The 144,179-nt window shown below is 42.5% G+C and overlaps 1 protein-coding gene across 1 annotated transcript; it reads left to right on the plus strand.

Moving 5' to 3' along the window:
• Window positions 1-48,854: 48,854 nt before the first annotated feature.
• ST3GAL1 (ST3 beta-galactoside alpha-2,3-sialyltransferase 1) lies at window positions 48,855-117,345 on the plus strand. Its single transcript, XM_072328840.1, has 7 exons — window positions 48,855-48,987; window positions 93,232-93,963; window positions 103,155-103,351; window positions 106,989-107,168; window positions 113,191-113,236; window positions 114,678-114,797; window positions 116,523-117,345. The coding sequence occupies exons 2-7, from the start codon at window positions 93,652-93,654 to the stop codon at window positions 116,694-116,696; spliced, it is 1,029 nt and encodes a 342-aa protein (XP_072184941.1). The 5' UTR covers window positions 48,855-48,987; window positions 93,232-93,651; the 3' UTR covers window positions 116,697-117,345.
• Window positions 117,346-144,179: the final 26,834 nt, after the last annotated feature.

Raw genomic sequence — 144,179 nt, forward strand, 5'->3', positions numbered from 1 at the left:
GTTTAGATCTGTAAACAACTGTGTAGAATGTCATTCAGATGCCATTACATTTTAATACAATATGGGATGTTATTGCCATGCAAAAAATCTTAATATTTACAGAATTTCTCTTCTGGCTGTATTTTCTGATTCAGGGGATCCATGCATATCATGCCCAGAGAGGCTCTGGATACCACATCCCTGCAGATGTTCAAGGCCAGTCTGGATGGGGGCCCTGGGCATCCTGGTCTAGTATTAGATGTGGAGGTTGGTGGCCCTGCCTGTGACAGGGGGGCTGGAGATTCATGATCCTTGAGGTCCTTTCCAACCCAGGCCACTCAGTGATTCTATGACTACCTTTCCGCATGTTATTGAAACAGAATAGGTAGATGCACAGAAAAAGTGTTTAACCTCACAAAGATTCGATCAACTTTCCTCTCAGAAGAGGTAATGGGAAAGGAAATGACATTGATGGGGAGAGGAGAGGCATGGGGGCAACATGGGGGGACCATTTACATGGAGGAGAGATAGGAACTGTACTTGAAGAAGAAGCAGGCACTCAGAAAGAGAAGACATTGCAGAATAATTTTGATAAATTAGAGAAATAATGGTCCTATTTACTAATTTATACTTAAGATTCTTCTCTTAAACCAGCAATATATGAAGGAGGGTGGATGCTACAAATCTGTTTGCTACTGGTTTGTGGAGATGTATGTGTGGCTTCACGTTCTTTGGGAAAAATGATGAGGGTTGCAGTCAGTAATCTCTTCTGCAGATCCAGCACAACCGAAAGGGCATAGTCAGAAAACATCTCTATTTCCCCTATAGCTCCTATTCAGGAAACATCAGGGACAGTATGGGTGCAAGATGACCTCTCATCCGCAACGCATCTGTCATTTTAATAAATAACCTAAGGTGATGGAGAGAAAAATACTGGATAATATGCTTTACCGAAAACAAAAGAAAACTCAACCTACTCCTCTGACCCCACCCCCAAGACATAAACTTTTAATATGCAGGTTTTGTTTCTGATTGCCTAAAATAATAATACTAAAAAGAATAATAATAATAAAAATAAAAGCAAACAGAGATAATGGAAACTGCATGTCTCTGTGCAGAGTATTTTGTGCGTAATTAATTTTATGTATGGACAAGAGCTGCTTTATCTACTAGATTAAGTATCAGTTCCAAGGTAGTGTTTCTTGCTTGTAGTTTGGGACACAGGGCCCTATTTAATTAGCCATTTTATACTGCTTGTTGGATTTTTATACTTCAGTCAAATTTCTGGCACAGCTGTCATTTCCCCTTCTTAGAGATGAACGTACAGTTTCAAAGCAATTCTCTGGGTGTTTCATTGAGCTCCCGAAGACAAGCACAGTCAGACCTGTCAGCAGCTGTTCCATTTCTCCACCTGCTAGAATCCTTGCTGCACGGCAAAGTCACGTGTAGTATCTTCAGCAGCAAGGTGTTCCAGAGAAACATTGCTAAGCCACTGATGTGGCTTTGGCTCCTACCCATAGACTGACTTCTCCTGCAAGGAAACTTGGAACAAAAAATGGATGGTTAGTACTTTGCCCCTGAATGATGGATGATTGTCTCAACAAGATCAGACACTATCAGCCAAAAACTTTTTCTTCCTTCTGTGCCTGTACCCTGGTGAGGATAGACCAAACCCTGCCACTCACTGCAAGGACAGGAGAGCTCAATTAGAGTTTTCTTCTCAAACTGCAGTCCATGAGGAAATATGCATAAGGGAAATGTAATGGCCAACAACAAACAGAGCAGGAGGAGAAAAAATCTAAAAAGCTGAGGTGGGAGGCCAGAACAGTCTGCTCTTGTTCAAACTCAGTAACAACTGCTTCAGAGTCACACTGGAACTGCTCCATAAACTGACTGAGAAAGAGATTTGACATCAGTAGAACTCAAGGGCTTGAGCTGAAACAGTATTTCAATTACTCATGTGGGGTTGATAGAATAGCACAAGGAGCCATGTGAGCTTGAATATGCATTACCTTACAACACAGACATAACCCAAGAAAACCAGGAGATCAACAGAAGTCCCACTGTGTACAAATTATCAGCTCTGTAAGCTGAAGTATGACCTCCAGCTAGGATATAATAACCAGCTTTCATGAACAGCACTCATTATATTGTGTCCATTATAAAAGAGGAGCTACATGACAACGCCATAGGCTATAATGTTCTTACTCAGAAGAGTTTCAATTTTATTGGCAACTCATTTCATGCATCCTGTGGTCACTTTTACTTGATAAGATGGGTGGAGCTTTTTGTCGTTCTTTTTGTCTGTTTTGTTTGATTAGTTTAGCTTGTTTGTTTGTTTTCTAAATAAGAAAATGACTATAAAAAGAGCTCTGCAATGATCTGGGAGACAGGTAGGTTTTCATTTGGTGTAAATCAGGATGATACACAACAGATGAGGGCTTTCACAAGATCTCTATGAGCTTGCTGTATCAGAATGTTGATGACCAAATATCTGACAGCAATGGTTAAGGTGTCTCTCAGTTGATGCAACTGAAGGTATTGATGATTCAGCAGAAAAGTCGGTTTTCTGTGATGATTTAGCATTCAAACAGAAGAGCTGAGTGACAAAACTTTAACTGTGAGATAATACAGGGAGCAGAAGCAGCTGAAACACCAACAGTTTTATGGAGAAATACCTGAATGGCATAGGCAGATCCAGTCAGAGCTCACTGTCTCTGAGTAACAGCCTTCTGGTCCATCCTGTCAAGTTACCAACACGTGTTTCCAGGCCTGTCTTATGAAAACTCTGCCATATAGAAAGCTATTTCTGAGCAAGTCCTCATCAGCACCATTTGCCCCCAGGGTAGAAACACAGCCCAACCATTTGCCATGGGTTAGTCCAAATGATATTGGAACAGGGCGGTGCTCCTGAACACCTGCAGTACATTGATGACATTGTTGTGTGGGGCGATACAGCAGAGGAAGTTTTCACAAAAGGAGAGCAAATAATCCAAATTCTTCTACAAGCCGGTTTTGCTATTAAGTGAAGCAAAGTAAAAGGGCCTGCCCAGGAAATTCAGTTCCTAGATATAAAGTGTCAGGATGGACGTCGTCACATCCCAACAGATGTGATTGACAAAATCACTGCCATGTCTCCATCAACTAGCAAGAAAGAGACACAGTCTTTCTTGGGTGTAGTGGGCTTTTGGAGGATGCACGTTCCAAACTACAGCCTCATTGTAAGCCCCCTTTACTAGGTGATGCAGAAAAAGAATGATTTCACATGGGACCCTGAGCAACAGCAGGCTATTGAACAGATTAAACAGGAGATAGCCTGTGCCATGGCCCTGGGGCTATTACGGACGGGACAGGATGTAAAGAACATCCTCTACACTGCTGCTGGAGAGAAAGGTCCCACTTGGAGTTTGTGGCAAAGAGCCTCAGGAGAGACCCGAGGCCGACCCGTGGTGTTTTGGAGTCGAGCGTATAAGGGGTCTGAAGAGTGCTACACTCCAACTGAGAAGGAGATCTTAGCCGCATATGAGGGGGTTCGGGCTGCTTCCGAAGTAGTTGGAACTGAAACACAACTCCTCCTGACACCTCGACTGCCAGTGCTGAACTGGATGTTCAAAGGGGAAGTTCCCTCCACCCATCATGCTACCGATGTCACCTGGAGCAAGTGGATTACGCTGATTACACAATGAATAGGGAACCTCAATCGTCCAGGAATTTTAGATGTGATCATGGACTGGCCTGAAGGTAAAAAGTTTGGAACATCACCAACAGAGGAGGTGTCACGTGCTAAAGAGGCCCCACCATACAACGAGCTACCAGAAAATGAAAAGAAATTTGCCGTGTTCACTGATGGATCATGTCTTATTGTAGGGAAGCATCACAAATGGAAAGCTGCTGTGTGGAGCCCCACACGACAGGTTGCGGAGGCCACTGAAGGTAAGGGAGAATCAAGTTAGTTTGCAGAGGTAAAAGCTGTCCAGCTGGCCTTAGATGTTGCTGAACAGGAGAGGTGGCCAATGCTTCATCTTTATACTGACTCATGGATGGTGGCCAATGCCTTATGGGGGTGGTTACAGCAGTGGGAACAAAATAATTGGCAATGGAAGGGTAAACCTGTTTGGGCTGCTGAACTTTGGAAAGACATTGCTGCCCGAACAAAAGGTATGATTGTAAAGGTGCATCACGTGGATGCACACGTGCCCAAGTGTCGGGCTACTGAAGAACGACAAAACAACCATCAGGTAGATCAAGCTGCCAGAATTGAGGTGGCTCAAATTGACTTGGACTGGCAGAATAAGGGCGAACTATTTCTAGCTCGATGGGCCCACGAGACCTCAGGCCATCAAGGAAGAGACACAACATATAAGTGGGCCAGAGACCGAGGGGTGGACTTAACTATGGGCGCTATTGCGCAGTTCATTCATGACTGTGAAACATGTGCCATAATTAAACAAGCCAAGAGGATGAAACCTCTCTGGGAGGAAGGGCGATGGCAAAAGTACAAATATGGGGAGGCGTGGCAGGTTGGTTATATCACCTTGCCACGATCTCGCAGTGGTAAGTGTTATGTGATTACCATGATAGAGGCAACCACTGGGTGGCTTGAAACATACGCAGTACCCCATGCTACCACTCAAAACACCATATTGAGTCTTGAGAAACAAGTCCTGTGGCGATATGGCACCCCAGAAAGAATTGAATCAGATAATGGGACTCATTTCAAAAATTTCCTTATAAATACTTGGGCCAAAGATCATGGCATTGAATGGATTTATCATATTCCGTACCATGCACCAGCTTCTGGTAAAATTGAACGATATGATGGGTTGTTGAAAACTATGTTGAAAGCAGTGGGTGGTGGAACATTTAAGCACTGGGAAAAGCATCTAGCAGAAGCCACTTGGTTGGTCAATACTAGAGAATCTGTCAATCATGATGGTCCTAGCCAATCTAGTCCCCTACACACAATAGAAGGAGATAAAGTCCCTGTTGTGCATGTGAAGAGCATGTTGGGAAAAGCTGTTTGGGTCCTTCCAGCCTCTGGAAAGGGCAAACCTGTCCATGGAACTGTTTTTGCCCAGGGACCTGGGTGCACTTGCTGGGTGATGCAGGATGGGGATGTTCAATGTGTACCACAAGGGAATTTGATGCTGGGGGAGTGCAGTCAGTAATTCTGTGTATCTATGTATATATTCACATGTGTAGTGTATTTTAGTTATTATAGTTATACGTTTAGTTATATTACATTTAATTGTACTATTTATCTATCATAGTTTATATAAGTGTATATATATCAACCATGATGTAATAATGTAGAATAAGGGGTGGAATGTCATGGTTTTGTGGTGTTGCTGTCAATATTCCACATCATAACATCATGTGCAGTATGGATCATTGGAAGGTTCATGCTCTAGTTCTGTGGAATAGCAGCATCCTGAGTACTCAGCTCTCAGAGAAGAACTACATATCCCGGAGGACGTCGCGGCCAGAGATAAATCACGGGAGGAGGACATATATAATCTTGCTCCCAGGCTGGAGCTCTCTCTCTCGGACTCTCAGGGAGTGAGAAGCATTCCAGCCGTGTCACCTAGAGTTCACAGTAGGCCTCTCGGTTTTCGGGGACTCTCTCTCTCTGTTTTGTTCAATTTATTAGCCTCAATCATATTGTATTACATTGTGTTATCTCATATTCCGATATCGTATTTAGTAAAATAAGTTTTTTCCTCCTTAGATTGCTGCCACTGTTCTTTTTTCCCATTCCCCTTTTCCCTTTCTTTCCGGGCTGGGGGCCCTATGGGGTGGCTGCCCCTGTCACAGGCACAGGTAAATCTAGGTAACCCATGACACACCCTTTGTAAGACTTATGTTTTCACTGACATATAGGGAAACATACAATGAAGTCACACAGGAGTCAGCTTCTAAGAAAGACAAGACAAACAGGTTTCCACTCCAGGTGCAATAGCTGTTATCTCTCTGATCATGGAGATATTCTGTGTATTCTGTGATGTGCCAAATCACTATATAAATACTTAACCCAAAGAGCACTCGTGAGAACTCTCTCTAGGATACTGCTTTCCATTCAGCCAGGAAAGTTTGTCTGAAGCAGTCTTGAACACAAACTCTTGCAAAATCCAAGGCACTGTTCTGATGGAGCTGTCTTTAATTTGATATCAGGGATCTGGTTATTCTCACTGCCTTGATAGAAATGGTATCTGGTTTCAGTCTGAGAAAACAATTTTTTAGTAGCAGTTAGATGTGATCTCACCTGCAGCCTCCACTCAACCTCACTTCTCAGTATGGCCAGCAAAGGAAATTGTCCCAGTCACTGGTGCCAACGTTGCACGTGAACAAGAGCTGTTAAACCCAAGGTGAGATGGCCAGAGGTAAATGAAATATATTCCAGCAAGGGACCAACACAGAAAGAAGAAGGGAAGACCTAGAGAAAGTGGGATGTTCTCTAACTCATCACAAGTAAGAGCCATTAAAGGAGACTTTGGGATATTGATGGTTGGACTAGATGATCTAAGAGGTCTTTTCCGAACTTCATGTTTCTATGATCTTCTGGATCATTCCTGGTTGTGTTGCTGCAGGTGTACTTGTAGAGATGTCACATCATTGTCTTATCTTTACTGGGATGGGAGGTGGGTGGTCTCACTGCCCTCTTAATGCTTGCCCTACAGGAGTTTGCCCCACATTGGATTTCTCCCTTCACCTCACTCTTGTGGTCTTTGTCAAAGGACCCCAGCAACAACTGTACAGACTGTGGAGATGATGAAAAGACAACAGAAATTATCTCAGGTTCACTGAGTAAGATTCCTCTCCCTTTCTGTCATAGTTTCCAAATAAATCCTAGTCTTACCCATCTCTTTATTTAAAGTCTAATTTCACCAATGAAATTGGGTTTGTTTGACTAAGCTTTGCATGCACCTGTGTGATCCATACTAACACCCTCTGAACCTGCTGGCCAAAGGTATTGACAGATGTCAGAACTTTGAAGTTTTACCACTGTGTGAAAACAAATAAATGCTGCAAATTTTTCCACTTAGAGAGAAAAAAAAAAAAAAAAAAAAAAAAAAAAAAAGCCTGGCAAGAGGATAAATTCTAGCAAGTAAATGCTTCACTATGGGACTTCAGGGTTTTTATTCCATGGAAGCCCTATCTTTGTCCATAGGGTGGGTCAGATTTTTGTTTGCTTTGGGTTTTTTGTTTTGTTTTGTTTTGTTTATTTATTTTGATATTATTTTCCTTTCAGTTAGCTAATTCTTTGCTTACCCAAACAACCCTCAGCACACATTTAAATAAGTTTCCTTGGCTGTGCTTTCCTGAAGTGAGGAAATTCCATAGATAGCCCACAACATATAGAAGTGATCTTCTAAAGGCTGTAGAAGATGAAAGAGTCAGAAGCTTATATTATCATTTTTAGTCAGCATACCCACCTTGCTTCATGTAGGTATAACTGTATTCACAGACTGGTTAGGCTCACAGCCCTTTAGCATATGCCATCAGGATTCATGGTTGGAATATACTGGATTACGTTAAAAAATATTGACAGAAATCCTGAGTTCCACTTACCCTGTATTTGCCATTTTGGTTTCTGCAGCACTACCTACCTCTAGTAAAAGAGCTTCAGTGGGGGATTTGCTAATAAGTTCTAGTGCCCAGGAGAAGTGTGGGAGGATGTGCCTGCTAGAGTTATCTCCTGCCTCCCGGGGAAAACATACCAAGTGTATTTTAGAAAAGGTCTTTCCATGCATTAATTAGAGCAAAACTGAGTCACCCATCTCATTACTTTGCTGATAGAGCTCAGCAAATACTTTCTCCAGGAGCTTTTGACATCTTCCAGGGGCTGCAAATAACAGCATAAAGAGATATACCACATTATTTAGTGGAGAACTTGAGTGAACTATTTTCTGATGGATCTAAATATTTACTAGCAGTTTGAAAAGAGATTAACAGTCTGGATCCTCTTCCCAGTGCACCAAACAAAGCTCCTGGAGGTGGAAGCTAGATACATTCCCATCTGGCTTGATGGCAGAAGTATCTCGGTGATGGGAAGCTGGTTATGGTGATGCTCAATATCTGTTTCAAGCCCATGTGGTATAGTCAAGGACTCTTACTCTTCTCTCTGGCCATCTTCTCCTTGTATTTTCTTCCATGTCCCATACATCAGCAGGCAGTAGGAGAAGGCTGAAAGTGTCATTTCTGACAGGTAGAAAATGTTTTGGGCAGGGAAAGTGCGCAGTCTCCTTAGCTGAAATGCTTGTGTCAGACTAGCTGTTCTCCTGTGCCAGCTGTGGGACTGAAAAACAGCTATTCCCAGTGGAATATCTAAATGACTTGAAAAAACTGTTGTTTTTCAAAGGATTTTTTTTTTTTTTTAATTTGATCACTTCCATCAGAAGTTTATTAAACAGTTCTACCAAACAAGAAGCCAGAGGCAGTGACTTCAATTAAAACACTACTAATATTTTTGAAGCAAGTTTTGATTCCTCTTAACTTAAAAAATGCATGAGGCCACACTACGCAAAAACTGAGGATAGTGTTAAAAATTCACTTAGGATATGAACTGCAATGTTAGGGATCCTGAAACAGGCAATAGAAGAGCATTTGCATTGTAGGAGATACTCTGGAAGGGAGTTCTGGAGGCTACAGTTGTCCCCCTTACATACATATTTTTTTCTTTTTATAAATCAAAGTGCAAGCCTAGAACATATTTCAGAACATCACAGAACTCCCTTTGGTAGACAACGAAATCATCCTGAAAAAGTAACACTTTGCTGGGCTCAAAAATTAATTACAAATGCCTGGTGATATTCTAGAAATCACCCACTGAATCTCTGTGATACATTTTTAATGGAAAAATACTCCTGAAATTCATTAAATTTTATAGATTTATATCTTCCAAATAGTTCAAAACAGCATCTCCAGAATTAGGGGTGATAATTGATAATTATGTGGAATTGCATAAATAAGAAATTTGACATGCAGTAAATACTCCCAGATATTCAATTTCACACACACACACAACTATTAAAACAAAGAAAAAATAAAGAAAAGGAAAAGAAAACCAAGTAATTAGGAAGTCTGAAAGGAAGTATGTCATTTGATATAAATCAAAACGAAAGTTCACAAATAATTCAGTGCTTTTACTATTAAATTTATAGGTATTGTAAGGCTTACACTGTTGCTTACTACCAAACAGTTCTACTCAAAAGGCAATTTGGGATTGTAACAGGTATGAAACTTCTATACCTATTTGGTGCAAGATGACAGCAGCCATATAAAAGCAGTAAAAGATCTGCAGAATGACTTGGGATCCAAATTGAGAAAATTTCTGATGAGTGTCTTGAGAGACCTTTGAGGGACCTGCTTTTTGAGGATTCAGTGTGCTCAAGTGCTCTCTCATACAAGAAGTTGTGTACCTAGAATTACTAATGATGCTTCGAAGATCCAGGATAGAAATTTGCATATTAATGCTAAAGAGGTCTCCTTTTTGAAGTTTGCCTTTGTTGGCTCCTTCTAGAGAAACATTCATTTCATAGCCTAAATCACAGCAGCTAGAAAACAGATCACTCATGTTCTTTGCAAAGGTACATTTAAACCCCAGTGTCACTGAGATGATAAAGCTGTTTTCTAAGATATTAATTCTTTAAAAGATTGGATCTTGGATTAGTCTGTACAGCCATGGAAGTAATGAACATCTACAGGAATGAATAGCTCCAGTGAGCTCTATGGGGATTCCTCCTATGAGACTCTGCTCCCCAGCCCAAGGAAGAGCTACAGAACCAAGACCTTAACACAGGAGAAGACTAATATTTTTAAAACCTGGACAAGATGCCAAGTCTAAAGAGTTATGTGCTGGCTGTGAGTGACTTACTGGCACCACACTCAATATAGAAATGGTCTAGCTTGTCAAACAGGGTTTTGCAGCATCCGCCAGGTTTGCACCTACACATTCCTGAGCAAAGAAGGAGAACAAAAAGGGACTTGAACATTTTATTTCCTCTGGCTGGCTTACCATAACCAGCTGTCTCATTTTTGCTGCCCACACATTTTTAGCCAAGAGTCTTACACTTTATCTAAAAAAAAATTGGCAATTCAAGCGGAGAATGCAGAATTCTTGGGAATAGTTTTATGATGTTTCTATTTCACACATCTTCTTCTCCTTAACATGCTAATATCTAATTGACTCCGTACCTTATGGATACCTTGGAGCTTTTTGTTGCTATTAAGAAGAAAATAAAATTTTCAGGTTCTGTATCAATTTTAAATACTTCTGTGTAGAAGGTGAACCACTGGACTAACTGTCTAAATCAAGATTGTTATGAATTTTGGGGCTGAGAGAAAGGCAGACAGTTACACATACACATTTCTTGTAGCACATGACTATGTCTGATGTTAGTCTGGAGAAGAGGATGCTCAGGGGAGACCTTATCATTCTACACAACTTCCTAAAAGGAGGTTGTGGAGAGGTGCAGTTCAGCCTCTTGTCACAGGTAACAGTGAGAGGACAAGAGGGAATGGTCTCAAGTTGCACCAGGAGAGGTTCAGATTGGTTATTAGGAAAAAATTCTTCTCAGAAATAGTGGTGAAGCATTGGAACAGGCTGCCCAGAGAGGTGATGGAATCACTTTCCCTGGAGGTGTTCAAGAAAAGTGTAGGTGTGGCACTGAGGGATGTGATTCAGTGGGTATGGTGGTGATGGGTTGGCGGTTAGACTAGATGGTGGTCTTTTTCAACTTTAATGATTCTATGATTCTATGATTCCATGACATCTTGACCTTGCTGGTGTCAGCGTTATCACAGAATTTGACCCATGGATTGATTAGGAATAATGTAAGAATAAAGGCAAAAAAGAAGCAGGGGGAAAAAAGGGAAAAGAAAAAGGAAAGAAAAAGAAAAAGTACTTATCTCTGTGGTGAATTGACTTTGGCTGGTTCTGCTTGCCAGCTGCTCTCTCACTGCCCCTCCTCAACAGAACAAGCTCAGAAAACAAGGTGAAAGAGCTTTTGGGTTGAGATAAGGACTGGGAGATCATATCCAACTTACCACTGGGGAAAATTAAATTGATTTATTACCAATTAAAAACAAAGTAGGATAGTGAAAGTCAAAAGTGCAACTTTAAACACCTTCCCATCATCCGTATGTCTTCCAAAGCTCAGCTTCACTCCTTTTTTCCACACTGAGCACCTATAGAGCACTCCTTTAGCCTTAATGAAATTAGAATCTTGACATCTGCCCCGTTAATGCCTACAACACATAAACCCTATAAGTTTACTTAGAAGAGAGGGACAGGAAGATTTTAGGTGAAATTCCACCTTCACCTGTAACAAATACAGCAGATGTTGAAGAGTGTGTGATGATGCACAGTGTGAACTAAGAGCTAACTGTTCCATTAAGTTGGTGCAGTGAAAATCAAGGCATAAAGAAAGGTGACAGAGGAGATGAGAGCCAAGAACATAAAAATAATATTCCTTTTTCAAGTGATAAAGTCTAAGCTTTCTTTAGAATTAAGAAACAAATCACCCTAATCTTTCCAAAATGGAGCAGAAGGACAACACTTAGTTTGATCTGCAGGGAGGCTGGACAATGATCTCCAAGAGGTGACAGAAGTTTCTGGCTTCCCCAGGGATCTGAAGCAGCTGCAACCATCCATCCAGCCTCACAATAAATCCAGCCAGAGTCCAACCTTCCCCCACAGCCAGCAACTGGTACATTCATTTTAGAGATCCAGAAACACTGAAGTGTGTAACTGATCGAGATCCCCTCCCTAGCTGAAATACAGAGAATTTTTTAAATGTTTCCTTTATTTGTATGCCTGCGGGTTTTCAAAACACATCATAGGTTTGAAATATTTCCTTTAAAGGTTATTAATTTTTACTAAAACAAAAGTCAATTTTCACAAAACCACAAACTGTGGTCACTCAGGTTTGCTAATACTTTCCACAAGCTTCTTAGATAGTGGTTAAAGGAAAGGAATTTGCTCTAAGTGCCAGCACCCGAGGACAGCTGCTGGGATTTTTTTCACCTTTTTTTTTTTTTTTTTTTGTTTTTTCATGAAACCTTGAAAATAATAAATGAATTTAAAGAAAGATATTCTTTTTAATATATTTCTTAAAATCTCTCTCTATCTACAGACTAATAATGGATTATCAGTGGCGTAAAACTCAGAGCAAACTGTCACTTAGATAAAAAAAATAATTAGCTCACAAGGTCACAATCTGTAATACGTTAATATTGTTTATTGCAACCTGACACAGACAGTGAAGGAAGGCTTGTTGCTGTGTTGATAAACAAATGTTATTTCTAGGAAGCAATCATTCCATTATAGAATAAATAAATCTCAAGTGGAGATGGAGTGAGGCTGTGCAATGAGGAATCTGGACAAAGCTTGGGCCACAGAGCAGAAGCAAGTGGCCAAGGTGAGTCCCGTGGAGGGTTCACTCATGGTGTTTCCAATATACTGAAGGGGTCAGGACAGTCAAGGTGGTGGGGCTGGATTTGACCTTGTAGCAACACCTCTGATTGTGTTGAGAGAGTATTTATGGGCATTAATAAGATGTCCCTCAAGCCCCCTCTTCTCCAGACAGTCCTGTCTCACCATAGGAGGAAGAAGGAGACAAAGTGAACTGCCAAAAAGTAGGAATAAGTGGTATCCATCTCCCTACTAGGGAACTGCTAAACGTGAGAGTGTGGAGTGTAGAGGAAAATATGCTATTTCTCTGTCTTTCTGGCTCCTTGTTCACTTTATTGGGATGGCTGCAGTCTCCCATTAAGAGAGGTTTGCCCTGTGACAAAAGGCTCCTTTTGGAGCTGATCTTAAGGAAATTATGACGATACAGCTTTCCTGACACGAAAATACATTGATTTTTCCAATTAAAATATTTCACAGTCAGTGGTTAAAAAGGAAAAAAGAAAGAAAAATAGCAATTTTGAAGCTATTTTAAGAAGATTAAAAAAAAAAAAAAAAGAGTTGCATTGTTCTAGTTTTTATTCATTTTATGTTGACAAATTAGATGAGTTCACATTGTATTTTCTTGTGCTTTGTACACATTACAACAATAATAATCTGGGCTACCAATCCTTTTCTCTATCTTACTTAACATCTTATGACTTCTGGGACTAGAGCTGTCGTTTCAGCCCAGTCCAGAACATTTCCAATATACCTCAGTATATCCTGTGGGAATGTTAAATGGGGTCAGGTGAGAGGGAGAGGAAAGAACATAGAGCCAGGTATGAATGTAGAACATTCCATTTTCTTTAACTGAACTTTAACACAATGAATGATATCCTCTGAGCCTCATTTGTTTTATATCGGGCATGTATATTTCCATAGAGAATTTCTTTGCTTTTATTAAGACTAAAAGAAATTCATTTACAACTATGTTTCATTGGCTTCTGTCTTGACACAACCTTTTGAGGAAAGCAGGGGTTGCTCTCACTATCCAACAGCAGCATATCCCCAGAGACCCTGCTACCACATGTCCGCTTTCCTCAGCCTTACTAAAAAAGTAAGGCTTTTTTTTACTTTTTAAAAAAGTAAAGCACTAAAAAGTGCTTTATGCTTTACAGTTTTAACCTGTGCTATGAACAAGATGAAAGCAGAAAACAGATGAAGCTTTGAGGGAACATCATGTGTCTTTATCCTTAGGTCTGAAGGGCTAAAAAGATGAAGTGTTTTACTGAGTAGGCAGATGTGGTTCAGCTGGGAAAGCCCAGGGATGTTCTGAGAAAGCTGAAACCACTGCAGTTTCATCAGTCACCTCTCAGTGTATCTCTTCTTTGACCTTCCGTGTGTGCTGCACCTCCTGGTCTCCTTCAGAACATGTTCCAAAATGCTCCTTGCCTTCTGGGCAGCCCCTTCTCTGGGAAAAGCCTCACTCAGGAAATTTGTTTCCTAGGATGTTCACTACCTGCATGCCCATGGTTCAAACCCTCTGCAATATACTCCTTCCAGATGAACGTCTCCCCTGAGAATGAAGCAGATAACCCCCTTCAGATAACCCCCCTTGCTCCTGGTAATGCTAGGGTGAAAGGAAATGAGCTGCTTCCATCCATAGCTCACAGGGGAATGGTCTGAGAGGCACCTGGCTAAGAAACTCTGAAACCATAAATCAGAAAAGGAGAAATGCTGTAGTTAAATTGACACCTCTGGTGGCAGCTGAAATGACCCAGGAAGTCTCTAGAGGCAACTGAAGTTTCTGCTGTCACAAGTGAAAATATCTGAGTATTAAGATATCTTTTACATCAAACTCTGATCTCTGGTTCCTGCAAAGAGAGGTCAGTCGTGTTTCAAGCCACTGGAGAAGCTGCAGCTGCAGAAAGTGCTCTGCACCAGGGGAGGCTGGGAATAGTGAAGCATAAGAAAAGAAGAGATAGAGATTGTTTCATAAGGCAAAGCTGATAAAGAACAATGGACTCACGGTGGGGAGAGAGGAGGACAGCAAAGAGTGAGACAAAAAGTAGACTAAGAGACAATGAAAGGAGGGTGAGAACAGAGAAATTGGGGCAGGAGAGAGGGGCAGGGAGATGAAATAGGAACAGTTTGAAGGAAGCAGTATGAAAAAGGTGATCTTTGAAAGCTTTTCTCCATTCTGAGGCTTTTCCTTCACCACAAGACTGCAGCAGTAGCACTTGAGCTGAGCGCACACAACATCATTTCCCTTCTTCAAGCAAAAAGTACCACCTGCTTGACAGTTCATCCACTTATATCATCCAACCAAGTATAATTTAGGGGGAAAAAAATGGCAGACTGTTAGTCTAATTGAGGAAGAAATTAGATGTTGGATGATGGTTATAAATAGCAAGTACCACTTCCCAAAACATCCCCAGCAAACAAGGCTGAGCAGGACCTATGCCCTGGGAGGCCCAGGGTTTCTTTAAGGCCTTGGATAGGAAATGTAGGATCTATAAATATATTTCACTATATACTTTGGTAACAAATATTGCTATACAGAATGATGACCACATAGTGCAGGTACAAAAAAAAAAAGGAGGTAATTTGAGGAAGAAGAGTGGCCAACAGGGAACTGCTGTTTTCTGAGTCACTGTATCTGATCGCTTAAAATAGCAAAGCAGAGCTACCTTCTCCATAAACACTCTGGACATCAAGTTTCAGCTCTTTACTCTTTTTTTTTTTCTAAGTTTAGTAGCAGACACAGTTAGTTTTTTCAGCCTGTTTTTATTTCACATCGTCTCCTATGATTATTCACATTATCAGGTACATTTAGACTACATACGCCTTGTCTTGTACTTAACTAAAATAATTAAACTTATTTTCTTCATTCTTATTCCTATCTTTTTTTCTTCTGTGCAGGAATTGACATACAGAACTTTTTCAGAGATTTAAACCTGCAAGTAGTTTATTATTACATACACACAGATTATAAATTATTCAGGGGCTTCAAGATGAGAAGTCTTACAGAACTGGAAAAAAACATCTGTCTTTCATTGCAGTATCTGTCCTGGCATCTCTTTGGAAGGAGAGTTATAAGAAGTATTTATGTATGGAGTGGAATCTGTAGCATCCAAGCCATTAAATGGCAGTGGAAATTAAATTAAATTGTATCTCAATATATGTAACGCAAGAACTAGGCATTATTATTATGTTTGGTAAAAATAAGTAAACAGACAAATAAATAAACAGTCATTTCTATTAAAATGGATGCAGATTCTAAATAAAATTCTTTGTCTGGATGCCAGGTCAGATGTTTTGAGTCCAGTGTGCTGAGCCATTTTCTATATGAGAAACATATCAGATTTACAGTGCTTTGGGAACACGTGCAGTAGGCTTTTCATTACCCAGGCCTCAAAGGAGATATAATTGGTTTCAGAAATTATGTGCAATAAATCCTTCTGCTTGGTTATTAGTTAAATAACACTTCTGTTTATAGCACTTTTCAGTGCCTCCTGCCTGTGTTTTTGCAGTAAAAATCCATGTTTTGTGTGTTGGACCAGGGGAAGGAAGGCAAGGGAAGGCAAGGGAAAGGAAGGCAAGGCAAGGCAAGGCAAGGGAAAGGAAAGGAAGAGGAGACAAGGCAAGGCAAGGCAAGGCAAGACACGGCAAGGCAAGGCAAGGGAAAGGAAGAGGAGGCAAGGCAAGGCAAGGCAAGGCAAGGAGGAGCTCTGCTAGCTTATAAATACCTTAGTGCCTAACATGTCCAAGTCCCATGTCTGGGTCCTCTTGGCAAGGCCCAAGTGTACTCTAAGACCTAAAGGCATACCTGGATCCCACCCCAGGACAAGCTGATCCACAGCTGAACAAACAGCAATGTTTACTTGCCCCTAGGCTTCCCACAAGGCCTGAGTGGGAAGAACAGCTAACAGAATTTACTTTCTGATCAGTAATGATTAGATGTAGCCACCATAACAGAACAAAACCACAGCAGTTGCAGGTTGTCTTCAGGTAAAGAAAGCATGGTTTTGCTTTGGGCATAGCTCTTTCCCCCATCACAAACAGTGTTCACAATCATCATTAGATCAGTAAGGAGTCCCATCGGTGATTAGACATGAGCAGTTCTTCACAATTAGTTGACAAGGAAATCCCTTACCCAAACAGGTTTGGATTTAAAAAATTCAATGAAATGTAAGGTCAGACTAAACAGTGTTTCCCCAAGAACCGATTCCTCATAGGATTTGAGTACCCCGTGTTAATAAATCACTTTTTATTTGCAACTTTCTGTTGTACCTACTGCACACAATTCCTGAATTTAGACCAAAGGATGGTATATATTTTATTAGAAGTTATGACAGGGCAGGCAACAATTGAATTTTGCAACTTGCAGTGAATTACAGCCTTGGATGGCTTAAAAAACACCGTAAGATAAATGGATGATACATGCCTACCGTTGCACATTGATCATGATGACCCAGCTTTGGGAAAGGATCTTTCTGCCCTTACGTCATTCTCTGCAGCTGTTTTTTTTTTTTGTTGTTTGGGTTTTTTTTGTTTTTTTTTGTTTTTTTGTTTTTTTTTTTCAAATCCTGCTTCTGTGTGCAATAAGAACCATCCTTGACGATAAGACGAGAAGGATTTGACTTAAATCTAATTTATGGCTGCCAGCGCCGCTCTTTCACTAGTGACTCTTTTGTTTAACTTACACTGGAAAAGAAATAAATTGGTAGATTCGTATGGTACTAAACACGTTGCTGAAAGACAAAAAAGGGGAGTGGAGGGGGAGGGAGGGGAAGGGAAGGGAAGGCATATTAAAGGAAACTTTGACTTCAGAAATGCTGTGATCCTGCAAAAGAAGGAGCGGGAAGAAGTTCAAATGGGTCAGCTTTTGGTAAAGGAGTTGAATGTTAAAAAACAGAGGGGTCTTCTCTGGATAGTTGTCAAGTCCTGGTCATTTCTTTTCATCCACAGCGGCAAAGAAACTGCCAAGTGGTGTTAGATGCACCAGCAGGCATTGCTCACCTCATGTGCCTGAAGCACCTGTGGCAAGCAGAGCTGTGGGAAGGTGACGTATAAGCTTCTGTCTAACAAGCCATAATCCAATTTCCACATTGAGAATAATCCACTCTGGCTTCAGATGGGTACTTTATGCATCAAGCTGAAGAGAGAGAAGCAGATTATTGCCTTAATGAGTGAAGCAACCTATTGCTCCCTATAAAGGCCCTTTTACATGTACTGCTTTAGCTCCTGACTGCATGCAGGGTATGGCTTTTTGTCACCGCCTCTCTCCTTTAATATTTATGTATATTCATCCTCTACCACAATGATGTTGCTACCTATTTCCTAGCTACCCTTTTCATCATCTGGCTGGGAAAGAGGCTCGACCACAAAATGGAATTTGTCTTCTTAATCAGGGGAAGTCAGGAAGTAATTTCATCAACTTTTGCCCAAGACAAATAGCAGAACTTAATATATTAGCTTAATATTAGCTAATAATAATTAGCTTATTATAATTATTAATTTATTAGCTAAGAGTCTCTGAAACACCCCAGATTTTTGAGGTTAAAATGAAGTGAATTTACGATTTGAGATTATTTTGTTGTCTTGGGATGTGTCGTGTATCTGCTGTTCTTTGGTGCAGCCTGTGACAACAATCAGATTGCTGTGTATCATGGAGTATATCTCTGGCTGTTGTATTGGATCTGCAGCGGCCACCAATCAATTATTTATAGTATAAAACACACACTGTTATTTATATACCCTCCCTCTGCATAGCAAGATGAATCACTAGGATGCGGAGAGTGACCCAGGATATTCTTCACAGAGTTTCACAACAGTTTACAACTGCCAGGAATCATCTCCAAGAGGCTTCGCCTTAATTGCTATAGCAATTAAGACAAGGGACTGTACTGCAGACAGTTCCCATTTTGGCAGCAAACATGAACACAATTCTGGTGTATATTTTAAGGTGTCCAAGGATAACTACACCTGGGCTACATTAAGCTTTATTCCTAGTGATCTGGTCATACACAGTGGCTTTGAGACCTATCATATTCTTTCCCTTTTGTACATAAAAGAAATGAATGAAAGGCTTATGAGCCAAAGAGAGAATAGTCCAGATTAAATTTGCTCTTGGATGACTCAATATGAAAGTGCATCATACATTGTTGTTCAGGTTCAGGTTATTACTCCAAGCCTCATCTATCTCCCTGGAAAGAGAGGTCAGTTGTTTTAGTTTCCAGTTGTTAAGATCTGTCTTTCGAAAGAGGAGACACACATAAATAAACATATTTTTGGTCCTCTGGGTGTTTGGCAAGCATCAATTTTGCTATTGTGCAGGCTGAGAAAAAATAGCCTGGGGAGGGAAGTGAGGAAAAAGAGGACAGATTTAAGTGACCAGTCGGAGGACACTGGCAACTTTCCACTTCTTGCACCATCATAATGGGATGATCAACTTCCTCACAGAGATAATACAGTTTGCAGTTTATATTAGTGGAAGTACACTTCGTTTGGTGTATCTTAATCCCACCCTCTCCTGGTTCAGTGCTGATAAGAGTAGTGAAACCCAACAAACTAAATTAAAAGGAAGAATGTTCTTCCTCAATCCAAGTGGTCCATGTGGGATCAGATGGGCCCAGAACAGCCATGGAAGCAGCCCTGGCAAGAGTTGTAAGTAAGTGGAAGATTAGATTAAATTTAACAACATTTTGCCTTGTTAAGATCACACAGATGGAGAGACCTGTTTTTAAGGAAACCTAAAGGTAAAGCATTGCTTAGGCAGAACTGAATTTTTTGTCCATTCTGCTAACTCAAAACAACAGCAACAACAACAAACTGCTAAGAATGTAATAAAACTGGACTTAGAAATGGAAGCGTTTTAATTATTTTGAAATATTTATGCCTGATACATGTACGGAAACATAGAAACAGGATATTTACATAGTAATTAAGAACATGAGCAAGAAGACTGCAAGCTCTTGCAAGACTAACCGCACTGCTGTACCAGAATTGTCTAGGACAATGATTCAGTTTCCCCAGAGTTAGGACTGGCACCTCCAAGCACTCTAATAACAGCAATGTTTGTGCACAGTGTGTGCATGTGACAAAATTACTGAAATTAGAAATTAGGATTATAGCACCTCATCAGTTGACTTCAGGACTTTGGAAAAATACTTGTTAGCTTATATGTGATACCGTACCTTTTCTCTTTCTTTCTTTCTTTCTTTCTTTCTTTCTTTCTTTCTTTCTTTCTTTCTCTCTTTCTCTCTTTCTCTCTTTCTCTCTTTCTTTCTCTCTTTCTCTCTTTCTCTCTTTCTCTCTTTCTCTCTTTCTCTTTCTCTCTTTCTCTCTTTCTCTCTTTCTCTCTTTCTTCTTTCTTTCTTCTTTCTTTCTTTCTTTCTTTCTTTCTTTCTTTCTTTCTTTCTTTCTTTCTTTCTTTCTTTCTTTCTTTTTCTTTCTCTCTTTTTCTCTGTCTCTTCTCTTTCTTTCTTTCTTTCTTTCTTTCTTTCTTTCTTTCTTTCTTTCTTTTCTTTTCTTTCTTTCTTTTTTTCTTTCTTTCTTTCTCTCTTTCTCTCTTTCTCTCTTTCTCTCTTTCTTTCTTTCTTTCTTTCTTTCTTTCTTTCTTTCTTTCTTTCTTCTTTCTTTCTTTCTTTCTTTCTTTCTTTCTTTCTTTCTTTCTTTCTTTTCTTCTTTTCTTTCTTTTCTTTTCTTTCTTTCTTTCTTTCTTTCTTTCTTTCTTTCTTTCTTCTTTCTTTCTTCTTCCTCCCTCCCTCCCTCCCTCCCTCCCTCCCTTCTTCCTTCCTCCCTTTTCCTGTTTAAGCTCTCTGGTAGGGTAAGATTTTGAATAAAGACAGAACTTGCCCTTCTGCTCCCAAAGGAAAATATACAACCCCATATCTGCATCAGTTTCAATTAGTCTTTAAAGGAAAGGTGAGACCTTTTGAAAAACTGACCTGTAATGGATAACTGCCATGAAAGAACTCAGAACTCACAAAATAAAAAGCAGCTTTTTTTTTTTTACAGAGAAGCATTTACAAAGAGTTTGCATCTTGCAAGAATACTTTTAGTAACTCATGCAAGGACTGATTTGATGGATGTCTCTGTTAAATGTGCCCACTCATCACGTATGCCTCCTTCTAAGCCCTAGGACAGTTACCATAGGTGCAGATGACACAGAATTTGTAGAGAGAGCTACTTCAACTGCTGATACAGGTGTCATATCAGTGCCACATGCCTATCTGCACAATCTATAGGGGATGGAAGTAATAGGAAATATTGAAACAACTATCACTGTCATAAAATACGAAGCAATCACCAAGTGATGCATGATGCTTCCTTGAAGGTTATCAATTTAATACAATATTTTGACAAGACCACCTGCTACAGAAAGGCATGCAAGATGTATTATCAGAACAAACTTCTACCTTAAGGGAGGCATACTGTTCTGAGTTGCTTGAGGAAAGTAGCCTGATTCCAAAATAAGAACTTTAAGGCTTATGTGAAATGGTGACTGGGATTTGGGCAATAGCAAAGAGGCCATCCCAAAGCACTTGTAAGTGCTAACAAAAATTCCAGAGGAGGATCCATGGGTCAGACTTTTCCCACAAGATGTGGCATGAGAAATGACTGAGAAAATGGATGGTGAGAACACTTTAGGATTTTCTATCCTTTACCTTTGCTATATAGCAGCAGAACTTAGTTATTGGAAGCCTTCCAGTGCAGAACTTCAATCCACACTGACTTAAGTTCTGCATAGGAACAAAGATCTCAGATCCCAGAGAGCTTTGCTGAAAATGTCTTGTGTCTGAGGAGAAATTTGCAGTAGGCAAAGAACATTTGCTCTGCATCCCTGCCACTCCACACCACAAAGCTCCCTTTCTCTGCAGCTGTTCTTTGCTGTGCACCTGACAACAACAGTATGATAGGCAACAAAGGTTTGCAGAGCTTCCAGATTCAGAAATAATGGTTTGAAACCAATGTGCAGCCAAACACACTGAAAGAAAAGCAAAGATGGCTTTGCAGCCATCAAGAATTCTGCTTAATATTTGGCTCCTCCAGTTTGTTACCTACATCTTTGCTCAGTAGATGATAATGCCATTAATCATCTACCAAAGAAACCTGCACAAGCAGGATATAGGTGTTTTTTACTGCTTTATGGGTGTTATGCTTACTGATAAGGATTTGGTCCTTCTGGGAGACCTCAGAATTCTAAACTGGTACACCGATTTTGACTGGAATAGAGTAAATTTTCCACACAATAGGTTGTGTTGTGCTGTATTTTTAGTGATGAAAACAGTACTGATAACACAGTGATATTTAATTGCTGCTGAGCAATGTTTACAGAGCACCAAGAGGGAACACTTCTCATGCTGCCCTGCCAGTGAGGGGCTGGGGGTGCACAAGGAGCTGGGAGGGGACAGAAGCAGGACAGCTGGCCCAGGCAGACTAAAAGGATGTCCCATATCATGTGACAGTGTGCAACAGCTGGATTAGAAATTTACCAGCGTTGCCTTTGCTCCAGGAGCGGCTGGGGATCTGTCAGCCGGTGGTGTGCAATTGCTTCTTATATCATTCATTTTTCTTTGTGTGCATTGTCTATTTCTTCATCTGTTTACTTTTTAAATTGTTTTTACCTCAGCTCGTGAGTTTTATGACTTTCACCTTTCCATTTCTCTCCCCCTCATCCTGCTGGAGGGGAGTAAACAAGCAGTTGTGTGGCGCTTATCTCCCAACCAAGGTAAACCATGACTATCAAATTCAGAACTAAATTTGAGTTTATTCAAGGCTGAAGGTTACTTATATAGTGTAATTGTATTAGGACCTGCATCTGTCTAGTTTAATACAATTCACTTTGTTTTACAGCCCTCAGTGATGCTTTTTGCTCCACAAAGGCAACAGCCTTTGAGGAAATCAGAATCAGAAAGTGAATTCTTCAGTCTGTTTGATAGATAACAGTGCCTTTGCAGATACACAGAAGAAGCCCAGAACAAAGATACATTCCCATCTTCATGACTCATTAGTGCTGCTTTGGTTTGGAAATATATCCTTGCTTGCTGTGCTGTACTTAAGTGTGAGATGAAGCAATTCACTGTGAGAAGAAAGGAGTTCTTGAAACATCGGGCCATGTCCCATGGGCTCCCCACATCTCTCTTCTTCTGCACTCATTGCTCAGGAGCAATGAGAGCGTTCTGCATACAGACATACTGACTAGCAACATGTTTACACCCAGCTGGCCACTTTATCCCCAACTAGGTCTTCCCCAAACCAGTTACATCCATCCCCTAAATACCACACAACCTTTCAAACCACTTTGCATCAGTTAAAGGGAAATCTCAGGAGCAAAGCATTGGAGGTGTCCCACTCCTTTCAGTGCCCTGAAAGTTATGTATTAAAGTCTCACTGCAGTTCTGAGAGAGTGTGTGCCATGGGAGAGCATGGGTGGAGAGTGATGACTGCCCAACCTAGCATAATTAATAATAATAAAGTGCATTTTGTTAATGTTATTGCCAAAGACTTGTTTGAGAAAAGATGGGAATGTTGAATTAAATGAAAGGCTAGAGGCAGGACTGTCCTGACAGGGTACTTTCTGAGGATTTGAGACATTTAGATTCAGATCACTAAGAAAGGATCCATGGTCCTTGCGTCATGGAATAAGCCTTCAGGAGTATGAAACAGCATAAGTCCAGATTCCTGGAATCACTCTACCATGTATTATTATGCACACTTTATCCCACACTTCACAACTTTCCATACCAGCCTGAGGGGACCATAGTCTGTCTTCCTCAGTTTGGGCATTAAACCCAGGTATTGATCCTTCTTTCATCTTCTCCCTTGAGTCCAGGTGAAAGTACTATTGTACCTTCTGAATTCATCACAGTGTGCAAACAATATTTATATGACAGCAAATCCATACAACTTTCAGCTAGCAAAAAAAGAGGAAGCCCATCAGCTCCTTGCTAGAGGGCACAGTAGTTCTCTCCTTTCCATATTTCAGTGCAGATTCTTTGCATTACATGAAACCAGACACCACAGAATTTTCCTTGTTTGATTTTGGGGAGTGTAGGGTAGGTTTAGTCGTTTCTTTCTTTCTTTTTAAGATGAAAAAAAACAACACCCTGATTCTAATGAGTGATTTTTATTTTTTTTTAATTTCTTTTTATTTCTTAACAGTATTTCAGTTTTAACTAGTTTGTTCTACAGTTAACCTGGTCCTATAATATACTGCATACTTCCCATTACCCATAGGAATATACATAAACTGGTCCAATCAAAAGAATGGAAAAGAAATATAAATCCTAAATACAGCTACTGAGACAAGGGAAAGAGGGAGGATCTTGGTCTATCTGTGCCATTCAATTATATAATGATGGAATACACTACTGTGAAGTCTTTGAGCAATTCATTGGAATGTTTGTAGGGAACTGGAAATAACTGTCCCAAAACAGCAATATAAGACAGTCTGACAGCTCCAGATTCAAAATAGGACTAGTAGATCTCAGGTTAGGTACTGAAGGTGCTTTTATTATTGAGAGAATCATAAATTCCTAGAAGTCTTCTCAGTTTTCCTTGATGTTAGTCACCTTGGTCTCCACATACCATAGTTCTCCACATACCATAGTGTAGACTTCAGAGGGATGTGTCTTACTGCTGTAACTTGAGAGCAGAACAAGAAAGTTTTTGCCAGATAATGTCAATTTGAAATAGTCATGGAAATGTGTTGAATGTAGTAATCTTTCAATAAACAGTAAACTTGGTCAGTACCTTCGAGGACTGCGATGGAACCCTCAGTCATCTTGGTGGGATGAGGCTTTGGAAACCATGGATGGTCTCTGGTCTCTTCTCCATACAGGTAATTGGCTTCAGACTGAGCCCTCTCAGGAACATAGAAGTCTAATGTTCCCCACAGCCCGGTGGGATTAACTATCCAAAGGTCACAGATGAACACAACAAACTCATATTAAGGCCAGATCTGAATGGAGCCTGTTTTTCCAAAATATCACCTGGTAGAGCTTTAGAAAATAAAAATTGAAAACATCAAAGCAATCTCAAATTCAATTTCAGCCAGAAGTATTTTTGATCTCCCTTGCATCCATTTTACTTACATTAAGAGAGTCATTCCTGACGTGGGGACTGGAGAGTGATCAACAAGGAAATTCAATTAGACTGCGCATTACTCTGAAAATCACATTTCTTAGGTATCATGAATTTGCTGAACCCTTAAACTGGATTGCCAAATCTGTCCTGTAAACATATCGGAGGAATCTGAAATAGACTTCTTAGCCAGCCAGAAAGGGGAATGGGATGAAGTCACTGGTCCTGTGTATGTTGTTCATATGTGTACTCTGGGGGGTCTGCATGTGTTTTGTGTGGCCAGACATGCCTGTCTGTATGTATGTGCTGAATAGGTGTGCTGAATGTGTGTGTCTGCCGGGAATCTGGGCTCATTCTGGCTGCTATTGGGATCTGGGCATGGGCCTACTCCAGCGTCACCTCTCCCAGACTGCTGGACTCATGGAATTCTAGAATGCCTGAAGTGATAAGAGATTTCTAGAGGTCATTTGGTCCAACCCCTGCTCAAGCAGGGACACCTGGAGCAGAGTGCTCAGGACCAAGTCCAGGTGGCTTTTGAAGATCTCCAGCAAGGAAACTCTACAGCCTCCTTGGGCAATCGGTTCCAGGGCTCAGTCTCCTGCATGGTATCAAAGCATAACTCCTGATGTTAAGACAGAACTTCTTGTGATTCAGTTTGTGCCCACTGCCTCTTGATCTGACACTGAGCACCAGTGAAAATAGCCTGTCTCTTCTATTTACATCCTCCCATTCCCCCTTCAGGTATTTATAGATGTTGATAAGAACACCCCACCCCCTCCCCTGAGCTGTCTTTACTCCAGACTGAACAGTTCCAGCTCTCTCCGCCTTTTCTGAGGAGGTTTTCCTGTTCCTTGATCATTTAACTGGCCCTGCACTGGAGTCTTCCCAGTATGTCTGTTTTGCCTTCTCCTAATAGTAATTATCACCACTGAAAGGCCATCACCACCAGGTACAGATGGAAGCTGTGTGCATGTCCCAGAAAAAAAAAAAAAAAGTCCAAGGAAAGAAAGGGTAAACACAGCTACAAAATCCAGGCCATGGTGGCAACAGCAGCCATCACTGTAAGCCCATGGACCTGTGGGTTTCAAAGCCCCAGCTCCCTTTCTTTTTCCTCCATCACCAACATAGAAAGTTCCTATCTTCATGCAGGAAACCTAGCCAACACTTCTTCCCTCCCACCTTCCCAGTTTCTCAAACCTAATCTGTGATCAAATCCACCCACCAAAATCAGATGTCTTTCCAGGGATGAACTTTCACACAGTCTTGAAGGCATTTCCTTGTTCTGTGGTTGGAGCAAATGAAAAACTAAAGCAGCTTGTTCTGTGTAGAAGCATTAGTCCCACTTTGCATCTATGCGAGGTTCACAGGGTTACAGAAATTAGAGATCAGAAAGTCCAGGGGAGACAGCTGCTCCAGCTAAGGGACTGTGCAAAAATATTGCCTGTATCACATGAAAGGAAGGAAGAGCTTTCATGAGCTGCCATGTTGTCCTTGTTTTCTTGTCAGCTTCTTCCATGGGTGTGGGTACTGTCCTTTCCAGAGAAAGTTATTTTTTAATTTTTATGAGCAATCAAAATATGTAGAGTTGAAGAACAAGCTCAAATTAAAATGTTATTATTATACAGTGAAACACAGGCCTTTCACAGTGACATTTAAAGAGCATTGTCTTTATTTTTGGTTACAATTGCACTGAGCTGATGAGAGATCCATCAACCTACCTGTCTAAGGAGCTGACCCAGATTAGATATATTTGTTTCAGCTCTTGAGCTATTATTTAATTGTGGATCTCATTTTAATGCCAGATGAATGCTGTTGAGAAATCTCCAAATGGGTTTGGCTGAGTAGAACTAGGCTCCTTTCAGAGCATGTGCTTTGGGTAACTTGCTACTCTCAGGTATAAACCCAGCAGAGGGCCACTGAAAGCAGTATTGCTGATACATGTAAATAACTCTAGCAACGGCAATTGACTCATTGCAAGAGTCTATCCATGGCCTCCATTTAGCATAGAGCTCCTGGATCCATTGTGTGGTTCTCACTTTACTCTTGTTTGAGTTCTTTTTAGTTGAACTTTCTGATGACACCGTAATGAGGGGATGAAAAGTGCTATGTTTGTTGTAAAATTGTTGTCCTATGCTTTTGTAGCCCTATGCAAGTGTCCAGCTTGCATAGTTGAAAGTGACCTCTTTCACTTTGCCTTCCTGACTGAGTCAGTCTGCATTTTGTCATGAAAGTTAAGACCTTTGGTCAGGGGTATGGCTCGCTGCCCAGCACCCTTATTTGGTCTCTGCAGAGCCACAGGAGGTGTCTTCAGGTGCTTCCTCTCTTGCACAATGCCTCCTCCACACTACTCAGCATGGGATGTGACTTTGCTGTTCACTTTGTTCGTGTCCCAGATTCACTCCGCTTCACAGAATTAATAGTTCAGCAAAGGGGCAGTACCACATGAGGATTTAGAGGTCTCCTAAGCTGCTGCAGCAACAATCTTTTGCTCTCACTTAAAAGCACCAGAGTGCTGGACATGAGAAGAAATCCACAAGGAGCAGGGAAAACATATTCATTTGCAGTGACTTGCTGACGATGTGGTTTTGCTGTCAAAACCTATGACCTGAATTACTGCCTGTGATGCCAGAGGGATTATTGGAAAGAGGATAGCTTCGCTGGGAAAAGAAATCAGATTTCTGGGAAGAGCTTTTCTTAAAATAAAAGGAAAAAACTTATCTCTGATAAGCAAAGAGGATGTGATCTGAACATCCCTATTGCTAGACTAGGCTGTAGATTGCAGCTGGTCCATGTGAATAACAAGACTGGGACACTGCAAACTTTCATACCTTCTTCAGCTAAATCACCCAAAACTTTATTCCCCAATCTACAGTTCTTTGGATGCTGCTCCAGTTTCCACTAAGCTGAAAAAATCACAGCCAAAGAAGTGGCATGGCCTAGTGTTGTACTCAGATCATCTCCCATTCTATATGAACATTCTCTAAAAGGAATTCTGCAGACCTTTAAGGCTGCTGGAAGCATAGAGTTCTCTCTCAGTTGATGTTTCTGAGAGTTTAGGATACAAACCATGAACAACTGAAACCTCAGCAAATAAGTTCAGGTAAGTCATTAACACTGATGTTTACGCATCTTTACTTAGAAAACAACATACCCCATCCCAAAAATATTTTTTACTAGATAGAGATTAAAAGGTATTTTCAGACCACTTTCTCTTATAGTGAATCATTAAATATCAAAGGTTTCAGTGTTTACCTATAGTAACATTTCTGTATTGTGCTTCTGAAAATTGGATGCCAATAGGACTCACGACTTCAGCAAGCTGCAGATCTTCCCTCATAATGTTACCCTTTGTAGAGATATCAGTGTCTTTTTTGTACTTGCTCATAGACACCCTTGTTGACTCTTTAAATATTGTGTCTGACTTTGGGGAGAAGTAATTTTTGAGGGGTAAACAAAACACAATTTTCTTTAGGTGTGTTTTGGCATATTTTGACACACTGCCCTGAAAACAGGCTGATGGACACTGACACTTTTTTCCCTCTGGAGTTTCAGTTCTGATGATAGTGTATTCAAACTGAAACTTTGTCTATAAAGGGGGATTAGCTTGGATCTCAAAAAGCCATCTTTCCCTGTCCTTTAAGACAAATCCCTTTTCCTGAGTGAGTGTTGGTATGATTGGAATCAATACATTTGATCCTTCAAATATTATTGCTTTCCTAGTAAATAATATGTACACTTCCCCCACACATTTTGCAGACCCCTGCTCAAAATCCTGCTGTAAGCTGCATCCTGCATCACCAGGTTATGCTTACTCAGGGCATGTGGTAGTTTTCAATATGTAAGTTGGTAATGGCATCAACAAAACTCCTTTGCCTTATTAAAACCTGGGCTAATGTCAAGTATAAACCCCCTGTGACATCTTCAGAGGCATTTAGGGAACACTTTAAAGGCTTTAAATCCTTGTAGACACTGATTTAAGTGGTCTACACATAGAAATTGATACCTCTGTGGCTATACACATAGAAGCCTCTAAAAGTCTGTTACTCAATAGCTTTGAAACTCATGTGTTATCTCTAAAAATGAAAGGAACTGACATGACCAGGCATAAGTGAAAGCCAGCATGCTTTAAGTTTGTAAATTAAATAGCTGATGTGATAACTTGACCTAGGAATCAGGAAAGAGATTCACACGAATTTCCACTGCCGCCCTGTGCACTTCTTCTCTTCTTCTTTCACAACCTTCTTTCAAAAAATGTCACAGCTTAGCCTTTCTATCAAATACTCCATCATGACTCATCCTCCCCCCTGTCTTTTCTCATTAAAATCTATTTATTACATCCATGAAAACATTTTTGTCAAGATCCATCCACAAATGCAGAGAACAAAGTGCCAACATACTTCAATGGAAGCTAAAGCAGAAGGATTTTTCTCTTTCAGCCATGTGCTTATTTTCCAAAATGTTATGTTTTCAGGTCAAACAGGGCAAAGTGTTCCAACTGAACAATATGTATATCTGTATGTGTGTCTGTATTGTATGTCTGTATAGCATAATTAATTACCAACTTTCTTTTCTTGTCATCATAGTTTATGGCAGACTCACATTCTGTAGGACAACCAGGTTCAATTTATATCCTCCAGAATAACACCCCGAATGTAAAACTACCAAAATCCATATTTGCTCTTTTGCTGAAGTTGTTCTATTTTGCATAAAATACTGGAATTTTAACTAGCACAGCAATAGAAACCCAGATGGCTTACCACCCAGGTGAATCTCTGTGTATTTGACACTGTTGAACCCTCTCCTCCTATCCTCTCCCCATTTTCTAGCTCAGGGCATAATTATTTAATCTGTGCATAAGAAAATATTATGAAGAAAAACAAGAAGAAAACAAATTGCAGATGCATCCACAGTACCCTGGGAGATGTAATTTAAGGAGCAGGTGAAAGCTAAACCTGTTTTATCATATAAGTCTCTTCAGATTATATTATTATAAGCAATATTATTATATTAGCAATGTTTTTATACCACCTTCTGTGGATTGGTACACTTATACTAGGGTATAAATTCACAGAATCGCAGAATCACAGAATTATCAAGGTTGGAAAAGACCTAGAAGATCATCCACTCCAACCATTACCAATACTTCCCAGCTAAATCATATCCCTCAACGCAACATCCAAACATTTCTTGAACACGTAAATTCAGGCTATTCCACAGTATCATGACCACTATGTCAAGGATGTCATGGGCACCTTTTCTACCCATGACTGGACACCAGCTATGCAGGTGGAATAAAATATAAGGGTCTGGGATTCCCTCTCAGAAGGACATACTGAGGGGCTGAACAGGTGCAGATACTTACCTTAGTTTATCTGACAGCTCCTTGTAATACTTGTTGATGCTTTCACCCAGTCTGAATATGCAAGGCAAACTGAGACTCAGGAATAGGATAGTCACGTTAATAGTTTCCCTGAGATAAGAGCATCCAGGAAATAAAGGGATTTTTGTCCACTGTTGGGAAGAGGAAGTTGGTGTCAGTTGCTTGACATGTCAACTGATGCCTTAATGGGTGAAAAGTATTAATATTTTGTTCCACTCATCTGGGAGATGAGCAATGAGATAGTCAGCCTGTAAAGCAGTTAACAGCTGCAGTGCTGCTGCTGGTAATTCCCTCCTTACCCAAGAGTATCTCAGAGGCTAAGCCAATATTTGGACAGCCTGAGCCCGTTCATTAATACCTTCAGTAAACCCCCAAATACGATGTGAATACATCACCTTTTTCACTGGAGGTGTGAGAAAATAGAGAACAGAAACACGAAGAGGTTCCTCTCACATGATTTGTTGCATTTTAAACTTCATGATGGAATTCTGCCCTTGCGAACCACTACAGCTCACCTATTTTCAATCTGTTCTCATTGTCCTTTACCAAACTGGCTGCTTAAGTTCATATTAAAAAAGAAAGAAAAATTAAGTGAAAGACAGGAAAGTGAAAGAGTTTCTGAGAGGCTCGGGGCATCCTAGAGATACACAACAATGACTTCAACGTGTGGATTACCTGAAAGCAAGAACTGAAAGCAGGTTCACCATGCTGATGATGTCTTCCACCTAGGTAATTAATCCTCCTTGAAAAGTGGGATAACCTAGGCTGCAAAGCCTGACTGTCTTATTCACGAATGCTGCAGTACCTTTACGTGCTATTGAACTGTTCTGTGTAGATATCCTTTGACTTACAAGTCACTCACTTCTTTCACTAAAATTAATGGAACAACATGCAGTTACTATGGTGATTTACACTACCTAACTATTTTAGGCTACTCCCATACTCACGTGTGAGCCAGTTCTCGCTGTCCCTGAAGTTTGTTGGCACCCAACCATAATCAGATTGCAAGCCAAAATGCAAGTAATGGATGAATAACCAGGGAATGTGAATACAAATGAAATAGGGAATTTTGCTCTTCAGTAGCTTCGGACTTATTTGGGTATCCCCATGTACCTATATGCTCCATATGCGTACAGAGGACGATGACAAAAGAGCTTTCGTCTTAATGAAGAAAACAGCAACATAATCAGTGTCTTCTGAACTTGGAGCTTGTGGACCTGTGTATGCTGCTTTCATTTTGCCAGGCTCCTGTCTTGGCACAGGAGGTAAAAGTGACTCTTTGTTCTGTTCTCCACTATAAAAGGCAAGGCTTCAGAGCAGATGGAATTCACCCCAGGAGAAGAGCCCTGAAGTCTTTGAAATACCTGGGATACTGAGGCACTTCATATCTCCAGGACTTCATGACATCGAATAGATATTTGCATTGGCCCTCTGCATTAGAAGGCTCAAACTGTAAGTACCACAAGCAAGAGGACTTCCAAAGGAACTGTTTGTGACTACAGAGAGGGTGAACTCAATGAAGACTATGGTTTGCTACTTATCACCTCCTCAGCTACTGATGGTGTACGGCTTTACTCTGCTGCTTGTTCACAATCCCTGGAGTCTCCCTACCTGAACATTGCCATGGTGATTTTCTTTCACGGAACTTTTTCTTTAGAAATAAATCTCTGTGTCCACTGATGGCTTAGTCAGCAGATTTGCTTCCCTGGTGCGGCTCACTCTGGCAGATGGTGCTGTTGCATATTCTGGAAAAGGACAGAGTTGCTCTGATTTACTATAACGAGGACAGCCTTCCTGCTATAATGGCACAGAGATGTTTATTTCTTCCAAGATTAGGGGACATCTGTAGAGCTTCTACTGACAGGATTGTGCTGCTGTAGTAGGCTGCTTGCAGAAGCACACTTTCATTGCTCAAATGGCTTTGTCTGCAGCTGCATGTTGCCAGAAAGAGGAAAACATGTTTTCTGTTAAAAAAGAAAAGCAAGAAAAATGGTGATAGGGAGGTGCTGAGTCTTCCCATTGGGTCTGCTTCTTATCTTACCTTTGGCATAGGGCACCAACCAATGTCTGACCAATACAGATTGCCAGTCTGGAAAATTATGTAGGAGCAGATTTTGAAAAGAGCCTGTAGGTGCAAAGCTCTCACCAGTATGAGAAGAAAAATAAATTAATAATAAATTAATCTGTTGGACTCAGAGGATGCTGGATGCCTAAGCAGTCAGGGATTTTTAAATCCCACTGTCTGCAATTTCAGATAATGACTAGCTTTGAAAATCACTGCACAGCTTATGAATGTCTTTGAGGGCTTTATCTACAGAGGTGCTTTGGCTATCTTTGGATATTCTTCTAATTCCCAGTGGGTCTGAAGCACCTTAGTTGCTCTCCAGCAGAGAAGAAGGCTGCAAGTTGCAGTTCTCTGTGAAGATATGTGACAGTGACAAATTCTGCTAGAGTTCTGGACAAGAAGCACTGAGTTGCTTGAAAAGCTTCAACAGTGTTTCCCAGTGATGGGACTGATGTGAGAAAAAGTAAAGCCTGCAAAGAGGGCAGGCTTTAAAACAGTGAGTTCCCTCCACAAGAATAAAGCCAATGATTTTAGGATACATTTGTAGATTGGTTTAACCTAAGTATCACAGTGACCATAAAACAACCAGCCTGCTGGGGGATGCACCTTGTGCTCATGTATCTGAGCCTTCATCTCTGTCATACCTCTTCATTTCCAAATGAACTGTCCCCTGTGAAACTTCCTATTTCACATAATGAAGCAGCCCCGCTGGCTGCATTCCCTCACACAGACCTTTTTATACTTCTTTCTTGCTTTTCTGTAAAAAAAAAATAAAAATCATTAAGTGTAATAATTTATTTTAATGCCAATTAAGCTGGAGGAATCCACTGGCTGCTCCCATGTGCTGTAAATCTGCTGCCCATCCAGCACTAAAGAGCCCTCCACACCAAAATAACAAAAGAAACTGGGCACAGAAGCTGAAAAGCGAATGGGAATAAGATCTAAACTACACTAAGAGATGATTATTTTAAGAAGCTTATCGTCCATTCTATCTTCTAGTGCAGGCTACCTGGCACTAAATCTAGAAAGGAATTTGTTCTCTTCTCTAACACACAGCAGTGATTTTTGTCTCACTGAAACATAATACAGGTAACTGCGCTGTTCAAGACATACTTACGTGCTCCCGGTACTGCAGATCAGGAGTCACTGCTGTATTTAACTGCTTAGGCAAAGAAAAAGGAAAAAGTATTTCCCACAAAAAGTAGAAGCAGAAAAAGCAAACTAATTAAACAAAACAAAGACACTGTGGAATTGCACAGTTCCTCTTGCTTTTTCACTGTAGGTCGACACTGTCTCAGTCTGAATCGCACAATTACCTGTTCACCTCACCGGTATAACAGATTAAGTAGCTGTGCCTCTTCACATTCATCGACATGTTGTCCAACCTACCCACATTGGAAAAGAACAAAAGTAGAGATTTTGTCATTCAAAACACTTCACAGCTGTGAAAGCTTGTTCTGAAATGGAAATTCTCATTTATGCAGTGCTGGATGAGCACCGAGTGAAATCTCAGTCAGTGACAAGCATTAAATAGGACAAGAATAAGAGTAAACATGGTAGTAAGGTGAGAAGGGGATATGGTGGTTATCTCTGCGGACATTCTGCATGATGAACACCAGTGTTTCACCCACATCAATCTCATGGCTCATGGCTGACCATAAGCTAGTAGTACCCTGTCATGCCTTCTAGATGCCAAGTGTGTGAGCCACTGTGCATATTCAAGGTGGAACAAAAGCCTCCTGGTGAGTGCTCTAACCTTCTGGTAAGACTTTGAACCATAGAATCATAGAATGACCTAAGCTGGAAGGGTCCTCAAAGCCCAACCCCCTTCTGTGGTCTGGTTGCCCCCCACCAGGCCACCCACAGCCCCATCCAACCTGGATTTGAACACCTCCTGTGGTCCCCTCCTTTTTCTGAAAAGCATTCAGGTCCAACCACAGCACTGTGGAATGCTATAACCAACATCCCAAGACATTCAAGCACTCAGTAACACAGGAGCCAGGAACCATATGCTGTCCAAAGGGTAGGTCTAGCTAGCAGCATAGCTCACTGATCTGTCATTCTTACTAACTGGCCTCACTGTGAAAAACTTTCACTTTATTTATACTGGATATATGCTTAGATTCACCTCTCAGGTACCACTCCACATGGCACACAGTAGATTCAAGGTTGTACATGAGAAATATAATCTGAGCTGTGCCTTCATGACCTATGCTCATATCTGCATTTGGAATGGTGCAACAAGGGTGGTGTCAGGTGAGCTTAAAGGTCTCTAACGTGATTGGCAGGATGCATGATCTGCACAGAGCCTGATCTCCATCTGACATGGCTTCTGCTTCTTGGCTGCAAGCAGAGCAGCTGAAGCCTCTCCTGGTCCCTTGATGTGCTGTGAGCCATGGGTACTGCCTCTGCCTGTGAGTCTCTGCAGCACTTTGCAGAGCTACCAGACAGCTCAAAGGGCTGCAATAATCCCCACTGGGGACGCATGATGTGGGTGAGGTGGAAGCATTGCCATGCATTCATCGCACTCTGGAGATTCTCTCTGATTTTCACAAGAATGCCAAATGCAAAACCCATGAATTAGACTGTCCCCAAATCCCCAAACCAACATTAAAATATTTCTTTATTCAATGCTGTAATAAATGTTGCATAGTTTTTATATGCCTTCTGCTTTCTGAACCTTCTGGGCACATTCAGCACACTCATCAAAGCTAGAAATATGCTTTTTCTTCCAACTTACTTGATCTTCCCCAGACCACCTATTTCAAGAAATGAGGAATTTCAGTGAAGCACCAGTGAGAAGAGTGTATCAGACAGCAGTTCTGATGCACAATATTTGCTCAGGTAGTGGCAGTGATTTTTTCCCCTTCAGGTCTTGTTGCAGAGGAAGACATTGCACGTACCTGTTCTAAAGCTATCACATAAATACTGCACATTATATAAGTAATTTGAGTGGTTGGCATTCAGAAATGATAATTTAGCTTTCTAGAGCTGTGCATTAAGATAAAAGCTATTTCCAAAGTCCAGTCATAACGTGCATCCAATGACATTCACAAAAACAACATCAGAGTTTAAATTTGAACTCTTTACTCCTCAGTTTGCAGAAACACACTCGGCTTCTGCATATGCTACCTTGGGAGCTGAGGATACAACTGAAAAGGTCTATAAATTTGAAAAATAACTCTCATAAAAACTAATGTGATTTATGTAAGCACATTAAGGGGAAAATACCCTGAACAGTTGGTTTAAGTGCTTAGGCTTCCTAAACTTAATATTTCCATATGGTTACATAGTAATTTTAGATTTTTAGTGTCTTCATACCCTTCTCTGTTAAATTTGAGAAACAAATCAGGGTACCAGCACAAAGAAATTAAGATTAAGGAACAAAGATGCCTGCAATGAGTATTTGATTGTTCCCACACGAAGCTATGATTCTTCCTACAAATTTCCTTAATCCTCTAGGAAGCATTGTTCCAATTGTCACAGGATTGTTTGTGAGATGTTGCCAAGAAATGATTACAAAACTCTTTTCGTATAAACAGCATACAGAAAAATAAGGGGAGAAATGAACACCCTACATTTTATTTTATACTTTTTTAATGCAGGATCATATTAGCTAAGTAAATAATAGTTTCAGAATTCCAGACAAGGCTTGAATTCTTGCTGAATATTTCACACCTTTAACACTCTCATATCTTTCCCACATGCTTTTCACTTCTGCCTATCCCTCAGTGGCTTTGCAGTGAAGCACCACTAAAAACTTGTTTTATCTGTAGCACGAGAATTGGCTCAGGTTCCAGTTTGTAACTGAAGACAACAAACATCTTAAAAATGATTATTTAAGCCAGCACAACCTATAGTGTGAACCTTCCCGAATCAATCGGAGCCCACGTTGTATCGACTTAACCTGTACTGATCCCCACTGACTGCAACTAAATGGATATAAATCACCTTTAGAACAATTGTAGAAGGATGTACAGGCAGGTTTTGTGGTCTCACCTGCATCACCTCGGCTCACTGACCACAACAGTGTGCAATAGAAGGTAAGGAAAAACAATTCTTCATGAGGGATCTTGCTACAATCCATTCTTCCTTTCCAAAAAAGAAAGCCATGGTACAAGCACATTGAAAACAGGTAGTGCAATCTGCCTTCACGGTATGTATTGGACTATTTTACGGGTAAAGATGAAATTGATGTGAAACAACACAGTGAATGTAGGACCTGGGCATTTTCAAGGGACACAGACATAGGTAAGAAAAAATGGCAGTACTGCTTCGGAAGTGCTGTCCGTTTTCCTAAAAGTGTCTGCAATCAGAGGTAGTAAATGTACGATAGAGGAGAAGGCAGGGATGGGGAGATTTTAGACAAGAGAGAGGGACAGGCAGAAGTAGGGCACACCTGAGCTGTTCCTATGATTTGTGGTAGAAGACCTCCAACAGGAATAGCAGGATGGGAAAATAAAGCAATTCTCATTTCTCCTTGCCAGCAACATTATGTAAGCTCCTCCTGAGCAATGGCTGCTGCCCAGGTGAGTAAGCAATACATAATCACATAATAGTGATAATATTTATCGCGTAAGAGCTTAAATAGAGATGTTGATCAAGAGAAAGTATTTACATTACTTCTTTCCTGTAGACCTAGTAATCTATGAGAGTGATGGGTAACACACTGACACTTAAACACATCTGATTTAAAATAAAGGGAACTTGTCCAGCCACACAAATCCTTTGTCTTTTGTTGCAGAGATTGTGCATTTCTCTGGTTGTCTTCTTCAAGTGGAAGAGAGAGAGAAAAAAAAAAACAACACAAACAAACACAAAAATACCAGAGTTGGATTCTTTGCTCTCTGCTTTACAACTTGACAGATGTTTGTATTTGTTTAAAAAGGAAAAATCTGGCAGCTGGCTGGCTGGGCTGGTGGCTGAGCCGGGTGTGATTAGATACAGCTGAGCAGCTGATGCTAAAAAACCAAGTTGGATGAAAGGAGCTGTGGTGCTGCAGGGGAAAAAAAATGGAAAACATATAGAACAAAAATACTGAGATTAATAGTTACACGAACAGTCTTTTTTTTCCAGGAGTACCATAAATATTAAGGTGCTTTCTCATTCTTACCACATATTCCTCATCAAGAAAGTACAATTAACGCAAAATACAGACTGTGGGCAACATGCATGTTGAAATCCAGCTATATCTCCCTCACCAAATTTTCAGTGAACCTCCCCAGTGTGCAGTCCCAGCACATAAGAGTGAGGCATCCTCATACATGGATACTAAAGTCATGCTTCTGCTCAAGATGTTTCTAAGTCTCATTTGTGTGAGGTGCAGAGGAAATGATTCAAAGCTGGAAACATGACAGCTGGAAAGAGAGATTCATCTTGCCTAAATACGCTGGTCTACAATGCAGGCTTTGACACAAGAGATAGTCACCACAGGCTTCCTTGATTATTGCTAGAGAGAAACAGAAATGCTGTGAGAAATATTAATCTAGTCTGTTTCAAACATCCACTTTAGGATGAGATGAATTTCACTCTGGGAGGACTCACTTCTCTGTGCTGCCTTCAAAGGGAGATGATGTAGTGCTGTACAGCCATCTGTTGGGTAGAAGATCACATCTGGTCAGAGGTATCCACCTGAGAGACAGAAAAAACTCAGTCCACTTAATTCATTAGAAGCAGATCATGGTGATAACTTGGTTATAACACAGAGGACCTTAAGATGAAGACATCTGTTTCCAATGGATATTGTTATCCAAAAGAAATAAACAAGAATTAACAGCTGGAGGCTGAAGCAATCAGACATGTGCAAAACTCCAGAAGGTTTTATTTGTAAAATGATTGAGAAAGCCCACTGTCAGGTGAATATCTCTTTCCAAAATACCTCTTCAGGCCAACACTCCTTTTTTGACTTGCTAAGGGCTCCCTGGATAAAACCCTGTGGGCTGTGTTGCTCCAGAAGATAGAGAAGATGACTTGTCCATACCATTTGGCTAATCTGTCTTAAATGTATTTCGAAGTTTGCATACTGAAAAGTCCACATACTTTTCCACTCTGCTGGAAAACCAATAAACACAAAGATAACACACAAACAAAACAAATAAAAAAAACCAACACCCCAAATCCAATAACCAACCCACTACCCATCAACCAACCAGCCAACCAACCAAATAGAAACACGTTAAAATGCAGCAAATTCTTTTGTCTCCTAAAAAAAAGACCTAATCTTTTTTGACCATCACTATACCTTATGTAGTTGTGAGAACGATCTCAAGGATTTGATCTGCCTCCTCAGTGAGGAAGAACTTCACAAGCCAAAAGGAACAAGTTGTCTGAGGTGAAATCCTGGGAAGGAATGGCATATTGCTCTTTTACCTCTTTTAAGAGCCAGATGGAGATTTGAGGGACTGAGTGTGTTCAGCCAAAAAGGGATATTTGCACTGGACTATGCATGTCAGACTCAGTTCAGATCTTAGTTGAGATCCGCATCTCTTCTCAGAGACATGAGAGCTTCCCAACAGGTCGGTGTCTTAGCTCCTAATGTGTCAGGGAGGAGAGGCTGAGGTATAATCCAGGTTCATACTGGATATGTCCTTGATCCATAATGGGAACTGATAGGAATAATCACAGTGTAACTAATACAGATATTGCTCAGTCATGGCAGCACGTAGGATTTAATACAGAACAGAGAATAGAACAGAGAAACAGCATCTTACATGTGGCAGAATGGGTGGATTTCTGAAGCCAAAAGGGGAAGGCTATGTCAGTGAGAAAATCTATGGAGACATTGTGGGGGGAAAAAAACAACCCACTGTGATAGCCCAGCATTTTATTTCTTAGACAACTGTTTCCTTTCAGCTCCTTGTCTAAGATCTGCGTTCCTATGTTGTGTAATTTACACCTTTTAAGGCTTACATAGAAATGTTTATGATGTGAATGGCGGAAGAAAGGAAAGATATAATGAGTGTCCTACCAAATAAAAGATGAAGGTAGATCGCTGCTTGATGCAGATCATCATAAATCCATGAGAGTTGCTAAAAAGCTGATTTATGCTGAGGGTGCAGCTTTGCCCTAATGTCTGCAGTTACTGACAGATCAAGTTTCAGTGTTCAGGGAAGAATGTCCTCCTGCAGTAACGGGGAAAGAAACTTGCAAAGGCACTGCAGCCCTGTATGAATTCATGAAGCTCACTTTGAAACACATCCTTTTTTAATTAACAGTGGTGAGACTGGAATGTCGGCAGTACTGCAGCAGGGTCTTTTTCCCCTCGTATCTTGATCAAAACTTCTTTTGACTTCTCAGACTGCTCAAAGTACAACTGAAGGAAGGAAAAAGACGGTAAAGACAAAAAGCGTGTTCAGTGACACAGACTAGCAGTAAAACTAGGAAAATGAACAGCAGCACCTATTTTGCTGCGAAACATTACTGTACCGCTCAGTGGGAAACTTTAATGTTGCATAGCATGTGACTGATAATGTGAAAATACGAATAATATCTGATCTCAGAGGCATTTCCCACAACAAGGAGCTTCCTTGTGCAGCTTCATTCCACCCTGTTGTAACCTCACAGTGCTCTCACAGGAGCAAAACAGGACACCCTTTGCCTCTTAGAGAGGTTGGAAGGGTGCTGGATGGTGGCCCTGTTGGGAGCAGCAGAATTCCTGCCAGGCTGTGTAACACCTTTTGTTTATTACTCATTCCAGTGCAATATAATGGATGCCACCTGTTATGCCGTATCTCCTTGAGAATACACAACATCAAGGCACATTTGCTTATATAGGGATATTAAAGTCAGATCCATTAAGATCAGTTGTTTACTTATACAGGAAACCGTATCACAAAATGTTCCCCACAAATACACCAAGCCCTGTATGTAAACACCATGAGTTCTCTGAGTTCGCTCTCCCTTCTCCAGTGGAGGCTTTTTTTTTTTTTTTTTTGCATCATTTTTTCTTCGTTAGTAGCATTATTTTAATTCACAACCTGAATGTCTTCACCTGCAGCTAACGCTCATTGCTCCTTTAGCTGCTGTACACTTCCCCCCTTCCCTGCCATTTACTTCCCAATTAATCAACAGCAATCAGATTCCCCCACAGCTTTCATTTCACTAGGCCGAGCAAATCTCATTTGCCCATTTCACGGCTCCATCCTGCTGGTGGCTTTGAGTCATCTCATATACTAGAATTTTTCCCCTCTTTAATTGCAAGCAAATGAAAAGCTGCTATCTCAAGGCAGATGGTTCTATTCATTCCTAAGGGTAGGTTTCACCTCATTTCACTTGGCCTAATGTGCACATTGTCAGTTCCCTCAAATTTGCTGACTGCTTTCCAGCCACGAAGCAACCCCCACCTCAAACTTCTCTACAGATCCAGGGAGAGAGTAGAAGATTGGGAACCGTGCAAAGGCATGATAGGCTTGCGTGAGGCTTGTTTTGAGCCACAAGTGTGTTTAATTAACAGTAGTGAACGTGGACTGTCAGCATATAATGGAGGATGGGCCTTCTTCCCTATAACTTCATATGAAGCTATTTTGAATCCATGTTTACATAAAGAACAAGTAGTTTGGCTCTGTCTGTAACTTCTGATAGCTCATGCTCAGCACACACACACTTTGACCCACCAGTCTCATTCACCCCCTAGCTTCCAACAGAACCACCAGTAATCCCAGTAGTACCAGTCCACCTGCTTTATCAAAGACCAGGTGAATACAATCTACTACATTAACCTTTCTTTGAGAATCACTCTCTATCTCAAATATCCTTTCAAATTGTTCTTGTTTAATCTCCTTCTGGTAAATATAGGTTGCCTTTTGTCCAATTAGCTACGTATCTCGTATTTATTTCCAGATCTTAATGTTTATTTCTGAATTTGTTCTATGATACGACACAGTATGAATCTTAGATTAACTGTTCTCTGCTTTTTAAAACCAATTTCTTTCCAACTTCTTCAATGCAGGTTATGATCTACGTGCTGCATCCACCTTCTTTACAGAAAGAGTATTTTCAAGTCTTTGAATTCTGTTGTCTGGCTCTCATTTCTGATCATTAAAGCAACACCTTATTTCATCCAAATTTGGCCTTCTGAAATCAGGTACTTGTAGTTGTAATCTTGGCTTTCTTTATCTAGATATACAACTTAAGTAGAAAAAGGTCACGGTTACTTCACAGTCATCTGTTATGACAAGTCCTTCTATAACAGCTGATTTGTTAACATCATTTAGAAAACAGCCCTGTAGATAACTTAATGCTGCCTTAGTAAGCAGGTCTGCAGAGAAATAATACAACATAAATATTTTCCAGTCTACATCTGGGAGATTTAATTTTTCCAGATCATTTCGATTTCTAGGCTCTTCCTCCCTCCTCCCCCAAGTAGTATCTCAGATACACTGTTCTACTTGGAGCTCCAAGTCTGTGGGTTAACATCAGCACTACCCCCAGCCCCACAGCTCAGCTGCATTCCCCGGAGCAATCCTGTCTACACCATTTATCCCTGCTCAGCTTGTCCCATCAGCTGAAGGGATTGTGCAATGTTATCTCAACATTTACACCTGGTAAGACAAAAATCTTTTCTATTCTATGTAGCTTATTACATTGCTTTTCTACCAACGAGCATAAATGTCGTTGCACGATAAATTAAGCTGTGACTAACATCTGTCAGGTGTGGTTCATTGTTCTTCTCATTGTTTTCCTAGGGGATGACTTCCACACACAATTAGTGCTTTGTTTTCTTAGTGTGTTTAACTTAATACAGCATGTAGAGCCCTTGTAACGTGTGCAGTGTCCTTTGAGGGAGAATATTTATCTCAAAAACTGCACAGTGGCAGAGTTTGTGTGCTTCCGTGACATTCAAGAGAGATGAAACAGTTAGCTGGTACTGATGAGACAAGCACACTAGCCTGACTTTGAAAAGGTTCTTTCATGTTACTATATTTGTTTTGTTTGAGTCACAAAATAAATAAATAAATAAATAAATAGGAGTATTCTTGTCAAAATGTTTCTTTAACAGGCTTTGCTTGCCATTCTTCTGGTGGGCTATAGATTCAAACACAGACCTAATAGACACTTCAGCCTCACCAACGTTTGTTATTCTGAGTCTAAATCTAATCTCACCTTCTAGTTTACTCCTGATTATCCTGGGGGTGGCTGAAATGAAATGAAATGATGCTAATAACTGCGCAGTCAGTTTTTCAAGTCTTTGGCTGGGAACTGATGAGGATTTTGAGCTGAAGTGGCTGAGGTACTGTAGGCTCCAGATGCACAAAGGTAAATCAGGTGAATTTTACTCTTGACCTTTTCTGTAGGTGACTTCTGAACCATCTAAAATGGTTCTTTATGTTGGGAAGATAGTACATGTTACACGTGTATAACACTCCAAGTGTATACATGTGGTCCTTCTTTGCTGTAGTTACTTATTTACCACTTACCCACTTTTTATGTGCTTTTGTCATTCATTGTTCTCCAATAACTTACTGACAGCTGATGAATGTTTCCACATGAATTTAACCTCCTTTACTCTGACAGATGTATTACAGTTTTATCTAATTTATAATATCCTGAAAGTGTTTTATTCCTTTCTTCTGTTCATCATTTCTTTTGAGCTTTATATTGCTCTTGCAGAAAAACAACAACAAAAACCCACAATACTTATCGGAGAGTATAAAAATAAGGCAGTATTTCATAGTTAGGATTGCTTATATGTGAGTTTGCTGAGGGCTTGGCTTGAGATCCAGACTTGCTGAATATTTCTGCTAATCAAGCTTCTGGAATTTATTGTGTGTTTTTATGTGCTACAGCATTGAAATGTTTTTCTGAGTTTCATAGATATTCATTGAGAGCAAGTTCTACCCTATCACAACCTCTATCCACAGCAAATGCTTCCATATCCAGTGCTAAGGAGTCCAAAAAGCTAAAAATATTCTTTGTATTATAATTTGACCTCAGAGGAAAACGTGCTCTGATATGAAAGCCATCTCAGATGCAGTACTGCACTCAGGTGCTGAGACCACCAGCCATGCATCAGTCCCAGTCAACCCCTGCAGATTTCTTGCTATTTGAACTCAAACATCAACCAGAGAAAGGTGTTGCATGCTTTTTTAGGTTCTTTCCTCTTTGCTTTTAAAGCCCTCCAATTCCAGAGTCTAATTTGGGGGCATTTTGAAGGCTGAGGACTTGATCTAAAACCCTGTTTCAAACCTCTGAGCAATTCTCAGAGAACCAGCTGCCATTTGTATGTTTTGGATTAGAGGACACGACTACAATTATGCAAAATCCAAAGTGAGATAGGATATAAGTCCAGTGCCTTGTCTGCAAAAAAATAAACCAACACCTGAAATCAAAGAGTCCATCAATTATGGCAAAACGAACTGACACCAGAGACTTATATAAAGTTTACAATCTTGTTTTTACTATGCACAAGGGCTTCTCCAAAAGTGATGCCTCCTAGTTTATTATGCTGTCCAACAATGTTGGAGGCAGATGTTGGTGATGTGGCAGTAGAGGTTGAACCTCCCTACCAATATCTCATTATGTTTTGTTGCAGTGTGACAGACGGCAGCAGAAGAGCAGAGGGTATGAATCCCAGAAATGTAAAATCACCAAGATTGGAAAAGACCTCCAAGATCATCCAGTCCAACCATTCACCTATCACCAATACTTCCCACTAAATCACATCCCTCAGTACAACATCCATATGTTTCTTGAGCAACTCCAGGGTCAGTGACTTCACCACCTTTCTGACCTTTTCTGAAGGAAAAGCATGTTATTTAATTCCTCCATGAGGAAAAAATGGCACCCATTGGCATTCATGGACACTTGCAAAATATCTACAGAAACCAAACAGTGAATGAGAGCATGGTGAGGTGGTGGGTAGTGTGTTTCAGCAGTGGCAACAATGACAAGTGACAATGGGTCACCTCCAGTGGAGCAGGTTCTTACGAGTGCTGCATGCATGCCCTTGTTTATCACTGGGTACATTGCAGAGCTAATGGTGGTGACTATGTTGAAAAATAGTGTTTTGTAACTGAGAATCTGTTCTATCAAATGGTCTTATTGTGCTCTTTGTATCTGTTGTAGTTTCCATGGAAATAAGTAGTAGACATCACTTTCGGAGTGACCCATATACTTACTGCTCTTATGAAGCAATGTATGCCACGTAATGGCAGTGCCTCTTCTGCATTCAAATAAAGAATATCATTCATTTTCACAGTGGAAATAACATTTACGCAGACCAACTGTCTCTTTTATCAGTCAGAACAAACAAATGGTGTAGAAATCTGTCATGGTCAATAGTCTAATGGTTACAAAGTTTTCAAGTATTTAATCTCCTTCACAGCTAAACATAACAGACAATGGGTGTCTTTTTGTACAATACATAATAAACGTGTATGATTAGCTGCAATAAAAATATATAGACTTAACAATAAAACCATCTGTGTGGAGTTGGCATCGGACTGTAGACACTATATTTCTCTGTGGCATATCAGTAATATCACTTGTGACAGAAACCAGGCAGCATTTCAGTGTGTACAATGGTTTGCATCAGCAGAAATAGTGGGGAAGCTGAGGATGGGGCATTTGATGGCCACGATCCCATGTCTCCTCTTTCTCCCATTGGTAGCGTAGTTCACTGGATCATAGAATCATTAAGGTTGGAAGTGATTTCTAAGATTTTTTAGTCCAACCATCAACTCATCACCACCATGACCACTAAAACATTGCCCTCGGTGCCACATCTACACACTTATTGAACGCCTCCAGGGATGGTAACTTCACCACCTCCATGGGCAGTCTGTTCCAATACCTCATTACTCTTCCACAGAATAAATTCTTTCTAATATCCAACCTAAACTTCCCCTGGCAGAACTTAAGGCCACTATCTCTTGTCCTATCAGTTGCCTGCAAAAAGAGGCTGACCACCACCTCACTACAACTTCCTTTCAGGGAGCTGTAGAGAGTGATGTTTCCCCTGAACCTCTTCCAGACCGAACAATCCCAGTTCCGTCAACTGCTCCCCATAAGACTTGTGCTCCAAACCCTTTACAGCTTCATTGCCCTTCTCTGGACACTCTCCAAGGCCTCAATGTCTTTCTTGTAGTGAGGGGCCCAAAAGTGAACACAGTACTCAAGGTGTGGCCTCACCAGCACCAAGCACAGGAGGACGATCACCTCCTGCTGACTGCAGTGTTTCTGATACAAGCCAGGATGCCATTGGCCTTCTTGGCCACCTTGACTTACTGCTGCCTCATGTTCAGGCTGCTGTTGATTGGTACCTCCAGGTACATCCTTTTCTTCTGCACATCTTTCCAGCCACTCTGCCCCAAGCATGGTGTTGTTGTGACCAAAGTGCAGGACCTGGCATGTGGTCTTGCTGAAGTTCATACAGTAGGCCTTAACCCATTGATCCAGCCCATAGCACTTAAGTTTCATTGCGAATATTTTGGAGTAAGCCAGCCATTCTGAAAGACAATTTATTTACACAGGCGAGGAGAAATAGCTTCTTGGCAACTGCGTACAGACCAAATGCTGGTTTTCTATTTTAACTTCTTCTTCTTGGCCAAGACACAATGGCAATTGGCTTGTTTGAAAGATGGCAAGTTACCTACTGCAAAGAGCCCAAATGGGGAGAGAGAGAACACAAGCCCAATCTGTACTCTCAACTTACATCTCATTGAAATACATGACATTGGTTCTGGTCCCAAAAAGCTTTTAAAATAATCAAAATAATTTGCTTTAATTGCAAATCTGGAGTTACTATGAAATAGACATGACGTGCTGGCCAGCCTAAGGAAATAAGGAAGTGTGTGGACATAGGCGTGTCAGACTGAAACCCATTCTGACTTTGAGCATCTGCATCACTGGTTGCAAGCAGACAGGGAGGGACAAGAAGCAAAGCCAATAAAATGTGAATCATTGAGTACTTACCAGCAATTAGCATCATTTTTAAAACTGCCAAGAGTGACTAAGCTGACGTTTCTAGCACTACATTGTTTAGGAAGTTAACAGGAGATTGGTGAAAAAAATTACGTCCAACCTTAAAAAAAAACAACAGCCCAAAGTCACCACGATACTGTGAGCATCAGGGCCTTTCAGTTCCTCCTCTACTACCACCTGGGTCCAGCCCTCCTGTAGCGTGTCACTGAGCAAACTGCAGCTCCTCTGGGATTTCGAGGTGAGCGAGCCCCAGCTCTGCCCACGCGTGGTTCACCAGTGTGTGAGGGAAGAAAAGCAGTGAAATTGCTTCATTTCTCCTCTTTTCTTATCTGTGCCAGTGATAATGATTTCCCTGTTACAGCTTGTAGACATCAGCACACCACTGTGTAGACGCATAGGAGGGCTCAAATCTGAGTCTTAAATAAAAAGGGTTTTGGTTCCAGCACAGCATGTTTGTGAAACATGTACTGACAAGACAAAAAAAAAATTGTTCTACATGGCTTGTAAAACATATGTTAAAAATTCTGCATCATAGACCAGCTTTAAATTATTCATTTTTAATTCCTTCAGCCTTGAAGAGCCTTTAAACAATCCTGCCACTGAGGGAATGGCTATAAAATAAAATACTGGCTACTTAAAACTATGGAGAAAAATGCTTTACCTAGACATGGCTTCTGAATTTTAAGATATGAACAAAGGGCTGGATCCACACTCGGTGAAAGCTGATAGAGCTGCTTTGATGTCTGCATAGCGATCCCCCATCAGCAGCTGAAAACCTTGGCCCTGAGTTTAGAATAGATTGCACTTATCCACATAAGAAGACAAGCAAGATTTGCATGGTTAGTTCAAACTATTTCATATCCAGTGAGCTGTTGAGGAAATATTGTCTGTGAAACAAATCCTGGAGTCTTTCCCGAAAACATCTAAATGACACTTGGTAGGGAAATGCCGAGATATAAAGGGGAGCAGATCCAACCCTCCAGGCTGAATCCTGCTGTAATTACTCCTGCATTAGCAGAGAGTATTTACTACCTGCACACACACTGGGGAGCAGCAGAGAAGTTACAGGCATCCAAAGAAGTTAACTGAGTGCAACTCTGATAGAACAAGAAATAGGTTCCATGTTTGCAGATGCAGGGGGATGTGTTCTTATTCTCTCTTCCTTGCTCAGCTTCTTGCTGTTTGTGGTGGCAGTGACTGAAACCTGAGGTCCTCCTCCATGCCCCACAAATGTCCTTCTCCATGTCTCATCATGGCACTTCTCCATGCCTCAGCAAGGCCCTTCTCCACGCTCCACCACGGCACTTCTCTATGCCCCACCAATGTCCTCCTCCATGCCCACCAAGGCCCTTCTCCATGCTCCACCAAGGCCCTTCTCCATGCTCCACCAAGGCACTTCTCCATGCTCTGCCATGTCATGGATACAGGATATCATAGAATCAGAATGACTTGGGTTGTTAAGGACTTCAAAGACCATCTAGTTCCACCTCCCCATCCTTGGGAGATCTCATCACTCTCTCCATAACCTCAGCATTGTTTTAGGGGGAATCCTGAAGGCTGCTGTGCAGCCCAATTGCTGGCAAACTGTTCCCAGAGACTTCTTTGCAGACAGACCCACAGTCAACAGGAAGCAAATGAAGCAGAAAACTCAACCACTTTGCTCGAAGGTATAGGAAGGTTACAGAAGCTGTCGTGGTTGATCACACAGAGTTCCTTTAGGAGCTATCCCACCTCCAGCAGCTTTTGGGGGAAGAGCTGTTTAATGCTCTGTTTCCCCCCAGCAGCAATTCTTTGTCTTAATACACTCTGTGTAAAACAAGTTTTTGAACCAAGTATTTTATTTACCCTCTTTTCTTTCCATTTAACTTCTTCCATACCCCATTTGCAAAGGGCACAACACGATGTTGCTCTGTAGCATCCAGAGGGAGTGCTGGGATGGGGGGAGTCCCCCTATGGGTTTATGAGCTCGTTTATGGATCTGTGGGTCCATGGGTCCATGATCAGCCTGTTGCATGCAAATATCTGCACAGGGTGGAACGTAATGTGGCACCAGTCTGCAGTCACACTTTATGCCTTTAACTAATGCAACTCCATGGAAATGAGCTCGGCAATGATTGATGACTTACAGCTCCTACGTAGCGCCTTACAGCTTCCAGTGGAAGTCGGCTGTGCTGGATGCAATAAACCAACAATGTGGGCAGTTTTGGTAAATAGATTAATAACTGTAAACTCATATGCTTCACAGAACTACTTATTCTCCAGCTGTCCAGCATCCTTCAGATCTCACCCCTGACATATGCTGTGGATGCTTATCTTCTAGAGCCCACACTGGGACAAGGGAGAGGAGCAGAGTGGTATTTGCTTTTCTGGAGGTGTTATAACCTCCGCGCTTCTCGGCTTGGCTCCAACCCTCGCACACCAACACTAAAAAAGCCGGCATTATGTTGTTAAATAGTTAGAGCAGGCACTTTATCAGCTGAATGTATCTGTCTGGGGGTTTCTTTAATGGCGCTTTTTAATTCGACGGCATTTAATGACAATCTTAAAAATGTCAGACACGGGACGCAAGGAAGATATTATTTATGATTTGCGCTTTTTTTACTGTTTTTATTATATTTATTATTTTTATTATTAACGACACAAAACACGCTTTCACCCCCTTAAGAAGCACTTTATTTCCTTCCAATTCTTCTCTCTGCCATCACGTCTGGGATCCCTACGAGGGCAATCTTGGTGTCCCCGCGATGGGGGTGGATGGAAGGCACTAAGCGGTGATGACCTGGGGAGCAGGTAGCGACCGTCGGGTGGGGAGGGGGCGGTGTCGGAGCCCACCGGACAGCGGAGCCCCGCGTACAGCCTCCGGGAGGCGGCTGACGGTGGGGGCCGCTCGGGCATCGCCCTGCCCAGCTCCGAGGAGGAGCCGCGGGGCCCCGCGCCGTCCACGTGGCTGGCTGGCTGGGGGCGCGCTATATGAGCGGGCAGGAGGCCGGGCAGGAGGCCGGGCGGGAGGGAGGGAAGGGGAGGGACGGGGCGCCCGGAGCGGCTCCGCGGGCAGCGGAGGCAGCACTAACAGTAGCAGGAGCGACAGCAGCAGCGCCGCAGCGCCGATCGCCCATAGCCGGCCATGGGGTTTGGCCGCCCGCCGGCCCTCCGCGCCCCGCCGTGAGTACCGCGGGACCCCTCCGCCTTCCTCCTCTTCCTCCTTCCCTCCCGCTTACCTGCAAATCCCGCTCACCCCGCTGCAAACGCGCGGCGGAAGCCACCACCCCTCCCGGCTCCTCATTAAGTTCTTTATTTGGGGGTTATTTCTCTTCTCGCCCAGCAGCAGACAGAGCCGCTCCGGCGCCGCGCCCGCTCCGTTGCGGGGAGGCAGCGCCAGCGCAGCCGGGAGCGCCCCGCGGGGAGCGGTCGCGGGGGAGGCGAGAGCGGCGTAACTTCAGGACATCCCCGGGGCCGCTCCGCGTCCCGCCCGCCGCCCCCGAGCCGCCCGCCTGCCTCAGTCCCGCACCCGCTTGTCTGTTATGATCACGATTATTTTTGTCTCTGCTTGCTTGCTTCTTTTTTTTTTCCCCCCTCGCTGTGCCGGTATCGCTCCGTTAGAGGAAGGAAGCGGACCTTTGGTACCCGCGCATCTCCGCCGGCAGTATTAATTTCCAGCGTAGTGTAAATAACTAATCTTCGAGGTCAGCAGTTTTGTCAGGTGTTCGTATGACTCTCTTGGTGTCTCCTCCAGCCAACAGTTGGTGCGTGCCGTGGTGGAGGTGGATCTTAGGCTGAGTGAAAATGAAAACGGTCAAAATCGACTCATTTGAGATGTCTTTGGGTTTTTTTCTTTAACAACTCTTGATAAAGCTTGAGTTCCTCTGTGTTAAATACTCCAAAAGAACTCATTCATATATAGTCGCAAGTAAGAATTATATCTTTGCCTGCTGGGTACACGTGTGAAGGGAGAACCTCCCTTACTATGGATCGTTTTGGGGAGATTGGAAGGGTGACAAAGCCCTTGTAATCTTCTGGGTCTGTTTAATAAGCTCCTGAAGCTCTCTTGGAAAAGGAAATTAAATTTCAGCATGGAAAAGAGACAGGAAATTTGAGGATATGAAAAAGACACTCCACCTTTTGTTTCGATCCCATCCTCGTGTGTTCCTTATGAGCATTGGTGCTCTTCGTTGACATAAGGCACAAAGAAGTGTTGCCCCTTACCTGAGCCTTCCTGCCACTTGACAGCTGGGAATGCACTCTCCTCCTATGCACATGGCTTTATGTTATGCACATGGCTTTAGCTGGAGGGCTGACTCTGTGCAGAGCATTTGCTCGGGAATACTTGGTCTCTACTTGGATCCCCACTTAGTATCCCGTGTGATGTTTTGCCTGTATCCTCACCCCTTCTCTATTTTTAGGGCCTGACCCAAAGCCCACGGGGTGCTGTCTGCTGTGATGCCTTAACAGAGCTTCTCTTGAGTTAGAAGCTGGAGTTTGCCCCAGTCCCCCTCTCCCGCTTTTAGCTGAGCTTCTGGTCCCTTCTGGGAACATGATGGTTGTGAATGAGTTTGAATTTTGAGGCTTATGAATGGTTGTGTGTGAATTAAAAGGGTCTGTGAGTTGTTTTCTTGTTTTGCACTTACTTTCTTGCTTATCCTGGAGATGGTAGAACCCCCGTGTTGGTCCACCGGGAACTTGTTGATGCGTCCCCCTCCCACTTCCTCACTCCATTTGTTTCATTTGGGTGCTGCTGGGGGGTGACATTTCAGCAGGTTTAAATCCTAAGCAATGACAAAGCCGTGCTTTGTAGCCCTACCCAAGCAGCTTCTGATCTCTTTAACACTGGGTTTTTAAAGTATGCTTCTGTCAGACATCCTTGTGTTGCACTTTTGTGCTACAAGCATGTGAGAGCACAGTGTCTGATGGAGCAAAAGGAGAGAACAATCCAATTCCATGTTCTTAAGGCTTGCTCTCTGTGCATGGTTTGCTTGTGCAGGGGAACAGTGAGTTGCTCTGTTTGGATCAATTTTTCACACATCCCAACCAGAAGGGAACTCTCAGTCTGGACTGCAGTTTTTCTTCCAAACTTGATATTATTAACAGTAAGAGAATTGCAACTGCAAAGTAACTTTTAACACTAAGCATCATTTTGTGTAAGGCTTTGCTTCTTCTAATCAGTTTGCTTTTTTGTTGCTGGAAAACTGGGAGTAATTTGAGGGGAAATCAGGGGTCATGCGGATGGAAGTTCCATCCTCTTGGCTAGAACAGCATCCTTTATTCCAAATGCATTGCAAATGCTGCTATTAAATGATAGCAGTAACTCCTTTTTTTTATTAAGGGCGCCTTGCAGAAGTGTTTTCAGAAATGTAGTGAAGCAGAAATGTGCTTCTAAGAGCAGATCCGGCTCCACAGCAAATTTAACATGCTGTTAATCCCACCACCTGGTGGAGCTTTTTATGGCGCCAGCTGAGGAACGCTGGATAAGCACGCGTTTTTGTTTGGGTTTGCTGGCCAGATGCCGTGAGTAGAGTTGCTTTAACTTTTTCCTTCCTCGCTCCAGGCTTAGTTTTCTGTGCCTTCTACCTATTCTGTACTTTGCAGACGGGAGCGCAAGGCTGTGGGTTTTTCATCTGAAGTAACATTTCTGTGCAGACAGTTAAATCAGTGGCAGATTTCCTTCCTTCCTGCCTTTCTCTTACAGCACACGTTTGTTTTTTTTCCTTTCTCCTTTTTATTTCAGAAGTATCATGTTGGCATAGATCACAACTGTGAGCTGGGCATCCAGAAGCTGCTTGTTTTCACCTAGGGGGCAAACGACAAACATGGAGGAAGTATCTGATCAGAAAGAGAGAAGCAGTAATATCTTCTTGCTTATCTGAGATTACTGATAAAGGTTAAAGCATGGGTGTGTGTGTAGAAGTGTTAAAGGGATTCCTTTGCTCCTGTCTGATGTATGTAGACCAGAATATGTAATGTTTGTCATCTGCTGGGTGAAGATGCTGATAAGTCAGAGGTGTATGCAAATACGTCAGAGTGGAATTAGGTACCACAGTGTGAAACTTTCTGTTAGCAGACCCCAGTAAACATCTGTGTAGGACAAGAGACTGAAAACATGCAGACAAACTACTGCTGTGTGTGTTTATGTTGCTTTTACTGCCTTCAAGTCTGTGTCTGAAGACAAGAGACTGACCCAGGCAGGCTACAGCTCAGGAAAGTGGCAGCTCCCATGTGCATCTCAAGTTCTGCTGTGGGGCATCTGTTCCCACATCTGGTCCTGTTTATCCCAAGGTGGATAAATGCCTTTGCAATCCATCCCTATTCATTTAGCCTTGTAGGTGTCTTCTCCAGTGTACTGAGTGAACCATGTCCCAGGCTTCGGGGTCTGCACATTTGATCTCCACAGAGCACAGGGGGAGTGCAGTTTTCTACCTGTAGGAATCTGTCTTTCAGCATCTTGAACTCAATGTGACTTTTAAGTAGCAAACTGAAATACTTTATGGAAAATACAACAAGCTCCTGTTGATTGGGTTTATCCAACACACACTGTTGGGAATTCCAGAACACGAGGAACGGATAGTTGTGGTCAGAGCCCACAGGGACCAAACATGACCTTCCCCATATTTTGCTGCCTGCCATAGGACTGCTGCTGCCATGGAGGTACCTGTATATACTTTGGGTGTTCCTAAAACTTCTCCGAGCTGGAGCCATTGTTATCCAACCCCTTGGAGGGTAGTTCTGCAGAGCAAAAGCCAGCACAGGGAAGTTTAAGTATTCAGCTGAATGTTGCAAGCAAGATTAAAATGCCTCTGGACTGGATAAATTGCTACTGAAATTTTCCCAAGATTGGTGTATTTCTTTAAGTTGTTACTTTTTAGCTGTTGATGCACCAAAACAAAGGTTGTTCCTTTTAAAGGACACGACGTTATTTCTGGAAGCTGGATCTTCAATCAAGGACTTAAACTTACGTATCTGAAGTACTGGATGTGCTGACACATCACAGTGCTGCACCAGCTCAACAGAGAAATTTAATTCTATCAAGTCTGCCAGCTCAGTTAATATGACCCTGCTAGGGGAGTGTAAGGTGTTACCTCCTGATTTTTAGGTAAGAATCAGGTTCTCTATCTCCAGCTGAAATTCAGTGAACGCTATGGGTGGCCAGAACTGGGTTTATTTTTAAGGTAACTGCTTACAGCGTGGCATGCAAAACTAAAGATCAGTTTAGAAGATGTTGCCTGAATATTAGGGTCAAAGTACACCAGTTGGTGTACACCAGAAAGTCCTTGTTTGGGCTAGAGTACTTTGCTCTGAGACTTCCAAAAACTGTATGGAAAGAACACGGTGTTGAGCTACCTGCAACTTGGATTGGAGCTGACCTGTCTGTATGAGTCTCTTGTATTGTGCCCTGCAGCTGTCAGGGCGCAATAAGGACTTTCATGCCAATATCTCGAGTTCCTTTAATCTGATGGGATATAGTGATGCCTTTCACATGATCTGCCCTTGGGCCGCATTAGTGCGAGCCTTTAGTTGCTATTGCTCCACGCATCTCGTGTTTTCTCATTAATTCTTGCTGAATAGGTTTGTGAAGGTTACATTCACATTTCTCAGGAAGCACAAACTATGGGCATGTGGGTGGCATTGTGTCCTGCCATAAGTGACACACTGTTTGTTTGGGTCAAAGTTAAAGATATTGGGTGGAGTCTGTGTGGTTTTTTTTGCACGCTAACTGCCATCAAAACATTATGTGTGTGAGAGGCTGAGAGCTTCCTTGGAGCTTTGGGGTGAGATTTCCTTGTTTCCTCTCCATTTGTCTTCTTTATGATCACACACTGAAATGTTTTTCAGTCTTGCCTTTCCAGTACCCTTCTGCTTGTTGTCCCTTCTTTTACATATGTTCTTCCTCTCGTTGGTCCCTGTGCCGCCATTGCTCCTTGCTATGGGAGAACCGCCTATTGTAGGCTATTTCTGTCTCTCTGCTACTCCCTTTCCTCTGCAGTGTTTTGTCCTTTAAGAGCCATGGTCAGAGCAAACTGAGACATCAGGAGGGCTGAGGACACTTAAACTTTGCACCTGAGGTAATGTCCTGAGTTTGAATCGGGAAAGTCTGAGTAAATCTGCAGCCTAATGGGCAGGAGATCTTTAGGGACATTGTCTACAGTGATTTACTGTCAACCACTCCACTGAATTAGTGAAGTCATTGATGTTGTGCAAAAGCTTGGCAACAAAAATCATTTGAGTTTCTGCTATGTCTGCTATAGTGATACTTGTGCTGCAAAGATTGTGCAGTTTGGTACTTAGTCCAGTTGGCTCTTGGTGCACTGCTTTTGCTGGCTTGGCTCCTGAGATCCTATAGGGCAACAGAAAGCATTTCTGTCATTCACTCTCTGCAACTGCCAAAGATTTTATATAAATATCGCAAAAATACTTATGTAAAAGTTAAAAAGAAAAAGCTTCAGACCAGAAAAGTTGGAGGAAACACCTGTAATGTGGTAGCAGGATGCGTGAGCACCATAAAAGGTTTACATTTGCTAGAGCCATCTCCATGGCCAATTAATTCTGCTTGCTAGGGCAGTAACATGCATGTGTCTTGAACTACATGAGGAAGAACTTCACAGTAAGGGTGTCAGAGCACTGAAACAGGCTGCCCAGAGAGGTTGTAGAATCTGCGTCTATGGAGATATTCAGGATCCAGCAGGACACCTACCTGTGCGACCTACTGTAGGGTTCCTGCTTTAACAGAGGGGTTGGACTCAGTGATCTCTTGAGGTCCCTTCCAGCCCCTGTGATTCTGTGGTTCTCTGTGCATACTGGGAGATAACATAATCAAACCCATTGAAGAGTGTACTGATTACAGACAGACTTTTCTGCAAGCCAGCATGTTGGGTTTGATAAGATTTGTTTACATAGTAGTGTGCAATATTCAGGTGCTCTTTGGTGACTTTGAGGGACTGGAAGTGTTTCATTCACCTGTAAGATTTGTGCACTATAAGATATTTAAGGACACTTATATAGTTCAGACAGAGGGAAACCTGTGCTGATTCAGATCTCTTCAGTTACAGGAGATAAATGTGATTCAGACACTTTATTTTTCTCATGGTCATTGAAAACCCTGGAAGTTTTTAGAGAAAAAGAAAAGTTACTGTCAATATATATAAGCTTTCCAAATGCTGCTGTGATTTAACATAATGTTCACAGTTCAGACTAGGTGTTAGGAAACATGCTTCCTTATGGTGAGGCTCAAACACTGGAACAAGCTTCCTAGCAAGGTGATGCATTCCCCATGCTTATCACTGTTCAGTGGATAGTTGGGCTATGCCCTCAATAATGTGCTTAACTCTTGGTTAGCCCTGAAATGGTCATTCTTTTGAGCTTGATCTTTGTAGGCCCCCTCCAACTGAAACGCTTCTGCTCTATTCACAGTTAAACCACACCATCGTGGGTTGAACATAGATGCCCAGTTGAGCCTGTTTGTAAAGGAGTAAAGGAGCAGGAGGTCACAGAATCCCAGAATTACAGGGGTTGGAAGACAGCTCTAGTGATCATTGAGTCCAATCCCTCTGCTAATGAAGGTTTCCTCTGAGTCTTCTCCAGGCTGAATGGACCTGTCATCCACCAGAACACCCAGGTCCTCCTCTGCAGAGCTTCTCTCCAGAAGGGCATCCCCTGCCCTGTACTGATGCAGGACTGTATGCTTGGTTTTGTTGAACATCAGGTTCCTCTCCACCCAACAATCCAAAAATACACGACACTGTACAGTAGCTGCAGAATTTGTTAAAATATTTGCTGGTAGCTGGGAAACAAAGGAGTTTTGAATCAGTTACCTTTCTGCATCTCAGGGGTGTCTTGGCAATACTGGGTCGAGTGTAAATATTGGCTGAGTAAGCTACTATGTAAGTGAGATTCAATTTAGGATTTTTTAATAGGGAAAAAACTGGAGGTTTGGATGGAAAAGAATCAATAGGCTGCAATTGCCATCTCAGCTTGTTTGGATTGGGATGTCTGCCTCTTTTGCACAGACAGAGGAGAATCGGATGCTCTTTTCTTCCTCTGTCCTGCTGTTGGAATAGAAGAGGGGCTCATTAGTTGTGTCTTTGCTTCAGCCTATTTAAAAGGAGTGTATACTTATCCTTTACCTTTAGCCCTAGAAACAGTGGGTGAAGAATGCTTTGTTAGGCAGAAATATTCCCAGATGAAGCCAGAAGTGATCAGTGCGGTCACTGCCTCTGTTTCTTGGAGAAGCGTTTCCCTCAGTCCAGACAGTAGCCCTTTGTCCTGTTTGTGGGGACTTTTATTGCTTTAATTGACAAACAGGCCTATCAAGCCTCATGTTTGCTCCATTTAAAGTTGTTTTTCTGGGGAGAAGGTTGTTCTTCTTGCAGGAATGAGCCTGACCAAGAGTTAGAAATCAGAGCAGCAGGAAGCAAACCTTGGATCCTCATTAGGTGAGCCATCAGGAGTGTGAATGTCCCAGCTTTCTTCACTTGTGTGTGCGTGAATTTCTTAATGAGGCTTTGCTCAAAATACCAACTCCTCTAATTTATCTTACCACACTGAAACTAAGGAATTTTCTGCATTTTATGAACAAATAAATAAATATGGCAGAGCTTCTCTTTGGAAAACTGTATTTCCTTGAGGTATCAGTCTGCCCCAAGATTGTTCCTATGGAGCCACCAACCATGCTTTTGACATGTCTCTGAGTGTGGAAGTTAACACTGGGAGTCTGACTGTAATCTGCCAGCAAAGTTTTGTGCCACTGCTGTCTTGTTTAGAAATGAACTGGCTGTGATGCATACATGCAGGAGGCACTGGGGTGTATCCTCAGGGAACAGACCAGAGGCAGAATGAGGGACCCTGTCCCAGCTTCTCCTTGAACTTCCTGTACATGCTTCAGATTTGCTTGGCATAAATGCATTCGTTAAGGGTTGGGTTATCAGGGTGGAATGCAAATCTTTTCACTTTCAGAAGAAAGCAACAGGCTTTTCAGGACAGGGTGAGGTGCACTACTGAAACTTGTACTGCCTATTCCTGTGCTGCTGACCTCTGTCTCAGTTAATTATGAGATTTTACATTCAGGCATCAGTGCCTGAGGGTCACGTCAAGGGTAAAAGCAGGTGAGACTTGCACATTTTTGAAGAGCATCACCCTTTGACCTCCTCACCTCTACCAAAGGAGCTGCTTCAAATTTGTCAAAGGCAGGATCCCTCTTTTTGATATTCTTGTGTCTAATCCGGTGTTATTTGACAAGTGTAGCTCTTAGAGATGGAAATTCTGTTATTAGGGCACTGACACTTTCCTGAATATTAAAAACTCTCTTGCTTTTTTACAGCTATCACAATCAATCTCTCTGATCTCCCCTTGAGCTACCATGCTTTCTTCCAAGCTGATTGCTGCTCCAGGGCAGGTGCGTGGCAGCATCACTTTGGCTGGCACTGACAATATTGACTTCCAAAGAAATTAAGGTGTTTCTGCTCCCAGTACCAACTGCTGCGTCTGGTTTTTAATCCTGTCTTCCATCAGTAACAAATGCTGCATGACAATTTCACCTCTTTCTCCAAGACAGAATAGGGTTGTGCACAGTAACCTTGAATACAGACTTGTCATATCTAATGAGCTCATTAAGGTTTGATCTGCTCATTACCTGGGGACTCTTTTGAGCCTGAAATGTGTTAAGGAGACTGAGTAGGTAGGATGCTTCTCTCTGAGTCAGCACAGGGCTATTGCTCAGCACATGTGTTAGAATCGATTGCTGAAAGTCTCATCTGCTTAATGAGACTTGCAAAGCATCTCAGTTCTCATAATCTCTGGAACACATGGCACATTTTTGAACTAGCTCGTTGATGCTGATTACCTTATCCCGTTCCAATTGGACTGTTTGCAGTGTGTTCAGCAGAGTTGTTTTCCTAGATATATCTGCCATCACTGTCCAAGAGTGTGGTTAGAGGTAAGAAAAGATTTCCTTTCTTACAGAGTAACCTCATCAGATTTCCTCCCCCTTTACAAAGGAAGTTCTTTTCTTGAGGTGACAGTCCTTGGTACTCTACTTATAGCTCCTATTGAAATTCAACTTCCTGTCCAAAATAGTTGGGATGTGAGATTAAGTTTGCCTTGAAGGCCACTAGTTCCTTGCAAACAGTGCAAGGTAAAAGATTTCAAACCTGATAAGTGAACTTTAAGGCATGCCACAGGGACTTGCAGAAAGCAGCTTGGGTGTTGGAAGAGTTAGAGAGTAAAGAATTGGTTCTTCTTGACACACTTGGCATCCATAATTAAAGGTGTCCATCAGTCAGGCTACTCAGCAGGCTATTTTAGGAGGCATAAGCACAGTAAGCATCATGGCAGAGAGACTGAACTACTCCACATCAAATGAGAATAGTATTTATGTAGGCTCATGCTGTCCTCAGCAGGTAACTTCACAGTCCTCACAAGCAATGAGGAACTGCATCTTGATCTCAATAGGAAAGAGACTAAGACATAGTCTCTTATGTCAGGTTTCCCAACGTGCACACTCAGACTGGTGCATCAGCACAATCCTGAATGGCAAAACTTGTATACTTCTGATACAGTGGCATAGGGATGCATAGTTTTATCATGACAGTGACTTACTGATATGTTTTTTTTTGTTGTTGTTGCTGCCTGAAGCTTCAAAGGAGAAGGCAAAAGGGGAATAACTCTCAGATAGCCCTGCATTCATTCATGTCAGCACTGGAATACCTGTTGAGATGCTTTGCAAGGAAGTTACTTACATCTGGCTAAAGCTCCTCTTATGTTTTCCTTTGAAATATGCCTGGAACCAGGGACAGATACTGTAAATCAAGGTAATTAAATGTGTTGGTTTCTTGTAAGAGATGGTTACTGTTGTTCATTTCATGGTTCAGGGGTCAGGAGGGATCTTAAATAAAATGGTGCTCTTCCTGTGTAATTTACCTTCTTTATTTTATTTTATTTATTTTATTCTAATTTCAAGGCCCAATACATTTTCAGGCAGAAGTACTTTGCAGTAATGAATGTCTGTTTGTTGGGTGTTATCAGCAGCACTTTCGAACCTCAGCTCAGAGTTGCTTTAGGCAGGGTAGGAGGGGGACGTGCAGAAGGAGAATTTCTTTGTGCATAGAAGAATTAGAATAAGCCTAGCACATGGTTTGTACTTAACTCTGTGAGCCTGAATCTGATCTTCCTTCTACTAATCTCTAAAGGGATTATTCCTGATTTACACCATGCTGAACAACATCAGAATCTGGCCTGAAGGCCTCTGTACTTCAGACATTGTCTAGAAGCAGCTGACCAGTGAATAGGGAAGAAGCAGCTTGCCTCCCTACAAGTTAATTGTTTTAAATTTGTTGAGCTAAGTGGACTATATCTTGTTTAGCAGGGTTTATTTTAAACTGCAGGATCTTTATCCAGGAAACTACTGTAAAAACTCAAGGCTAGAATCCGTTTACTTCTATTGGACTAGCAAGAGATGGTAATCAGAGGACCCTCTTTGATACATCACAGTGCTCTTTATTTGCATAGTTCCTTTTGTCTGAGGATATTAAATAAGTACTTTCATTGTAATTCTAGAAGCTTCTCAGCCAGACAAGTCTTGTTAATGACCTGAAGTGACTACAGTTGCTAGCAGTGAAGCAAAAATAAGCTATTGCACTAGGTTTGTGGTCACAAGTGACATCTGGAAGAAAAAGTCTTCAACCAAGAGGGGAAGGAAGCTGTTAGTTAAAAATATGGGGGTTGTGGAAGAAAGATCATGGCATGCCTGTTCACTGTGAAGGGAATTGATCTTCTTAGCACAGGTTCACCAAGACAAGTACCAAAGGTGACTTTGGGTAGGAAAGCTCAGGTCAGCTTTGTGTATTCAAGGCCAGCTCCTGTACAGCTCCCAGCAGATACACTGTGTTCACACTTCGATTGCCTATGCATTCCTTTTGAAGGCTGTGTTTATGTCATACCTGTTTGTATTGTCATGGAAGGAAAGTGGAATGCAACTTTTCCTAGGGTCACTAATGCCTCATATACCCTTGCATATTTCCAAATGAACTACTCACATTTGTCTTTGCTGTAAGGAGCGATTTTTCTGTAGTGATATACACTGTTTGAACAGCCGTATAATGTCAGGAAGCAAGATGAGTGGCCTCATGCAGTGTTTCTTTTGAATACTTTCTTCTTGCATTCTGTTGCCAACTTTGTTTTCTTGGGAACTCTCGCATTGCCACGACTATTTCAGATGCTCCAAGCTTTAAGCTACAATGGTACTACACGGCAATCAGGGTCATTAATATTTAAAAGCAGTAAAAGCATGGGTGACATAAGTGACTGAATCACGTCTTGATTACTGTATTTGCAGCAGGGTGGTAAATGAGTCCCACAAGATGTGTAATTGCTTAGATGACCATAGTGGGTCATGTGTTTATGGTTCAGATGATATCTACAGCCTGTAATTCACCCAGCATAGTGAAAAAATACAGAGTTCTGGGATACCTGTCCAAAAGGCACAGTACAGGAAGATTTTGCTTGTGTGGAGTCGCTTATCCTGTACAAACATATGCTCCTGGCTGAGAGCATGGTTGTATGGGGCTATGGCATTATGTGCCACGATGTAATTTGTGCTACTAAATTTGATACGCACAGCCATTTGACTGGAGAATACTCTTAATTTTCTGTGCAGTGAGTACAGAAGTCTGCTGTTTTGTCAGTCATAATTTACCTTCATTGCCTGCTGTTCTGAACTGACAGCCAGGAGCTGGATTTTCTTTTGGAGCTCTAGCCATTTGATGGAATTAAGTTTCTGTGGACAAGGGGGAATGGTTTTAAACTAAAAGAAAGGAGATTTAGGTTAGATATTAGGAAGATAGTCTTTACTCAGAGGGTGCTCAGGGTTCTGGCACAGGCTGCCCAGAGAAGCTGTGGGTGCCCCATCCCTGGAGGCATTCTAGGCCTGGTTGGATGGGGCTCTGGGCAGCCTGAGCTGGTGGGTGGCAACCAGCACCCAGTAGGGCTTGGAACTGGATGGTCCTTTCCATCCCAATCCATTCTATGATTCTCTTCACCTGTATCTCCTATGTAGAGTAAGAGGCATTTTTTCCCAGTTTCTCTGCTCTCAGATGGTCTTGCAAAGGCTGACACTACAGCAGATGTAGGGGTGGAGAAACTTGTGAATGCAGCCTGTGCCACATATGAACTGTGCTGCTTTACCCAACTGGGTAATGTTTAGCTGACGATTTTATAACGTAGAAAAAGCTGCATTTCGTTGGCCAAGCACCTCATAATTTTCTGGTATTTCTAAAATGGATGACAGCACTTGGAAATATTGAGTAATTTTTAATTGAAAGGATATGATCAGTAGGTGATTAGTTTGTAAAGTGCCTTGGATGCATGCTGTGTTGTAGAGACAAGCCATCTGGAGCGAGCCTGTGGTTTGGCTTCCATAATGAGTACCCGCAGACCACGATGCCAAAAATGAACCAGCTATATTACGTGTATATAAAGATCTTGAGTAATTCAGTTCATTTTCATAGATCTAAATGAACTGAAATAGGAACATAATTTGGCCCAAACTATTGATTTACTGCTCTTAACCATTAAGTCAGAATCATCGATGTGTCTTCCAGTACCCTTAATAAAACCAGCCACAACAAATCAGACTATTGCGTTGCTACTTCAGTCTGTAGCTTTACCAAATTTGCTATGGCCAGGATTTCACTCTGTTTTTTTAGTTACAGAACCCATAGCTTGCATTGCTGTGGGATACCTGAGTGGTTACTATTGTGGTTTACATGTGTGGAAAAACAGGGATTCCATACTTAAAAAACATTGTTGCTTGTCTTCTCATCACAGAACTAGTTCCAAAGCTGAAAAGAAATTGTTAGAGCTTTGGATTGATCATACAGTCGTTAAGGTTTGAAAGACCTCAAAGTTCATCTAGTCCAACTGCCGACCCATCCCACCATGCCTACTGAACAGTGCCCTTCAGTGCCACATCTACACATATGCCGTACACCTCCAGGGACAGTGATTCTACCTCTTCCTTGGGCAGACTGTTCCAATGCCTCACCAGAGTCACTAACTTAGAGAGACGTGTCTTGTAACCCAGAGACCAAGGGCATCTGCTATATGCTCTTAGCTCTTTCCCCAGCTTTTTCTGGACACCAGTGATGTCTGCATGAGAGATGTGGGACACATGGGTGCCTTTTGGGTTCTACAGCTCTTTGTGGGTACCTGCAGCAGTGCAGTCTGTGTTGCAGCTCTTGAAGTGGCTGGAGTTAATTACTCTGAAATGGAGATTGATTCGCAGCATCACACCCAAATTAATCCTCCTTCTCTCTGAAATTATCATTACACAGTCTTTTTGTTGAGGTCCAATCAATCACACTGATGAACAGCATTAAGACTCAAATCTGAAGGGCTGTCCTGTACCCAATCTGTTATGTGTTGCAGGAAGGAGCAAGTGGAGGGAGAGATAGCAAAGGAAAAGATCCCTAGGAAGGCTTCGGTCTGACGTTGGATATCTGTGCCCTGTTGGGGAGGGCACTTGTAGGAGGAGGGAAGCAGATGTATTCTATTTGATGTGCGAGATCAAGGCGTCAGAGCACTTAGCTGCTCATCTGGCTATCTTGCACATTTTTCCTCTTAATTCCTCCCTAGTGTTTAGGAATTGTTTTTCCCTCTCTTTCAGTGAAGCATTCTTATGCAAAGTCCAATCTCCTGCAACTCAAGAAAGCTGTTTATAGCATAAGAAGAAAGAGGTGCAGGAGTTTTGCCTTCATACAAAAACATTTTCTCTTTTTTTTTTTTTGTCTCCTCAAACTTGTTATTGAGCGAGCAGTACTTTAATGAAGCATTTCATAGAGGGAAAAAAAAATGCAGTTTTTTTTCATGTAGATCTTTTCCAGATCCACAAGGGAAAGATTATTTACAGATTAAAGTCCTCGCTGCTTCTTGTGTCACTGCGAAGCAAATAATGAGCAGAATTTGAAAAGCTCTGCTATCTTCTGGCTTGGAGTGCCAGCCCCTCTCAGAACGTTAGAAATGCCAGCACGCTTTGCTGGTACCAGATGACTGTGTTTCATAGTGGATTCTTTCCTGATTTAATACTGCTAATGATCGTGTGAGCTGGATTGGAAATGTATGTACACGTTTAAAATCTCAGCTTCTGTATCTGAATTTAAGTCTTAGAGGAAGAACCCATTTGAAACGGAAGAATGAGCTTAAAATCTCTCTTTTTAAAATACATATATGTGTATATATATATATTAAATTGTGGTTTCTTCAAAGCCGTGCAGTCCATGTAAGATTACAGATCAGGAATGAAGTTCTTGCTGCAAGCATGGATGTGTGGTGTGCTGGCACATGATGGACAGCCAGCAGTCTCTCCACAGAAGCTGAGTCACTTGGGTAATTGGGGAGTGTTTTTCTTAAGCAGCAGCAGTGAATTCATGCTTGAAGCAGCCTCAAACAGGCAAAGAAGAGTAAACTTTAAGTTTAAATCTGCTTTATGTCATTACTTTCTCCTTCCTTTTCCCCATGCGGTGACAATCCATCAGGTAACAAAGGAAAAGTGAACCATGTCATAGGTGGGAATAAAAAGAAGTAGCAGGATCTGTTGGATAAAGGCCCCAAACTAAAACAATAAATATAGAAGCATCTAACTTCTAACATACTGAAAAGGAAAATAGACACAAGTTTATCTAGAACACTTGGGCAAACTGAGTACAGGTTTCCTCTATACAAGATATGTCTCAGAGCAGGTGAGATTATCCAGCTATCCATCCTTGACTGAAGGAAAAACACTTCTAGCTAGCTGACATATGTTATTTATGAAATACCCAGAATATGTCTGTAACACATTCTGCTCCCAAACTGAGCTTTACAACAAAATCTGGCAACACTTGGCCCTTCTACTTGCAGTACTGGTGTTGCCACTGCTCTGAAAAGGTTGGTTTCAGCGACAGTGTTGGTCTGAGTGCATCTTATCTGTTGCATAATCATGGGATGAAGACTTGTGACCTGCAGTGTCAGGTACAAAAGATAACATTTGCTTTGTTTTTGTTCCAGCAGAAACCTGTGGTACAATCCCTAATTCCATCCCTTGAAAGAGTTTGTAGAGTTTAGGTAAATAGAGACTTTGATCATTTGTAGAACAAGTTAAATGGATTTTTAGATAGGACACTGGCTTGAAGATGTTTGCATGCAAGACTTGGGAAACAGCTTTCTTTGGTGTGGTTTTGCCAGACACGGGCTGGAACTCCTACATTCTATCTCCTTCAGAGCTTATCTGGTATTAATTTTTCTTTTCTATCCCATTTGCAAATATGCTATCACATTAAACAGTTTTGAAACAGAGCTGGCTGGGCCTACATTCTGAAGTACTGAAAATCCTTAGTCATCTGCTATTGAAGAGTTTAAACGCAGGTACTTTATTCCATAGAGAGGTCGCAGATGCCAAACATTTGGAATAATGAAGAAATACAGGGAACATTTGAATGTGCAGCGTAGGAAGACTCTGGTAGCACAAATAACACCATGGGTTAGTTTTTTTTCCTCTCTTTTTAAGGATTCTCCATATCCCATGCTGTGCAAACATGACTGATGAGATGTTAAAATGTGCCAGAACAATGTTTCTAGTGAGCTTAATACTTACTTGGTTGTAAATACATCTATTTATAAAATAAAAGTGTGCCCCCTTTAGACAGGTAGATTTATAGTACCTAAGCTCTTGACGTATGGAAGTCTTATGTAAATTATTTTGGTTTTGTAAGCTATAACCTTATAAGCCTTACTATACTAAATAAGAAGAGTGAATGTGTCTTACTGAGAGCTCTTGATAGGTAGCAGCCGTGGTAGCAAGTAACAGCATGTGGTTGGCAGTGTGATGAGAGCAAGCGGCCCTCAGCAGGATTTGGTGGCCCTGGAGGATCTGCTTGGCAATGAGGATGGAGGACGTCTCAAAATGGGATACTGCTGGCTGCCAAACTATGAAAGCAGAGGTTAAATATAGCCAGGATGACCCTGGACTGGTAAAAGATGCTTGGGTGAGGGAATGGATCAATCCAGGTGCAAAGTAACACTTTATGACATCATAGTTTGAGGTCTACCCAGCCCAGAGTTGCTGCAAGTGAAGTGAAAGAATAGCAACATTTGAACTCTGGAGAGGTGTTGCTGCTTTTCCAATGCCTGACCCTGAAACTTGATGCTGCACTCCAGGTTTGAGTAAGCCAGAAAAGTGTACGTGGTGTGTCAGGCGCTGAATCTCATGCTTTGCTCTGTATTGCTGTCTCCAAAAGGTTGAGGAGGAGATTTTTTTTACTGTCTTAAAAGGGCTTTTCACAACTTTCTGCTGATGATCTGAAGCACCAATTGCTGACGATAACCCGAGGAAGGAATTTCTTCTGCAAAAACATCTGATCATTTGTAATTTCTGTGGCAGCCTCCCTTTGTTCACACCGTCTAGATGCTTTTTTTGTCATGCTTTGTAGCAGAGCACGCATGAGCTCTTTTCTCAGTGGGATGCTTCTGCGGTGTATGCAAGTCACCAGTGATATTATAACAGGTTTGCCTTTAATTTGATAGCCCTGTTGGTCTTACACATGTTCACTGTCACTGCAAGAAAGCTTTTATTGGCTTTTCTCAGGAAGAGATAGAGGGATGCAGGAGGAAAATTTCTCTAGTAGTGAAACGTCAGTTCTCCTCCCTGCTAATATCTAAATACATAAAAAAATAAGGCTAAGCATATTGATCGATCTATAGAGAAGTAAAAGGACGACTAGCTTGCAAATGCAGCCATGGGATGTGAAAACATGATTCTCATTGAGATTTTGGATTCTGCATCACACTTCAGCTCTTCAGAGCTTCGCTCTGTGTCCCTCTATGTGTTCAGCTCGTTCAGCATGTTTGTGATGAGCTGGACAGCTACAGCCTTAGATATGATGTAACCTAAAATCATCTGAGATGCTGAAATACTTGGAGGAAGTAGAAGACGTGGCTGAAGAGCACATGATGTAACTGGAAAGTCTGATCACAAGAAGCTCAAATGTCTGCTGAAGGCACTGTTGGCTTAATTACTTAATTTGGGTTGTTTAAAGCTGTATGTAAAAATAATAACAAGTTGCAGGCAGTTCTTCTGAGGTCTAGGATGACTGGGATGGATGTATCCTTAGACTGTGAAAATGCAGATGCATCCAAAAAGCCAAACAAAATCTTCTACATAATTTTCTTTTATTATTTAATTATTATTGTTATAGCTTTTACATCAAGTCCATTGGCATTCTGAGTTGCTCCGAATGCTAAGTCTGCTTCAGAGGGATGCTCTCCTTATTCTTGAGGCTTGTACTGAGCCATTGATGAGGATCTGGTTTCATTCATCCCCGAACTGCTCTCTGTGTGGCTTTGCACTTGGCTGACTTGCTGTATGCTGGTCGCTGCCATTTCTCCCCAGGGAGCGATGTCTTCCCAGCACAGAGCTCTTGGCCCTTAGCTGTGCTTTTACATTGTCTTTTTTCCCAGCCTGCTGCCGATGACTGTGTTGATCCTGTGTCCTCATACATAGTCTTCCCACCCTGAAATCTCGAGCACAGGAAGCATCTGGCAGTTCCGTACTGATGTGGAATTCTTTTAGTGGATTATCTCTGTTTCCTTATGGCACCAAGCCCTGAAAAAGTCATTTGACAAACCCAGGCTCTGCAGATGCACATCACCCATCTCTCTTTGCTCATGCGATGCAATTCCTCTGCACCCTGCCCAGGTGAACAGCTGCTGCTTGGAGCTGCCTTCTCAGGAAACCCTCAGGTTTTCCCCCCTCCTGGTTGCTTTACTATACAGAAGAGAAACTGCAGAGCCCGAGGGAATAGCTGAATCAAAATAGGTGAAACTCCAGGAAGTGAAGTTTGGGACAAGGTGAAATGTTTTGAATATCTGCTTTCAGTATGGGTAATACAAGGAGCGGTATTTCCCTCAGCTCTGCATCTGCAAGTTTTCCATTAAGAGAAAAGGGAAGTTGGTTCCAGTTTTGCAGGTATAAGAGAAAATAAGTGTCTGTGGCTTCCTTCTGATTTTACAGTGACTGTTTTTTGTTTGACATAACCGCTCTGCACAGGCTTGGCTGCTCCTGAGCCGTCTATGCTTTCCTTTGTTGAATCAACAACAAATCCAGCTGGAGGAGAACAGCTTAATGATCTGCAGTGATCATCTAGCCAAAAAATTATTCTCCCCACTAACCTGTATCACTCCTGTGTTCATCCCATAGGGGATGGCACTAGGGTAGGCAGTCGGGGTTTGGGGTCCTTTTGCCCTGTGTAGGGCAGGCAATACTGGTGCAGGACAAAGACCCCCAGAACCCCCATATCCCTGCTGAAGCCTTTTTTCTGGGTACTATATATTCTACTGGGTTCCATATAAGCAGTTTTCACTTTGACTTTGGAGCTTCAGGTTTTCAGCTTGTGAATTGCTGCTGTACTGAGGAGATGCATGTTGTCGTTACGGTGTTTCAGCAACACTTTACCTTTCCAGGTGGAGCAGGAAGGTGGGGTGTTCTCATTTCACTTTTTAAAGGGAAAGTGGCTTTGTTACAGCAGGAGAAGCTTTGAGGTGAAATTCCTAATGCTAAGATCTGATGCTCTCTTCAGAGATTTCTGAGGCCTTTCTGAAGGGTATTTAATGTCTGGGGCTGCTGACATGCACCAAACCCCTCTGGGTATGCCTGCAAGGAACATAAGCCTGGGAGTGACATGCTAATTCATTACTATATATGCTCATATATTATAAAGCTTACTGTTTGGTTGAAGCCTGGGTGGCAGGGACTCCGTTTATGCTGTGTCTGGCTGTTAATCATCATGATAATTCATTACACATCATTTTTGAGAGTAGAGTTAAGTCCAAGCTTGACAAAACCTCCTATTGGGTTGCTCCTGAGATCTGTCTAATAAAACCAGCGTTGGACTTTTTTTTCTCAAAAGCAAAATTCTTATTTACCTATTACCAAACTTTGCAATTACTTATAGACATTGTATTTCTGCTCAGTGGGGAAATCAGCCCTCAAGATATATCAGTGAGGTCATCCTTCTACCTGCAAAGGGGGTCTCGTAGCTTAGCAGCGGTTTGCTAATGCCTGCTGATCCATTGCCTGGTGCACAGCAGTCATTAGCAAGATGCTGTTGGCTACTGGCAGTCCCCTGGCTGGATGCTGGTGGCTGTGCTGTACTCAGCATTACGGAAGTCCTGAAGCAGTGATAACCCTGCCATCAGCACAGGCTGAAAACAGAGAGGACATCCTGACAGAAGCCAGGCAATGCTGTTCAGTTCACAGCATGGTCTTTCTTCGTTGCAAGAATTTATTTTCCCGTTCGAGGCCCCTGGGCTGGCCTTTGAAAATGAGAACCAGATTTTGAGCTTTTGTTCCAGCAGAGTATCAACTCACTTGCTCCTGCTGAACCTCTCCTAGGGCTGCAAAGGTGCAAAAGAAAAGTGCTTTTGCTCACATGTTGAAGTTTACTTTCTATGTTTGCCTGGCGGGTGTTTGCAGCCAGCCTTACGCCCTCAGTTCAGGCTGGCAGAACAGGAGAGGTCCCATGGTGCACACCATGGATTTACTCCCTGCCTGCAGTTGCCTCTGCTTGCTTTGTGTGAGATTTCTCTTCCAAGTGAGCAAATCCAACTTCCACGGTGAGCTCAAGGCTCACCTCCAGGGCTCCTCCTCCTCCATGCTGCTGCTTTGCTGGAGGCAAATTAAACAGATCTATTCCTATCTGACTGAAGCCATTGAGTTACTTAAACAGATTGACCCGACTTAGGCTTATCAATTTCTTTAATGAGGTATCCTCTGTAGCTTCTGCTTGGCTTTTCGCCATCCTTCTCATTAAAAAAGTTTATTTTGAGATCACTTTGTTCCAGGTGGGTTCATTGCCAGCCAGTTGGCTGACCCTTATCCCCTAATAATGCTTTCATTTTAGATTTCAAACGATGAGAAATTGAAAGCAGATGCACTCAGAAATAACCTTATTTACAAATTAATGACTTAAAGGTCATTTTAACTAATTGTAACCCATTTAACTCATTTTTACCCAAGAAAAAATCATTTAGAGTGGGCTTCCTACCTCCGGCTGTGTGGAAATAATCCTGCGAAGCACAATAGTTTCCAGATTGAGATACTTCATCTTGCAGCTTGGGTGAGGTGCCTTCTCATGGTAGTCTTGGAAAATGACAGAAATGACAGATTCCACCCATGCTGGAGGACAGCAGCCTCCCACGGCAACTTCTTCACCAAGCAAACCTGCAGGATTCAGATCTGTTGAAGGGCCTACTCCATAGTGCAGGAAAAAAGTCATCATTAACATTTAGAGAAAGTGATATGTTTCTTGAGGATGAATATGCATGAAAAATAGCTGAGTTCATCTAGATGTACTTGATAAAACTGTGCTCCTCCCTGGGGCCCCACTCCAACTCACAGTCTTTCTTTTGGATGCTGATGGAGCATCTCTTAAAGCTATTAGGTAAGCTAGTGGTTACCAACCCTGCCCATGGCAGGGGGAGGGAAGTAGATGATCTTTAAGGTCCCCTCCAACCCAAGCTGTTCTATGACTTTTTTGAAATGTGTTAATGTTAGGGGATTATTTTGCTTCTTTCCTTCTGCTGGTAGCTATCATGTATGTATGTCATACATCAGCCAGAACCAGATCCTGTAAAGGACTTCAATGTGCATGAATGGATCTCTTTTTGAAGGCCTTATTGAGGGTTACACAGAGGCCAACTTCCCTGTGATCCAGATCCTTTGCCTTGAATCTTGAAGGTACTTCCAAGAGTTACAACCCTGAGATGTAAAGCATTTACTTTACAAGCAGATCTGTTCCCTTTAGGAACACAGATTATTAATCCAGCAAGTGAGATATGGAGGTGGGAATCCTGCCGGGTGGAAGAGGACATTTAATTTAAATTAGGAAAAATTTCAACCTCAGAAAGAATGGTGAGGAATTGGAACAGGCTGCCCAGGGAGGTGGTGGAATCGCTGTCCCTGGAGGTGTTCAAGAAACCTGTATATGTGGTACTGAGGGACGTGTTCTAGTGGGCATGGTGGGGATGGTTGGTCTTAGTGGTCGTTTCAAACCTTAATTCTATGATTCTATATCTGCATGACCTGCCTCAGCTGAGTGGTGGGGAGGGAGTAGCTCCCTCCATCTCCTTCCCAGGAAGACTGATGCCTCTGGTTGATTTTTGTGCCAAAGTTGTCCAGTTGTGTCAGTCACAACATCTACAGTGCTAAGGCCCTGAGGAATGCCTGATTTTTGTGTACATGATATGTACAGTCATGACACAGATGCTAAACACTGCCTTGTTTTCAGATGCAGTGTGCAGAGACATCAGTCTGGACACCTCTGGGAACCTGTTATGATTATTTTAGGATTTACTGTATTCCTTCATGGCAAAATCCCTGCACAGCTTGGGGTGCAAGTGTCAGAAGAGTGCTGCTAAGCAGAGGGTGTTAGACTTGCAGGTTTGCACTAAAGCATCTGTCTTAGTCTCTTTCTATTGGTTTTAACTCTGACCTTTTCCTGGAGCAGAGTCTTATCAGAGCTGGCCAGATATACAGGGACCACCTTAAGCTTCCCCAGCATGCAGTATGTATAGTGCTGGTAGAGGCAGGATGCCAGTTCCAATGTAGTATCACTTACATTTATTTTGAGGTTTGCTCATTTATCCTGGTTGAAATAAAGCCAGTTTAATACAGAATAGCTGCAGAAGAAAAGCCTTATGCTTTGGCAAATATACCACCTCTGTTTCTGCCCCTCTTGAGCTTCAGGCACCCAGCTGATGCGCTGACACTATCTACATCTTGAATGCATGGTAGCAGGGAAACCCAAGATAAATCTTGCATAATAGATGCCTTCTATATCAAGACACATCTTGTTACTAGACAGGGAGTGGAGGAGGAGTGTGTGAGGTTCTCAGCCTGTCTCTGCACACACAGGGAATGAAATGGGATGCAGGGAGCAGAGGCAGCCCCGCAGCACTGGCATTTCAGGGCACAGATTCACTCCATCCTTTTGGCTGCGAAGCAGAGATGACTTCTGTATGGCAAAGCATTTATTACTGACTGCTATTGGATTTTTATAGACCTGATTCAGCAGTGCATTTGCATCTGCATTATTTAAGTGAGTAGGAAACCCACTCTGTCTTTATAAAGTTGGATGTGTGCTTAAGTGTCTTGCTGAGCTCAGATTAATTTAGGGAAAATAAATAGCAAGCGGTCTGGGGCCAGCATTTGCAAGCTGACTAGATTTAGGATGTTTCTGTTCGAAGTACCCAACCTGAGAATCCTGAGCACAGAAGTTTATCAAAAATACAAGCATTGGTGAGAAAATCAGAGCCTTAGCTGCACTGAATCCCACATGGCAGCTTGAACGCCAATTTACAGAGTGTTTTCCAAAGTCCAGACAGTTGGATAATGAATACAAAGCTGGCCACAGAGCTCCATTTATTGGATCTGTAGGCAGTGTTATTGAGTTGTGGTCAAAACATCCGCAGACAGACCTATTCTGACCCAAATAACCCTGCATCAGTCTATGTGTGCTGCAGAATAGCTTGAAAAAGCTGTTTCTGGTCCTTGTGTGTGCTCAGCAGGCCCAAGTCTTCATTGCTGCGCAGGGTCTGAGAGAGCTCCTATTAAAATTAAAGAGATTTTCCATGAATAGGGAGTTTAGGCTCTATCATTGTGTATTTTAACTTTCTATTAACTTTCCTTTGATTATTGGTACAACACTTTATTTTTGCGTAATGAAATATTTTATTAAAGGCACATTTGTAGTCAGTAACATTTATGAAGACGTGGCTTTGACTGAAACTGTGCCTGTATGTCACTTAAATAATGAATAGGAATGCCATATATTCATTAACATTTGAACAATGATAACTGTATGTCTGTTAGAATCCCCTTTTTTGGTGGATGTGGCCAGCAGCCATCAAAATACAGTGGAAATTCTTGTTTACAGGCTCACAGTGGCTGATAATAACACTCTTGATAAGCAGCTGCAGCTCAATTTACAGAAAGGACTCATCATAGCTAACAGCGTCTGTGAAGATGGAAATGTTACTATCACTCACCTCAACTTATTTGTTATTTTATAGTCTGTGTGTGTAAAGAAAGGATTTCACTTTCCTGCCTGTTTGCAGAGATCACTCTCTGCTGTCTCCTATGGGAAGCCATGCAAGTTCCACATGGGTTATTGGCCCATGCCCACAGTTTGCACAAACTGGATGCAGTAGGAGACATGGGATCTCAAGGTGCGACATTGTTTGGTGAAGATGCACACTTTGTCCAGGCTTTTCCCAGCAAACCATGCATAGACAGAATAGGTAGCACGCAGGAAGCACGGGGAAGTGGTCTCAAATGACTTGGCACCTGATCTCAAACAGCTGTAACTACCGTGATTCTTAGTGTAAATAAAACTGTCCAACAGACCTCTAAAAGATGCTTGTCCTCATTCAGAAGACAAAGCAGTGTTTAGCACCCTGTCCCCAATATTTTTCCTCCAGAGAGGGTGTATAGAGCTACTTGTCCCTCTCAGTCTATAGAACACTTGTTTTATAGGAAAAAATCTACGTTTCTACCTGTTTTTAACTCAGAAAGTCTTGTGGAATTTAGAAGTGGAATTGACTCGTTGGGTCATCTCACTCCTTTTCTCCACTCCTCCGCTCTTACTTCCAAAAGTTTGTGTTTTTGGGCTTTTTACTGTTTACAGATGCATTGCTTCGGCTGCTGTCTCTCCAGCTGTACTGTGTGTGGGTCTGATTTGGTTTCTAACAAGACCTACGCAGCACTTCAGAATTGGAAATAAGTACGGAAAAAGCAGTATCTGTCCCAGAAAGTGACTTTGCTTAGCTTACAGCAAACACAACATTGTTTTAAAACTATAATGACTACAGACTCTTTGCTGTGACCTCCGAAGCTGACCTGTCAGAAGCAGTGTGGTGCGGTGATTACAATGACTGACAGGCAACTGGCAGGCTTGTATGTTCACTTTGACCTTCAAAAAGCCACTTAATAGAGCTTTTCCTTTCCATGCTTGACCATTCTGAAGGGCAAGATTTATCTGAGTGAGAACTGCTTGCTAAGCATCAGTACAGCATCAATAGGACCTGGACCCTGAGCTTTATCTCTCAAGCCTGGTAAGTTGGACTTCTGAAGATACAGGGCTTTGAGAGAATCTTGTAGGATTGGATTTTCGACTGGCACAAAGGATTTGCCAGGACATTTGAGTTTAGCATTTTCTCTTTCATCAAGGATATAGCATGTTGACTTTGCTCATTCTTCCCCCCGTTCGTGTGTTCAGTTCCAATCTGGCAGCAGGAACTGGAAGGCTCACATCCTTGTGCATTAAACAGGATGCAGTGCCTAATTATTATCTTGATTAAATTTTGTGATTAAGTGGTCTGTAATTGTCTGTAGGCTCAGACTTTCCAAGAGATTACTCAGAGCAGCATTGACTGATCATCTGGTCAGGGCTGAGGTGGCCATGCATTGATTAAATCTTGCTTGAAAAGGAAATGGCACACGCACTTGAGCTCTGTGGAATTTTATTATATTTGTCTTTGGTGAGTAATATGTACAAGTCTTATCAAGTGCAAAGCTAGATAGGTAAAAAGTGTTGAGGAAGAATCTGTGGAGAGACGTGTTATGTTTTAATGACTGCTTGTTTAATTTCAGAAGAGGAAGAAATAGCAGTTTACTGATGAAAAATACTCACAAAAAAAAAAACCCTAGACAAATAAGTATATGGTAGCAACACGACTTCCTCTTGATGATATAGCTACAGAATGCTGAAAGCTAGGGAAGAAGTTATTGTAGGGGTGATTAAATTGAAAACTCTGGTTTTATATCCTCTCAGGATAAATTATTTAAAGTTTTGTTCCTTTAATATTCTATGGCATATTGGTTATTAATAACAATAATAAAAAGCGGTAATTTTAACAAAGAATATGCAGTTTGGATATACTAACACTTTTCAATCTCTATCAGCTTGGGCTTAAAGGCTCGATTATCACCTAGCAGTAACAGTATGGAGATGCAGTTCTCTTGGATAAAAAAATACAGAGCAATGCAACTTGACAGGCTGAGTCCTAAAGGGCAGTAGTCTTGGATCCAGTAGTCTCTCTCATTTTGAATAATTGCTGTTCAACCTTAAATCCAACATCTATTGCTGAGTACAGGCACATTTGCTCTCCCTGGTGACCCTCTATAAGCAAATGTGCAATACGGTTTTATTACGAGGAGTGTGTTTCGCACAAGCTGTTTGCTTTACAGAATTAAATAAAGGCAGACAAAGGACAGTCAATACGATTGTTTTGCCTTCTTGCATTTAAATGCTCTATCCTAGGCAGTTCAATAGCAAGCCAGGAGAGAGTACTGCTCTGTCTAAATGGTTTGCACAGAGAAATTCACCTTTGAGGAAAAGCTCACAGGAGCACCAGAATCGAGGGGTTACTTCTCTGTAGGCCAGCAACGCATTCAGACCGGCGCCTTCATCTCAGCAGCCGGCTGTGATCGATGGCTTTTGAGGATTAGGTTGAGGAAATCTCAGCCAAAAAAAATTGTTTCCAAGCTGGAATGGCCAAGCAGTGGCCAAGCTTTGATTTTACTGCCAACACAGAATTTGAAGAGTGAAACCATATTTGTGGCTGTGGCTGAAAAGAGCTTCTGGGAGTTGTGTTGAACCCGTGCCATGAATTTATGAACTAGAAACATTTTTCAGTGCATAGAAAAGAGGATGTCTCAGACTAGTGTTTGCCTTGGGGAGGGGTTGAGAACGGTCTTTGGGCAGAGCCTGCAATGGGGCAGGTGCCTTTTCAGAGCAATTAAAAATAAAGGCATCTGGTGCCTCCCTTGTCACGATGACAGTGCATTGCACTTTTGTGGAGGGACATTAGGAGCCACTTCATGTGCCAGCAAGTGCCTTATTGGTTGTGCTGATGCATTCTTGCACTGATTGGTCTCCCTGCTAGGAGTATATAAGGTAAAATGAGCAGAAAGGTTCATGCGTTCAGCTCCTGTCTTTGAGAGCTGTGAGCACAGAAGGGTTAAAGCATCCCAAAGCATGGAGAAGGGGCTGTGATATTATCACCATAAAATCTTGAGAACCCCGCTCAGATGCCTGACAGGCCCCTCAGTTCTAAAGTCTTCTCATTGTTCATATTCTAGTGCACACTGATTTTGTTTCTCACCCACAGCCCTGCCCCACCACTATACTTTGTGCAGTGATAAGGTGAAGTCAAATGGAGGCACTATAAAATATATTTTGTTTGTGACTGATAACACTGCAGGAAGGTAGGGGTAAATTCTGAAATATTGATTTGGCATTCAGAGACCTGTAATTGGTTGTTTTGAGAGTCTTTAACTCGGGAAAATGAACACTGTATGACAGGCATTTATACTGTACAATCACACTCTCCTATTGCTGTTGCAGAGAAGCCAGCGGTACTCTGCAAGAAACCTTTAGCTGCTGCCAGTCTGCTGGCGATGCAGTGATGAGATAGAGTTCCAGGGGTCAAGCTCCCATATTGTGCTTGATACAGGGCCACAGGGTGCAGCATAAGAGCTGTTGTGGACCATTTTCTGAGAGCTTGACCCCACATCTAGGCATCGCTTCAGCAACTGGCTTTGTCCTGAGCGCAGAAAGGAGGGGGGTGATATGTAACATCAGCACATGGAGTATATGATCTGGCAGAGGAGTGCTCTCTGCTGACATTCCTTGTAAACATTCATGAGATGAGTAAAAATGAAGCATTACCCGCAGCTGAATGAAACGGAAGCTAATGCAGAGGTGGCTGGGGGAGTATAAATGGACTTTTCTCTCAGAAGGGTGGGTGATTGGTGACCCAGGCTTTCAGGACACTATTTGACACAGTTTGATAATTGATTGTGGTCTGTAGAAATTCTCTTGTTGCTCAAAAGCTCCCAGTTCCTACTGTCTCAGTAATGTGCTGTTGGGACAGGTAGAAAGGACTGCTTTCCAAAAATAAACGGATGTTATGCAATAAGCTTAGTTACGTTAATAACTAAAAGACAGATGTACTACTTACTATCAGCTTTAAAATCCAAGCAAGCAGTCATACTGATGATTATGGATTTTTTTTCCCCCTGCTCTTACATAGGGAAACGTGTGGGGAATGACAGAACTCACTATTTAGCATTCTACTTTTGGTTCTAAATAGCAACTCAATAATTGATGCCAGATCGTGGTACATGCTGCTCACAGCTTTTCTGCTGACTTTGGGCTTTGAACCAGGTCTGAGAAGCCACATCAGGAATCATTCTCTGGTCCTCTGCTCTAAGCAGGGTGAGATTCTTGCAGGACCTTCTTCTGAAGTTGTCAGCGCAGTGAATGGAATAGATGTGGATAGAAAGTACCCATCTTTGGTCTGTTACTTCCTAATTTTCTGCCCTGATTATGTTGAATATAGGAAGTGTTCTCCACCTGATGTACAGTATTGTAAGCATGAAAGATCTTAAAATACATCCTGAACTTTAAAAAAGGAACACTGGATTAAACAGCTGGTGAAAATCATTTAGAAAGCTCATCCGCTTCTACTTGGACTTGGAGCAGGCCCAAGATACAATCACAAGTCCAATAGTGAAAAAATATCTATGTTTGTTGTTAGCTGATAAATCCTTCCCCTGTGCTCTGGGTTATTCACTCACTCTGCCTGTGTTAGGCAGTTAGTTTGGTATCTAAACTAGGAGGCTGGTAAATGAGAGGGCAAGGGGAGCCAGTGGATAAGGAGCCCTGGTATGAGAGTTGCCCAGCAGAAGAGTTTGACTTTGATATTACAAGTGTGAGTTGACCATTTGAGATGAATCATGGAATCATACAATCATTTGAGTTGGTCACGTAAAGGTCATCTAGTTGAACTCTCCTGCAACAAACGGACACCTACAGCTAGATCAGGTTGCTCAGCCCTGTCCAGCCTGACCTTGATTGTCTCCAGAGACAGAGCTATCCACTGCCTCTTTGGGTAACCAGTTCCAGTGCTTACTGTAATAAAATCATCCCTTATAGTCTAAATCTCCCCTTTTCGAGTCTGAAACCCTTTCCCTTTGTCCTGTCACAAACAGACCCTGCTGAAGAGTCTGACCTCTCTAATCTGACACACTGCAGATTAACTGCAGTGGATACCTGCTGATTTATATGTTTTATGTGTTTCATTATGTGTATATATGTATAAAATCCACACAAACTGGGTTTCTCTGCTGAGCTGTGACTAACTCTTGCAGGCAGCACAGACAAGGAAGTTGTGAAAGTCAAAGCCCACGGCCAGACAGCACCAACCATACACAGTACTGCTGCTAATACTCTTCCAGGACATCTTGGCTCTGGATGGCTTTGTTTCCAGTACAAACATTTTTTTCTCATTCTCTCTCCTTGCTTTTGAACAGATGGCACTGAAGGACTTCTACCTTTTTCCCCATGTTTTTTAGGCTCTCTATGCCTATCCCAGCTTGCATCTCGTCATGGATGATGCTCCTGACTGTTCAGTCCTATGCTAGCAAGCGTGCTTCTCCAGAAACCAATCTGTTACAGGGCTTCCAATAAATAACCCCTTCTCCTGCCTCAGGCAGCCCCTCTTACCCTGCTCAGTCCTGAAGGAGACATAGGGATGAAGCAGATGCCCACCCTGTAGTGCTGTGGCACATGCAGCACAGGCTAAATGGGCAATGACAAAGCCAGCTGAAGCAACATAGTGTTCCCTTCATCAAGCTGTTCTCACCTGGCGTCTTAAAGCTGACCATATTGGCAGGGACCATTGTGTTGTTTTTTTTTTCCCCATTCTTGTACTGTTTGTTTAATGGTACATTAGAGCAGGCAGGCATGCCATCTATTAAGCTACAAATGCTGCTGAGTATTTTGGCTTTGTGCTAAATAATTGTGCATTTTATTGCTATTTACACATTCATTTTCCTGGGCAATAAAATGCAAGCTGCAGTCCCTGGTATTTTTTCTGTTTTCTGTATGTATCGTGATGGCCACATAGGCTTAAGCAGCATCATGCAGCCTACTGCCATAAATTCAGCTGTTATTTGAGCAGGTTTAACATTTATTTATAATTAATGTCAGGGACCTTACATAGTAATGCCAATTATTGATTTTTTTTTCTTTTTCTTTAAGGAAAAGAAATTACTTTTTTCCTTATTAGTACCATAGCAACCCAGTCAAGTTGCAGTGGCTAATCTTGTCCAGGGTTGTGGGAGAAAAGACTCTTGGAAGCTGGTGATAAAGTTACAAAAGCAACTTGTGAACCCTTAGCGCTGGGATCAGTATAGGTTGGCAATATTGTACTGGGAGGTAGTAACCAAAATGAGGATGTCTGATGGTGAGTGTCAGTGCAGACAGGTGGCAATGGAAAAATGGCAGTGGGTTTAGATGTCCCATGGCTGGATATGTCCCAGACTCCTGATAATTTAGCATTTCCTAGGCTTGACTGTACATAGGACTTTCTTTTGAGGGTTGGATGCAGCTCTTGCATGCACTGCAGTGAAATAGAGTTGAAGTGGAGAGGCACACATGCACAAAGCTGCATATTGAGACCAAAGAAACATTGAAATCATAGAATCATAGAATGGCCTGGGCTGAAAAGGACCATATTGTTCATCTGGTTTCAACCCCCCTGCTATGTACTGGATCTCCAACCACCTGACCAGGCTGCCCAGAGCCACATCCAGCCAGGCCTTGAATGCCTCCAGGGATGGGGCATCTACAGTGTCTCTGGGCAACCTGTTCCAGTGCTTCACCGCCCTGTGTGTGAATCATCTAGTCCAACTTGTCAGCCCAACCCCACCATGCCCACTTAGTCATATCTCAGTGTCACATAAACACATTTCTTCAGCACCTCCAAGGACAGTGACTCCACCACCTCCCTGAGCAGCCTGTTACAATGCCTGACCACTCCTTTTGAGAGAAATTTTTTCCTAGTATCCAACCTGAACCTCCCATGACATAAAACCATTACCTCTTCTATCATCAGTTACCTATTTGCCACAAACAGCACATTAAATGGCTGCAGCGAATGCACAGGCCAGAGTTACTTGTTAGTCATCATGCAGCTGATTAATGCCACTCAGGTTTTGTGATCTTCTAGGTACATGTTTTCATTATTTTTTCGTTCTGTCCAGGACTATTAGGGTTCTTCTCTTTTTGCTTGTTCTTCAGGAAGAGATCCCTGTTGTAATTTCTGAGTTAGCATGGTACCTTTGCATTCATTTAAAGATGGCTGGCCGACATGGAAGTAATGGGCAGCACCCTTTGAGCCACAGGCTTTGCTCATCAGGGCAAGGCAGTCTGGAGATAAGATTTTGTGTGAATTCAGTCAGCCATGTATTATGGGCAGGCATCACCTGTAGGAACCTCACCCTCTTACATTACTGACAGGTGCCTAGGCAGCAAATTCCTCCCTGTGGGCTCAGTTGGGGCTGCAAAAGCTTATTCATCCCTTTTGCTGTGACAGTGACAAATGTGCAAGTTAACTCCATGTTTTCTTTTAGAGCTGTTTCCAAAAGCTCTGCAGAGTACAGGGTTGAAGAGAGTACCTGCAGTAGCAGCCAGGAGAGAGGGCTGATTCCAATTCCTCTCTTTGTTCAGCATTTTGCTTTGAAGATGGTTTTATCCCAGTTAGAGGTTGCTTTGGTTCAGCCCAGAAGGAATTTGGACTGTGGGTAGATGTGTGTGTAACTCCATGCATCCTTGCATGCAGCAGCATGTCCCACCTAAGGGTTAACTCCAGCTGTAAGCTGTCAGCATGGTTGTAAGCTCGCTCTCAGACCCTTCCTGCTCCGAGCTAATCCCGACAAATCCGCTTTCCTTATGCATTCTCCTCTTTGCTCCTCAACCATGGGGTAGAAAGAAGGTGGAGCTAAAGGAAAGTTATGGAAACATGCTTTAGCTATTTTATTCTGTACATGAAAACAAAATGAATCTCCCTCCAGGTACAGCAGTCCCTGATATCCCTATGGGCTACATATGTTTGGCTGTGTCCTTCCCAGTTGGCTGCCTGGCTCAGGCATCCCAGGACTTTTCCTACAGTTCTCCTTGTCCCGTCACAACTGATCCTCCTAAATAATCTGTCCCCTTCTTTCTTATAGCTCCCCTTAGATATTGAAAGGCTGCTCTCAGGTCTCCCTGGAGCCTTCTCTTCTCCTGGATGAACAGCCCCAGCTCTCTCAGCCTTTCCTCATAGACAAGGTGCTCCATCCCTTGGATCATTATGATCATTTTTGTGGCCCTCCTATAGGTGCACTCCAACAGGTCTACATCTCTCCTGTACTGAGGACTCCACATCTGGTCACAGTACCCCAGGTGAGATCTCACCAGTGCAGAGCAGAGGGGCAGGATCACCTCCCTCGATCTGGCCACACTTCTTTTGCTGAGAAAAAAATAGCTTGAAAAGGCGGAACAAGTTAGACAAACATCTCACAAGATGTCACTGGCTGGTCCCACCTTCACACCTCACCCAGCTGAGCCTCCTTCGTTCCAATGAACGAATGTCCAGAACCAAAGCCAGACTGTCTGCATTCCGGCCAAATCAAAGGGCCAGCCAGGAACCGCACCTCTCTGTGAGACTGTGAGGGCTGAAACATCCTCCTCAGATGCTTTTCTGGATGGTGGAAGTGACTGAATGTATTTGTAAAACTCAGGTGAGGTAATTTTGCCTTCATATTCCATGTGCTGTCACCATGAGCCCTGGTGCTGTCTGTCTCCCACACTTCCTTCACTGTTTCTCATAAAGTTCAGCAATGCGCCAAATCTGCCATGCATGTAAATCAGAGCAGGGTTGATGAAATTAAGTAAGAAGCAGAGGAGGCAAGAAAATGAGAATTTCTGTCAGTTGCAAGTTTGGAAATGTCTGTGGAGTGGTGATGCTGATCTCTAAAAAGGAGGTTTTTTAAACAAACAGCTGGGACCCACACGTATTTACTGTTTGGATGAGAACAGCCCAGTGGCAATAACTGCCCGTTGCTGGATGAAGCTGTATGTTGTGAAGCTTCTGGGCTGGATGCTCTCGACCCTTCTTAGACCAGTGTAGGAACAGCGATGCCCTTGAGCCAATGCTGTGTTTCCTGCATAAAACATCACTGATCAGTTCTCCTCTGGGAATTTATAAGGATTGTTTCTGGGATCATTTATTCTGGAGACGAGGAGACTCTGAGGGTAACTTAACACTCTCTGCAGCTCCCTAAAAGGATGTTGTGGAGAGTTGGGGCTTGGCCTCTTCTCCTGCGTAACACTGATAGGGAAAGAGGTGATGGCCTCAAGTTGTGCCAGTGGAGTTTCAGATTGGCATTAGGGAGAACTTATTCTCAGAAAGAGTGGTGAGGCATTGGCATAGGCTGCCCAAGGAGGTGGTGGAGTCACCATCCCTGGAGGGGTTCAAGAAACCTGTAGATGTGTCACTGGGGGGACATGGTTTAGTAGGCATGGTGGGGATGGGTAGGTGGTTGGACTAGATGATCTAAGTGGTCTTTTCCAACCTGCGTGATACTGTGATTCTATAAATTCGGTTTGCAATGACTTCCTTCTTACATTTGAGTGAGAATGGCATCTTAAAGAACAAAGGTATTAAAAACTTATCGTACCTGTTTAAAGCCAAGCCAGGCAGAATGGTGTGCTTTCATGAATTCATAGTATATACAATTCCTGGCAATCCTTGAGACGTTTTAATTAAAGGTGAAATTACTTTTCTTTTTCCTTTGCTTAATAGAGGCCACACAAATAAAGATCCTGTAGCTCCCACTTGCAAAGCAAACTTATTGACTTGAATTGATTGCTCATTTAAAAGCAAACCCAAAGCCCCAGGCCACTGCTGTGGTTGCAGAGACCCTTATTTTCCCTTACTTTTTAGTGCTGTGCCCATTAAAACTTGCCTGGAGCTTTAATGCTAGATGAAGTGGTGATATTTTTGTAAGTCCCGTTTTCAATGACACTTTTCATGTGAGTGAGAACAGGAGTCCTAAGACCCCACATCGACTGCAGTAGCCTTTCCTGGTCTGAAACAGCCATCCTTCTTCAGGAGGACAAGATAGCTTTTTATTTCTGTAGAAAACTTTTGTGCACAGTAGCAGTATCTGTGTGCATTGCTAAGTATCTTCTGTGTTGCATCCCAGATGGAGCTTACTTTTAAGCCTTTCTTTAGGTGATGCTCATGCATTCACAGCTCCTGGAAGCTACTCAGGTTTGACACTTTTAGAATCATAGAATCATTAAGGTTAAGAAAGACCTCTAAGATCATCTAGTCCAACTGTCCACCTACCACCAATGCTGCCCAGTAAACCATGCTCCTTCGTACCATATCTGCACGTTCCTTGAATACCTCCAGGAACAGTGACCAGTTGCTCAGAGCCCCATCCAGTCTGGGATGTGGTTTGGAGCAGGATGTGGCTGGCAGCCCTTCCAGGGTGAGACCAAGGTATGGATGCTGTATGTGCAAAATGGAATTAGTGACCATTTTCTTGTGCTAAAATTTCTGCTTTTTTTTTCAAACTCAGACTATAGTACGATACCATTATTCAGAGTTCAGAATTTTCGTATTAAATAAATGAATTTTTTCTCTGCTAATTATTTCTTCATGGGACATACTTTGTATTTCTCTTTGAACCAGGAAGCCCTTAAATATTTTAGGAGTGCTGGCTACCTAGCTACCTTAGTTCTTTCTCTTTTTATGTTTCAACCCTCCGACTAAGATAAGCGGAAAGGATGCCATAGTTTTGTGCTCATCTGTGTGTATTTCTCCAGGATGCAATTATCAGCATCCACATACTTCAGTATTAACATTTTTAATGCACTTCAGGATGCCCAGTCAAGCTGCCGTATATGCAGTTCTGATGTATGCAAATCCATTTTGCATGCAGCTCTTGACATATTTTCATATGCAGGATTATGGAAAGCCTTTTCTGTGCCACTCTGATGTATGCTAATCTTTGTTTCCCTACAAACACTTAAAAAGTCCAGACAAAAAGACAGATTTTTTTTTGCTGAAATACTGCTGTTTTCTCTACCCAGGCTGGCACACAATCCAGAGCAAAGCTTCCACTCACAGAACATCATAGGTGCTTATTCAGATTGCCTGCTCTGGGCATCTGCTTCTACCTAACGGGTATTAGAGACAGCCTGAGATCTGGCAGTCCTCTGGACAAAAGGCAGCAAAAGTCATTCTAGATGTAGGGCAGAAGGGAAGATTATTGTGCACAGAGGCTGGATGATGTGTGAGCACAGTGTGCTTGGATCCAAATAGGTCAAGTGCTCCTCTTATGGGTGTGTAAATGATCGATCAGTTTAATAGACCTGAGTAATGGCTTTGTAATTCTGGCTTGTAGCACGGTGTATTAATTACCACGTGCATTACTTATATCTGTTATATATATTTTTAATGTATTATTTATTGATTCCTTAGAAATTTCCTGTGACTTCCAGTCTCTCAGAGGCATGCACAGTAAATGGAAAACTGGACATTTTAATTTGTACATTCTTTGTCTTGCACAGGCTGACAAGTCCAGACTGCACAGATGCTAAAAGCCCTCTAGATTTTATTGTGGGCTGTCCAACACCTATGCCTTCACTAAGCTGAATTCTAATCCCACGTTAATGAAGGAGCAAATCCCTGTGGTGCTATTAAACCTTCTCCAGCATGAGTGCAGCATGTCTGATGAATAAATGTTTAATGCAGAGCTGCACTGGTTGGTGTCGTTGATTCTAAGAGGCTGTTGGTCTGACAAGGAGCCCTCAGCGTGCATGCAATGAGTTAATGACCCTGCAGTGCCAAATACTGTTCAGTAGTACTTCCAGGCAGAAATTCCAAGGAGGACAGTGAGAGATGCTCACATGTACCTGGAAACATATTTCCTAGATTTGGGGGATTATTGACATTATCATTATTATCTAACCTTCCTCTGGATTTGGAATTACAGTGCTACGAGGCATTCTGCAGCATGTTAATCACACTGTTAGTATCAGAAATCGAGATTCCTCACAATATATTCCTTGCGGCATCTTCCACATGAACAACTGTATTTGGACTCACATACATTTCCCTTGGTTTTAACCAAGAAACAGCCTGGTGACTGTTTGGAGCTGGTGACTGTTTGGGAACTAGATGCACGTAGACAAACTAGCAAAGCGTGTGCTGTCAATCTGATTGAATTCTACCTTTAGTTTAGAGTGTTCCATAATCTGAAGTAATCCTATATCCTCTCCTGTAATCCTATAAAACTGAAACTAATGCATGTACAGGAATTCTCATCTACAATATTTTTAACTTGCCTCTATTTCTATTACTGCGGTTGCCACCATTGATTTGTCTTTTTGGACTTGGATTACCTGAAAGTAGCGTTCTTACTGGCTCTGGAGAACTGGTGCAAGATTCTTCAATATATATATGTACACACATATATACACATATATATGCAGTCAGATCAATATATAGTGAAACCAAAAAGAAAATGTGAAAATGTCTTCACTCTTCTCCTACCAGGAGTGAAAATAGAGCTAGAGTTTTTCATTTCAAATGTCGAAGGTTCTTCTCTTTTTTTTGGAAGTTTCCTGAAACAGAAAATCAAGATGGAAAGTCATTTTGTCTTCAAAATATTTCAGTTTTGGTAAACGGAAGGAAAGGAAGGAAGGGAGGAAGGGAGGAAGGGAGGAAGGAAGGAAGGGAGGAAGGGAGGAAGGGAGGAAGGGAGGAAGGGAGGAAGGGAGGAAGGGAGGAAGGGAGGAAGGGAGGAAGGAAGGAAGGAAGGAAGGAAGGAAGGAAGGAAGGAAGGAAGGAAGGAAGGAAGGAAGGAAGGAAGGAAGGAAGGAAGGAAGGAAGGAAGGAAGAGAGAGAGAGAGAGAGAAAGAGAGAAAGAGAGAAAGAGAGAAAGAGAGAGAGAGAAAGAGAGAAAGAGAGAAAGAGAGAAAGAGAGAAAGAGAGAAAGAAAGAAAGAAAGAAAGAAAGAAAGAAAGAAAGAAAGAAAGAAAGAAAGAAAGAAAGAAAGAAAGAAAGAAAGAAAGAAAGAAAGAAAGAAAGAAGAGAAGAAGGAAAGAAGGAAAGAAGGAAAGAAGGAAAGAAGGAAAGAAGGAAAGAAAGAAAGAAAGAAAGAAAGAAAGAAAGAAAGAAAGAAAGAAAGAAAGAAAGAAAGAAAGAAAGAAAGAAGAAAGAAAGAAAGAAAGAAAGAAAGAAAGAAAGAAGGAAAGAAGGAAAGAAAGGAAAGAAGGAAAGAAAGAAGGAAGAAAGAAGGAAAGAAAGAAGGAAAGAAAGAAGGAAAGAAGGAAGGAAAGAAGGAAGGAAAGAAGGAAGAAAGAAAAAGAAAGAAAGAAAGAAAGAAAGAAAGAAAGAAAGAAAGAAAGAAAGAAAGAAAGAAAGAAAGAAAGAAAGAAGGAAAGAAGAAGGAAAGAAAGAAGGAAAGAAAGAAGGAAAGAAAGAAGGAAAGAAAGAAGGAGAAGAAAGAAGGAAAGAAGAAAGAAAGAAAGAAAGAAAGAAGAAAGAAAGAAAGAAAGAAAGAAAGAAAGTAAGAAAGAAAGAAAGAAAGAAAGAAAGAAAGAAAGAAAGAAGAAAGAAAGAAAGAAAGAAAGAAGAAAAGAAAGAAAGAAAGAAAGAAAGAAAGAAAGAAAGAAAGAAAGAAAAAATAATTGAAGAAAGGAAGAGAGAATGACAAGCAAACTGTTCTTGAAAAGCTCCATGTCTAGGATTGTTCCTATCATGAGCTGTTGAAGAATTACACTTGGTGGAAACACACGTGAGTGTCCTGAAAATCCCTTTGACATCTCCTGATCTCCCAAGCAAAGCTTGATCTCTGATTAAATACCACCTAATGGCATGAGAAAGATTTCAGAGTACAGAAGCATTCTGTCCACCACGGTCTCTGCCATCAAAGGGTGACAAGGAGTCAAACAGCAGTTTTTGATTAGTTCAGTCCTCTGGTGGATGTTTTTAAGAACTGTTACAAGTTGAACAATTCATAGAGACAGACATTATGAAATAATTTTATGTTTGGATTATTCATTGTGGAGTTGTTTTATTTGTTGCCCCAGCTTGGGGCTCTTGGTGTGCCAGCACCAAAATCCCAGCCCAGCCTATTGGTGTGTATTGCTCCACTGCAGAATAGCCTTCCTAGTCCAGCAGGTTAATCCTGAGCCTGTCGTAAGATGTGTATGTGTGAAAGAAAATTTGGAATATGTGAAAGAAAATGAGGTACCACAAGGGAAGCAGAGGTACTGTTTTTGAGTCATAGTGGGTGCGGAAAGGAGTAAGGCCCCTCATCCAAAGCTCACTTCTTAGCGGGAGGATGTTGCTTCCTGCAGGATGCCCTTCCCCTTCTGGTTCCCAACACAACCCAGGTGAGACCCTGGGAGCCTCTCACCTCCCCTTGGCCATAACCACTGCTGCTTACACTGTGGCTGGATGGCTTTTGCTGTGGTGGTCTTCTTTTGTTTTACAGATGCTTGAAATGACGGTTGAGTCAAAGGAGTGTCTCAGCAGTGCAGTTGCCTGTAGGGTAGAATTAATTGCCCATCTCAGTGGTCTGTCTCAATTTATCCCATGGAAAAGATACTCGGGCTGATTTGATCCTGCTTTTACCTACACAGTTGCAGTCACCTCTCTGGTTTCCAGTAATAACTGGGACCCACGGGGATGTCAGCCTTAGACAGCTGAGGTTCATGTGGTGTGTATCAAAAAGGTGACAGGTTGATGGGACCCTGTAATGATTTTGCAGCATCAGCATCTTTTTCTTTTATTGGGATCAGCCGAGAGAGCAAACACTTCAGATCATGGCATGTGTTTTCCTGAGCTGTTTCTCATTTAGAGTCCAATTCAAGCTCTGCTGCTCAGAGCAGACTTTGTTTCAGACCCATTCCTGGCTCACCAGCTCCCTACTCTCTTTATCCCTAAAAAGGTTTCATTTGAGTGTCTGCCTTTCTCTGCTCAGTTCCCAAGATGACCTCTGCCATAGACATGATAGATAGGGAAGAACAGAGATGTTGTCCAGCCCTTCCCTCAAGAACTGCAGTAGAGATTGCACTTCCAGGCACCTTAGTAACACTCCTGTTAAAAAGTGCTAAGATAAAGATTTATTTTGAGGTAGTGGAGTGCAACTACCCCTCCCAGATTCTTGTTAATATTGTACATATCTTGCACAAAAAGCTGTTTGCTTACTCTGACCGCACAGACCTGCTGTGCATGTAGGCAGGGAGGGCTCTGTTAGTACCAAGGAGATCTCTTATCTGCCTGGGCAGCCCAAGTGTGACAGATAAGACACAGGTAATAATTTTTCTCAGATCACTAGCACCTAAATGCCATGCATTTACGCTCTATAAACCACCTCCTATTCATTGTGATGGATGAAGCAGTGCCCAAGGGCTGGCTCCATATTCAAGAAACGTGGAGGAGTTGCTGTCTTGAAGTTTGAGTAAAGCAAATTTTTCTCATAGCTTAAATGTTACCTAATGTGTAATTTTACTTTTTGTTTTTATTTGATGGTATTGTGATCCTTTTTGACAGTAGTGGTCAAACAGGCTTGTTCCTCACAGTGCAGTCAGATATGTGGCAGGGGAGTTACAGATCATTCTCTTACTGATTAAAACAGAGGTGGGACTTGGAGCTGCTGTTCAGTGCACATGGGACAGGAGCAACTTTGTTACCCCTATCAGGATGGGCAAGAGCTTCCAGTTAGCTCTGAGAAACAAAACACAGTTTGATGTTAATTAACCTGTGGATGGAAAAGAACAAATTCATGGAATCATAAGAGTAGTTTGGTTGGTGGAGATTCTTTGATCTAAACCAACCCCCTGTCATGGGCAGGATTGTCTCTCACTACACTAGGTTGCCCAAAGCCCCATCCAACCTGACCTTGAGTACTTCCAGAGATGAGGCATCCATAGCTTCTCTTGGTAGTCTCACCACCCACATATGCCAGCTGGTGCTTTTCCAAAATAGCATCCTTGGGGGTTTTGGTGGCAGCAACAGTGTCACCTGTGTTGCTGGAGCATGGGCAGCGTACCCTGGTGTCTGCATCCTTCTGAGGCTGATCACCTGGAGGTGGAGGAGATGGCCCAGAGGTCTTGCATGGGCTCCCAGCATTGTCTGCGTAAGGGAGATTTGTGTTTAAATCTGACGAGTTGTCAGGCTGTCTTGTAATTTCTCAATCCATCTCACATAGCAAAAGCCTCATGCTCAAAGGTCTTTGGCAAGGTGTCAGACCAGTGAAGTGTTTCTAAATGTCAGCCAGCTGCTAGCAGTGGGAAGGAGCCAGCGATGAGCTGGGGCAGGGCAGTCAAGCCCGTGATTTAGAATAACACAGTCCCATTCACTGTGCCTTTCCAGGATTTAGCACAGAACTGAGGTGGAAAATTACATGTGTTTTTCCAGGGACAAGCTAAAACATTCGGGACTTTCATTTGTACAGTACAGCAAGATTTCATATTGCGTCCTTGTAGTGCCTCCCAAGACAGGGCTCCAAGACCCAAGGTTAGAAAAGTAGTTACTCAGGAGGAGTATGAATGGGAAAAAGTCCCAAAACAACAGGAAGCGTGCTTGAGGAAATACAGCTTGTGTTGCAAAAGGTTTGACAACAATATAGCTGTCACTAGCTTAGCTGGAAAAATAACTTGGGTTTGGGTTTTATGCAGGAAGGGTAATTGGAGCTGTGCTCCTGAAAATGTGCACGTGCTGTTCTGCTGCAGTCTTTCTAACACAGAAGAGTGACCTGAAATAAAACTGCAGCAATTCGCTACTCCTTGGCATCTTCATTTTCCAGTCATGCAGTACTAGGGCTTGTACAAAGGTGCTGTGCAATGGTTACCCTCATGAGAGTGCTGAAGCAAGTCACCTTGTCCCTCAACACCTCATGTGGGGTGACGCAGACCAGAGAAGATCAGGATGTGGTTTGTGAATGCAAAGCACCTCAAGACCTTTGAGCTATTCAAAGCCTGCGTGGAAAGCTGGAAATGCCACTGTATAGGGATGCTGCTTCTTGTTGCTTTTGTGCTGTTCTCACCAGTGTGCTGCATATGGAAAATGTTGATGACATCAAAGTAGAGAAGTTTGTTTTACACTTAGGTCTTGTGGGTTGTGGACCAGGAGGCTGGATCTTGAACTGTCAGCATCAATTGCAGGCAATCACCGATGTGCTGGCAATTAGTACTTTCCTGCTAGCAAACAGGCATTAGGAAGTGGTTAAACTCAACCATAAAGGCTATTTACTTGTGCAGTTTATTATTTTCATTATGCTTTTTTGTTTGTTTGTTTATTTGTTTGTTTGTTTAAGAAAAAAAATGAAGAAATGAAGCATTCTGCTAATTTTCATAGAATCATAGAATCATTACATTTGGGAAAGGCATCTAAGGTCATTAAGTCCAACTCTCAGTTCATCACCACTATGAAATACTGTCTTTAACACACGGTTGAATATTTCTAAGCATTTCTTCCATTTCTAAGATAATTCAGAATAATTTTGACTCCAAAAAAATTGCGTATTTAGAAACAAAAGTCGGGTATTTCAAAAGAAATTACCTGTGGTCTGTGGCCAATGTGATTTGAAATGACAGAGTAATTCACACTGCTCTTCTGACTCATTGCTGGGGGACAATTGGTCTGGATCCAGCAACCAAGGGAAGGTGAGGCTGGGGCAGCACCATGCCTGGATCATTGAATGGCTTGTGTTGGAAGGGACCTCAAAGATCATCTAGTTCCCACACCCCTGACATGGGCAGGGTTGCCAACGACTAGATTAGGCACTAGACTGGGTTCTACCATCCTTAAATGCTTTTCCCTTGCACCCCATACTGCGCTCCATGCCACCAGGCAGGCAGAAAGGTGCTCTGGTGATGGCTTATCTGGGTGGGTTTCACACCTGGACATTGGGGCTGAGGCTGTCATGGGATGGCCACGGACTCAGGGTAGCTCTTAGTCACTGTTTCACATTTTCATCTGCCCTCTTGCCCCTGTGCTTGAGGAAACGTGCTCTGATGGGCTGATGGCTCCCTAAGATGGGACAGGAAGCAGCCAGACAGGGTACTGTTTAGGTTTCCCCACCTGTCTGTGTCTCTTTTTGCTCCCTTATGGCATACAGGTGAGCTTTCTTCACGTTAGCTAACAATTGCAATGAAAACGCATTGCATTTCAAAGTGAAGTGATTTTTTAAAGAAGTATTTCCTGAAGGCCTTAGGAGTTTCTTTATATTAGTCTATCGCACAAATATGATTTTACCCACATTCCAAGTTGGCAAACTCTTCAGATTTTGCAGGACAAATAAGGTCTACTGTAGGAGGAAAAAAATGGCGTTGCTTTTCCTTCTTTCTAGAATACAAGAGAGCAATGCACACAGTCAATTACAGTGGATTAGTCCCAGGATATTTTATTTCAGTTAATAAAACTTAAACGGAGGACTAAGATATGCCCTCCTTTATGACCATGGAGTCACACTGGAACCACTCCTTCACTTAGAACCCACCATGAAGGAACCTGCTTCACTTTTGATCTTGCCTGAAAAATGCAATTTTGCATATTCTCTGCATTGTATGCCCCTGTGTAGTGTGAGTTTGCTGCAGAATTAAGTTACGTGAGGACAAGGGTATACGTAGGAAGCAGGAGGCAGTAGGAAGGAAGCAGGAGAAATCCAGACTGCAGATAAGACCTTAAGCACACAGTAGCTTAAGGTAGCTTAACCTGCTGCCAACAGACAAAGCTAGGCACAGGCACGCTGCAGTTCAACCCTATTAAACTGTCAGTGCATCATAGCTGAGCAGGGCTGGTCACATTATTTAAACCTTCACATCTTAAGTTCCCAGGAATTGTTCCTTGGTCCAATGCAAAAACAACCTGTTTGCAGATATGTGAATGTCAAGGTCATGGTGAGTCGCGTTGATAAAACCATGTCTGGTTGCACACTCCTTCTCTGCAGTAACTTCAATTGATTATTGCAAATAGCGTGGAGAGGTGAAACAACAACTCTAGAGGGGGAGTTGTAGTCACTAGCCCTGTGTGCCAGGTCTTATGTAAGCAGCAAACATAGGAGTGCTACTTTGGCATTGCCCCGCTCTTCTAGCACAGCGCATTGGTCTCAGATGCAGTAGAATCCACAGTGAAAGGAAGAAAGAAAATCTCTGGTCTCTGGGTTGGATGTAACTTGTGTTAAGAACAGAAAAAAAATGGGCCTCATCCAAGTCACAGCAAAGCTGATGAAAACTTTTTCTATTCATTTCAGCATGCCTTTTCCTCAGGCCCTAAATCATATTTATAGTCCCGAGAGCTTTTCTGTCAGGATGTATTTATATATATATTTTCCTATTCTGGGTGCCCATAGGAAACACAAGCATTCCTAAGAAAACGGAAATAGCGGGAATTAAAATAGAGTGCATGGTGTGTGTTTCCATGCTGGAAAAGGGCCATGGGAGTTCTGCTTTCTCACCTTTGCCCCATGCTATAGCAGGTGCTATGACTACAGTTTGGAGTCACTGCAGTTCACTGCATAAGCACAGTGTAATTTTAGTTCTAAATGTAAGTTTAAGCATAGATCAGTTTTAAAAAATCTTAGTGAAATGGTTGTTTATTCTTGAGGCTGCAGTTGTGTTCTTTTCTGAACAATACCCCATTTTATAGGCGTTTCCAAGGAGGGTCCCCTCCCTCCTCCACTTAAAAACAGATGAAAAACAGAGACTGTGTTGACAAACAGTGACTTGACTCAACATTAACAGCAGGAGTTCAACCCGACAGCATCTCAGCTTTTGAATTATGTGGCCTGTAAATGGAGAATCAATTTGCTTCTGGGACTTGGCACTGCTTGGGGAGGTTGTGGGCTGTGTTTTTGTTTAGACTAGCAACTGCATCCATACCAGTGAATCAAACACATTTGGGACCGCTCTCTGGCACAGACACCAACTGGTGTGGATAGGGCTGTTAAAATCCCATTCTTGCTCTCCAAGGCATGCTGACCTCATCCCCAGTGCCTTTTGGAATGTGAATCCCAAACTGTACCCAGGGAGGTCTCTGGTTAGCACCAAAACTCACCACAGGCCCCTTCAAAATGTTCGTTTTAGAGACATACACACAGGATTGCTCTCTACAGTGTAATTCACTGCCTGAGCATCCTGGGTTAATAAAGCCTTTCGTTATCCAGGTTGACCTGCTTGTCAGCCTTGGTTGCATTTTTTTGGTCCAGGCAGCAAATAAATCTCAGGGCATTTGGCAAGCAGCGACTCACTGGGTGGCATGCACTGCCCATCATGGAGGAGAAACTTGGAGCAGAGCAGGGGTTCACAACCATGATCGGAGCTCCTGCTTTCAGGTTTGGCTTTACAGAACTCAGTAAATATTTAAACAACAACTCTGAAAAATTGCTGTACCTATGTCCAGCCCTTTGGAAAAGCAGAGGGCCTCCTTGCAGATCCCCATGTGAAGAAGCATTAGCCTCCTTCCTTTGGAGGAGCCTCAGCTCAGGGGGTGAAATGGGAGGGATCCTACAAGGAGTAGTTTAATATGGGAATTTCTGACAGATAACAGTTGCTGTTTTGCTCGTTCTTTGCTGGCTGGATGCCTGAAGCTAAGTCCATGAGACTTTGTTTGCTGGGCTCTTGCTTTTTCACAAACTGCATGTATTCTAATGCAGATTCTTCTCCAATGTTTTTCCTAGTTTCCGTTGTTGGTTTTTTTTAGTCAAGAGAATGTTCATTAAGCGATGGCATTTTAGAAGCCTTGTTTTTTTGCAAGGAAGGGATCCATTTTTTTGGAAGGGATCCATTTTTCAGCTTTTAAAGACTTGGTGCTTGTTTAATTCCCCTCTCTGGGTTGCTCAGCAGCCCCCACTCCCTGCCTCTTTGCCTGGCTGGGATCTCAGGGGAACCTCTGAGATCAAAAGCTGGCCGTACCTAGCCTGCCTTGGCAGTAAGAGGGAAAATAACAATAATCCATGCAAAACAAAGGCCATTTGTCCTTTAACTTCCTGCATCTGTCCCAGAACATATGAGCTGTTCTTACTTAGCTTTCTCCAAACTACAAATCCAGCCCCAATGCTTGGGAAATGAAGCTTGTTGGGGGAGAAAGATAAAGGAACCAATTTCTCTTCCTCCTTGTCCTTCCCTCCTGTGTCTGGTGTTTTTTGTTCAGCTGGATCGCGTTATGCATACTTGGTGTATCTGGTGGCTATCAAGGTCAGCCTGAGGGAGTAAGGTGTTTCATTGCTATTCAAATGACTGAACTGTAATTCAAACAAGGCCAGAGAGCTGTGGCTGACTCAGTATAAAGGGGACTCAGCGTTCACAGGTCGATGTTCTGCCCTTTCGGAAATTTCAGCCGGAAACTCCTTGGTATGCATGTAGGACAGCTGAAGTCATAGCTGGTGCTGTGTTGAGGGCTCAGAAGTTTTGGGATGGGCAGCGAAAAGCATGGAAACTCTGACATTTGTTTTTCTTTCTTTTTCTGTGTGTGCGTCTCCAGGCTGCAGACTGCTGTATATGGCTTAAATGGACATCAAAGTACATTTCTCTGCCGGAATATACGTTCCCGGGTGATCTGATCCTTGGTGAACTATCTACGAGGAAAGAAAGAACCACGCTCTGCTTTCTACAGTTTGTGTCCTGCACAGAAAACCTGGAATGTGGAAGGATGAGGACCTGTCTTTGTTGAAGCCATAGTGAGAGAGACTTCCAAGCACCACGAGGAGAGGAGAAAAAATACCCAGTTTTGCCTTTTTTTAAGCCTTTCTGGGGAAAACGAATCTTCTTCCCCCATGGACGGAGGTACTGCAGTTGGTAGGTGCAGCCTAGACCCCAGATGGTGACCAGCCCTGAGAGGGCCAGCAGCAGCTTGTCCTTGTTGCCTTAGCTTCCCCCTACGTCGTGCTCCACCAGCAGCAAGATGGTCATCATCAGGAAAAGGAACTTGAAGGTCTTCACATTTGCCTTCGTGCTTATCACGGTGACGTCGTTCCTGCTGAACTACAAGCACCAGGTAACCATGATCACTTGGGATCCTAAATATATCATCACTCAGTTCTCTGAGCAACTCCGAAAGCTCTTCAGTTTTCCTCGGAGGCCGTGCAGCTGTAGGACCTGTATTTCCGAGCTGGGACATTCCCTCTGGTTCGACCAGAGGTTTAACTCAACTATGCAACCTTTCCTGACCTCACAAAATGCCTTGATCCCAGAGGACAGCTACAGGTGGTGGCTGGTAAGTGGAAGGCATGCTGGAGGGGAGGCGGGCCTCGGGATACCGAGCAGATAGTGGGAGGTAATTCCTGCTGGAAATATTTGTGGTCCTGGCTGATGAGGCAGTCAGAATTGGGAGAAAATGAGTGTTTTTGCTGGTGTTTACGACACAGAGACTTGTTGCATATGTTTGTTTGCTGCAAGTTAGGAAAACGGCTTTGGAGCACGTCCAGAGGAGGGCCACAAAAGTGATCCAAAGTTCCCTACATGGACAGGCTAAGAGAGATGGGGCTGTTCAGCCTGGAAAAGAGAAGGGTCCAGGGAGAACTGAGGCAGCTTTTTGATATATGAAGGGGGCTGTAAGACAGAAGAGGACAGATTCTTTAACAGGGTCTGTTGTGACAGGGCAAGGGGAAATGGTGTCATACTAAAAGAGGGGAGGTTTTGAATAGATATAAGGGAAAGGTTTTTACAGTAAAGGTGGTGGAGCACTGGCACACGTTGCCCTGAGGTGTGGTGGATGCCCCATTCCTAGAAACACTCAAGATCAGGCTGGATGGGGCTCTGAGCAACCTGATTTATCTGTAACAGGTGTCCCTGTTCAGTGCAGGAGGGTTGGACTAGATGACCTTTAAAGGTCCCTTCTAACTCAAATGATTCTATGAAATTCCCTAGCAGATCTAGGGATTTGCAAATCTCAGTATTACCTTTTCCTCCCTTCTTGTTGTAAGGACAAGAATTTGCAGTGCGGCTTATTACGCTTCAGGCCTTTTGCCTTTTTATTGAGGCAGCAGAGCAAACTTGTTGGGAAGTGTGAAATTCACTTGGGGATCTCCTGTCTGTAAGGCATGTAAATAATTAGCAGGATTAAACAGAAAAATGATTCATTCCAGGTGCATAAGCACAGGCTGCATTGTTGCTGGTGACGTAAAACAGGTCTGCAAGGCACACAGGCACACCGTGGGTCACAGGGAGGGAGCAGCCCGTATGTGTCCTTGGGGCTGGGTGGTGCAAAGAACTGTATCACAACATCACAAAAGCTAGTGGTTATCTTGTTCCAGAAGCACACGAGGGAAGAAGGTGTTTCCTGAAGGTTTGTCTAATTGAAGCCCCTTTTGTGTTTTCTTGAAATGAGATCTTGCGTTAAATGAATTGCTGATGGCCCCTGCTGCCCAGCTGCTAAAGCACGGGTTCTGGCTGGTTTCATGATGAGTTGCTTCCCCTTCCTTTTCTGACAGAGAAAAAAAAATAGATATATATAGTTTCACAGAGCGTTTCTTTGAACACACAACTGCCTACAACTTGGTCTCCTGTGCACAGCCCTTAATGTGAAAATAAGGTGGACATTCATGTGTGTGTCGGGGGGGTTCAGGTCTCAGAGGAGGTGTCAGGTGCTGTAGAAACAAGGCTGGATCTGATTTATCACTTCTCACTCCGTTGCCTGTTGTATTTTCTGGTGGAAAAGATCTGCCAGTAAACTGCAATGTTTAACTGTTACATAAAATATATCCTCATTGTATGAAAAAGCCCACTTTGGGGCTGTTAGCCTCATATTCCAGCTCTTTCATCTTTTCATCTGCCCTTTTGCCATGACAGCTGTTTTCAGTCACTCGTGTATTTTCTTGCTGCCCTCATATGCTTTTCCTTCTTGTCCCCCTGTTTCTCAGCTGGGTTGTGCCAGATCCATTAAAAGGGAAGATGACAAGCTGAAGTTCTGCACTCAGACCCAGCTTTGATTTAAACATGAGGCTTGAATGCATTTTCTCTTTAAAATAAAAGTTGAAAAAAAGGAAGAAAACCTGGGACTTTCAGTACTAAATGTCTGATTCTCCTTCTTGTAGTGAAACTGAAAAAGCACAAATATCTTAACATCAGTTCAACTCGAAACAGGTATTTGGAGAGGAGGGTTCTTTATTGGCTACATGGAGAGACTTTCAGGGCAGCCCAAAGCTTTTTTTTTTCCTTCCTCTAAATTTTCAGGTCTGTCTGACTCTATTTTTAGTGTTTTCCTTCATTTTTAAAATTCAGGTCAAGTTCAAAGGGAATACACTATTTCAGAACACAAAATCAAAGCATCTTTTTCTTGGATGGAAGATCTCTACACTTCCTCCACCAGTCAGAACTTACCTTCAACCAGAACATGTGAAATGTTTTGGTGCCACCCAAAACTGCATTGTTTAGAGGAAATCAGCCACACACTGAAATCACTTGTCCTCGTCTAATGTTAAGTGGTGAAGGAGCCCTGCAGTTCCTGGTTGCAACCAATTTGAGGAGTCTTTTCTGAGACAGTCTAGAGTTGTTTCTACAGCTGGTGTATCCCAGGTGCATTCTGGATGAGTCCTTTTTCTGCTGTTTGGTTCTAGTCTCGTTTTTCAATTTTATTCAGTGATTGCCAGTCTTAAAGAAAACATTGCTTGTGGCCACATTTTGTGGTTGCTTGCTTTGCTAAGTCAGTGATTGGTGACTTTTTATTATATTTGTACTTAAAAGATGAAGCATGATGCTGACCTGTGCAACCTGGTGTAGGGAACCTGCTTGGCAGGAGGGTTGGACTAAATGATCTCTGGAGTCCTTTCCAACCCCTACTATTCTGTGATTCTGTGTGAATAGGGGTTATTCAGCCAAATGATGACGTAGCGTGGCGTGTCTCTCCACTTCTAGCAGAGTCATAACTGACTTCAGAGCCTAATGACAAGGATTTGAGGTGAAGTGACGAGTGAGGACAAAGGACACAGTGATTTCACTTGCCTGCAGCTCTTGGCATGGTTACCAGTGTCCTTTGTGGTGTGTTTGTAGAATATGCTACTGGCTTGGTGGGATGTGGCCTTTTGGAGGGAAATAACTCTTGCTGTGTGTGAAGGTCTAAAAATCTGCCTGGTTGTGTCTGTGTTTACAGAAACAAGGAGCTTCTTTGTACGGCTGCTACTTGCTTTTTGTTTGCTTAAATCCACCTAGGAGATAAACCCTCTCTTGATTTAGTTTGTCCTCTCCTCTCCTCTCCTCTCCTCTCCTCTCCTCTCCTCTCCTCTCCTCTCCTCTCCTCTCCTCTCCTCTCCTCTCCTCTCCTCTCCTCTCCTCTCCTCTCCTCTCCTCTCCTCTCCTCTCCTCTCCTCTCCTCTCCTCTCCTCTCCTCTCCTCTCTTCTCTCATCTCCTCATGTGTCCCTCTGTCTTTCTGTCCTGCCTTTACTCATCTTGCGTTTCAGGGACTGTCAGAGTCTCAGTGTTTGGAAGTTGTCACCTTATGCCATGTGCTGTATTTCTTCCTATTTTCCATCCCACTTTCCTGAGCAACAGGCTCACTTTCAAGTTTTCCATTGTTCTTTGAAGCAAGTGCCATAGACAATCCCACTGAATCCACTAACCCACATACAGGGTACTGGGGCAATAAATACATGCTGTAACATGGCATAGCATTTATTTATAGTTCTCTTGTTTTGTTCTGGAAGTTTTTCTTCATTGTTTTTAGTGGTCAGAGAGTATAAAAAATACAAGATTGGAACTTGCTGTTCTAAATTCCAAATAACTCCACTCAAGCTATAATAAGTAAAATCAGGTTCAGAGTTTCCTGGCATATTGTTCATAAACTTCCACATTATCACGTTTTATCTTAAGTCTTATCATATTGGGGGGGGGGGGGGAGGTTGTTTTCTTGGGGTTGTTTGACTATCATATCTAAAAGAAAACTTTAGCTCTTAGGCCTCTGTGGTTGTAAGAAGAAGTGGTAATGTATGGCTTAAAGACTTTCTCACCAGACAGTGAATAAAAGGGCATCCCCACCACATGCACGTGTAAGCTGCTCTTATTTTTAAGGCATTATCAGAGCTACTTGGCACCTGAGTCATGCATTTTGAATGCTCTTTGTAGAAAATTTATCCAAACACTTTGATCACAAGAAATCTTTAAAACTGGGACGCTATCTGTGATACTTGAAATGCTCAGTGCCTTGAAGGCAGCATATTCCCTCCAGAAGGTAGAGCCAAATGGAGTCCCAGTGGCTGTACATTCTTGGTGTGACCTGGTGTCACCCTGCTTGGGTGCAAGCCTGATGTTCAGACCAGCCTTGGACATACTGAGATAGTGTTGTGTTTCCTCATGCCCCCGCCAGCAGTCTCTTTTGTGTCCAGCTGGGCTGCAGCACCAGGTTCACCTATGGTGAGGATAGATGGATTTGAAAGTGCTTTGAACCTGCAGTCCCTCTGAACTCCAGGCTCAGTTCTGCTGAGCTGCAAGCATCCCACAGCCAGAAACACAGGCACACAGAGCTGGCAGAGGTAGGGTCTTTGCGCTCTTGCGGAGGTGGCTTGTACCAGCTGTGGAAGCTGGAAATCATACCATTTGGCATAGACACATTACTGTGTGCTATTTACATAAAAAATGCACATTACATATATATTTGAAAATGCATATTTTATGACAGACACAAATCATAACACAAAGCCAGCCCAAACCTTTGAAAGGCCCTATATTCTCCCCTTAAATCTTTTTGATGCATAGTAATTGCAGGACATTAAGTACAACAATAATAATGTCGTATTTTCCAGACCAAGGAGACATTTTAAAAATTGATGGTCTCCTTTTAACCTTTCCTTCGGTCTGCAAAATGGAGATTACCTGCATTTGCCCCATCAGGCTGTTGCTAGGATTAATCTTTGTACAATGTCTTATGACTGGGATGTGCTGCCTGAGTGTTAATGCCTCCAAACTGCTGCAGCAAGGCAATTAGTAGCTGTGCAAAAGAGGTTCTCATGGGGTTTAAGTCTCTATCTTTTAAAGACAATTTTAAAAAAAGGAAAAGCACTGAAAAACAGTGTTTCTTCCCTAGGCTGTCTGGCAATGTTCTTGCTGCCAGGCCCACACCTGTGGCTTTCCACCACTTACTTAGTTGTGTCCTGACCCAGGCTTGATACATTTGCATCTACATTCAGGTTAAGCAGAATATTTTCTACATGCTTATATATTGGAATTTTGAAGGTGTGTCTAATATAATGCAGTGCCAAACTTAGAGTCAGGGAATCATTAAGGTTGGAAAAGCCCACTAAGATCACCCTGTCCAACCACTGACCTATCCTCACCATGCACACTAAATCATGTCACTCAGTGATGTATCTACATGGTTCTTGAAGACTTCTAGAGATGTAATTCAACCACCTCCCTGGGCAGTTTGTTGCAATTCATTACTTCTCTTTTGGAGAATATTTTTTTCCTAATATCCAGGACCACCAGGAGACTTTCCCTTCTTTGATTTCAGTGTCCCTGGTCCAAGCTATTAGCTCTGAGCGGCCTTGGTTGAATTCACATCCTCCCCTTGCATGCCCTTAGTTAGCTTTGAGTGTTGCTTCTTAGTAATACTTGGTACCATTACTGGTGGTGTGTTGGTACCAAAGAGCCTAGGGAAACCTTCTGAGATATAATAACAGGAAATCCCCAGGTTTCTGGGCTCTCATTCTCGGGGAGCTAGAGATGGAGTGTTTTGCGATCTACAAATATTTGATATATGGACACAAGTCAGGTTAAGACTCCTTTTGGATTTGGGCAAGAGATTAAATTGCACCATTAGATAAGGCTGTTGACTGCAAAGACTTCAGGGAAAACCGGTGGCTTCACCAAGGACACACGGTTCAGGTATTCCAATGTATTTAAGCCTGTTTCCAGCAGCTACATCCATACACATATCCCTGGCACATACCTACAGCACTTGGAGGGAAAATCACATCCCAGCAGAGCTCCAAGTGGGCACTGTGCTGCCTTCTGCACTGCCAGGGTTTACATGGCTCTGCTTCACATGACAGGGATAAACTTAACGCTCCTCACTGTTCATTTATGGGAAATGCCAAACTGGTGGTAGATATATTTGGTGTGGGAAAGTGAACCATAATCTGCTTGTAATGATAAAACAGACATTTTCAAGAAGTCAAATAAACATTGTGAAATAGGGAACTTGGCTGCGTATTACGTCTGAAGTTTTACAAGAGATATGCCTTGGAGTTAACCATGTTTATTGCATGTTCTACTTTGTGCTGCTGAAAAGTCACAGGCTAACCAATTCTGATTGAAGATTAGTCCTTAATCCAATCAGATAATCACTGAGGACATGAAAGGAGCACTTTTAATGAGGGACTGGTATTTTCCTGAATGGATGTTTAGCACAAAGTCATCCTCGTATTTAAGGCCTTTGCAGTCTGTAAAGCCAGTACTGGTCACTGCTGAAGAAATTCTGTATAACTGAGAGATTTTAGGACAATGGTATCTTGCCTTCTGTCTGGGTTTGGTGATCGTGTTTTAACTTAACTGCAATGCAGTTAGTATTGACTGATAGCAGTGTAACAGAAAGACACTTCAGATCTTAGTTATGTACAAATTAAGGTGCCCGTCCATAATGCTTGATATAACCTTCATGCACCAAACAAAAGTAAGTGCTGCTGTTCATTTCCTTTACTGATGCTATCATTCTGTCTGAAAAGATAATTTAACATAAAAAGAAGGCTCGAGTGCTTAGGATTTTCTGAAAATTACCTTCTCTATCTGAATTTTGTTGGACAAAATCAGTTCAAAAATAGATTTTTGTTTTCCCTAGAATGATTACGTTCTTTAAAATGTTTTGAAGTAATGTTTGTTGGTTTTCTCTTTCGTTTCTTAAAGGCATTTAAAGTCAGTTCAGTCTTTATAGAAAGAGGAGTATGCAAATAGTGTGTACACGTGTGTTCAAATAACTCAAAACAAGTTCCTTCTTAAAAAATAGGATTTTTCTGCCTGATGCTGCATTCTGTGACATCTGTGAAAAGCCCTCATTTATTTTGAAGGCTGCAGGATTAGGTATCATTAAGTAGTTTGTTTGTAGGCCAATTAGTTTTGAAAATTAGGTCAGACTGGGTTCATAAAGAACATACAAGTTTAGGTATGTGAGCGTATGTTTGTAACATCACACACAAAAGATTAGGAGAAAATGGTTATTTGTACTTAAACTGCCTACAGAATACTGACATAGGGTAATAATAACAGTGCTTGTCTGTGCATCCTAATTACCTGTTAGCTGTAGGTGCAGCGGTTTGATTGCTTGGCCTGGCTTTTCTACTGTCCTCAAACAACCCTCAAAGTGAGTTGAAGGAATAATGGAAAGGGGTGAGTTATTGTTACTAACGGGATGCTATGATTGATGTCAATTGTCAGCATTGCCCAATGGACTCAGAGCTGTGGTAGTCCAAGCCCTTCATCTTGTTTCTGCCAATGCTCAGCATCAGCTGCAAGCTAAGACAATAATAGATGATAACTTCTGCCCAGCAAGAGTTTTGTGCTGGCTTCTTTTAATGGGGACCACCTTGTGCAGTCCATACGAGTGTGTAGGCAATGGTTAGCAGGAAAATGATGAAGTTGTTGTTGGTGGGTAGCGATAGAACAAGAGGGAACATTTTAAACTAAAAGAGAAGAGGTTTAGATTAGATGTCAGGGGAAAATTTTTCCTTGTGAGTGTGGTGAGGCCCTGGCAGAGGTTGTCCGGAGAAGGTATGGATGCCCCTGGTAGCGTTTCAAGGCCAGGTTGAATGGGGCCCTGGACAGCCTGTTCTAGTGGGTGGCAGCTCTGCCCCTGGCAGGAGATTGGAACTAGATGATCTTTGAGATCCCTTGCAACCCAATCCGTTTTAGAATCATAGAATCACAGGGTTGGAAAGGACCTACAAGGTCATCTAGTCCAACCGTCGTCCCATTACCATTGCTACAACAAACCACTAAACCATATCTCATAGTTCCTCATCCAGATGCCTTTTGAACACTGCCAGGGATGGCGACTCCACCACCTCCCTGGGCAGGCTATTCCAGTGCCTGACCACTCTCTGAGAGAAAAAGTTTTTCCTAATGTCTAATCTAAAACTTCTCTGGCTCCACTTGTGGCCATTCTATGATTCTATGATTCCGTGAATTCTTTAGGTAAGATTTCTCTGGCTCCTTTGTTCAGAGTCCTTGGCATTGTTATCCTGTATCTCAATGGACTTGTTGTTCATTTCAGTGTAAATAAGGTTTCTTTACATAGATCTGTGAAGAGACAACACATAATTTTGCTGATCAAACAGAATTTGCAGTCATAGTTCTTTATGTGTACACTGAGAGTAGGACAAGTTTACAGATCCTGGTGCAGGTGAGAGAAAAGTGTCAAAACTAAAGCCAATTACCCCAGGCCATTGCTAGGAGTCATGGGAAAAGGCATTTTTCCTCCCTCCCTCCCTGTCTTTCCTTGCCCTGGGCTTGTATAGCAAGGGCAGAGCCTTTTGGCGGATGTTGTCTTGGATCCGTTCTCCTTTAGGGAGCTTTCCATCCTACTTGTGAGCAGGTGACACCACAAGTGTGGGCAGTGCTTTGTGTGAGCGTGCCAGCACTCCCAATCTTTTTAGCAGCCCTCAGTGCAGATTCCCAGAAAGGGAGTGACTAACATCACCTGCCCTGCACCTTGCCAGTGCCTTCACCATCTAGCCATTGTTTCCACCACGCATCACAGAATTGATACAAACACCTTCCCTCCATGGCAACAGGCACAATGACCAAGGTCCGGGGTGGTTTCCTTCATCCTTGAGAATTTTTTATATGGTTTTACATCTCCAGCTCTTGGGGTTAACTCTACTTTCTATAGTTTTCTGTATCACACCAGCATCTGGCTTCTCTACAGTCCAGAACAACAGAAGTGAAAACTCACCGTCCCAATTCTGGCTTATGCCAAAACTTCAGGGAAGGGTGTCCATGGCTACCCTTACTGTCTCAGCCCTACTTCTATACTCCATCAGGTTACCTTAGACTATTTTGTCCTTCCTAGGAGAGTTCAAAATAATCTTATACGTGTCTTAACAGAAGATACCTAGTCCAAGGCAGTACAAGGCTTTTAGACTTCAGAAGAACTTTAATTGTGCTAGGGTCAGCCTTGGGGAGGATGTATGATCTGTTCTACTATAGCTAGATAGAGACCGGGGATGTGAAGCAGTTAATGGAAAAGGAGGAGAAAAGGGAAAGCGAATTTTAAAAAAGTAAGTGGGAAAGGGTTTTCCATGTTTTTCCTTCACATTTGAAGCTCCCACCTGAAGCACTGTAATATATACTATGGGAGTCTGTGTCTTCAGCAGCATGAGCAAGGGTGGTCTTTGGGAAGACATTTGAAGCCATGTCCAGCTCACAGAGAAGCTGGCTATATTAGTATAGTGGTAACCTGGAGTGATTTTTCTCCCTAACAGAAACTGCAAGGAGAGAAATCTCCAAAGAATATTAATGATACTCTCAAGGAATTGTTTGATATCATTCCTGGGGACAGGGACCCACTGCAGGAGCGAGGCACTTTTTCATGCAGACGGTGTGCCGTCGTGGGCAACTCTGGCAACCTTCGTCAGTCTCAGTATGGCCAAGAAATTGACTCCCATGACTTTGTGCTCAGGTAAGCAGGCACCACCTCAGCTCCAGAGGTCTCTGTTGTTTGAAGATTTACTGCTATTTTCTGGGACAAGACAACCAAAAAGATCACAAGGACTATCTAGTGAAATCGGGTGCTTAGGTACAGGAACATAAACTGTATGTGTTAAAGATATGGCCTCTTGCTTTAGTCCAGAGGAAAACATGGCCTGCTGTGGATTTAGGTGGGTGTTGATATTGTAACTTATTCTGCACTGTTCATTGAAAAAAAAAAAAAAATCCCTGAAAAAATGATTATTTTGGGTAAACATTATCTCTGTACCTAGTGCTTACAAATGATATGTTGCACACATAACTGACTGTATCAGATCTTTCTTTCTTGCGCTGGTTTACTTATAAGCAGTGGTAGGTTGAGAAGGCCATAGTCACTCAACTGACAGTTTAATTGCTAGAGCTACTTTGTTAGGGAACACATCACCTCTGTCGTGACAATGGGCGTTGTCTGTTTTTTCCTGCTGAAAGACAAGGAGACACAAGGTAGGCAGAGAACCACCCAGAGGGCCATCAAGATATCTGGGCTAAGTTCACCTTGCCAGGTGTCAGGAGGAACTCTCTTGACCACAGTAGTTCAATGCTTTCTCCAACTCTACACCACAGCTGCCAGTTCAATTCGGGGAGCCTTGAGAGCAGGTCAGAAGGCCTTGAATGGAGTGACTGTTACTGAAAATACAGTGTGTAGATTCATAGAATGACAAGGTTGGAAGGGACCTACAAGATCATCTAGTCCAACCATCCTCTCATTACTGTAGCTACAGCAGATCACTAAACCATATCTCATAGCACCTCATCCAGATGCCTTTTGAACACTGCCAGGGATGGCAACTCCACCACCTCCCTGGGCAGCCATTCCAGTGCCTGACCAGTCTCTGAGAGAACAAGTTTTTCCTTATGTCTAGTCTAAAACTCCTCTGGTACAGCTTGCAGCCATTTCCTTGGGTCCCGTTTGTTGCCTGGGAGAAGAGGCCAAGCCCCTCCTCATCACAACCTCCCTTCAGGAAGTTGTAGAGTGCTATGAGGTCTCCTCTGAGCCTCCTCTTCTCCAGGCTAAACAAACCCAGCTCCCTGAGCCGCTCCTCATAAGACTTGTGCTCCAGACCCCTCACAAGTCTCATTGCCCTTCTCTGGACACGTTCCAGGGTCTCGATGTCTTTCTTGTAGTGAGGAGCCCAAAACTGAACACAGTACTTAAGGTGCAGCCTCACCAGAGCTGAATACAGAAGGATGATCACCTCTCTGCTCCTGTTGGCCACACTATTTCTAATACAGGTCAGGATGCATTGGCCTTATTGGCCATCTGGACACACCATCAGCTCATGTTCAGCTGAGCATTGACCAGCATCCCCAGGTCTCTTTCCTCTTCACAGTTATCCAGCCACTCAACCCCAAGCCTATAGCGCTGCAAGGGGATATTGTGGCCAAAGTGCAGGACCCAACACTTGGCCTTGTTGAACCTCATCCCATTCACCTCAGCCCAACATTCCAGCCTACCCAGATCCCTCTGAAGGGCCTCCCTACCCTCAGGCAGATAAACACCACCTCCCAGCTTGGTGTCATCTGCAAACTTACTGAGGGTACACTCTATCCCCTCATCTAGGTCATCAATGAAGATATTAAACAAGATGGGCCCCAGTACTGACACCTGGGGGACACCACTTGTAACAGTTCACCAGCTGGACTTAACTCCATTCAATCACTACCTGCTGGGCATGGCCCTTTAGCCAGTGTGAAGTTATGCTCTCAGAAAGAGTGCAGTGTTTATCTGGAAGCAGCTGAAAGTGAGTCAATGGAAGATCAGCACTATCTAACTGCTAGGTCACCTTAAGCCTCTTTGTTTTTGATGTGGCTTGGATACCTAGATGTGTTTGATAAATTATTTCAGGGACTGCTTCCTTCATTTGAGTGCCTTGCCCTCAGTAACAAATACCTTCTCAGAGGCAGTCAGCCAACCAGATCTACATGAAGGGAAGAACCCCCACCTTAATCCCACAGGTTGTAAATGTTTGGCAGTGGAGGTGCATTTATGCTTAACTCTGTGTTCCTTGCTTTGGAGATCACCTTATGTGTGGACTTTCTTACCTTGCCTGGCCTACATTTCCATAATTCTTACAGAAAAACCTGGCAGGCTCTGCTGGAATCAAAAAATTCTTTTATAATAACTGGGGTATGTGTGTTCCCCATAGCTGTGCATCCCTGGCAAAGAGGAAACTCTCTGTGATTTAGAACTTACCACGCTTGTCTCTGACTTTTAGTCACAGAATCATAGAACCCTTAGAGTTGGAAGGGACCTTCAGTGATCATCCAGTCCAATCCCATTGCAGCGAACAGAGACATCCACGGGTAGATCAGGTTGCCCAGAGCCTGATCCAGCCTTACCTTGAAAGTCTTCAGGGACAGGGCATCTGCCACTACTTTGGGCAACCTGTTCCAGCCTCTCACTCCCTCACTGAGAAAGATTTTTTTCTTATACATGACTTCTAGTTTAGCTGTCTCAAGCTAGGTCTGAATGAATGGCACAAGGTTTTAGGATTTGTTAAAGAACCTTGTGCAGAGGAGGTAGCCCCTCCATGTGCTAATCCAACAAATGTTTGGTGATCTGATAATTCACTTGCACATGCTCTAGCAATAGATCCAAGGGTAGGAAAGAGCCTGTGGTGACACCCTTCCTTCCATACACTGTGTTCGAGGTCACTTTTGTTTTATTGTCTGTTTGCTGGACAAAGGGAAATCCCAGTCCTTCCTGTTGAGACTGTGTGTGATTGCTGCCTTCCCCTGTGTCTGCCAGCCCTTGCTGTGAGTATGGGACACAAATATGAGGGCAGGTTGCATCCATAACTGAGACGCAGTGCTTGGCTTTATCTTCACAGAAAACACTGTGTATAACATGCTTCAGATTGACTAATCTCAAGATAGAAGTGTAGGAATTCTTATAATTTGTGTAGTATTTTTATGCATTACAATGAGGATCCAAAGGCCAACCACACTGTACAGTTCTCTGATCTGCAGACTTTATCAGGCTTTGAATCTGGTTCTGTAGTGCTTCTTCTTCCCTAGATAGATGATCAAAGTTGAGGAAATGAAGGGTTTGGCAGCAGACCCTGCATTTGCCACTGAGAATTTGGTGCTTTCTCATGAAAGGACCACAAGGGGTACTTGCTGCTTCTCATCACAAATAGCGTGGTTTGTTACATGCACCCTAGACATCCAGATACACCTGTACATATGAGGCAAATGGAACTGCATGAAGTTAAGTTGATGGATTTGAGGGCAGTAGTTTTCTCACCTGCAAGAGGTGTAGTTAATATATTAACTCGGGTGAGAAGATATGTGTTCTCATGGGTCCATGGCTCTGCTGACTAACTCTGCTGACTGTAAAGGGTACCCAGGGACATGCTCAGAGAGACCCCTTTGCAGACAAACCCAACTGCACACTAAAGCCTATCTTTTATCTGCTACCTGGGGATCCCTACACCTGAAAAGCCTACATGCAGCACTCTCTTGAGCCATGTGAAAATTTTCCTGACAATTCAAGCAAGAAAAATCATGTTTGCACTAGTCTAATTTATTTCCCACTTTCTCACTCTCTTCTTATTTTTGGGCTGTAGAATGAACCGGGCACCCACCATTGGCTACGAATCAGATGTTGGGAGCAAGACCACCCACCACTTTGTTTATCCTGAGAGCTACAAAGAGCTGGCAGAAAATGTGAGCATGATCTTGATCCCTTTCAAAACCCTGGACCTGCGCTGGATTGTCACCGCTCTCACCACAGGCACTATCAACTTGTGAGTAAGGACAGTCCCAAGCAGACAGGCTGAAGGATGGGTGCTATGAGGGTATGTGAAGCTCCCCTGCAAGTTAATCAGAAGTGGGGATTTGCCAGTGTAGTCTTTTCACTCCTCTAGCAACATGAGTTACAGAGTCAGGCGTGCTATGGGTTAGTCATTTAGCAGAGGTCTTAGCCACCCACGTTATCCTGCTTGTGACATTTTGGTGGCCAAATGATCCTCCCGCATACATTATCCCACTTCCAGAAGAGGATGAGACATAGAGAAATCATAGAATTGTTTGAGTTGGAAGGGATCACAAAAAGTCATCTAGTCCAACTCCCCTGCACTTAACAGGGACTCTTAAAGTTAGATAAAGTTGCTCAGAGCCCCATCCAGCCTGACCTTGAATGTCTCTAGAGATGGGGCATCCGCCACCTCTCTGGGCAACCTGTTCTTCTGCTTCACTATTCTTATTGTAAAAGACTTTTTTTCCACATCCAGTCTAAAGCACTCCTCTTTTAGTTTGAAACCATTTTACTTGTCCTGTCACATCAAACCTTGCTAAAGAGTCTGTCCCCTTCCTTCTTGTAGCACCTCCTTTAGGTATTGAAAGGCTGCTCTCAGGTCTCCCTTGAGCTTTCTCTTCTCCCAGATGAACGGCCCCAGCTCTGTCAGCCTGTCCTTGTAGCTTGCAGAATGTGCAGAATGCTTGTGTAAGGCAGCAAGAGCATACATAGAGCATGGCACTTAGACATCCATCCAAAACTTCTTCCCTTGGGTGTACTGATCAGAAGCTCGATGGATTTTACCTGGTCAGAAGTCACCTACTTCTCCCCAGTCTTCCCAGAAAGGCCCTGAGGGCTTAACACTTGCAACATTTCTCTGAATATAGCCATATCCATATGTAGGAAATCTGGATCCATGTGAGGTCTATTGCATTATTTTGCTCAGAGACTCACTTTCAGGCTGGAGAGCCCCTTCAAATTCTCTCACTTCCTCCACTCTTTCTCATATTCTCACTCCTTGCTTTCTACCTGCTTCAGAGAGCAAAGCCACCATTTGAACTTTCTGTCTGGTGTTATTTCCTGATGGGAGATTGTCTCAAGTCAGGTGCTCTGGCACAAATCCATATCAGAGCTCAAATGTACAGTGGATGTCAGGGTGGGACCAGGTCACTAGTGGGATCAAATCTGTAGCTAACTGCAGGGCTGAAATCTTAGGAGATCTTCAGGATGAGTTGCAGCAGAGAAGAGAGAGAGAAAATGAAAACTTGACTGTACTTATCAGCTGTTACCTGAGCAGTTTTGATCCTTTCTAGATTTTTCAGCAGAGGAAGGACTATCCTGCCTCCATCCTTCTCAAGAAAATCAATTCTTCCTCCTCTGTGTGACTCAGAGCCACATGGCTCAGGGCAGAGGGAGGGATGGAAATGGCTCATCCTGTCCTGACTGCTCATTTCAGCTCTCTGCAGGTTGTGTTGGCGTCCTCCTTTGTCCTGGCATTCAGTGCCTGAGTCTACAAAGACACAGAATCACAGAACCATGGAATGGTTTGGGTTGGAAAAGATCTTAAAGCCCATCCAACTCCTAACCCTTTGCTATGGACAGGGCTGCCACCCACCACATCAGGCTGCCCAAGGCCTCATCCAACCTCATCCTCTCCAGCTTTCCTATAAGCCCCAGTCATCCTCGCAGCCATCTCTGGACCTGTTTCAATAGGCCCATATCCTTCTTGTGCTGGGGGGCTCCTGCAGCATTCCAGGTGGAGAGCAGAGATAGGTTCTCACATCCCACCATAATGGATTTTCAGAGAGAACAAACAAGTGATTGTTCCAAGTGAAGAAGCAGCAGCTCTTTCTTCACCTATCCTGGGACTTTCAGTGAAGAATAGTGGTGATGTAAGAGGTAGTATTTGGGTTTGGTGTAGATGAAGACAGAGTTACTCTCTATATCCTTGACTAGCTTTTTCCATCTCCTTTTCCCATTCATGCCCTGCTCCCTGAATTTGCCTCAGATACCTCTGCTGAAAGCTGTGAACTTCTGCTCAACTTTGCCACAGCATCTTTGCTGTATCAGTACGAAGGTGACTCAGGATAGAGTGGCACCTGGTGACTGGCAGCCATGCAGAGGAGACAACATTGTATCATGTGGTACTTCTGTCCTGGTCTTAAATTTACACATTTTACCTGGCAATAATGTGCCACAATGATCTTTGTCCTCTCTTTCTTCTTGATGGAGTGCTTTCAGATCGAAGTGCATTCATGGCAACACTAGAATTAGAAATGTGAACAAATCTATGTTTCTTCTGGATGCTTGCTAGCAGATTCTCTCCTCCTATAAAATGACTTTTCCTAATCCAGAGAATTAACTAAGTGATATTTGTACTGTGCATGAAGTTATCTGCTGGCTGTAAAGCCACAACCTTGTAGGACTGCTACACACAGACAGAAAGAGCAGGTCAGATGGTTTTATTCTAAGAAATATTTTAAGACATTTCAACCTTTGTCCCAATTTCAGAGTCTCAGAAGATGAAAAATGTGCAAAAAAATTGTTCCTCTTGACTGAGGATTAGACCTCCTTTGCGTTTCTAAGGAAAACTTTTTGATGGGACAATAAATAGAGTTTAAATTCTTTTATATATATATGTGTGTGTGTGTTTTTCTCTTAGCAAATGAACTTTTTATTTGCTTTTTGTTTAACTTTTTGTTAAGATTCTCTTAATTAGTAACAAATGTGTTTTCGTTTCTTTTTAGCTTTTTTTTTTCTTGTCACCAGCACTTAATATGTACAAGTTGTCTCAAAAAAATCCATTTTCAGAAGACAGTCATAACTCAGATAATTCAGCCCACTTAGAAAATCAGCTAAGAAATATCACTGACCTTTTATGCAAGGCTTAATTATTTTCTTTCATAAGCTATATTGATAAAAAAGGCTGAAAAGCCTGGATCTAAACCCTATCAGGAAGCAATGGAAGGCTCCCAGCTGCTTTTGGTGGCCTTTGAGTGAAGCCCCTTGCTGCATCTTTGTCAAATATATGTCTGTGCTAGGAAGAGGAGCTTGCTGGGGGCCAGTTTGTAGTCACTGAATCATTAAGGGTGGAAAAGAATACTTTATCTAGTCCAACCATCAACCCATCATCAGTTTCTGCTAGCATCACCCATCCATGTTTCCATCACTGTCTCTGCTCTGTGCCCAAACTGCAAAGCCACTCCTATGTTCTGTGGAGTATTTACCTTTCATAGGTCACAGCGAATGGGTTGCAGTGTGTGGTAAAAGTTGAGCGAGCCCTAGCCTGGCTGGAACAGATAATTGGTTAACTACAAGTCAATAACAGGAATTAGAAATCAGCACATTAAGGGAAAAATATCTCTGTGTAGTAAGTTGCAGGATATATATTTATAATCAGATTGTGGTAATAGGCTTGGTAAGCAGCTGGTGTAAATCAGTATGTATTTACCACATGGAAGAAATAACAGTGTTTCAAATTATTCCATACTTGTAGCAGGGCAACTGCACAATCAATTAGTTGGCACATGCTGGATAATAAAACCAGACAATCATAAGCACAGAAATCATAATAATACATTAAACGGGATTTTAGACTAATGGTATAAACCTCTGAGGATGTGTAATGTCAGATATAGTGCATAAGGAAACAGCTGACAGTACATTGGTGGAAGAGAGAGGATCAAATAAATACAAAACCCATCTGAAATTTGATGTTTTGAAAGAGAAGTGTTCAACTTCTCACTCCATGTGCATGGCCATTATGTGTCGCACATGGGTTGCATAATATCAACCAAGGTTGGGCTAACAGCACTCATACTTGAAAAAGGTAGGCATCACTGTTGGTTCGACTTTTATGCAGTTTTCTATTCAAATGAAATGCTAAACTCCTAAGTCTCAAATCTGTGAGTTAGCTTATTCACCTCCTAGCAATGTTATCACAGAATCATAGAATGGCTTGGGTTGGAATGGACCCCCAAGGATCATAGAATCATAGAATCACCAAGGTTGGAAAAGGCCTAAAAGATCATCCAGTCCAACTGTTCACCTATTACCAATAGCTTCCACTAAACCATGCCCCTCAACACAACATCCAGTGGCTCCTTGAACACCCCCAAGGTCAGTGACTCCACCACCTCCCTGGGCAGTCCACTCCAGTGCCTGACCACCCTTTCTGAGAAGTAATGTTTCCTAATGTCCAGCCTGAATCTCCCCTGCAGCAGCTTGAAACCATTGCCTCTAGTCCTGGATCAGCAGGTTCCAACCCCCCTACCACAGGCAGGGCCACCAACCCCCAGATGACATATTATTATTATTATTATTATTATTATTATTATTATTATTAATTATTATATTGTTATATTTCATACTTCTTTTTTTACTGTCCAAAATAAAAGCAAACAGAAGATATTCCTATAATTGATGGCTTATTGATTCTTTCAGACTTCTACCACTTGACTGGTGGATGTCCTATTGCAGTGTGGATCTCTAGGACTGATCTATTTGCTAAAAGACCACAAGCATTCTGGCTGCTCAGTAGCCCAGATTTTATATAAGTTTAACAGTTGGGGTCACCATTTGGCTTCAAGCAATGTGCCAGTACTCTATGCAGTTGTATGAGATTCTGCATCAGAACTTGGGTATTGCTTCTAAAAAAAACATATCCCATAATAAAGAAGACTGGCATCACATGACAAGAGCTAAGGGAGTGTTGAGGGTGGATTAGGGCTGTCTGCCAATATTATCTTAAACTGTTGAATTGGACCTGGCCACATGCCTATGAAATATGGTCTCCTTGTTTCCTCTACATCACTGTCACCTTTCTGGAAAAGACCGAGTGTTTATTTATGCAATAGTGAGATTTTATCAACAAAGAAGTCCTTTCTGTCCTCTTAACCACAGAAGGGTTTGTGAAGTTTGTTTTTCACAATCAGAGTCAGGCACGGAAACAGGTGCAGGGGCGGATTTGCTGACGGCAGACAGAGAAGTCTGTGTAAGTGTCCCTTGCTCCATTAGCACTGACAGACTCTGTGTATGTCTTGTGACATACCTGTAGGGACAGCTACCCACCTGTCCCCTCTCCTATTACATCCAGCCCAGAGTAGACCTCTCAGGCCAGGGTGCCCAAAAGTAGTTAAGGAAATGTGGACTGGATTACCAAAAATCACACATAAATGTTTAGATGATGCTAATGAAGGCTCACAGCCTCTGTGCAGTAAAGTATACAGGGCATGTTTCAAGATGTGCTACAATTAGAAGGCCAGTTCAACAGATTTTCTCACTTGAAACAACCTTGGGGAGTTTTTTTTTTTCAGCACTCATTATGAGCTTTGCAATCTCAGCATGTGCTGTTCATGGGACACAGAGCAGAAAAGACTTTTTTGTTTCGAGACATGACTCGTGATTTCAAGCCAGTCATAAGATGTGATCTGAAAGGTTTACGCTGGGGAACTGCTGGCAGCCATCTGCATCCTCCTGGGAGGCAGGGGATAGCCTGGTGGTGTGGGGCTGTGTAGTGGGATGCCTGAGTAGCACTTAACTGCAGAAATGAGTTCTGCTACCACCTACTTTGAATAGTGCAGCAGCTATGAGTATTAGGAGGGGGAGGGTCTCCCCCTGGTGGTGGAAGGTTTTTCTGCCATGAAATTAAATGGAAAACTTACCGGTGAGCAAAAGCTGCAAAAGTAATGGTCCAAGAATTAGAAGTCATAATCTCTGTGTCATAGTAGCTGTGTAGTATATGCTCCACTACATCCTTGGTGTTCCAATGTCAATAATTACCTTGAAAATGACAAAAAAAAGGAATGTCTTTCTATAAACCTTGCTTCAATAAAAGCTCAGATTTATTTTTTTTCATGCTCTATTACTTAATTTCAGCCTCATTTTTCAACCACTTGCTGAATTTGTTGCTTTCTAATCATTTGAATGTATTACTTTATGTGAAATATATTCGTTCTCTCTTTGGAAATACATGATTTTATAATGTGCTGGGTTTTCACTAACTCTGGATGTTGCTTTTTTTCTTTTAACAGCACATATGTTCCTGTTCCACGGAAAATCAAAGTAAAAAAAGAAAAGGTGAGCAGTGCTTGTCTGACGATTTGTTCTTCTGGTCCATCTGTAGATCATTTGCCTCTTTGAGAGGCTGCAAGAATACAAGGAAGTGTTTAACATCCATGAAAGCAGTGGCCAAAATACACTTTTTACGAGACTCAGATAAGCAAAAGCTGTAGCTTCCATGTGTTAATGTCACAAGGACTGGCACAGTATGTTGTCAGTCACAGAGAATTACGATCACAAATTAAAGTGCATCCTTCATTCACGAGATTGGGTTTTGCCAAAGATTTCAGGTGAGGCCTTTAACCACTATCAGTTTATATCACTCTACTTCAACTGTGGACCTATGTGCGGTATTAAATAATCATCCAGCTCACTTCTACCTGTGGTGATGGACACATTAACTTCTTCAAAACCCTTGTGAGTTGGACTGGGGCAGGTTGTTAAAGTGGTGTCACAACTGTGTAGCACCAGCCTAGCCCTTGGCTGAGGATATTCAACAGCTTCCCAAACAAGAGAGACAAGAAGGATGTATTTTCTCCCACACTGTGTGATCCTAAGCACCATTCGAGAAGCAATTACACACAGATAAAATATCAGCAATTAACCCTTGACTCTGTAAAAGAAAAAGCCCTGCAGCTAACCAGATAGCACTGAAACACTGTCACTCTAATTCCAAACGCAGCATGGTGGGAAATGCCTCTGTCTTCCTGATTCAGTACAAGAAGGTTGAAAACAAGGGCTCCCACCAGTCCTTGGAATCACTGTTCTATCTTGCCTGTTCTAAATTGTTATTTCCATTAGATGACCCCAGAATTTCCCCAGGAGGCAACAAAGGCTGATGTATGTCTTGCTGAAAAAAAAAATTAAAAAAAAAAAAGAAAAAAAAAATAGAAATATAACATGTTTGGGAAACAGAAGAAATGCAGCTGATGCTCCCTGATAGGTTTCTTGATAGTTTATACCCTCAGATTTGCTTTGACCTATAAATATAGACACCAGGACACAGATGGCATGTGTTGCAGAAGATATAGTTGCTCATACAGCCTCCAAATACAGCATGGTATCTTACATTTGCTTTGCTCAGGCCTCAGTCTCCCCAGAGCTCACCTTCACTACGGCAGGATGCTGCAGGGAAAGTTGAACGTCTAGTATTCTTTTTCTTGCACAGTCTTGTGCCCATTGGTTTCAGGAGGAATTACTTGGGCTTTATGTTAGTGTGATAAGTGGGGTACTGAGTCTGAAGAAAGAATAGACGTGTAATTGCATGTGGAAAATATGGAATAAGTTTAACTGTGGGACTTCATGTTTCTCTTTCACTTGTCCTTAAAGAATGCCTATTATTCCTTTCTGTCATGCTTCCCTACCCCAGTGTCACTCACAGATGAAATGCTGCAGTTTGTTTTTTGTTTTTTTCCCCAAGGTGTTTTAGTAATGAATCCATCTCTCCAATTTTGCCTAGATCCTGATTTACAATCCATCTTTCATCAAATATGTCTATGAAAACTGGCTTCAGAATCATGGGAGATACCCTTCTACAGGTCTTCTTTCTGTGATATTTGCACTCCATGTATGCGATGAGGTAAAGTCTGGCTACATGTGGATATATGGGTTTTACATAAGGTGTACCACACTGAGCTGCCAGAATCATGCCCTGGCCTTTTCTTGCCACCTTTTGTACCTTTTGCTTCTTCAGACAGATCCGAAGTCCTCAGTAACATTAAGATATGCTCAAGTGACAGTCACTGTTTCTTTTAATGTCAGTGATTGATGGAGTTTAAAATGCATTTCAGAGAAATTTAACTGAGCATATGGATTATATCTATATCTACAATTAGTTGCATATCCATCTCATCAGTGGAAGCCCAGAGTATACTGGCTGACTTCAGGCACCCAGAGACATTGACAATGCCCTGAACATGCCCTTTACCTCCAGGTAACAGTCCAGAAGACTGGGAGTTTTTTGGTCCTCTGTGATATTTGCCCTTCTTGAGTAGATGTTGAGTACTCAGGAGGTTCTCAGGTGGCACTTACATTTGGGCAAATGCAGTGAGGTCTTACCTGTTTAGTCAGTGGAGTTACGAGGCAGACCAACCATTTGGTAATATGTTCGGGGAGCAGGATTGCTCCCTGAGCTCAGTGAGCTGCCTAGTTCTCCAGGTGCTCAAGCACATCCATTTAGATATCTTACTCTTTAAACATAATCCCTCTGGAATCATTTTATTTACCAACTCCTACATAAATCAGTTTGGAGAATACAAATGACTTATTTTCAAAGCCATTTCTGTTCCCAAGCTTATGAATTTAAACAATAAATGTCTCTGTTCCATGAGTTTAAGGAAATTTCCTTGACTGAGTAATGTGAGGCGATGCAAGCATGAGCTTGGTAGCACGGGGAAGAAAAAACACAGTGCTGGCACAGTCCCTGGCCTGGACACAGCTCTACTGATTGAAGAGAGCTTTTGTCTCCTTGGTCTGTGTTGCTTGGAGAGGTGGTGACAGTGTGCCAACAGTAGTACTCCTAATGACACAAGGCAGATAGGATGGGCAGGTTGGGTGGAGATTGGTTTTGGTCAAGCAGGCAATGAGCAAAGCATTGACATTATCATAAATAACGTAAAGACACTCGTATTTCAGTGAGTCCGGGTGTGGGCAGGTTAGAGTGCTTGTTTGATGGACCATGACTCACACCACATCACCACACCTAGTTTACATTGAAGTCAACCATGATGTTTGAACTTATCACCAGAGGAGACAGGCATAGCAATTGATGAGTGAGCAGGTGGCAGAGGAGAGGCCACAGGAGTACAGGAGTGGCCACAGGAGTACACACACACAAAAAGCATAATGCTCATCTGACTCTGGATCAGAAGTGACTGCAGGGCTTGGCAGACGTCATTATTTGGAAGACTAGGAACAAACAGAAGATTTTTCTACTTTTTGTGTCCTTTATCTGATACACAGGAGATTCTCAACCTAGGTGGCTGACCTCCTGAGGTCAAATATCATGCTTAGGGAACAGGAATGTATTTTCTGTATCACTAAACAAGAAGTCATGTCTTCAGATGTCTTTTTCTGTCTGAGTATGGTAGTTCTCAGCACAGCTTAGGGTGTAATGTGTCTTGATTAGGCCTTGGGCCATTATCCTGTGATGGCACCATCTCAGTTAGTAGAATAGCTTTGTAAAACAGTGACGTCATCAGGTGGTAATATCTATAGATGTACTGATAACCAAGAGAAAGCTTTCAGTATTTCAGATGACTGATTGCTTTCCTTGCCATAACAGTAGTTCTCTCTTATTTCCTAGGTGAATGTGTATGGTTTTGGAGCAGACAGCAAAGGACACTGGCATCACTACTGGGAAAACAACGCTTCAGCTGGGGCTTTCCGAAAGACAGGTGTCCATGATGGGGATTTTGAGTCCAATGTAACTTCGACTCTTGCCTCCATTGAAAAAATAAAATTTTTCAAGGGCAGATGACCCTAGCCACAGGGACAAGCAGGGGCTGCAATTTCCAACATGCAGCAGCACATAGCTCAGTGAAGATGATCTGGATGCCAGCCAGGTTTGAAGGTGTGAATCTGGAGTAGATTCGGAGTGTCACACTGCTGCAATGCTCACCAGAGGGAGCTCGGCCGAGGACCAGCTTCTATGCTGCTCTTGATTTGCTATCTGCAGATAGCTGGGAACTACCAATCAGTTGTGGGAATAAATGACATCCTGGCTTACTCCTTAGGCGGGCACAGGAACTGCTGTTTGTATGTCCATTTTTTCCTTGACTAAGGCAAGAAATCCTTGAAGAACATGGAAAATGTCTTCTGGGATTTGACACTTACTAGAGTAGCTCTGAACGTCATAGTAAGGATTACCTCAAAGAAATGAATTCAGTTCTGCTGTTAATCTTCTTTTTGAATTCTCTTCTGTTTCCTCTGTTACTTCTGGTTTTATGCACTACAAAGCAAAAACATGATGAAGTTGCCTGGAGTAGTAACTGTTTCTACCATTGCCACATTCTGCATTGATGGCATCTGGAAAATACAAATCAAATCACCTGTGATCGTTACTTATTTATTATTGCTTCCTATACAGCCATATTAAGAAGAAAAAAATAAAATACTGTAAGCTCCGGAAAAACAAAACAAAAAAAGAAAGAAAAAAAAAGAAAAGAAGAAAAAAACAAAGGCCTTTTTAGCCCATTTATTTGTCTTGTTTGGTTATATATAACTTTTTAATTTTTTTTTTTTGGTGGAAATTACTCCAGAATGCTTATTTTTATTTAATCGGTTTAAGGTCAGAAAGTGGACTGTTGTCTCTTTCAGTCGTTTACACGTGCCTTTCATAGTTGTGCAACAGGTGTGATTTTTTTTAACGGTGACAAATGGTATTTTTTTTTTCTGTTTTTTTTTTTTTAATAAAGGGGAGGGAAATTAACCAAAGTGTAGCCTCCAAGCGGTATACTTTTGTAGTTGAAACAAAGAATAATAGCTCCTATATTGTACTTAAGCAAACACAAACAAGGCTAATTTTTAAAGGTAGCTTTTACCTTTTTTTATGGGAAAATATCCAAGTGTTCCAAGGAAACTTTTCCTCTTATTTTTTTATAAATTTAGAAAGGGGTATTTCTTTACAACATCTACATTGGAAATGGAAGAAATAGCATGGGGTGGAATATAAGACAGTGACGCAGTAGTGATGAATCCCTTGCACAGTAGCAGCATCTACGAAGACTCGATCTACGCAAACTGATCCTACACTGTAAGCCAGACTTCATGTGCATTGCAGGAGGAACAAATGCGTTATTGGCAGAGCTTCTAGATGAGGAGAGGAGGGATGTGACAGTGGAGATTTTACATCTGCAGATTTGCCTGGATTCAAAGTGTCAAAGAATAAATTTCAGGTACTCAAAAGTGGAGGACTGTGGGCTTTGCTTCCCAATGTAATGAAAAGAGAATTTATGGATTGTTGGACAGTTTTCAGCTCTGGTGGAGCCAATGGAGTTCTTGCCACAGACTTCAAGGGATGTTAGATCAGGCCTGGAAAAAAAATGGCATCTTTCATTTGTAATGTATTACAGTGGTTGGGATTTGAGGTAATTCAGAAGTTGTCATCTAAGTGACCTGTTTTTCATGCACCAGTTGTAACAGCACGTCCTAGTGGATAGGCATTTTGATGTGAGCTCAGTGAAGGCCTGGCTCTGCAACCACTGATGTGCTTCAGTCCAAGATTTGTCCCCCTGGCCAGCTTTTAATAGCGTACTCCCCTCCAAGACAGCAGTTCATTGCATAATGACCCAGTCAGGTGGAATATGCATGTCTCACCAAGATGAACTGCTTTACCCACATGAGTATTACTGGACTTATAACATGAAAAGAGACATGGATACCAAACATCTATATGAGGAACTAAATTGTCTTTGATGTACACATATAACTCTTCAGTTCAGCAATATGGAAAGGGCTGGATTTTCAAATCTTCATTATGAAGCCTGTTTGTGATCCTCAAGTCGAGAAGCCCCCTCCCAGCATGATGGCCATCACAACTACTCACCCATATTTCACAGGTGGAGCAAATTCAACACGCTTCACATTTCTACCTGAATTTTCTTTGTTTGATTTAACCATACTATTTAGATTGCTAATCAATACACTTCTGGGAAGATGTCGCATTAATATTAGTCAAGCAAAGAAACTATAAGAGGAAAAAATTTCTATGGAAGACTCCAGCAGTATCTTCACCTTCTGACTGGATTGTGGACATCTTTTAAAAAAAAAAAAAAAACAACAACAACAACAAAAAAACATCAGTTTGAAATATTACAGTTTTATTTTCTTGTTGATTTCTTCTCTCAGATGCCAGTAATGGAACATTTCATTGCTGTTCCAGTCATTTTCAGAAAGATGGGGAAGAGAGTTGTGGCTCGTTACCATTTCCCATTGATTTTTTTTTGCAAGTGGCAGCTTGCAGTCAAGAAAAATAACGTAAAAGAAAACAACAGGTATCTTCTAGCCTGTATTTTAAAAGCTTCCTGTTGCTATTCATATCAAATTTCCAACTTTCCCTGAATATTCTGCTTCTGACAGCACATACAAAGCTCTTGGTTCATATTGTTCTGGGTAGATTTAAAGTCTTCATGTGAGAAGCTGCAGTTTGCATTTTTCTTGCCAACAGCAAGTAGTAACTGTGTACCACTGAGGTCCATTTTTCAGAGCAGGAGGAGAGCAGAGGGTGGACCTTACAAGCTGTAGGATGAAGGATAGTCCACACCATTGCATTTCTGTTCCAAAGGAACTTCTTACGCACTCCTTTACGTGACTGACTGCTCGTCATTCAAATGCCTTGGGAATAAGGAGGTACCAACAAATGATGCTGAAGGAAGAATTCATTCCCATGGTGAGTGGAAGACTGTCTGTCTTCCAGCTATAAATTTTCTGGTTTTATTTTGTTTAAAAGAACAGCAAGTTTCTAAATCAACACGTCAAGGCGTCAAACTCTTGAACTGTGTTTACCACCCCTGAATATTCTCTGAAGCACTCCTTGAGTGTGTGTCGTATAACCAAAGCCAAATGTTCCAGCACTTTCTTTTTTTTCCTCTCGTGAACACATTTTCTTCCTACTTTTTCTGACTACGTAATTGATTATGATAATCATTTTGTTGTTGTTTTGTTTGCTGTGATGGTGGGGAGTCTCAATCATTCTTTGACGTTTTATTTATTTAATTTTTCAGTATGATATGAATCAAAATAAATTTTTTTACTGTTATCAAGTCAGAGGTGTTTGTCCACTCCTTATCTTTTTCCCACAGTATCTCTGTTAGCCCCTAGGACCTCCTCTGACCCATAGCAGTGCAATGAAGCATTCCATCTTCCTTCTCATGACACAGTTTCCTTCTTCCGTGAAGGAAACCACCACACTCACGATGTCTGCAAATTGTTCCTCACTCCCAGAGGAAAGCATAAAACAGCAAAAATTCAGGGTTTTGAATTGAAGGTTCTCACATTCTTCAGCAAGTTTAGCATTCCCAGTCCTAAATTCCCCTAAATGGCTTCCTAATGTGCAAGAAGCTACATTTGGGCCTTCCACTCTGACTTGTGGGTAGAGCTCACTTCTCAATCTCCTTTAGGTATTTCTAGGTCTTACATCCAACTGATCCCAGTCCTACTACACCTTCAGTAACTCTCACTAATCGCCTGATTTGTCCTCTCCAGCTGTCCCCACAGTCACTCACAGAATAGGCTGTTACTTAGCAGAAGGTCTTACAGCCATCGCATGATAACTAGGCTCTCAACCTAAATGTGATACCAAAACCCTTTGCCTGTGGTTCTTACTTTACTTGGCCACATACCATGCCAAAGGTTGATGCTGCAGTTACTGAGATTAGAGGTTGGCCAGCGTCTAAGCCCACACAAAGCCCACCAACACCAGCATAAAGTTTCAAGAGTTTTAACCCTAAATGCTTCCTTACATCACCGATCTTCAAACTTTAATGGTATTGGGAGCTTTTAAGCAAGAAATTGCAGTGGTAAAGTTATTGTCAGTGTGGCTAGTCTTGTCTTTCAGGAGCATCTTGAAAATCAACATATCTACCTAGCCTGCTGGAAAGGAGAATGGCCCCACCATTAACTAACCAAATGTGTGTGCGGTGGGGTCAGACTCTCACAACCACTGCAGACCTCTCTCCAAACACATAGGCACAGCATACCCAAATGTATATAAGGAATGTGCCTTTGTTCTGTTGGGGCCCACAGTTAGGTAGAAGGATCTGCTCATGCGTCTGACACCATATTAATGCCTGCTTCTAAATACCACATGGTTCTTAACAGATATTATTTGTGCTGGGGTTTTGCCACCATCAAAATTACTCAGAAAGGTAGAAGGAGGTGCTGTGACAGAATGACATAATTGTATGGATTGGAAGGGACCTCTGGAAACCTTCTGGTCCAATCTCCTGCTAAAGCAGATTTCCCTAGAGAAGGTTAGACAGAAAAGTGTCTAGGCTGTAGTTGAATGTCATCAGAGAAGGAGATTCTATAGCATCTCTGGGCAGCCTGTTCCAGTGCTCTGGAATCCTCACATTAAAGAGGTTTTTTCCTCATGTCCAGATGGAATTGGCCGCTTTCCAGTTTGTGCCCATTGCCCCTTGTCCTGTCTCTGGGCACCACTGGAAAGAACTTGTCCCCATCCACTTGACTTCCATCCATTAGATATTTATAACCATGAGGAGATCCCTTCTTAGTCTTCTCCAGTCTGAACAGTCCCGGGTCTCTCAGCCTTCCTCCTCTGTCATACTCAGCAAAGCAAAATAAAATGGGGACAGCTTGCCATTCAAAACCGTGCTTCATGTCCACTCACAAGAAGTACGCTGAAATGCAGATTCTAGCCTAAGGTGATTTTGTATGGAGGATAATTCGTCTAAGAATGCAATCTAATGACTCCAGGGAACAGTAAGATAGGTAGCAGCAACAAGACATCTTGTCTAGACAGATGGACCAACTGCAGGAGTTGGACCAAGGCTTTTGTTTATACAATCAACTGAAGAAACAGCTACCCACAAAGGCAAGATATGGCTTCAGTTCATGGCATGGGCTCCTCTAATGGCTCACATTCAGGACAGCAATTAAAGCAAACCAATGAAAAGGGGGAGGACTCTCTTGCCACCTTTAAAATGTGTTCTCATTTGTCTCTCCTATAGACCATCAGTGAGCAGATCTCATGTTTTCTTTAAGGCAATGTGAAATAAAATGTGGTTCCCTCAGTGGAAAGTTCTCCAAGGTTGGGTTATTTCAGGCAGAGGTAAATCTCTGTGCTTTCAGATTAATTTTCTCCTGTAGGATATATTGCAGGCTGTTTTACTCCTTAGTTTCTAAGGCAACATTTGGCTGGCAGATTATAAATATATCTGTATAGGAATTTGGCTGGACATGTGACAGTAATGCTCCTACTAAGACAGAACGTTTCCTAGAACTGTTACTTTTTCCACATCATCAGATATTCCAGTGTCACGTAGCAGGCCCATAGCTGTGCTGTCAGCTGCCTCCCTGCCTACCCAGACACTAAATCAGCAAGAAAATCATCCTGCCCTATGCTACCAATGCTACATCTCACAGCTTCACAGTGTTCCTCCTGTGAAGCCCAAGCCAAGTGCCAACATCAGGTTTTGCATCAAGGAACACTTAAAGCAGGTTCCCCCCATCTATTTTTGTGGTGTTCTGATCCTGTTTCTCCTTTGGGTGTTGGAGGGCTTGTTAGAACCCATCCTCATGCTCAGACATCATCAGAGGGTGTGTATGGGTGAGCAAGGGCCCCAGGAGGCTGATGAAGCACTGAGTTTCTGGCTGTGGAGTCACAGTCATGGGAGTGGCTGATGACCAGCAGTTCATCACTGGGGATTCTGGAGAGTTGTCTGTGGCTGACAGGCCGTGCCATTGAGGGTTTACTTTGAATAGGTAGACAGGGAAATAGAAATAAATGGAAGGTCGAGACAGGCTAAATAAAACCAGCAGAACTTCAGAAAACCTTCAGAAACAAAAATGCTTTAACTATTTGTTTGGTCAGACAAAGTTGGTAGGCCAGGAGAGAATTAGACTGCTCATGGCTTTTGGGCAGTGTGTGTTGTTGGAGGTTGGCTGCAGGCAGCAGACAAGCATCCACACATCTGCTCCATCCTCACAGCGAGATGTATGAGAGAACAGAAAGAGCAATAGAGAGAAAACTCGTGGGCTATGATAAAAGTTTAATCTCTTAAAAGGAGCAGAAATCCAAGCCATGCAAAGATGGTCACTCAGCATCTCATGCCAGCAGACCAATACCCAGACAGTGTCCAAGCAACAGCCACCTCAGAAGACAATCCTCCATCTCAGCTTGTTGCTGTGGTTGATATTATATGGGATAGAAAATCTACTTGGCCAGTTCTGCCTGGCCTGGCTGTGTCCCTTCCCAGGGAGGCACAGTCAGAAATAGAAAAGGCTTTGATGCCATGCAAGCACTGTTCAGCAGCAGCCAAAACACGGGCTGTCTATCAACACTAATACAGCCATGAATGCAAAGCACAGCACCATATGAGCTGCTATGAACAAAGTTGACTCCAACCCAATCAAACCTTAAGGTTAAAATGGACTAAAGAGTTGTAAAGACCTTTCCAGAAGTCTGTGGGAAGGTAAGATCAGTAACACCCAAGAGAAACCAAGTGAAAAATGCACCAAGCTACTTCAGTTACAAGTTATTCCCAATTACTTATCCCACACATAACCATCTGGAATCAGGTGAAATAACTGCTCGTCACCATCAGGAATGACATGATCCAAACTGGAAAGAACTGGGAGTATCATCAGGTGCTGTGCAACCAGAGGCACTTTGTATGCTCTTTGCTGAAGTGCTTCTGAAGTTGCAGTGAAATCACTGGTGGCAATTTAATTCTTACTATGAGAGCTGGTATGATTTTTAAACCACCATTTCCAAAAGCCAGGGGCAACAAGAAATCACTGTTCAGTGTGACTGTGTGTGTGGCGTTTGCTTCCCACCCTGTACTGGTCCAATACCTCCTTCCCTAAAAGTGTGCCCTCTGCAGCAGTGATAGCATTCCTCACAGATGCTGTTCCTTAGGAACCAAAGGAATTCACAGCTGGTCACTGGTTACAAGCCTGGCCCATAGCTTCATGACTTCATAGATTAGCGGGGAGATCCAATGGCATAAGTTAATACAGATAGAATGTTGGTTTTATTTCCTATCATAAACAAAGGAATGGGAAACTTGAGTGTGCAGGCAGATTAATTAGTCTGAGCATTGAGATGTGATTAACTCATTTCAGCCAGAGATGGAAATCTCAGCACCTCATTAGCTCTTCCATTAATGGCTACAGCTAATATCTGATTAGCATCTCAGTTTAGCCTGTAATGAGTTTCCCATCTTAATGAAATGGGAGTTTTCCACTGAGTGATGGTGAAAGGGAAAGAGAGGAAAGGAGATATCCCATTGCTGTGCTAAGGGGACACCCTGACATCATCTTCACTGGTCCATCTGTTCTCCCTTTGTCCTTGTCACTGTCCATACACTGGCAGAAGCACGTGTATAATGTGCCAAGAGCAAGCCCAAGGGAGAAGACCCAGTTCTGGTATCTTAAAAAGAAATCAGCCAAAGCTGGAAGGCAGCAGATGGGACAGTCCAGGAGGTACTATCTTCATCCTTGACTAAATGGAGGCAGTAAGTGACCAGACACGTACAGAGGAGATAGCAGAAATTTTGTGTAGAGATTTGAAGCAACAGCTGTTTTCCTATGGAGCATTCCACATCACACAGTGATTTGTTTTCCAGTAAATTGTTTTATTTCCCCACTAGAGAGTGCTATTTTTCCATTCCCAGGAGTAGCAGAGTGGCCTCTGGAGGGCACAGCTCATTCGTAGCACCGAGGCTGTGATTCTCTTAATAGATCTTTCTTTTTGGTCTGTGGTCTGTCTGAGGACTGAATGCAGGAGCACACTGGCAATGAAAGGGACAGGGGAATGGTACAGGGAGGAGTCCTGCAAGGCTGCACACTGCAAAGGTTCACATCAGTGCGGTTGTCTGTGCAGTGTTATCTTTTATGCATGGAGAGGGGACAACACACCCAGCTGTCTTTCGTAATGAGTCTTCAGAAATGATCGTCACTGCAAAAAAAAAAAGGAAATTATTTTGCCTTTGAAATTTAATTTTGGCATTCCTGGTGATGTAGCAACGCTCAAATCATTTTAATTGGAGATCTAAAAAACTTTAGTTGTAGCAGATGAAAATGCCTTCTGTGGACCATAAGGGCAGCTCGCTTCTTTCTAACAAGGCTTGTATGCTATGCTACCAATATAATTAGCTTGTGTGGTTTGGGATCTTTTTGTTCTCAGGCACAGCAGCCACATGTCAAATGAGAGGCAAATATATTGCAAAAATCAATCAATGTCACAAATTAATTAGCTGGGCTCAGTGAAGGCTGAAGTCCTATCTGGCCCTAGCTGTGCCCTAAAGCCAAGGGGTCGAGGAGCACCAGGGGGAGCAGCATGGCCCACTTGGCAATGCACCCACAAGGACCTAGAGCTCCTGGCTCCTGCCTCGGGTTCACCAATGGCTCTGCTGGTGATCGCACTAATTCCTATCAGTGTCTGTCTGTGCAGGTGTAAGAGTATCCATCTTGGGATGACAATGGTTGGGGCATGCTGGCATTGCTCATTTTGCCCCTGCTGGGATATGGACCTCAGTCCCATCCTTCTAGGAGGGCACAGTTGTGCCAATCACAAGGACCCACAGAACAGCAACTTACCACAGCATTTGGAGATGCAGGATGCCTCATCTCCAGAAGTGTTCAAGGCCAGATTGCATGGGGCTGTGAGCAACCTGATGGAATGAGAGATGCCTGTGGCAAAGTTGGACTAGATGATCTTTAAGGGTCCTTTCTAATGAAAACCACTCTCTGATTACAGTGCAATACAAAGTTCACCAGCCTGACTTGCAGATACTCCTGTCACTGTTGCCTATTGTTGGACATACACTGGGACATGAGAGTAAATTTCCTCACTAGGAGGATGAGAAGGATCAAACAGAAAAATGATGGGACATCCTTTGCTGGAGAGCTGGATAGACAAAACCATGACTGGTCTGATGCAGCATTGGGGCTTGTTGCTGAGATTAGAGATGTTCATGGAGTCCTTTCAGGCTATGCTTCTAGGAAATTCTCAGGAACATGCAGCATTTTCTCTTAATTTGCAAGAATGAGTCTGTATTTGGGTAGGTTGTCTGTCCAAGGGTGGGATAGCTTAGTTGAACCAAAGATACCACAAAGCTTTGAATAGAAGACAACATTTTTTCCCTAAATAAAGCAGCTCTGCATACCTGTGTAGGGATGGATGCCTGTTAGTGTAAGGGTGGAGACAGAACATTATTAGCTGTCAGTCTTCTCAGTAGATGGACAACAGCTCCTCTTCCCAGAGCTCAATGCAATCATATCCACTTACACCAGCCAAAAGGAACACATTGCCATTATTTTTGGTCATTGTCTGAACTCTATCTCCGTGAATTTAACTTTCTGAATATTAATTTGTGGATTTATGGAAATGCCATTTCTGGAAGTGCCATGCCCTGGCATCCTCTGCATTCATCCATTTGAGCTTGTCTTTTATCACTCCTCTGTATAGTGCTTTATCATGGGAAGAGATGCTGTTCATCATTTTCAATCTGTTCAAGCATCCAGCAAAACCTGTCTGCTGGTCAAACATTTTGCTGTCTCTTAAGATGTTCCTAAAACTCATATCATGTATATGACATGCAGCAGAGAAACAGGTTGGCCATAAAATGATAGAGTAAAAAAATATTTTCTATCTCACTGTTAAAGCAGGTGGGTCCTGGAGTTTCTGTAATAGAGTCACACTCTAAGACACGTATATACATTTATGTAATGCCTGATGTATACTTATTCTGTGTGAGGTTTGTTTGTTTGTTTTTAATATGTCGTCCCAATCTTGGTTTTCTCCCAAATTTTTAGGAGTTTTGGAAGAGTTTTAAAAGCTAGAAGAAAATATCAAGTGCCTGCTTTTACAATAGGGCAAAAGGCACTGAGGCAAAGTGAAAAATCTTCCTTGGGAAAGTTAATCATTTCTAAGGTCTTATTCCCTTTTGAAAGAATCCTCATTTGTGAAGGAGGAGTGCAGAAGGCTGCTTTAAGCACAGGCTCCACAGATTTCACGCTACAATAAGTCACTCCTGCTCTGCAGAACAGGCATTAAAAATTATCCAGAAGGCATTTCTAAATCTTACCTTGGCTGGACCGTGTCCTTCTCACAGTTACAGATTCTTAGAGCTGATATATGATGTGAATACTTTGCCTTCAGGAAACAAGCACCCTGCCATTCAAGCCCTTCTATTGAAAATTCCTATCGACATCTCCACTGACATCAGGCTAAAGCTGCTTATGTGAACTTGGTCTGATCCTGTGTTGGCCTGAATTCATTTTAGAACATGGCACGGAAACTGCTGAAATCTCTTGGAAATCTTTGCATTTTCTTTAGTGGGCTTGGATTAGCACTAAGGGAGATGCCTGTGCCAGCAAACAGAACAGTTCACAGAATCCCCCTGGTGCTGGTGCAGTCAGTGCCTCTGAATATTGCCTGGTGACTCAGTCCCTGGGCACTGCTATGATGGGACAAGGGGAAACAGTTTCAAACCAAAAGAGGGGAAATTTTGATTGGAAATGAGGAAAAGGTTTTTACGATTAAGGTAGTGAGGCACTGGAACAGCTTGCCCAAAGATTGGTGGATTCCCCATTCCTGGAAGTCAGGCTGGATGGAGCTGTGAGCAACCTGCTCTATCTGTAGGTGTCCCTGTTCATTTCAGGGGAGTTGGACTAGATGAACTTTTGGGATACCTTCCTACTCAAACGATTCTAAGATCCTATGGCTGTATGCCTGGACACAGTGCTGGTTGTCCCCTACCAGAACTGACTGAACAACAGGAGCATCTGTGTGACAGAGCCTTAGTCTGTGCTTTGTTTTGTTTATAAGTATGGGTCCAACACAGTCCAATCCTGAGCACTCCAGAGCAATGGAAAAGGCCACTCTGCAGCAGGCAGGTGAAGCTTCCCTGTGTTTCTTGACGTCACCAGCACCATTCCTCCCCCCCCCAGCACAGCAGGTGTCAACCAGTTTCTGTTAGATTTGGCTCAAAGATCAGGTTTTGCATTTCTCCTCTTCTATACTAGCATAAGAGATGACAATCAAAGCCCATGTGTGTTTGTTTTTCCACTGGAGACTGGACTGGAACAATAGCAAGCAATTTATGCTGGAAATTGTGGAGAAAAAAGACTCTGTGAACTCAGACCCTAACAAAATGGGAATGAGAAAGGGAAGATACAGTGCATGGATTAAACGTAGTACTGAAATGATACAGTACTGATTCTGTTTAATATCTTCATCCGTGACACTGACAGTGGGACCAAGTGCACCCTCAGCAAGTTTGCAGATGACACCAAGCTGTGGGATATAGCCAACATGTCCAAGAGACAAGATGCCATCCAGAGAAACCTAGACAGACTTGAGCAGTGGGCCTAGGAGAACTTCATGAGGTTCTACAAAGCCAAATGCACGGTCTTGCATGTGGGTTGTAGCAACCCCCACTACCAATACAAGCTGGGGGGTGAAAGAATGGGGCATAGCCCAGTTGAAAAGCACTTGGTGGTACTGGTGAATGCTTAAGCTGGACATGAGCCAGCAGTGTGCTCTCACAGCCCAGAAAGCCAACTGTACCCAGGATGCATCAAAAAATATGGCCAGCCGGTCAAGGGAGGTGATCCTGCCCCTCTGTTCTCTGAGGCTGTACCAGGAATACTGCATCCAGATGTGGAGTTCTCAGTACAGGAGAGATATGGACCTGTTGGAGTGTGTCTAGAGAAAGGCCACAAAATGCTCCGAGAATTGGAACACCTCTCCTCAGAGGACAGGCTGAGAGAGCTGGGGCTGTTCAACCTGGGGAAGAGAAGGCTTCGGGGAGACCTGAGAGAGGCTTTTTAATATCTAAAGGAGGGTATAAAAAAGGACACAGACTCTATGGCAGGGTCTGTGGTAACAGGACAAGGGGAAATGGGTTCAAACAAAAAGAGAGGAGATTTAGACTGGATATAAAGAAACAATGTTTTATGATAACGGTAGTGAAGTGCAGGAACAGAGAGGTGGTGGATGACCCATCCCTGTAGATTCTCAAGGCCAGGTTGGATGGGGCTCTGAGCAACCTGCTCTAACTGTAGGTCTCCCTGTTCATTGCAGGACCAGGTGAGCTTTAATGATCCTTTCCAACTCAAACAATTCTATGATTCTGTTATTAGTTAAATAGCTTATCCAGTTCAGAGGATTGGACAGTGTGTGGGTCTATGTGCTATACTGAAGGGCAAAAATATCATTTCCTTCTTTCATTCACTCTTGTCTACAGAAAGGACTACTTCTCTCAGAAAAACTGCCCATTCTTTTCACAGCACATTTAGCTGTAGTAAGCAGCTCTGAAATGGTTTGGGGAAGGGAAGGGCAGAGAGTTCAAGTACCCCATCCTAAACATGATCCCATCCCTGTGGATATCCATGGCCAGTATCAGCCTGACCTCAGGAGGCAGCGACCTGTGCTCCACCTTCTTCCTTCATCTTCTCTTTTTCATGCTCTCCAGCATGGTCAAACCTGCAAGTTGTCTTATTGCTGACCCTGACTTGAGAGGAGATAGTGAACTGAAAGCTGGAAAATACCCTGCTCCATTCCCTGCCGCTTGCTCTATGCAGTAGCCTCAGGAAAGACTCTTGCTCATCAATTTGTTATCGATCTACAGCAGCTGCAATTGGAGAGATGGGAGCTGCAATTAGAGCAGTGAGAACAGCATAACCTGTTACTCCAAGGTTGTGGATACCAGAGGAGGCACATCTCCCACACGGAAATGAGCAGAGATGGTCCAGAGGCCATGCAGACAGAAACAGTATGTTCAACCCATTTCTCACATAGCAAATCACAACTGACTTGCCATTTTCCTCACCCCATACCTTGGTTTGTGGGTATCATCTCTCTTGACATGCACAGAACTAAAAAGTCCTTTGAGCTGCTGAGGACTGACTGAAAGCCTGAAGGACTAAGAATCTCTGACATTCACGTCATGTGGACTAGAAGAACCTGCTTATTCACAAAGACTTCACTGACTATGAGATGAGCTGGGCAGTCGAAGTGTCATAGAATCATAGAATTGTAGAATGGCTTGAGTTGGAAGATCAATGAGATAAAACAACCCTGCCACAGCAATAACAACGAAATAATAAAAAATATATATACAAAAATAAAACTATGTTTTACAGCATTCGGTATAGCCTCAGCTTCTGTATCACTTTAAAGACTATTTTTTCTCCTTCCTATCCAGGTAAAGCCTGATATGGTGCAAGACAGCAGGACTGAAGGAGGAGAAATGAAAAACAGAGGGAGCAAACCTGACCCTCTCAGCAGCCAAGAGCTGTCAGATTCTATCCCTCATTTTGTGTAGTTCCACAAGGACTTAAAACAAGGGCAGATCGCAGTGGCCATTGCTTGTAAAGAACCCAGATCTCTCCTTTTCCTAGTAAGTGCTTGCTTGAGTTAGCACTGCTCTGGCTTGGTTGTTCCAAGGACCTATAGGGGCCAGCAGTAACTGAACTGGAGTATGGTGCCAAGCATAATTAGCAGATTACATCATCGTGCTTCCAGCATACAAACCTCTCCAGCGTTTCATGATCTTATCTCATAACGGTAAACAAATACATAAGACATACATACAGACCCACTTATCCCATCCCCGACCTGCATTTTGATCTTGATTATCATCTCTACTCTGCTGAAAGCTAATGAAATTCCAGCATGTGCTTGTTCTGGTTTTCCTCTGCACCCCTGCTCCCATTTCTGGGATGTCCTGAAAATAATTAAGTTAGCAGGAAAATAAACAGGACATTACTCCTGATGGTTTTCAATGGTATTTTCTCTTTCCCTGATGTCAGCCTCTGGAATAGGGAGGTAGGGGGAAGAGGAACTCAAGACCATCAGAGGAGATTTTCTGGCACCAGAGAGCATCCTATGTGCTGCCAAACTCTTCACTATTGTTCAGCGTGCACCCTGCTGTTTGCCTGAGACCTGAATAATAGAGCCTTACTGTGAAACTGTTAAAGAAAAAAGTTAAAGTTGAGCACAGAGAAGGCAGGTCAAGCAGCAGAATGAACTGGTCCCAGCAAATGCACATTTTTGCCTTCTCTGACAGCTAATAGTGATGACAAAGGGTGGGTATTTTTTAATAGCTGCTGTTTTTTGCTTACTACTGAGAAGCATTTGGACAACACTCTCAGACATAAAGTTTGCATTTTTGAGTGGTCCTGCGGGAAGCAAGGAGTTGGACTTGATGATCCTTGAGGGTCCCTTCCAGCTTGACGTATTCTATGGTTCTGTGTTTCAAAGTGGAGGATCTGGAGCATAAGTCTTATGATGAGCAGCCGAGGGAACTGGGATTGTTTAGTCTGGAGAAGAGGAGGCCCAGGAGTGACACTATTGCTCTCTACAACTCCCTTAAAGGAGGCTGTGGTGGGATGGATGTCAGCCTTTTTTTTTCCATTCAACAGCAACAGAACAAGATGGAATGGACTCAGGTTGTGCCAGGAGAGGTTCAGGTGGGATATCAGGAAGAATTCCTTCTCAGAACAGGTGGCAGAATCACTGTCTTTGGAGATTTTCAAGAACTGTGTAGATGTGGCACTAAGGGATATGATTTGGTGGGCATAGTGGTGACGGGTGGACGGTTGGACTAGATGATCTCTATGGTCTTTCCCAACCTTAATGATTCTATGATTCTAAGTATTAATAGAGACTGTGAAGTAAGATAAAGCCTAAACATGACTTGCATCCTTTCAAATTCCATTCACAGGGTAGATTCTAACCCTGGAAACACAGGTGACCTATGTCCCTGGTGACAATGGGGACCTCCTGTGCTCAGTTCACTATTATCCATCATCCACACTCAGTCTGTGGGGTCCTGGGTCCCACCAGCATAGGGTGATGTCATCTGTTCATCCAGCAATCCTGTGTTCATACGTACTGATGATACTAAGTGTTCCTGCTCATGTTTTCAGTATTTCCTCCTATGAGTAAAACAAAGATTTGCAGAATCAGTTCTTTGCCAGACTAATTTTTTTAAGCACAACCTATGTTAGTTAAAAAAGCACTATTGAACTTTAGGAGGACTTCCTCTGCACCACAAGACGGAGCTGTTCTGCTGCATTCATGCCACACTTTGAGGGGTTTCATCAGATGCCTAAAAGAGCTCAGAATGTACCAGCCACTGTAAGGGAGAACCAGTTTCTGAGGCTGCTCGGCTGAACCTTTCAGGCTGGACCAGGCTCTGAGCAACCTGAATGAGATGTAGATATCACTGTTCATTGCAGGGGAGCTAGTCTAGATGACTTTTAAAGATCCCTTCCAAGTCAAATAGTTCTATGATTCTATTATGTTAATTGCAGTGAAAATCACTACCCCACTTCTCAACCAACAGCTGGCAACCAGCATGCTCTCAGTTAAACCAAGTGACAGGCTGCAGTAACAGGTGACATCAGGAGGGACAGCAGGAGTATTACTTTGAGGCAACACTCCAGACTGGATGGAGCTGGTTGAGCAGGAGAGCAAGCAGATGGAAGAACTGCAGATGGAAGAACTGCAGATGGAAGAGGCAGAAGACATCTGAAATCACTCTTTGTCCTTTTTCCTTACAAATGAGTATCAGCCTGTTCAGCATCCTGCTGCATTGCTTTACAAGGTGTGATCGCTCCCAAAATATCCAAGTCTCCCCTTTTCAGCCCTGATATCAACCTAGACCATGAGTCATAGTGTTTCTGACCAGAGGCTCATTTGCCCAGCATCCCATCTGCAGTGAGTGCCCTGGAGCAGATGCCTGAGGAGCATTCCTTGCCTTTCAGCCTCTGGCAGCCGGCACATTGAGGAAGAGGTTACATTCAACCTGTCCTGTCCCACATTGATTTCTTTCGTTTCTATTTTTGACTCATTGCAGGCATTGAAGCAAGTCTGAATTCTTCCCATCAGTAGAGGGCAGTACCGTCCCAACTGTCCCAGTACAGGGGTGCGTTGCAAGAGCAGTAAAGTGTTTAATTAAAGGTTGAGACCTTTTTGGCACGACTCTGTGCTTTGGTCTCCTAGTAAACCAACTTAAGAACTGCTCGGGTTACAAAAGCCAGGAGTTAATCAGTAACTCAGACGCTTATGTGCATTTGGCTATTTAGTTCTCTACTTGCTTTTAGAAAAAAAAAGAAAAAAGATCTCCAATTTAATGAGTAACTACTGGGAAGGAGATGATATGCGCCTGTTCTCCCAACATACTGGGACTTTACTGGTGGCCATTTTGACTGTAAGTAACTGTATCCCAAATTCATTGTCACACAGAAATAAAAATCTGAGTGTTTATAGAGGAAAATAGTAATAATAGTAATAATAATAATAATAATAATGTTCTCTTAAGGACAGCTTAGTCCATCCTGCAGCGTCACCTGTCATAGTTCCCAGCTTCATGCGGTTTTGCAGGCTCATTTATCTATGTACATCCCTTCTATGTACTCCCAGCATCTCTTGCTCTCTCTTCCCTCCCACCTGTATTTACAGAACTACAAGGAAAAACAAACAAACATACAAATAAATGTGAAGCAGAAGAGATCTTGGGAGTTTATTTGGCCTGTGGATTTACCTTCCCTCTGCTCTATCCCAGTGCATCCATTTACCAAGAGGAGAGCAAGGAAGTGATTCAATTTTGTTGTACAGTGTGCTTTGGATTAGGTACATTCTGAAGGGGAGGACTCAAGACTGCTGCTCCAAGTTTTGCCACTGCTACCTGTGGGAATGTGGGCAAGCCAACAGCTCTGCCTGTTCATGGATAAACTAAAGTAGAATTGTATCAATCAGAACATCCCAGTTTAGGAGAGACCTGTAAGGATCATTGTGTCCAACTCTTAGTGCCTGCCTTTGAGCTCTAGGATGTTCCATCATCTGAGTATGAGCTGTTTTGATATCTATAAAAGAGTGCTATTAAGACAATATAAACTACTACTATCTTCCTGTGCAATTCTTCCTGTACATGGGATGTGCTGATCTCTCTGTGCCCATTTCCCATCTGATCACTCCAACTTTTTCTATTACATTTCTCCCCACAGTCCTCACCACATCTGGTTGCTTTTCACAGAATCACAGAATGCCTTGGGTTGGAAGGGACCTCAAGGATCACAGGCAGAGCTGCCAGCCACCAGATCAACTACCAGGTCATACTGCCCAGGGCCCCATCCAACCTGGCCTTGAACACCTCTAGGGATGGGGCATCCACAACCTCTCTGGGCAGCCTGTTCAGCACCTCACCACCCTCTCAGTAAAGAACTTCCCCCTGACATCTAATCTTTTCTCTGTGTGTGCTCAAAATACAGCTCCTAAAATGACTGTTGACAAAGTTCATGGTGCCCAAGCCTTGTACATATTCATAATACAGCCACTACTGATAACAACATGCCTTCTGATGTTTAACCCCTCTTTGCCCAGAACCAGTACAGCTGCTTACTGTTGTTTTTTTTCCTTATTCCCAGTCAGAGCTCTTTGCCCCCAAAATGTTCCCCTCATCCACATCACCTCCAGTAGAGAAAAGGGCTGTGAAGACAGGCAAAGTGAACGAGGGCAGGAACATTTCTGCAGTCTTTATTCCTGGTGACACTGGCTGAGTCTGAAAGCACACAGCTGGATGCCAACAGCCCGGGCAGAGTTTGAAGAAGCGGTACTATGAAAGGAGGGTGGATTGGTGAAGTATTCTTCCTGTAAACTGAAAACTGAAAGTTCCTGACCACAGACAGCCAGAAGAAACAAACCCAGAACTCTCCAGGACAAATTTTATGGTTGCTTTTGACAGAAGAAATTCTTTCAACCTGGCAATGATGTCATTAACTTCCCAGCATTGATTCTGAAATTCTCTCCTTTAGCCTATGTTAAACACTAATTAAACCCACTTACTGCAAAAACAGCCTCAGGTTCATAGTGCTATTTATTAAACTCCTTAATGAGACAAGAGGGAAAAATAGTTTTATGTTATCAATTTTTAATTAACTCTGTCAGTTTTGTGCAGTCAGCCTTGCCAGCTGCCTGGGAGAGAGATGCAAAGAGTGAAAAAGAGGGAGAGATCTCCAAAAAAATAAAGGGACTCAGGGGTTTCCCCACCAAATGTAATGTACAAAACCATTCGTCAAGTGAAAGAACTCGACTTGTTATTAGAAGAAAACAAGCTTCATGTCAAAGCTAAAGTCATCCCTGGATGCAAAGTGTCCTTCAGGGTTTTCCATAAGTATGATAGAATCATAGAATATCCTGAGTTGGAACAGACCCACAAGGATCATCAAGTTCAACTCCTCGCTTGCAACTGTGAGAACTCTCCAGGCACCCAGACCCCAAACATGGAGCATCAGCCTTCCTGGCAGCTGGGAAAGGGCAGTGGTACAGGCACAAATATGTTGCCCTAGTCACTGATCATTCACAACTGAGTAATGCCTTTGTACAGCTCTATGTACACTCATCTTAATTGCTCATATGTTTTTGTTTCTGTGAGTACGTGTAGTCAGGTGACTGCAGGTGAGGTAAGCACTTATTTACTGAAACAAGTTGGAAAACACTTCCTTTGGAGGCTGTAGTATTCCTTTCACTGTGTTACAATAACCCGGAAGATGCTGTCAGCGAAGATAAGAGAGTGGCATGATGGCTGCAAGAGCCAAGGGTCAAGAAAGTGTACTCTCTGAGTTGTAGTTTCCTGCTGGCCAGAAAAGATGTCTTTCCATCATAACTCATTCTGAAATCCTCTGGTAAGTGGGGTTTATGGCAAAACTGGTTGTTATGGGCAAATATCTGCAAATCAAGAGAGATAATTTGCAGTATTTGGGAAGTTTTGCTTCATACCTTACTCTTTGCTTTGTTTTCTATCTGCATTTCAGGAAGACATTCTCTTACAGGAACTAGGAAGGTAAAAAAGGAAGGAAGAGTTTTTATGGAAACAAATCACACCCACACCTATAGTCAGTATATGTGGGCTGAAGAACCTTTTATGGCCTTAGAGTTTAATTCTCAAAAACAATCAAGAAGTAAAGAGGGAGGATGAAAGAGAACTTTTAATCAGAAGCAATGACGTCTTCAGGGCTAATGCAAGTAGAAGCAGGTCAGGCAGCATTGTTCTTTGAGCACTGATCACATGAATGGTGTGTGTCCCAGGACTGCAGATCATTCATTCCAGGGAGACATGATGGACGTGCTTGCAGAAAAATTCAGTGATTTTAGAGAATTGGTTGCTGATTTACCACTGGGATTTTTTATTGGGTTAACATTTTACCTTGTTTTCCTAACGCTACACAACTCAGCCTGGAGTTCACCAAGCATAGCAAGTTTTATAATCTGTTAATGTTCAACTCTGCCTGCATTTTCCTCTTTGTTTCATATCCTGTGTTACTAATGATAGCTTTATTTCTAGATGTGGGGAGAACTGGTCGGTCAGGCACCAAGTTTCCAGTTCTTGCTACTGCCTTGGACTCTAGGCACACTGGCAAAAGCTTCCTATAATCTTAGTATTTGCACATACGTTGCCTCCTGGGCCTCATACAGAGCTCTCTGTCTTGCAGTTTCACTATTGGTTTTATGATCATTCCCTCTGTGGGAGATGCACAGGGGGAGTATTCAACACACATGCTCACATGTCAACACAGAAGACCTTCACACCAGGTTTCTCAAGACATCCTTTCTCCTCTTGTATTTGTGTGGAAAAAAAACAAAACAAAAAAAAAACCACAAGCATAGACCTAAAAAAATTCTAAGCTCAAGTCACATCCTCTATGGCAATTTTCTGAATTCCCAGGTGCCTTTTATCTTCTCTGATATTAGTTTGTTTTGATACAAACAGCGTTTTTCCCCTCCTGCTAAGTGGTCTCCATGAGTCTAAGATCCTTATTCTTTTCTGCTTGAAAATTCCCTGTACTTCCTTGAAAGTCTGTGGCAGACCTTTCGCCCACTAAACTGCCTTCCAATGCAGAAGTAAGAAACAGGTCATAGAATCATAGAATTATAAAACCATAGTATGGTTGGGTTGGAAGGGGCCTTTAAGATCACCTCGTTCCAACACCCTGCTTTAGGCAGGGACACCTCCCCCTGGACCAGGTTGATCACAGCCCCATCCAGCCTGTCCTTGAATGCGTCCAGGGAAGGGGCATCCACAACCTCATTGGGACACCTGTTCCAGAGTCTCACCACCTTCACAGTAAAAAATTTCTTTTTGATATCTAGTCTGAATCTACCCTCTTTTAGTTTAAAGCCATTTCCCCTCTTCCATCAGGCCATCAGTTCACCCTACCTCATGTGTGGATAGAATGATGTCAGTGTCTCTGGTGACTCACCTTACTCCTATAGCTGACATGAGACGTATATTTGTCATCAAGGCTGGCTAGATGGTACAGTGTTGATTCATATGTTGGGTGCTTCCTACAGGTACTTTGTCTATAATCCACGTGGAGCGCATGCCCTGAACAGCGCACAATTCAGAGCTGAGAGATTAAGAATCTTCAGATTATTCAAGCCATAAATTCTTAAGTCACTTCTGAAAGTCTGTTCACTGAAGTGTGCAAGTCTAGGGTCAAATGGGAAAGAGAAAAAAAAAAAAAAGAAAAAAAAAAAGAAAAAAAAAAAAAAAAACTTGAGCACATGACGAAAGAGAGCAGAGGTAATGATCTTCTTAAGGAAATGAGCTTCCTCTGTACAGGAGAGACACTGACCCGTTGGAGCGTGTCCAAAAGAGGCCCACAAAACAATTGCCAATGGCGTCCAGACTGAAGTCCAGGCTTTTTCTTTAGTACACAAGTATCCAAATTTGTAAGCATAGCACAAACCCTTTGAAGGAAACCTAAACTCAATAAAACCTAGGACAAAGAATTGCATTAATCCAGCTATCTGCATAAAATTCAAATTGTTTCTTCCTTTTGGTTTCTCTTCATTTTCTTTCCACCCAGTTTGTTCCTTTGACTGAAGCTCCATAAGGCCCAGAACAGGTCAGTTCACTCTCAGCAGTTGCAGTGGAAGCTTGTGTCAGAAGTTACCATTACACAGGAGTCTAATTTCTATTAACTACACAAGTAGCTTCTTTCTAAATCATGCCTGTAAATGGTTAGATGGAAAACTTGGCTGGAAATAGGAGAGCATTGCTCTGAGTCAACATTGCCAAATTTCTGGATGACAAATTTTCCCAAGACTGCTGCAGACAATACCTCCTACCTCCTAACAAAGGACTTTGCATACTCCTACTTTTCTCCTCCAAAACATCCTTCCAACAGCACATCTTTAGGAATATATTTCAGAGAATGTGTAGATGAAGTGTCTTTAATATATTTCAGATTTCACAGAGAAATGTAGTCTTCATCCACAGCAGAACGTAGGGAATAGTAGCATGCAAAGATGTAGGCTGTGATCCTTTAAAGGACCTATGAATATGGAGGAACAGATGCTTTAGGGAATTAACATATCAATTCATGGCATGCACAGTACCATACAAAAAAATGCAATTTATGATGATTATGTCATTTTTGTGGAAACAAAACCTGCAGCAAACAAGCTAGAATAGCTCTATTCATATCCTTCAGAAATGCAAAGCTTCACCAATGTTAGTTTCTAGAAGCCTGACCTTTTGCAATGTAAATACTCTGTGGGAGGATAAGAGATACAAAAAATGTCCCCAGGTCTCTCAGTTTGCCTTGAGAGTTCTGGCTAGGATTAACTGCTACTCTTGCAAATTGGATAACAGTGACAGACAGAGAAATGTTTGACTTTACGTGCAATGAAGGCTGCAGGTTACCTGTGCTAGATGTCATCCAGCAATTTAATCTGGCCTACAGCAGTCTTTCTTATGAGTTTTCTGACAGTCATGCTGTTTTCATCACTCCTAAGAGCTTCTCTAAAGAGAAATTTGAGTCAGAAGAGGAAATCCTTCTTCCTCATGCTCCTCTATGGGTACGCTTTGCATTCAAACTCACACAAACCGTCTTTTCTTCATCCTGAGCTGTTGGTCTTACTATTCTGTGGAACATCCTACTGAGCTCAGCTGTAGCTGAACAAGTCACCTCAATGGACGCTGAGCAGTGCATTGAAACCAATGCAGTAATATGGAATTTTGGCTATATGCCCTTCCTGTTAAACCTCTGAGAGAGGCTGGCTTTCTGCAGTGAGGCAATGACACAGTACTTTATGTAGTACTTCCTGTGAAACATACAGCAAAGAGACCAATTCCTAGAAGGCATTTCAAAACCTCATTCCAGTTATATTATTTTCCACCAGACCTTACAGGATTTCTTTGCTGAGAGCAATTCTTCACAATTCAGTGTGAAGTTTTCTTCAAGCTCCAACATCATGCCCCTCCCACCCATGTTCTCTGTCCTTTGTCCCAGGTGTTTTGCTCTTAAGAGCAGGTTGGGTCTCACCTGCTGTGGGCTGGGTTATTTCAGCACACTACATCCCAGGTGGATTCCTGAAATACTTGTTGAGTGGATTTAGCTTTTTCTGGGGCCTGTCCTGCTTGAATATGCAAAGGATTCCAGTGTTATCTGGTATATCTGATATGGCATTGACCTATACTCTCCTCTCATATCTTATCTTCCTACTCAGTGAGCAGTCAGAAAATGCTGGTGCTGCTGTACTACTGAGGGCAGTGACTCCCTCCAATAACTGCTTCCCAGCGTGAGATGTGGCCACTCATAGACTCCTAATGCAGCCCACAACATGCAGTCTGCCAAGGTTTTATTAGCCTCTTCCCCACTAAGATAGGGTATTAAATATTAACTCAATTAATGATCAAGTAAAAATAATAACCTTTCTTTGCAGTCTATAAGACAAATGGTGCCTTTTTGGAGATGATGGAGGAGAAGGACATTTGTGGGTACGCACAATGTGGGAAGTAATCTTCTGGGAAATCTTTATCTTTCATGGGAAGAGGCAGAAGCAAATAAATCCAGAATGTATCCTAGGAGAAAGTGATCAAAAAGTTTGTCATTTCAGACAAAAATGTTGAGGGGGAAAAATAAAAACAAATTAACAACAACAGCAAAAAAAAGGTATTTTTATTTTTTGCCTTTCCAATAAAAAAATTGTGATTCCCAATTCCAAGTGACCTTTGCTTCCGTAATTCAGAGTTGGTTTCTGGGGCCTGGGTTGCTCTGTGAAACTCCTGAGCTGGAAACAACCCTTGAAGATCCAGAGGCCCAGGTCTCTATGAGCTCCAGGGTCCTTTTCCACCTATGAATTTTGAATGTTATCTTGGCACTGAAACTTTGTCAACAGAGACTTTCCAATCTGGAGGACTGCTGGTAGAAGAGAGAGGCATTTCACATCCTTTTAGTGTGGAAAGAATATGAGTGAATGGACAATTGATATGGAGTTGGATAAGAAGAGACAAAACTGGCACTGGTGTCACATCAAAGTTCTGCCCTATGGAGCATGACATCTCTGGTCATAAGCGTGAAAATGGGGTCAAGGTAAAGGGCAGGCAGATCAGGGATCATGAATAGAAGATCAACCCTGCAGCTGTGTTTCAGTGATGTTGGAACAAAAATCAAGACTGTGAGATAAGAAATGTAACGGGAGATGATCTTTTTCAGATCAGTTAGCACAGCTGGAAAAGGCAGACGGCTGCAGGCAAGGCTACTTGCATGCCTACAGGTTGGTGGTTTACCCATGTTCAGCAGGTGGAAATGATTCCTCTTCCCTCAGATTTTATTGCATTCATATTCAAAGAGATGCATGCGTGTCCCACCACTTCTGAAATGACACTGACATCTGCAGCATCCAGAACTAGTAATAAAGCTTTGCCTACCTAATAATGAACACTCCAGCAGTGCTTCATGTAAAGCCTTAACCTGATCAAGCTTGAGATTCAACAAGACTAAGTGCAAGGTGCAACAGCTTGATCTGGACAATCACAGGCATGAGTGCATTTTATTTTTCCAAGTTGGAAGGAGCCCATGGCAGGGAGACTGGAACTAAGTGATCATTGAAGTCCCTTCCAAGCTGTTCTATGATTCTAAAATTCTTCAGCTGGTGTTCTTGCTTCCCATATCCCCCTTTCATCATTTGTTTGTTTTACTACAAACTCTGAAATATGCATGAAAAATTAAGGGGCAGAGGAACACTTAAGATCATAAAGCATCTATTTTGTCCTGTGGATTTGCAGGAAACAAAGCTTTTGCCTTGTAATCCTCCAGAACCCAGGGGAGACCCATCTGTCTGTCAGTACGAGAGATAACTTCTCTTCTAGAGGAATACGAAATCTGAACCACAGCTGCAGCTGCAGCACTGCTGTCCAAGCTTTACGAGTGTTTTTAAGAGGCAATTGAACAATCAGTCCAGTAAGTAAAACTTGTGACTTGCTTTCTCCCACTCACACTTACGAGAGTACAAAAGATATAATAATGTTCATTGTTTGGGCTAAAAAATGACATGGGGGAAGTAATACTTCCCCTTAAATGAATCAGCCTGAGGCAGCTTTTTTTAAAGAATGGTGTGTCGTGTTACAGGACATTTCAGCTTCTAAGAAATGCCAATGCAATTTCTACACAGATTTGTGTTCACTCCCAGCAGGTTACTGAGGAAACCAAGCATCTGTCTATGGTTTCAAAATGCTAATATTCTTCAGAAAAGGTTAACTTCCATTAGATCCTGATGATTTGGACATAGAGCCTCTGTAGGCAGTGCTGTCCCAGGAGACAGTAAAGTCAAGCAGTTTAATTAAGAACTGGCAGAATCTTTGCTACAAGCTGATATTTATTTGCATCATGGCCAGAACACCAATGTTGACCTGATTTCTGCTTAAGAAACGCCTGACTTTGTTTTCTCATTTTCCCCTTCCCAGCTCAGTTTCTGGAGTGACAGGGCCAAGTTCCAGCAACAGTAGCTGAGTTCTGGCATTTTGACATCCAAACCAGGGTAATTTGTTTTGTTTGTTTGTTTGCTTGTTTGTTTTTGGTTTTGTTTTGTTTTGTTATTTTTGCTTGTTCATTATTTTTGCTATCTTGCTTATCCTGCTCAAGGTTGTAGTTGCAAAACGGTGTGCAATTCAGTGCTGAGCAATGTGTTCCCTACACACAGCTCGGTGCAGTACACTGGGATGGTTACTATTATGGGCACTAAGAGAACACAAAGGAGAGAAAAGTACATATGCTTCAAAGCAAAATAGCAACGGGATGGCAGATGGACGCAGGTGGTTGAGTAGTTATTACTTGTTTCTAGATAGAACTTCTTATCTGAAGTCAAATTTTTTTGTTTACATTTTGAACACTCACAAACACCTGCTGAGCAAAAGGTAAAATGCAATAAAACAGTACTTGCCTTCAAGCATTGACCAAACTTAGGCATTATCCCTGGGTGAATTGCATTGAGTGTGCCCGAAAGTGCCCTTAGCACAGTAATCTGTTATGAGTGATAATGAAAATTTAATCAATAACTGGTTTCCAGAGATGTTTCAGCAGGCATCACAAACTGCCACTGATCTTTGCTCAAGCACATGACTTTCTAAATCAACATGTGATGTCCAAGTGTGTTAGTAGGCAAAGTCTTCTGAACAGCAGCAGGAAGAGGAGTTTCTTCCCTGGTTAGCATCAAGATGAAAAGACTATTTTTGGATCTTGTAAAAGCTGAAATTAGAGGACATTGGTCCCAAAAGGAGTTTGCTCATGTTTCTAGTTAGTTTTTGTTCCCTTCACCTGTTAAGCCATGGTCTCATTCAGCTGCTGTTACTTTAGTACATACATTTTGAGGTTGGTTTACAGGCCAGAACCTTGAGAAAGTGAAGCTTTCATTCTAGATTCCATCGATTCTGTTGTTTTTTGACACTGATGCAGACCTCATTCCTTCTTTCCCTTGTGTAAATCCAGCGATGCTATTCCAAGCAGTGCTCACAATAAACACGTAATGCTCATTCTGTCTCCCTTTTCAGCATGATGAAAAGAAGGAACACTAAGCTGAGACAAAGGCGACATGGGGAACTGTTCAAGCAGCTTGAAGGTATAACCATATGTGAAAGCCCCACTGGTTCTGGAGTTGGCCTATGGATTCACAATGACTGGAACAACCAGAAAGGAATGCAGAGATAACGGAGAGCCCTCCCTGCCATCTGCACCCTTGAACACACTTCGTCATAGGATTTTGCAGGCCCTGCGATGACAAAAATAACCAAAACCAAATAAAAAAGTGTTTAGTCTTAAAAATCTTTCTCCCCTCTAAACATATGTGTATTTCCATAATGCTGAACTAAATTCTTCTTTTCTTTATCTTGCATTTAAACACTAGGCCAGGTTTTATAGTTTTATGCCAAGTACTTGTTGCACAAGCTCCAGTGACTCACAGTTTTGTTGAACACTGCATTCCCAAGTACTAGATTCTAACACCAGGAATCCTGGTATATGGAATTAAATATTTTGCAAGACTATCTTGCTGCAGCATTTAATACATCTTTTGCATAACTGACTATTTCGGTGGATCTTTACTCTGGAAAATAAAACAGATATATGCATGTATTCAGTGGAGAGGTTGTAACATGTTGATATTGATTTACTTGAGAGTTTTGGCCAAATGTGCTAAGGTTGCTGGGAGCAGCTTTCCAGATCCTTACATTTCAGCTAGTACTGCTGGCCTTGAAAGCACAATGGGAATGGCATTGATATCATAGATCCTAGAATCATAAAATCCTTAGAGTTGGAAGGGACTTTTATAGGTCATCTAGTCCAACTCTCCTGCAACGAATAGGGAAATGCATGGATAGATCAGGTTGCCTAGGGCCTGATCCAGCCTTGCCTTGAAAGTCTCCAGGGACATGGCATTCACTCTAGACAAGTGCCTCATCACTCTCACTATAAAAGACTTTTTCCTTATATCTAACCTAAATTTCCACCTCTTAAGACTGAAATCATTTCTTTGTGTTCTGTCACAACAGATCCTGCTAAAGTGTCTGTCCCCTTCTTTCCTGTAGCTCCCCTTAAGATACCGAAAGGCTGCTGTCAGGTCTCCCTGAAGCCTTCTTTTCTCCAGGCTGAACAGCCCTGACTCTTTCAGCCTGTCCTTAAAGTGGTGGTGCTCCATCTCTGGCATCATTTTTGTGGCCTTCCTTTGGACATGCTCCAACAGGTCCATATCTCTCCTGTACAGAGGACTCCACGTCTGGATATCATACTCCAACTGAGGCCTCACCAGTGCAGAGTAGAGAGGCAGAATCATCTCCCTTGACCTGCTGCTCACACTTCTTTTTATGCAGCCTGGGATACAGTTGGCTTCTGGGATGTGAGTGTATATTGCTGGCTCATGTTCATCTTCCTGTCCACCAGTACCTCCAAGTCTTTTGTGACTGGGCTGCACTCAGTCCTTTCATACCTT

Source organism: Excalfactoria chinensis, chromosome 2 (genome assembly GCF_039878825.1).
Source record: "Excalfactoria chinensis isolate bCotChi1 chromosome 2, bCotChi1.hap2, whole genome shotgun sequence".
Lineage (NCBI taxonomy): Eukaryota > Metazoa > Chordata > Aves > Galliformes > Phasianidae > Excalfactoria > Excalfactoria chinensis.

Excerpts from the sequence above, each read along its gene's own strand:
- ST3GAL1 (XM_072328840.1), top strand. The coding sequence starts at position 93,652 with ATGGTCATCATCAGGAAAAGGAACTTGAAGGTCTTCACATTTGCCTTC. Across the intron at positions 93,964-103,154 it reads ACAGCTACAGGTGGTGGCTG|AAACTGCAAGGAGAGAAATC; the intron begins GTAAGTGGAAGG and ends TCTCCCTAACAG. Across the intron at positions 103,352-106,988 it reads TCCCATGACTTTGTGCTCAG|AATGAACCGGGCACCCACCA; the intron begins GTAAGCAGGCAC and ends TTTGGGCTGTAG.